Here is a 144,179-nt window from a genome sequence, read left to right as displayed (position 1 = left end):
ACAGAACCAGGATACCAGGGGTCAACCTGGGAGCACAGAGCTTGAGCACCTTACAGCAGCAAGTAACATGAATCACTGGTACCATGACTGAGCATCAACCCCTTTTTATAAGGGAAGACTGCACTGGATTGGCTTGATGAGAACTGGGATACCTATTGGCTTTGCTTAGTCTCCAAAATGGCGGCTCCCTGCACAGAGGACACATGTGGAACCAGCACACAGCCACTACCTCAGGCCTCAGCCTTCCAGACACTGCACTCCAGCAACAGAACACTTGGAAACAGACACCTCCGGCTGCCATGCTCCACTCCCCAGGACTCAGACCCCGGCCTCCAAACACCCGGCAGCCGCCCGGAGGACCTCGCTGCTCCAGCTCCTATCCACCGCAGCCACACCAGCCATCTAACAGGAAGGCCGCAGGGACCAGAACCGGAGGAAAGACTCCGGATGCTGACACTCGACACAACCCCATCGTAAACAATGTCCCCCAGATGGACTTAAAGAAATTGATTTATCAGCAAGTATCAAAAGTTCTGTTTATTGCCAGTAATGCCATGTAAATGGGGATGGAATCTGATGTTTTCAATGACTCTGAGTACAAGGAAATAGTGGGATGTCCTCAATAGTCATTGGTTTCTAGGTTAGTATAAGGGGCAAATTTATCATGGGTTGTACCATGCGTTCTCTGCTCCTCGGGAGCTAATCAGCTAGAACCCCAAGGTAGCAGTTACCGGAATTTTGCTCCGGAGGTTCAAAACAAAAAAAATCAGCATTAAGTGCTGCCTCAGGAATGCTCACAGGATGATTTTTGGACTCTAATACTCCTTTCAGACTGCCTGAGGTGGGTCGCACCCGGGAGCCTGACACAGGAGCTCCCAGGGTACAACCCGTCTCAGGCGGGGGCGGTGCTTGGGGATTACATGATCTCCAAGTGCCGGCCGTCCACACAGAGTGAATGGGAAATGGGTCGCATTGACCCGGCTCCTGTTCACACCACACAGCAAGCCTGGTTGAAAATGTGTTCAACCCTGCTCGCTACCCAAGTTAGAATACCAGGTCGCTCGACCCGGTATTTCAACCCTGGCACCTTTCAGACCACACATGAACACAGGTTATGCGCGCTCAAGTGCCAATAACCCATGTTCAAGCTGGCGGTCTGAAAGGGGTACACCTGAACAGGTCCCAGCACTTTATCCAGGTGAAATTAATTTGCCCCTAAATGTTTGTAGTAATGTGCTACTCAAATGTACGCAAACTGTTATCAAATATTGTACTGTACAGTAACAGTGCCTTCATCATAAAATTATGCTGTTAAGTTTCAGTCCAAGACCAACAATGTCTTTTATACTTTTTTATTTAAAGTGTTCTGATACAAGTTCTATAATGTACAATTAGAACGTGTGAACTTTTCTTTCCTTATGCGCACCATAGAACCACAAGTAAATTGCATCCAAACTCTACTTCTTTTTTTTTTTTTCAATATTAATTTTTATTATTTTGCGGGTAAACAAAGCAATTGGGAAAGGGATACAGAAAAGAAAAAAGGGGGGGGGAGGGATAGGGGGGGTACACACTACAGTCTGCATTTTACAACATAACACAGAGAGTATTATACACAACACTGTACAAATTAACATGGGTAATGCAAGTGAGTATCATGTCATCAAAGCATTCATACTAATCCAATAGTGGGTATATCTAAACGTCAGGAGGGGGCTTGGGGTTCGGTGTTCGACTATGCCAATAGGCGGACCATGAAAACCATCTGAGCAGTGGGGATGTCGGGGAAGAGGCATAGGCCACTCCCGCGGTCTCGAATTCGTAGTGCGACTGTACGGCCATTTCTATAGCAGAAATATGAGGGGCCTCGGTTGAACGCCAAAGGCGAGCGATTAAAAGTTTTGTTGAAATGAGGATATGGCCTAAAATGTAGCGGTCTGCTGGCGGTAGGTCCCCATAGTATAAATGTAAAAGGGCCAGTCGTGGGTGTGGGGATATACGGCGGCCGAGCACTGATTCTATGAGGAGGAAGACCGATGTCCACATCGGGGTCAGCACCGGGCAATCCCAAAATACATGCATTAGAGTACCGACCTCACCGCAGTTCCGCCAGCACATTTTGGATGCGGTGGATTGCATCGCATGGAGGCGGGATGGGGTGAAATACAGGCGGTGAAGGATTTTATATGACAGTTCTATATGTGATATGCATTTAGAGACTGTGTAGCAGGATTTATATATCATATCCCACTCCTCCTCCGAGATTGAGCATCGAAGATCTACCTCCCATTTCATCTGAAAGGGGGCTTTCTGTAGTGATTGGGGGGTATTAATGTAAATATACCATCTGGTGATACCGCCACTACCTCCTCCAGGAACTTTTGAACAAGTTTAGGCAAAGAGGGAGGGGGGACGGTGGGCATCGAGACTCCCTGAAGCCAATGTCTTAGCTGTAAATATTTATAAAATTCCCCATGTGGTAGCGAGAAATTTTCTTGGATCTGGGTAAAAGAAAGAAGGGAGCCATGCGCCATTATAACCTGTAAGGAACGGATTCCCCGCGTTATCCAGTGATCAAGTCTCAAGTTGGGAATCAAGGAGGCTATTCCCGTCAAGGACATGGCCGTGGTTGGGAGAATTATGTCGTTCCCACTTCGCACTATTTCTAGCCAAGCTTTCCTTGTGGATTGAACAGAAATGGACCTATTGGTTAGTACTGTGCCCTCCGTTATAGGGAGTAACAGTACATCAGTCAGGGGTAATGGGGCTATAAGATCTTGTTCAAGATGTACCCACGATTTGTCCGTGGGTTGGGTATACCATGGTCCTATCTGAGCTAGTCGGCAAGCCAGTTGGTATGAGTGCAAATCTGGATATGCCAAGCCCCCGTCCCGCTTGGATCGGGTCATTGTTTTCCTTGCTAATCTTGGTTTCTTGCCTTTCCAGACATAAGAGTTAAATAGCGCGTTAAATTTGGATAGTAGGGAGTTGGGTACTATGAGGGGGATGGCCCGGAACAGGTACATAAGTCTGGGAAGGATCGTCATTTTAAGTGCAGCTATTCTCCCCAGCCATGATACATGTTGCATCATCCAGTCTGAGATTAGGGTTGTGGATTTGCGCAAGAGAGGGGGGAAGTTAGTGGGTATCAAATCGTCTAGTTTCTTGGTGATATGGATTCCCAGATATTTGAGGCTTCTATCCTGCCAGGAATACGTGTAGGTAGCCTTCAGATCGGACAAGAGAGGGGGTGGGAAGTTGATGGGGAGTGCCTCTGTCTTCGTGTTATTAAGTTTATAGTAGGATACTGCTGAATATTCGAACAAAAACGTGTGCAACGCTCTCAGGGAAGAAGAGGGGTTAGTGAGTGTCAATAGGACATCGTCTGCGAAGACATAACTTATGAGAGTGTCCCAAGAATTCCATACCTTTAATCAAGGGCGAGGTACGAATTTTCTCGGCCAATGGTTCCATTGCCATTGCAAAGACTAGTGGGGATAGGGGGCACCCTTGGCGAGTGCCGTTTGTAATGGGAAAAGGAGATGAGAGCAGACCATTCACACACACCCTCGCCGAAGGGAGAGAGTATAAAGCCATAATGGATGATAGGACTCTACCCGTAAGGCCAAACTTTCTAAGAACCGCTTGCAGGTACCCCCAGTGAAGGTGGTCGAACGCCTTCTCCGCGTCTAGCGAGAGCAATAATAAAGGAGATTCTGATTTGGAGAGGGCGTCCAGTATATTTACCACTCGCCTAGTGTTGTCAGGGGATTGTCTGCCCGGGACGAAGCCCACCTGGTCGCCGTGGATGATAGAGGGGAGTAGAGGGTTGAGCCTGTTAGCCACCATCTTAGCATAGATTTTCAAATCGGTATTTAATAAGGCTATGGGACGGTAGTTGGGCATCATGGCAGAGTTCTTCCCCGGTTTAGGAAAAGCTACTACGCGGGCTTCTAGCATCTCCCCTGGGAAGTTCCCTACGGAGGAGGCGTGATTAAAAACTCCGTCTAGGACAGGGACCAGAGTGTCTTTGAAACATTTATAAAAATTGTTTATAAACCCATCAGGGCCTGGAGCTTTATCTAGTGAGTCTATGGCTTGAGTGATTTCCTTCTGGGACCATGGTTGGTTTAAAGTCTGCAAAGTGTCTGAGTTAATGGAGGGGAGGTTAACGTTGTTCAAAAAGGCTGCAATATTAGCTGGTGTAGGTTGTGGGGTGGAGATATCATCTTTTAGATTATATAGGGAGGAATAATATGAAGCAAAGGAGTTGGCTATATCTGATGGGTCAGTTATCTTGATATTATTTGAGTTGATGATATATTTCACCCTCTCTTTAGCTGTTTTCCCCCGCAATTTGCGAGCTAGCATTCTACCCGCCCTATCTCCTTGCATATAGAACTTTTGCCGCAATCGGAAAAGATTTTTACGGACCTCCGTTAGTTCTAATTTATTCAGCTCATCTCTGACCCGGGTCAATTCTTGATATATTGTCTTATTAGATGGATTCAGCTTAAGTGAAGCATCTAGTTCTTTAAGACGGGCTTCGAGTTCTGCCTGTTTTTCCCGGGAGGTCCTGCGTATGTAAGCAGCCGCTTGAATGGTCGCTACCCCAACCACCGCCTTGAGGGCGCACCAATGTGTAAATACTGACGTTTCTGCTGGGGTGTTAGTCTCGATATATAAGGTGAGGGCCTGTGCAATGGACCGCTGGGCGTCTGTGTTCAAAAGAAGATAATCCCTAAGGCGCCATAGGGTAGGAGTGGGCCTGACTTTGCGGGGGTTCCAACGGACAGAGAGGGCAGAGTGATCTGACCACGATACTGGCAGGATAGAAGCCTTTGAAACCTGTTGGAGTGTCCACTTATCTGATATCACTAGGTCTATCCTAGAAAACGAGCCGTGAACTGGGGAGAACGAAAAATCCCTACAGGTCGGGTTCTTAGTCCTCCAAACATCATAGAGATCATATTCATATAGTATATTTCTAAAGGCGTGGGCGCTGTCACGTTGCGAGTTACCCTTAGGAGGTGAGCGGGCATGGGATCTATCGATCGTTGGGTCAAGGACCATGTTAAAATCCCCCAGGAGTAATAAGGCACCCGATAGGTGCTTCTGGAGGATCGTAAAGAATTTCCTAAGGAAAGGTAGTTGTTTGGTATTGGGAGCATAAAGCGTAGCTATGGTGACTGGCCTATCTTCCAATTTACCCGTCAGAATGAGATATCTGCCTTCTCGGTCTGAGATCTGACATTCTAGGGAGAATTCACAAGATTTTGAGAATAATATTGCCACTCCGGCTCTTTTTTTCGGGCCATTGGACATATAACCAATGGGATATTTATTATCCCTAAGGGGGGGGGAGGGGTGATGAAAGCATGAAATGGGTTTCCTGTAAGGCCACTATATGCGCCTTACATTTAGCAAAGTGACGCAGGGCTAATCGTCGTTTGTTCGGTGAATTCAACCCTATTACATTTAAGGATAGTACATTAACCATTAGGCTTGTCTGGGAGTCGTGCTAATATCAGGTTGCGCATAAAAATTATGTAACAGGATCTGCCAGAGTGTGTGTGTGTGTGTTAAAACTTGGAGAGATGGGGAGAACAGGAGGGGTGGAAGAAACAGTAAGAAGAGGACATAGAGCGGGCACCGCAAGGATGCCAAATAGGGTTGCCTAGCAGGGCAACACATGGGGTCGTGGCGAGGTGTGAGGAATAGTCTCCCCCTCGCTCCTAGTACATTCAACTTATAAAAGAAATAACTGCGTTGGGTCATAGGGTACATGCCACCTCTCGGGAAATTCAACAAATAACAAATATGACTTCATAACTTCGAGGGGAGCAGTATTGTCCCGTTTAGGGGTGTACGGCTATGCAAGGTCAGCCAGATCACAGTGGATGCAGTATACCATAATAAAAGAAATGCAGGAAAAGCAAGAACATTCTCGACAATGACATACAACCTGGTTGGGAAAATCAGTCTCTAACGATCATTGTCTGCCATCGTCCACTCCTGAGTCAGCTTGAGAGTTGCCGATGCCTTTTCAATTGTGTCTTCTCCCCTCCAGGAATCCAATAATTTCAGGCCCGCTTCTGGAGAGATTATCGCGTGCATAACGCCGTTACGTCTAACCAGCAATTTCGTCGGAAACCCCCACCGGTACAGGATATCGGCCTTCCGGAGCGCTGAGGTCACCGGGTGGAACGTTCGTCTCAAGGCCAGTGTGGCCGCTGAGAGGTCTCCGTAAACTTGTACATCTCCCAGGGCCTTAGCTGATAGGTCCGGGCGCATAGCCGCCCGCAGGATTTGTTCCTTGATATGGAAGTAATGCATCCTCATTAAAGTGTCTCTTGGAGCATCCTTTGGGGCATTTCTAGCCTTTGGTAGACGATGAATGCGGTCGATGAGGAAGTCATCAATAGAGTTGGATGGAAGAAGCTCCATGAAGAGGTCCGTTGCAAATTGGGTAAGGTCCGTGGTGGTAACGGTTTCTGGGATGCCCCGGAGCTTGATATTATTACGGCGTGACCTGTCCTCAAGGTCACAGGCCTTCCGCCGTAGATCCGCTACTTCGGCCTGTAGGTCTTCAAGTTGGGTAATCACCTCATTATGTGACTTCACCATTTCCTCACATTTATTCTCAAGATGATCCGTGCGTAGGCCTATAGCGTCGACCGACTGTTGGCAACTTTGAAGCGCCGTCTTAACTTCCATCGTGATATCATCTTTAAAGGAAGCCAGAAGTTGCCGCATAGTGTGAGGGGTGCGTCATCATCAAGTTGAGAGAGTTTTGTCTGGTTCACCCGAGGGGTCACGGATATATCATCGCCACTCCGGGGTTGTTTAGGCACAGAATCCTGTATGGTAGAGGGTCTCCGGCTTTGAGAAGACGGGGACTGTTTAAAAAAGGCGACCTGGCGGGTTGGAGTCGGGTCTTTTTGGCGTTTCGGTGCCATAGTCCCAATATACGATTGCTCTCACAGTTGTCGTAAATATAGAAATCGGGCCCAGGAGGAGGAGAGATTAGCCTACGTCGGCTCAATATGCATGCCCACGCAGCTTTACTTCTTCAGGAGCGGGGGAGGGTACCTCACATCGCATTAAAGATCACATCAGAACGGCCTGGCGAGAGGCAAAGCTCCCCACAGTTTCCAGTTATCTGGAGTCAGCGGGAGTAGGTTGTCTTTATAAGTATGTCTGGCTTTTTTCTGTATAAGCAGACTTGAGTATCAGGGAGTGTGCATGTACCGGGCCCTTTTCACATGCAGTGGTACAGGGATGACGGTGTTTTTCGTAGAAGAGATGTAGGATAAAGGAAGGAGTGTAGTACTGGCTGTTTGCCAGCAGTCAAGATGGCGCCACCACCTTCCAGTCACAGGCCTCTGTGGTGTATTTACCTCTCGTACCCTGAGATCGTTGGGGATATCAGCGGATGCGGGCCCAGAGTTCCTCGGTCCCCACCTCCCCCACCCCGTCCCGATTCCCAGCGGGGCCCCCGGTAATCTCCCAGGAGGGCCTCGAGCAGTGCAGCCCGAGGTCCCAAGATGGCCGCCGGGGTGTACACAGGCCGGGGAGATGCCTGATAAGAGCTGCTCCCGTGGCCCGTGAGCAGCTATTCCCCGGTTAGCAGGTGCTTGGGGGTCTGATGCAGACTGGAGAGCGATGTGGGGGGGAGCAGGAGGAGAAGGACGGCGCCACGGGTCCCGCTTCGACCGCGGTCCGGGCCCGGAGCCCGCAGTCGGGAGGGTGGGAAACGCGAGGCCCCGGCCTCCGGTGCTGCTGGAGGCCCCAACCCTGCCGGCAGAGTAGTGGCTTCTCGACGGGCTCCCCGCGCCCGGGGAAGTGTCCACAGCCGTGGACAGAGTCGGGCAGGGAGGCGCTAGGTCCGCGCGCCCAGTGGGAGAGAGGCCACCAGGAACGGACGTGTGTTCAGAATTGGCCGCCGGGCGCCCGTCAGCTCCGTATCCTGTGGCGAGTCCCCTGGTCCCCCGGCAGCAGGAGCCCATAGCCGGCAGCAGGGAACCTCTACTAGCCGCGGGCGGCGGCGGCGTGCTGTAAGGAGCTCAGGAGGAGATCCGCGGCCCAATCCGAAGGGTCCCGGAGCCGCCGTCGGCCCTGTGAGTAAATAGAGGTCCCGGCTTTGTGAGTCCCGTAGGCCGCAACCCGCAGGAGCAGTTAAAACTGCTCCCCGATTCTGCAGCTCTTCCGGGGGCACAGCAGGGGGACCAGGAGGGACAGGAGGGATGCCCAGGTGCCCAAATGAGCTCGTAAAGGGGGTACAGACGGGTGATATATCTCTAGGTCTCAGGAGCTCCACCAAAACGCAGCTGTCTCCATTAGCAGCCAGGCCACGCCCCCCAAACTCTACTTCTTTAACCAGGAGATCGTATTCAATTTTTGATTTAGGGATGTACTGTAAGAAACTAAACTGTCAAAGTGGGTGAATACTTTTTGATCCACAGAATTACAGTATTTATCCCTTTTTACACATAAGAATACAGGTCTTCAGTCAGAGTTGCAAGAAATAATTTTCATTATTTGGGTTTTGTTCCACTGGTCTGGGATTCAGTTCTGCAAACTAAGGTTCATTTTTGTGTTTACAGAAGTCTTCCTCGTAGAACATCAGATGTAGCTGTACGCTCACGTAATTATGATATAATAACAAAGTGTTTAGCATGTGGGTCCACCAACCATTGAGTCCCCAAATCCTCCAGCAGTTAATCACTGCACTTTCTCTCTTACTTTACAGCTTGCGACAGTCAGATGGCAGCAGTGTTCTCAGTTCAAACTCCAATTCCTTCAAATGGTAATCTCATCGGAAGGAGCATTGACAACACCACTGTACATCTGAAAAAGAGCCACCTTGGTAATGGAAAGAAGTATAATACTGTGCCATAATAGCTTTCAGGGGCATTTGCAGGATTAGATCATTTTTACATCCTGTACAAATTTTTGTTATGGCTGCTTAAATACTATAGACCAGTGGATCCCAAACTTTTCTGAATCACAGCGCCCTAGAGTATCATAATATTTTCACAGCACCCCTAGACCAGAGAGACAAGATTTGAAAAATAGAAACATAGAATTTGATGGCAGATAAGAACCACTTGGCCCATTTAGTCTACCCCTTTTTTTTACCATATTTTTATCTCAAACCTTATTAGATCCTTATTTCTTTGTAAGGATATCCTTATGTCTATCCCATACATTTTAAATAGCCCTACTGTCTTAGCCTCTACCAAATCTGATGGAAGACTATTCCACTTGTCCACTACCCTTTTTCCTCAAATTTCCCCTGAACCCCCTTCCTCCAGTGTCAGTGCATGTCTCGTGTCCTATTGCTTCTCTTCATTTGAAGAATGTTTCCCTCCTGGACTTTGTTAAAACCCTTGATATATTTAAAAGTTTCTGTCATGTACCCCCCCCTTTCCCTTCTCTGCTCCAAACTATACATATTGAGATTTTTTTTATCTTTCTGGGTATGTTTTGTGATGTAGGCCATGCACCATTTTAGTTGCTCTCTCTAATGTATTAATATCCTTTTGAAGATATGGCCTTCAGATTTGAACACAGTATTCTAGATGAGGCCGTACCAATGACCTATATACAGTGGCATTATTCCTTCTTTCTTTCTGCTTCTGATTCCTCTCCCAATGCAGCCAAGCATCTGACTAGCCTTCCTCATTACTTTGTTACATTGCTTACCTGCCTTTAAGTCACCTGAAATAGTGACGCCGAGATGCCTTTTCTCCTCAGTAGTTTCCAGTATAGTGCCATTAATACTGTATTTAGCTTTAGGATTTTTGAGACCCAAGTGCATGATTTATCATTTTTTGGCATTAATCTGTAATTGCCACACTCTGTAACCATTCCTCTAGTCTACCTAGATCCCCAATCATTTGTTTTACCCCTCCTGGTGTGTCTATCCTGTTGCATACCTTTGTGTCATCTGCAAAAAGGCATACTTTCCCTTTAATGCCATTTACAATGTCACCAATAAAGATATTAAAAAGCACTGCAACCTTATCCATTCAACAATCTTAGTATCCAATCCCAAGCTTTCAAGTTTATTTAGCTGTCTGCGATGTGGAACAGTGTCAAAAGCCTTACTAAAGTCTATAAAAGCTATAGCCATGGATCCACCTTTATCCATCACTTTAGTCACACAATCAAAAAAGTCATTAAGGTTTGTTTCACATGATCTTTCCCCAGTGAATCCATGCTGTTTGGGATCCTGTAAATTGCAGGATTTGAGATAATCTACAATTCTTTCTTTTAAGAGTGTTTCCATCAATCCCTACTACTGATGTAAGACTCACTGGTCTCTTCCTTGCGTCCACTTTTGTGGAGTGGGACTACGTTCGCTATTTTTCAGTCCTCTGGAATTACTGCTGTAGCTAATGACTGGTTGACTAATTCTGTTAATGGTGTTACCAGCACCTCTTTAAGCTCTTTTAGTATCCTTGGATGTATCCCATCTGGCCCCATAGATTTGTCCACTTTTATCTTTTAGAGTTCTGTTAGGACCTTCTCCTCTGTTAATGTACTTGTTTCATTCTCCTGATTAGCCCTGTAACTTAACTGTGGCCCCGTCCCCTCTCTTTCGGTAGTGACTACTGAGCAAAAATAAATATTAAGATGATGTGCTATTACATTGTCTCCCTCAACAAGACTCCCAGTCTCTGTCTTTAGTTTTATTATTCCACCTTTTGTTTTTCTCCTTTCACTTATATACCTAAAAAAAAGTTTTGCATCCTTTACCCACTGACTGGGCCATTTTCTCCTCAGCTTGTGCCTTTTTACATCTGATTACCTTCTTAGTCTCCTTCTGTCTAACAAGATATATATCTTTGTCTTCATTATTGCGTGTCTGCATATATTTCCTAGAAGCCACCTTTTTTGCTTTCACAATACTTGCTACTTCTTTCGCAAACTACACTGGCTTTCTTTTCCTTGTGTTTTTCCTAACACTTTTGATACATAGGTCTGTTGTCTTTAATGTTGCACTTTTTAATGTTTCCTACCTCTCTTGCACTGCTTCCAAGTTCCTTCACTCTACCAAAGAATCGCTTACACATTTTCCCATCCCTACAAAATCAGCCTTTCTAAAATCTAACACCTTTGTTTTTGTATGGAATGAGTCAGTCTCTGTCTTTATGCTGAACCATACTGCTTGATGATCACTGGATCCCAGGTTTCAACCCACTTTTATGTCAGATATTCTATCTCCATTTGTAAGTATTAAGTCTAATATTGCATATTTCTAAGTGGACTCCCTCAACAATTGGTGGAGATGCTGCCTGCAGAGAATTTAAAATGTCCCTACTTCTAGTGGATCTAGCAACTGACACCTCCCAGTTTACAGCAGGAAGATTAAAGTCTCCCATGATAGTTACCTCTCCTTTTATCCTTTTAATGCCATTTTAGTTATGACCTGCAATCGGTTCTTGTCCAGTTCCTCTTCCTGACCTGGTGGCCTGTATATCACGCCAATACGAATAATCAACTTCTTCCCTGTTTCTATGGTCACCCAAAGGGCCTTAATTTTTTCTTCAATACTTTGTATTAAGGTAGTATTTATGCTTTTTTTTTTTAAATACATTGCTACCCCTCCTCCGATTCTTTCCATTCTGTCCTTCCTAAATAAAGTATATCCCAGTATAGTTATGTCCTAGTCATGATTTTCATTGCACCATGACTCTGTAATTGCCACAATATCTAGATCATCCCTTGTCATTATTGCAGTTAGTTCTGGGATTTTATTTCCTAAGCTCCCAGCATTTGCACACATAGCTTTTACAGTTTTGTTTTTGCTTTTCCTGTTTCTAGCTATGTTCATCTCTCTATGTTTATTTGGTTTTGATCTGAATTATCTTCTGCTGCTGTGGATATGCTTCCTATTCCCTTTGCCTGCAGAAACAATATCTCTGGGTTGGGGGAGCAGATTACTTTATTCCTATTTTGTTCACTGCCACTCCTGTTAGTTCAAATAGTACTTGATGAAGCATCCAAACTGTTCAGTTAGTATTCTCGTTCCCCTTGAAGATGGGTGCTTGCCATCACTTTTATATAAGCTGCTATCTTGCAGATGGTAAGACTATGGCCTATAAATCCAAATATCTCCTCATTGCACCATGGGGGTCATTCCGAGATGATTGTAGCTGTGCTAAATTTAGCACCGCTACGATCATTCACACTGACATGCGGGGGGACGCCCAGCACAGGGCTATCCAGCCCTGCATGTCAGTGCCCCCCCCTCCACAGAAGTGCAAAGGCATCGCACAACAGCGATGCCTTTGCACTTCAAGGGTAGCTCCCGACCAGCGCAGCTTTAGCGTGCTGGCCGGGAGCTACTCATCGCTCCCCGGGCCACAGCGGCTGCGTGTGATGTCACACAGCCGCTGCGGCCCACCCCGTTTGGTACGCCCACGCCTGCATTGGCCAGACCACGCCCACAAAACGGCAGCCAAACACCGCCATTCCACCCCCCCCCCCCCGCCCAGCGACCGCCTCTGCCTGTCAATCAGGCAGAGGCAATCGTAGCGGCCCGACGCATGCGCAGTTCCTACCCGATCACACCGCTGGGATAAACTGCAGCATGTGATCCTGTCAGAATGACCCCCAATGTCCTTAGCCAAACATTGAAGTTTCTGTTACGATGAGTTCTGTCTTCCCCTCTTTGTACTTGCAATACTTCCGAAAAAGTTACAGTGGTTGCCACTTGCTTCAGAGCAGTCCCTAACTTCATAAATGCATCTTTTACAGCCATGAGTTCAGCATTAGCCAGGTCATTTGTCCATAGGTGGACAATGACATCCACCTCCCCATCTTTTCTTCCTGCCTTCACAATTCTTAGCATGTGCTCTTTATCCCTTGGAGCTGTGACTCCAGGTAAGCACCTTACTTGTTTCTCTACTTCATTTGTATTTCCCAGATGTATTCCTCTAATAATGTCCCAAGAGAAGTGAATTCCTTTTTGGAGATGCAATTTTCCTGTTCCTATAGTTAGTAGAAGTCCCCATATCCTCCTGTTCTGTAGTGCCTCTGTTATACCCCTTTCACATTGCAAATACCGTGTCCCACCTGGTCATTGGAAATGGGTTCTTACCAGGTGGGACACGACATTTGATCCTAACAATTGTCTCCCTGACTCGGCAATATGCTTTTGAAGTGGGGGAATGCAAAAGTCAAGGATGCAATTATTTCGGCGCGCGCGCTACAGAAGAGGGGCGTGGTTACCCAAGAAGGGGCGTGTCCAGTGTAGTAGAACCCCTTATACTATCTAGTACTGGTGCCCCTTTCACCTTATAGCACACGGTACGAGCTGAAATTCACATTATAGCACACGGTACGAGCCGACATTCACATTGTAGCACACTGAATGAGCCGACATTCACATTGTAGCACACTGAATGAGCCGAAATTCACATTGTAGCACACTGAATGAGCCGAAATTCACATTGTAGCACACTGAATGAGCCGACATTCACATTGTAGCACACTGAATGAGCCGAAATTTACATTGTAGCACACTGAATGAGCCGAAATTCACATTGTAGCACACTGAATGAGCCGAAATTCACCTTGTAGCACACTGAATGAGCCGACATTCACATTGTAGCACACTGAATGAGCCGACATTCACATTGTAGCACACTGAATGAGCCGACATTCACATTGTAGCACACTGAATGAGCCAAAATTCACATTGTAGCACACTGAATGAGCCGAAATTCACATTGTAGCACACTGAATGAGCCGACATTCACATTGTAGCACACTGACTGAGCCGAAATTCACATTGTAGCACACTGAATGAGCCGACATTAACATTATAGCACACTGAATGAGCCGAAATTCCCATTGTAGCACACTGAATGAGCCGACATTAACATTATAGCACACTGAATGAGCCGAAATTCACATTGTAGCACACTGAATGAGCCGACATTAACATTATAGCACACTGAATGAGACGAAATACGCATTATAGCACACTGAATGAGCTAAAATTGTGACAGCAGGGACAGCCAGAGTGACAGCAGAGACAGGGAGAGAGAGAGTGACGTCAGGGAGAGAGAAAGTGACGACAGGGGGAGAGAGAGTGACGGCAGGGAGAGTGTGACGACAGGGAGAGAGAGTGTGACGACAGGGAGAGAGAGTGTGACGACAGGGAGAGAGTGACGACAGGGAGAGAGAGTGTGACGTCAGGGAGAGAGAAAGTGACGACAGGGGGAGAAAGAGTGACGGCAGGGAGAGTGTGACGACAGGGAGAGAGAGTGTGACGACAGGGAGAGAGAGAGTGACGTCAGGGAGAGAGAAAGTGACGACAGGGGGAGAGAGAGTGACGGCAGGGAGAGTGTGACGACAGGGAGAGAGAGTGTGACGACAGGGAGAGAGAGTGTGACGACAGGGAGAGAGTGACGACAGGGAGAGAGAGTGTGACGACAGTGACAGCAGGGAGAGAGAGAGTGACAGTAGGGACAGTAACGACAGGGAGAGAGGGTGACGGCAAGGGAACATTACCTGAATGTGGTCGGCGGAGGCACCCATGGGCAGCGGCGGTGATAAGGAGTCCTTTGGTGCGATGAGGTCCTTCTGACCGCCATTTGTTGCGGCTGAGTGGCTGACAGCGGTGAGCGGAGGGTGGCTGGCGGCGGTGAGCAGCTGGCCAGGGACGTAAGTTAATACCATATGCCAGGAGGTGAAAAAGATCATATTGACTCCCCCCCCCCCCCCCCCCACTCAGCCCAGTTCAGGTATACACACAAAGACACATGTACACGCATACATACACTTACATATATAAAAATACACACCTAGCCACATTTACAAACACACACACACACACTCACACACACACACACATACATTATACCACTTATACACAAATAGCCACACATATATAGCCACATATCTACTCACAGTCACACACACGCAGCCACATTTGCACACACACATACATGTCCCCACACTGACACTCTCCTCCATTAGTTCCAGACTGAGCTGTCAGTGGGGCAGGAGCTGGCCTGGCGGGCGGCTGTGAGCCGCGGCTTTTGATGCAAGAGTCGGGCTGTGGTGAGCTGTCAGTGGGGCGGGGGACGGGGACCGGGCTGGCAGCGGCGGGTGGCTGGGCCGCTGTGAACTGCGGCTTTTCAAGCGGGAGCCGCGGATTTTCTTGCGGGAGCCGGGCCGTGGTGAGCTGTAAGTGGGGCGGGGGACGGGAGCCGGGCTGGCGGTGGCGGCGGGCGGCTGTGACCTGCGGCTATTCATGCGGGAGCCGGGTGGTCATGAGCCGGGGGCAGGTGAGGAGTGGAGCGGGGATAGAACATGGGAGAAGGGAGGAGCTACGCGCTAGTAGGTGGTGACGGGGCCAAAATGACCGCTGTCACAGTGATGGGCGTGCTTTCAGATACGCTGAAAGCACGCCCCTACAGTTCAGCGGCACTTAGACAGGTGCCGCTTCCATTAGTTTTTTCAATGGGCTTTTACAGCCCTCTGCTTGTCCCCACCCCCTGTCCGCCCCCTGCTTCCGGCCGATCGCAATGGAGAGCAGGAGGCACCGATCTCGGTTCCGCACAAATACATTTCATCAGCAATTTAAACTGAAAAATTATTAATATAATATAAATAAAATACTTATGACACAGAATATGTGTCATAAGTATCTTCTTTGTATTATTTTAATAATCACAGGGCCCCTGCCTCCCCTGACTGCACGTCCCTGGTAGTGAACGGGTACCGGGTTCCCATAGACCCGGCAACCCATTCACACTGCCACTGACCCGGTATTCAACCTGGGAATAACACTGCTTTATTCCCGGGTTGAATTACCTGGTCAGGCGACCAGAGAATTTGCCATGGGCCCTTTCACACTGCACAGCAACCCGCATTGACCCGGAGAAATACCAGGTCAATACCGGGTTATTTGTGCGTTGTCACAACTGAGGGTTTTAGCTGACAGGAGGAAGCCTCAGTTGTAGGGGCTGAGAAGAACTTAAACCGGGGAGGTTTAATCAGACCCCTGGACATGTAAGTGTTAAAAGGAAACCCGAAGGTGTGACCATGACAAACAGGTAAAAGTAAATTAAAAGTTTATTGACAAACTCCGTGTAACAACAGACAGCAAATGATAACAGTGGCAATAAATAATATTCCTGGAACACTTTGACCATGGAAGGTGTAACAGAGCACTGGTAGGTTAAGAACAGCTGTTAAAGTCCTTGATGGAAAAACCTTACCAGGCCTGGCTGTAGTAGTGCAGATAACCAAGGAACATGCCAGTAGATGGAATAGATGAAGTTGGTAACTTGAATCAGCTGTTGTGTTTGCGATAGAACCAGCCAGGTGGTAAGACACGGAGTGGATGCTGAGTGGGATCAGCCAGGTGATAAAGTCACTGAGTGAATGCTGGATGGAACCAGCCATGTAATGATACACAGAGTGGAAACTGTAAGATGCTAGGGAGCGTGGAAACAGAGGAGTTAAAGGAAGGTTACCGGTGGTAGTGGATACTGCTGATAAGTAGGGATCCGCTGGAACAACACCGGCACTTTAAGGATACTGGAAACTGCTGGAAGCAGGCTGCTGGAAGCAGATGGGTTAATAGCTGGAAGCTGGATCAGCCACGGAGGACTGCAGAGTCAGGCTGCACCGCAGGATGGTAGGCAGGTGCGGGTCTCTTTAGTGGATGCTGGAGACAGGAGCTGGAACCTGGAAACACAACCACAGGAGAGAGACTGGAACAAGGTATGACAAACAAAGCACTGACGATTTCCTGGCCCAGGCACAGGATACTTATACCTGCAGCAATGCAGGCATTGGCTGGGCAATTATGCAGATTTCCAGAGGCAGTGGATTGGTGGAACTGAGACATGTGATTGGATCCAACATGACTGCGCCCACGTTAGAACTTGGAGGGAAAGCTGGTTTGGAAACCATGTGGAAACATAACAGTAATGGCGGCGCCGTCCGCAGAGGACAGGAGACGCCATGCAGGATTCAAACATGGCCCCGCTGTGACAGCGTCTCAGCGTGACAGGAGGGATATGCAGAATGTGGACACAGATGAGATCCGGCCTTGGAATGCTGAGCCAGCCTCAGGAGACATATGAAAGGCAAGTAATGGCGTCCAGATACCCGGATTGTGACAGCACCCCCCCCCCTTTAGGAGTGGCCCCAGGACACTTCTTAGGCTTTAGAGGAAACTTCGAGTGGAAATTCCGGACCAAGACAGGAGCATGGACATCTGAGGCATTGGTCCAAGAGCGTTCTTCAGGACCATAGCCCTTCCAGTCAATAAGATACTGCAACTGACCGTAACGGAAACGTGAGTCCAGAATCTTGGCCACCTCATACTCGACTCCGCGTTGAGTCTGAACTTTAGGAGCTGGAGGAAGTGCAGAATGAAACCGATTCAGGATCAGCGGTTTCAACAGGGAAACATGGAATGTCCTGGGTATTTTCAAGAAGGGAGGTAACTGGAGTCTGTAAGCAACGGGATTGATGACTTGTTCAATTTTAAAAGGACCGATGAAACGAGGTGCAAATTTCATGCTGGGAACTCTCAACCTCAAATTCTTCGTGGACAACCATACACGATCACCCACCTTGAGAGCAGGAACCGCTCTACGCTTCCTATCGGCAAACTTCTTGTACCTGAATGAGGCTTTAAGCAGGGCCGCGCGGACATTCTTCCAGTTATTTGAAAACTGACGCAAGGTGACATCCACTGCTGGAACAGAAGTTGCTGGAAGCGGTTGGAATTCTGGAACTTTAGGGTGGAATCCATAGTTGATGAAGAATGGTGTTGAAGAAGATGAGGAATGGTATTGATTGTTGTGGCTAAACTCGGCCCAAGGAAGGAGTTGAACCCAGTCATCTTGGGAGGAAGACACATAAATGCGGAGGAAGGCCTCCAAGTCCTGATTCACCCTCTCGGTCTGACCATTGGTCTGAGGATGGTAAGCTGTAGAAAACGTTAACTTGACTTGGAGGGCTTGACACAAACTTCGCCAAAATTTGGCTACGAATTGTACTCCACGATCGGAGATGATCTATTCAGGAAGACCGTGAAGTCGGAAGATCTCTTGGATAAACACTTGAGCCAACTTGGAAGCTGATGGAAGACCGGTGAGGGGTATGAAATGTGCCATCTTGGTGAACCGGTCAACTACCACCCAGATGGTATTAAACTTGTTGCACATAGGCAGGTCTGTAACAAAGTCCATCGACAAATGGGTCCATGGTCGACGGGGAACAGATAATGGAACCAGTTGCCCTGCAGGCGACTGGCGGGAGACTTTGTGTTGGGCACACTTCGGGCAAGAAGCAATAAACTCCATGACGTCCTTCTTCAGAGTTGGCCACCAGTAGGACCTAGAAATAAATTCAAGGGTTTTCTGAATGCCTGTATGTCCGGCAAAACGGGAAGCATGGGCCCAATGCATGAGCTTCTTCCTTAACACCGGCTTCACAAAAAATTTCCCTGGTGGAGGCATAGAGTCCATCCCTACCGTGGAGAATGCCAACGGATTAATAATAGGATGCTTGTCCGCAGACTCTGACTCATTTTCTTGCTCCCATGAGCGGGAAAGGGCATCGGCCTTGCGATTCTGAGAACCCGGACAGAACTGGAGTTTAAAGTCAAACCTGGAAAAGAAAAGTGCCCATCTGGCCTGACGAGGGTTAAGACATTGTGCGCTTTTCAGATATAAAAGATTCTTGTGGTCGGTAAGTATAGTAATTAAATGAGAAGCTCCCTCCAACAGATATCTCCACTCCTCTAGAGCGAGCTTGATGGCTAGCAACTCCTGGTCGCCAATGGCATAGTTGCGCTCAGCTGGGGAGAACTTCCGGGAGAAGAAACTGCAAGGATGTAGATGGCCATCTTTAGCCCTCTGGGATAACACAGCTCCTACTCCAACGGAGGAGGCATCCACCTCTAAGATGAAAGGAGAGTCGATGTCGGGCTGTTTCAGAACTGGTGCAGAGATGAAACGTTGCTTTAGGAGATGAAAAGCTTGCGTAGCTTCTTCAGACCACTTGGACGGGTTAGCACCCTTCTTGGTTAATGCAGTGATAGGCGCCACAATGGTGGAAAAGTCTCATATAAACTTTCTGTAATAATTGGCGAACCCTAAGAACCTCTGGACCCCTTTGAGGGTTAAGGGTATCGGCCAATTCTGCATTGCTTGTAGTTTCTCAGGATCCATCTCTAGTCCGGAACCGGACACAATGTAACCTAGAAACGGAATGGATTTAACTTCAAAAACACATTTCTCCAGTTTGCAATAGAGATGATTGACACGGAGACGGGACAGAACCTCCTTTACCCAAAAACGATGTTCCTCTAGATTATTGGAACAGATGAGGATATCATCTAGATATACCACGACATGGCGATATAAGATGTCTCTGAAGATCTCATTGACGAAATGCTGGAAGACAGCTGGAGCATTGCTCAATCCGAAGGGCATGATGAGGTACTCATAATGTCCATCACGGGTGTTAAAGGCGGTCTTCCACTCGTCACCCTCACGGATCCGGATGAGATTGTAGGCACCCCTCAAATCCAACTTTGTAAAGATGGTTGCTCCGCTGACTCTATCGAAGAGCTCTGTAATCAAGGGTAAAGGATACCGGTTCTTGACGGTAATGTCATTCAGACCTCTGTAGTCGATGCACGGCCGCAGACCACCGTCTTTCTTCTTAACGAAGAAGAAGCCTGTGCCAGCTGGAGAAGAAGAAGGTCGGATAAAACCCTTCGCCAGGTTCTCTTTGATGTACTCCTCCATGGAGTGCGTCTCAGGCAGAGACAACGGATAAGTTCGGCCTCGAGGTGGAACCTTCCCTGGAATGAGATCAATTGGGCAGTCCCATTCTCTATGAGGAGGAAGGATATCAGCAGAAGCTTTACTGAACACGTCCGTGTAGTCTTGATATGGAGGAGGTGGAACATCAGACGACCTGGGGAAAGAAAAACAAACAGGAAGCACTTTGGACAAACAGGTCTCAGCACAGGAGGGACCCCATGCTAGTATCTGCGTAGTCGTCCAGTCAATCGATGGATTGTGGAGGCAGAGCCATGGAAGGCCCAAAACCACTGGATGTGTGGCTCTTGGAATCACTAGGAAGGAAATAAATTCTGCATGAAGAACTCCCACTCTCAGACGAACTGGTAGAGTCCTTAGAGAAATAACTGCGTCAAATATCTTGCTGCCATCCACGGCAGTCAAGGAGATGGACGAGGAAAGTCTCTCGGTGGGTAGGGACCACCGTTTAACATAAGCTTCGGTTATGAAATTCCCAGCTGCTCCGGAATCAAGGAGGGCAATGACGTTCCTGTAACGTTGAGCAATTTGAAGCGAGACTGGGAGATTACAATCACGAGGAGATGGAGAGGAGAGCATTACTCCTAGCCGGCCCTCTCCTTGGCGAGCTAGGACTTGAAGTCCCGGATGTTTGGGACAGGCATTGATTGCGTGAGACGGAGCTGCACAGTAGAGACAGAGAAACTCGGAAAGGCGTCTTCGGCGCTCAGCAGGGGATAGACGGGAACGACCAATTTGCATGGGCTCATCTTCGGACGGAGACGGTTGACGAAGAGGAGGAGCAGAAGATTTTGGAGTGGATGACCTTCCCCGCTCAATTGCTCTTTTGCTGAACCGTAGATCAACCTTCGTGCATAATGAAATTAGCTCATCCAACTTAAAGGGCAAGTCTCTGGTAGCTAACTCATCCTTGATGTGCTCAGATAAGCCATGCCAGAATGCAGCATACAGGGCCTCGTCGTTCCATGCCAGTTCGGATGCCAGGATTTGGAACTGTATTAGATACTGTCCCACAGTACGTGTTCCCTGGCGTAAACGGAGAATCTCAGATGAAGCAGAGGTTACCCGGCATGGCTCGTCGAAGATGCGCCTGAATGTTGCCACAAAGTCAGTATAGGAGGACAGCAGGGGATCAGACTTCTCCCATAAAGGTGATGCCCAGTCAAGGGCTGAGCCGCTGAGAAGGGAGATGATATAGGCAATTTTAGTACGGTCACTGGGGAAATTGCCAGGTTGAAGCTCAAAATGGATTTCGCATTGGTTGAGAAATCCCCTGCAGAACCTTGAAGATCCGTCAAATTTTGCTGGCGTTGGAAGATGAAGACGTGGAATGGAAATGGGCAAGGTGGGTGGGGTTACAGCTGGTGTCACTGTGGTGGACGCACCGGACGTGTCAGGTTCACGGAGGGTCGTTTGAATCCCATCCAGCCGCGTAGAGAGATCCTGGAGACAGCAGATGATATGGCCTTGTGCAGCCTCCTGATGTTCAAGTCGGGCTGCCAGTTCTTGCATCGGCCTAGCCGCTTGATCCTGGTCTCTGGCTGGATTCATATGGTCAGTGCTTACTGTCACAACTGAGGGTTTTAGCTGACAGGAGGAAGCCTCAGTTGTAGGGGCTGAGAAGAACTTAAACCGGGGAGGTTTAATCAAACCCCTGGACATGTAAGTGTTAAAAGGAAACCCGAAGGTGTGACCATGACAAACAGGTAAAAGTAAATTAAAAGTTTATTGACAAACTCCGTGTAACAACAGACAGCAAATGATGACAGTGGCAATAAATAATATTCCTGGAACACTTTGACCATGGAAGGTGTAACAGAGCACTGGTAGGTTAAGAACAGCTGTTAAAGTCCTTGATGGAAAAACCTTACCAGGCCTGGCTGTAGTAGTGCAGATAACCAAGGAACATGCCAGTAGATGGAATAGATGAAGTTGGTAACTTGAATCAGCTGTTGTGTTTGCTGGATAGAACCAGCCAGGTGGTAAGACACGGAGTGGATGCTGAGTGGGATCAGCCAGGTGATAAAGTCACTGAGTGAATGCTGGATGGAACCAGCCAGGTAATGATACACGGAGTGGAAACTTTAAGATGCTAGGGAGCGTGGAAACAGAGGAGTTAAAGGAAGGTTACCGGTGGTAGTGGATACTGCTGATAAGTAGGGATCCGCTGGAACAACACCGGCACTTTAAGGATACTGGAAACTGCTGAAAGCAGGCTGCTGGAAGCAGATGGGTTAATAGCTGGAAGCTGGATCAGCCACGGAGGACTGCAGAGTCAGGCTGCACCGCAGGATGGTAGGCAGGTGCGGGTCTCTTTAGTGGATGCTGGAGACAGGAGCTGGAACCTGGAAACACAACCACAGGAGAGAGACTGGAACAAGGTATGACAAACAAAGCACTGACGATTTCCTGGCCCAGGCACAGGATACTTATACCTGCAGCAATGCAGGCATTGGCTGGGCAATGATGCAGATTTCCAGAGGCAGTGGATTGGTGGAACTGAGACATGTGATTGGATCCAACATGGCTGCGCCCATGTTAGAACTTGGAGGGAAAGCTGGTTTGGAAACCATGTGGAAACATAACAGTAATGGCGGCGCCGGCCGCAGAGGACAGGAGATGCCATGCAGGATTCAAACATGGCGCCGCTGTGACAGCGTCTCAGCGTGACAGGAGGGATATGCAGAATGTGGACACAGATGAGATCCGGCCTTGGAACGCTGAGCCAGCCTCAGGAGACATCTGAAAGGCAAGTAATGGCGTCAGGATACCCGGATCGTGACATGCGTTGTGATAGGGGTATTAGTTGTATCTTCCAGTCCTGCAAGAACAGCATATGAGTTTTGCAGTGTCACAGCATGTGGGAAGTGTCTGTGTCCCTCTGGAAGTCTCTGCCTTTGAGAGCCCACAGTAGTCCAGGCAGAATGTCTTCTGGTGGCTCCCTGAGGCAGTAGAGGCCTCGAAGACACAGACATCCTACAAATCTCAGCATGCAGTTTAGCTATCTCCTCCTTCTGCAGAGAAAATTGCTCACAGATTGGACAGCAGCTGAGTCTCCACAATGCCTCTTGCAAAACAAATGCATTACATCCATCGCACTGCACTAGCCCAAACATTGTATCAAATATTTGTCTACATATTATATGATTGAAAGCCACCAGCACTGGTTTTGCCTATTACATTAGCCATAAATAATTTGAATTGGTCCTGAACCATCAATCCAAGGCACCCATGCAAGTGTCCCGAGGCAACCCCAGGGTGCCACAGCTCATAGTTTGAGAACCACTGTTCTAGACCATGGATTAAGTATAGTGTTTGTATTAAAATATAGGCTAATTACATGTTAGGAGGTACTTGTGCTTTGATGACTAGGAGGCCTATTTCTCTACATTTGTAGCTTGCTCAAATATTAGCAATGCGTGTCACTATTCACTATTTAGTGCAGTAATTTGGAATGGTGGTTCTGCCTTTAAACTAATTGCTGCTTTAAATCTAGTAACTATCTCGCCAGAATTGCGACAACTTTCTTAAATCTGAGGCTATTACAATTGGCCCTTGGTCTTTATAAATAGGGCTGATACTTAATTTTGCCTTAAATACGCAGAAGCAGACGTTCCCATAATTAATAGGCTCCTATTAACCTTTCTCAATATAATGCTGAAACATCATATTTAATATACTGAACATATCTAGTAGTGAGTTTCTTTGGCTCAGTGAAGTTGCTGTCACTTGTCTTTTGGATCTCTCACTGTCTTCACTTTCACCCAGGGTACTTGCACTTTCTGGTGGATCAGCAGAGATTTGTACACAAACAGGATGCAGCAGCACATTCATGATGACAGTTGCCTGAAGTTCTGGAACATTTATTCGATTACAGGAAATACAGATAGGAACGTTGTACTCCTAGAATTGGTCAGACCTGTAAACTAAACTTGTTTTAAAATAGATGATAATGAGGATAATTGATTTCTTCTAACTTTATTACATACTTGCCTACTCTCCCGGAATGGGCGGGAGGCTCCCGAAAATCGGGTGACCCTCCCGCCACCCCCCCTTCCTGGAAGAGCAGGCAAGTATCCCGATTTCTGGGGTCCCCCCTACCCGGCCACCCACTTAGCGAGTAAAGTGGCAGGTCCGGGCAGTCCATGAGGCGATTCTTGTTGAATCGCGTCATCATAGCCACACCCCCTGCAGTATAATGCCGGTAATAGCGGCATTACACAGCGGGGGGTGGGGTGGCTTAAATGACGCAATCCATCTGCCACTCCCCCACCCCACCTCTGCCCTGCCCACAATCCGCCTCTGGCCCGCCCCCCTCTGCTGGTCTTGTCACTGCCCCGCCACCTGCTGAGTCGACCTGGCTGCTCTCTCCCGGAGAGAGCAGCCGTAAAGTAGGTAAGTATGCTTTATTATTCACATGTATGGATATCCTGTGATATGACTGCTGTATCTTAATTATTTTTTTTTTTGTTGGACCTTTATGACAGGCTCACTTTAGTCAACATCTGTAAAAGCATTATAACAGAAAGTCAACAGTATGAGTAATTTGATACAAACAACATGTCATTCTTTAAATATCATTCTTTTCTATTTACATCTACTTGTTTACCTAGTAGCTGTAAATGTGCTGTTGAGAGAGAGCACAACCCTCTTATCTTGTATCCATTAGTGCATTGATGCAACAACATTGGCTATATATAATCCAGGTATGCAAAGCAATAATAGTGTGTTATATGAGAGGACATGTAATGATGTATACTTGAGGTTCATCCTGCTTTCTAAAAATAATAATTCAACCTTTTCATATACTTAAATCTAAGATGCAGAGGAACATAATATTGTCTGGATGGAACTATACAAATCTCAAGAAACATGTAGCAAGTGGATGTTAAAATATACTGCTTGCGTATGACGCTGAAGGTAGTGCTCTTGATATACAGTACTGTGCAAAAGTTTTAGGCAGGTTTGGAAAAAATGCTGCAAAGTAAGAATCCTTTCAAAAAAGATGTGTTTATAGTTTATTAAATGCAAAGTGAATAAACAGAAGAGAAAACTAAATCAAATCAATATTTGGCGTGACCACCCTTTGCCTTCAAAACAGCATCACTTCTTCTAGGTACACTTGCACACATTTTTTTGAAGGAACTCAACAGGGAGGTTGTTCCAAACATCCTGGAGAACTAACCACAGATATTCTGTGGATGTAGGCTTCCTTAAATCCTTCTGTCTCTTCATGTAAAAACTGTGAGATAATCTCCAAGCACCGCCTCCTGTAGCATCAGCGGTGATGTCACCAACCCGGGCCACAAGTCTGAAAGGGGTCTCAAGGCGGGTTGCACCTGAGAAGCACCTGTGTACACAATCCTGGGTGCGATCCAGCTATGTAAGTCTGAAAGGGGTATAACAGCTACACATATTTGGAACACCATGATGTCTGGTCTCAGACAGGGAGAGACCATTAGAACTGAACTACACTGCTCAAAAAAATAAAGGGAACACTAAAATAACACATCCTAGATCTGAATGAATGAAATATTCTTATTAAATACTTTGTTCTTTACATAGTTGAATGTGCTGACAACAAAACCACACAAAAATTATCAATGGAAATCAAATTTATTAACCCATGGAGGTCTGGATTTGGAGTCACACTCAAAATTAAAGTGGAAAAACACACTACAGGCTGATCCAACTTTGATGTAATGTCCTTAAAACAAGTCAAAATGAGGCTCAGTAGTGTGTGTGGCCTCCACGTGCCTGTATGACCTCCCTACAACGCCTGGGCATGCTCCTGAGGTGGCAGATGGTCTCCTGAGGGATCTCCTCCCAGACTTGGACTAAAGCATCCGCCAACTCCTGGACAGTCTGTGGTGCAACGTGGCGTTGGTGGATGGAGCGAGACATGATGTCCCAGATGTGCTCAATTGGATTCAGGTCTGGGGAACGGGCGGGCCAGTCCATAGCATCAATGCCTTCGTCTTGCAGGAACTGCTGACACACTCCAGCCACATGAGGTCTAGCATTGTCTTGCATTAGGAGGAACCCAGGGCCAACCACACCAGCATATGGTCTCACAAGGGGTCTGAGGATCTCATCTCGGTACCTAATGGCAGTCAGGCTACCTCTGGCGAGCACATGGAGGGCTGTACGGCCCCCCAAAGAAATGCCACCCCACACCATTACTGACCCACTGCCAAACCGGTCATGCTGGAGGATGTTGCAGGCAGAATGTTCTCCTTGGCGTCTCCAGACTCTGTCACGTTTGTCACATGTGCTCAGTGAGTACCTGCTTTCATCTGTGAAGAGCACAGTGCTCCAGTGGCGAATTTGCCAATCTTGGTGTTTTCTGGCAAATGCCAAACGTCCTGTACGGTGTTGGGCTGTAAGCACAACCCCTACCTGTGGACGTTCCGGCCCTCATACCACCCTCATGGAGTCTGTTTCTGATCGTTTGAGTAGACACATGCACATTTGTGGCTTGCTGGAGGTCATTTTGCAGGGCTCTGGCAGTGCTCCTCCTGTTCCTCCTTGCACAAAGGCAGAGGTAACGGTCCTGCTGCTGGGTTGTTGCCCTCCTACGGCCTTCTCCACGTCTCCTGATGTACTGGCCTGATCTCTTGGTAGCACCTCCATGCTCTGGACACTACGCTTACAGACAAAGCAAACCTTCTTGCCACAGCTCACACTGATGTGCCATCCTGGATGAGCTGCACTACCTGAGCCACTTGTGTGGGTTGGAGACTCCGTCTCATGCTACCACTAGAGTGAAAGCACAGCCAGCTTTCAAAAGTGACCAAAACATCAGCCAGAAAGCATAGGAGCTGAGAAGTGGTCTGTGGTCACCACCTGCAGAACAACTCCTTTATTGTCTTGCTAATTGCCTATAGTTTCCACCTGTTGTCTATTCCATTTGCACAACAGCATGTGAAATTGATTGTCAATCAGTGTTGCTTCCTAAGTGGACAGTTTAATTTCACAGAAGTGTGATTGACTTGGAGTTACATTGTGTTAAGTGTTCCCTTTATTTTTTTGAGCAGTGTATTTCTGAGTAGCTAACAAACTTTATAATTATGTCTACAAGGAAAAGTGAATGCATCTCTAATTAATGAGCATTTTTTTAAAAGTATGTCTAAACTATTATATATTTTTTTATTAAAAAGATAGTATCTGTTGTTCATATATTTTTTTGTTAAGATTATTATCATTGATAAAAGTTCTATGAGTACTATACTTGGTCTGCAATGTTTAGCTTGGTGGTACTTATCTAAGTAACATCTATAAGAATGCCAGGAACCAAGATTTCCTGGCAGAACATTGCCCAGAGAATCATACTGCTTCCCCCTGCTTGTCTTCTTCCTATATTTCATCCTGGCGCCATCTCTTCTCCAGGTAAATGACACACACACACCCAGCCATCCACTTGATGTAAATAAAACGTGATTCATCAGACCAGGCTACCTTCTTGCATTGTTCCATGGTCCAGCTTAATTTTATTCATAGCTCTCAGCTCTGAAAACGCTTGCAAAACAGGAACTGATTGGCATATGTTGTAATCTTGCTTGAAGGTGATTAATAACAGCATTTATCAGTGCTCAAAGTGTTCCTAGAGAAGTGGTGGAACTCATCTCCCCCCCCACGCCCGAGGAATAAAGGAATTAAGCACGACGCAGGTGCACGTCACAAAAGGGGCGTGGTCTCAAAAAGAAAGGGGGCATGGTCACCCAATATTATCCCCAATTCAAATTACGCCGCACAGTAGCATAATCTTATTCACATTACACCACATAGTAGTGTCCCTTATTCATGTTTTGACACACATTATGTCAGCGTCCGGAGTCTTACCGGTACGCTGGGGCCGCGGGGCTGGCTTCCTTGGCGTTGTGCGGGCAGCGGCGGAGGTGGGCTGCTGCGCCGGATCCGTGGGCAGCAGTATCGGCGGTGAGGGGGTCCGCTCGTGGCGGCGGGACGCCGCTACAGCGGGTCGCTCTTGCTGAACCGTTGCTTGGAGGCCAGGGGCAGTGAGCAATGTGGCTTTGCAATAAGGTCTGCATTTCTGGGCGCCGCCATGTTGGAGACCAAGTTTTAAGCATAGTTCCTGTTTCCTGTTTCTTCCAGCCAATCCAGGGGAAGCTCTCCCTATAAAAGGGGGCTGGTTTAGGACAGGGATGCCAGTGCTTCAAGTTACAACCCTGTTGTAGGTGCTTTAGCCTGTGCTCCCAGGATTCCTGCTGTATCTTGGTTCCTCCTGATCCTGCTTGATCGGTTCTCTGTTGCTGCTGCAGCCCTGCCGTTTCTTGCCTGCTACTGCCTGTGGAAGCGCTCCTGGAAAACTCGGTCCAGTAAGACTCTTTGGGCACAGTCGGCCCCGGGTCTTCTGCCTCGTCTTTCAAGCCACACTCCACAGATCTCCTTCACCAGCCACGCCTTTGTACCATTGACCACAGCCTGCAGATTATCATCTTCAAGCCTCATTTTCCAAACCACAGTCCACAGTCCTTGTCTCCAGCCACGTTTTCAACTACCATCCACAGTTCCACAGTTCATCATCTACAGTCTCGTCTTTCGAATCACAGTCCGCAGTTCTTCACCTCCAGCCACGTCTTTAACCATTGTGCTTCAGCCTCGGTTCTCTACCTCAGCCCTGTACATAATAAATACTTTCCATTGACTCTCAAACCTCGCCTACGTTCTTCATTGCTCCGTGTCCCATGCGAAGGAACTATATCCAGCCCCCTCATCTGGTTCATTCACAGCCTGCTACCTCCTCGGGCAAATCTCAGCTGCCGGATCCTCAAACCATGCCAGACGTGACAGTAAGCACTGGCCCAATAGATTCGACGGGTGATCAGGCCTCAGGAGGGGATTCAACTGCAGATATCTGGTCTCGCTTAAGTAAGCAGGAGGCCACACAATCTCAAATCGTGCAGTTCATGCAGAGTATGTCCGAACGTCTCGATTCTCTCTATGTTGCCATGACGGCCCCTCAAGTATCTACAGCTGCTCCCACATTGGCACTTCCGGTCCCGCTTCCTCCTGTACCAGTACCACTTCCACGTTTGCATTTGCCACCTCCCAGTAAATTTGATGGGAATCCAAAACAATGACGCAGGTTTCTTAACCAGTGCGAAATCCAGTTCGAACTACAGTCGGCCAACTTCCCATCAGCACGAACCAAAGTAGCCTATATAATTTCTTTACTTACCGGGCAAGCGTTGGAAAGGGCTTCACCTTTGTGGGAGAGGATGGATCCCATCTTATCTAACTATCCAGAATTCATGGTCACCTTTCGAAGAATCTTCGACGAACCGGGCAGGACTTCTGCCGCCTCATTGGAGATCCTGCGCCTGCGTCAGGGCACACGTACGGTCAGTCAGTACGTGATCCAGTTTCGCACCCTTTCCTCAGAACTGAACTGGAACGAGGAGGCTCTCATTGCAGCTTTATGGAGCGGTCTCTCCGAAAAGATCAAAGATGACCTCGCAACTCAGGACGTACCTGATAAGTTGGATAAACTAATTTCTTTATGCAATAAGTTAGATCTGAGGTACAGAGAACGCTGTATGGAGAGTTTGCGGTCAGATCGCCCTAAGCCTAGAGTTGTTCTTCCACCAATACCATCATCACCAACTGTGGAAGAACCCATGCAGATTAATTGCTCCCACCTCTGCAATGAAGAACGTCAGAGACGGCGACAAGGGAACCTCTGCTTGTATTGTGGTGCATCTGATCACTTTGTTAAAACTTGCAGTCTACGTCCGGGAAACGCTCGCTCCTAGTTTGTGCTGGAGAGGTCAAGCTAGGAGAATTCTCAGAATTACATACCAAGAAATATTCTGTCCTGTTAACCCAATTGGAGCTCTCTTCTTCTTCTCTTCTCATCCCTGCACTACTCGACTCCGGAGCCGCCGAAAGCTTCATTACGTCAGCTCTGGTCAAACGATCTGGAATACAAACGGTTCCTTTGGATCGTACCAGTTCTGTTACCGCAGTGGATGGAAGTTATATCCCAGAGGGTATTATATCCTTTCGTACTATTCCTCTCAAGATGAAGGTCGGAGTTCTCCATTCAGAAGAAATCTCTTTCCTTGTAATTCCTAAAGCCTCTCATGAACTAATCCTAGGGTTTCCATGGTTAATCAGACACAATCCCCACATAGATTGGCAAACTATGGATGCTCTCTCTTGGGGACAAGACTGCTTTCAGAACTGTTTACCTTCAGTTAGACCTCTCTGTTCTTCCAACCCTTCCAGCCTTCCTGTGGAGTACCAATCTTTTCAAGATGTTTTCAGTAAGCATGGGGCAGACACCTTGCCTCCGCATCGTACTTGGGATTGTCCCTTTGAGCTAGTACCCGGTAAGACTCCTCCCCGAGGTCGAATTTACCCTCTCTCACTTCCCGAGACACAGGCCATGTCAAAGTATATACGGGAGAACTTGGAGAAAGGGTTCATCAAGTCATCTACATCTCCGGCCGGAGCAGTGTTTTTCTTCGTCAAAAAGAAGGATGGGGGGTTGCGGCCCTGTATTGACTATAGAGGTCTCAATGACATAACAATTAAGAACAGATATCCGTTACCTCTGATTCCAGAACTGTTCGACCGTGTTAAAGGAGCTACTGTATTTACTAAGTTGGACTTACGGGGGGCCTTCAATCTTATACGTATTCGCCCAGGGGACGAATGGAAGACAGCATTTAATACCCGCGACGGCCATTACGAATACCTGGAATGACCCTCTATGTATTTACCATAGACATTTTTCTTAAAAGGATTAGCATTAGCATCAGAACAATTTATTTGACGGTCTAACTGTTCACGGTTGTGCTGTTCTGAGACATCCCGGTCACAGCTAGTGACCACAGTAGTCAACAGCTCTCTTTGCAACACTAAATGGAGATTTAAAATGAATAGCATGTGTGTATTTCATCGGCGGCTGCTTCCTGATTGGAGGAGGCGGGCTGCCTGGTCCCTGCTGCCAGCTGGGTAACGGCACCTGCACAATGTAGCTGACAGGTGCTGGGACCAGCGCATGCGCAGTGGTGGCGGCACTGTGCATGTGCAAAATCCCAGCTTAGATGGACTGCATTGACTGCAACCTATAGAAGCCAGCTCTCAACTATTCGCAGCCCAGTCTGACAGTCCCAGAGGGAGGTAACATCTCCCAATGAGACTGTCTGTCCTGCAGGTGACTGGCAGGTAGGTCTTCCAATAGAAAGTCACTGCCAGTCACAGTGTAGCCAGTGCAGTCTCGCGGACTGCATCTGGCTCACTGACAATGAGTTGAGGTGGCGGTTTTTACTGGGGGGGGGGGGCTGCCCATAGGTAAAAATAAGATTTTAAACCTACCAGTAAATCTTTTTCTCCTAGTCCGTAGAGGATGCTGGGGACTCCGTAAGGACCATGGGGTATAGACAGGCTCCGCAGGAGACATGGGCACTCTAAAGACTTTAGAATGGGTGTGCACTGGCTCCTCCCTCTATGCCCCTCCTCCAGACCTCAGTTAGAGAACTGTGCCCAGAGGAGACGGACAGTACGAGGAAAGGATTTTTGTTAATCTAAGGGCAAGATACATACCAGCCCACACCATCCACACCGTACCACTTGGAACATACGAACCAGCTAACAGTATGAAACAAAACAGCATCAGCCAGAGACTGATCAAAACTGTAACATAACCCTTATGTAAGCAATAACTATATACAAGTCTTGCAGAATTTTGTCCGCACTGGGACGGGCGCCCAGCGTCCTCTACGGACTAGGAGAAAAAGATTTACCGGTAGGTTTAAAATCTTATTTTCTCTTACGTCCTAGAGGATGCTGGGGACTCCGTAAGGACCATGGGGATTATACCAAAGCTCCAGACCGGGCGGGAGAGTGCGGATGACTCTGCAGCACCGACTGAGCAAACATGAGGTCCTCCTCAGCCAAGCTCGGCAAAGCTGTAATGCTGAGACGACTCGGGCAGCCGCCCAAGAAGAGCCCACCTTCCTAGTGGAATGGGCCTTCACCGAATTTGGTAACGGCAATCCAGCCGTAGAATGAGCCTGCTGAATCGTATTACAGATCCAGCGAGCAATAGTCTGTTTAGAAGCAGGAGCGCCAACCTTGTTGGCTGCATACAGGACAAATAGTGCCTCTGTTTTCCTAACCCGAGCCATCCTGGCTACATAAATTTTCAAGGCCCTGACTACATCAAGTGACTTGGAATCCTCCAAGTCACCCGTAGCCACAGGCACCACAATAGGTTGGTTCATATGAAAGATGAAACCACCTATGGCAAAAATTGAGGACGAGTCCTCAATTCTGCTCTATCCACATGGAAAATCAGATAGGGGCTCTTGTGAGACAAAGCCGCCAATTCGGACACCCGCCTTGCAGATGCCAAGGCCAACAACATGACCACCTTCCAAGTGAGAAATTTTAATTCAACTGTTTGAAGAAGCTCAAACCAGTGAGATTTTAGGAACTGTAACACCACGTTAAGGTCCCATGGTGCCACTGGGGGCACAAAAGGAGGCTGAATATGCAGCACTCCCTTTACAAAAGTCTGGACTTCTGGGAGAGAAGCCAATTCCTTCTGAAAGAAAATTGATAGGGCCGAGATCTGTACCTTAATGGAGCCTAACTTTAGGCCCATATCCACTCCTGTCTGTAGAAAGTGGAGAAAACGGCCCAGATGGAAATCCTCAGTAGGAGCATTCTTGGCTTCCCACCAAGATACATACTTCCTCCAGATGCGGTGATAATGTTTCGCCATCACGTCCTTCCTAGCCTTAATCAGAGTAGGGATGACTTCCTCCGGAATACCCTTCCCCGCTAGGATTTGGTGTTCAACCGCCATGCTGTCAAACATAACCGCGGTAAGTCTTGGAACACGCAGGGCCCCTGCTGCAACAGGTCTTCCCTGAGAGGAAGAGGCCACGGATCTTCTGTGAGCATTTCCTGAAGATCTGAAGACCAGGCCCTTCGAGGTCAATCTGGAAGAATGAGTATTGGGGGTCATTCCGAGTTGTTCGCTCGCAAGCTGCTTTTAGCAGCTTTGCACACGCTAAGCCGCCGCCTACTGGGAGTGAATCTTAGCATATTAAAATTGCGAACGAAAGATTCGCAATATTGCGAAAAGACTTCTCTGTGCAGTTTCTGAGTAGCTCGAGACTTACCCTGCCAGTGCGATCAGTTCAGTGCTTGTCGTTCCTGGTTTGACGTCACAAACACACCCAGCATTCGCCCAGACACTCCTCCGTTTCTCCAGCCACTCCCGCGTTTTTCCCAGAAACGGCAGCGTTTTTTCACACACTCCCATAAAACGGCCAGTTTCCGCCCAGAAACACCCACATCCTGTCAATCACATTACGATCACCAGAACGAAGAAAAAACCTTGTAATGCCGTGAGTAAAATACCTAACTGCATAGCAAATTTACTTGGCGCAGTCGCACTGCGAACATTGCGCATGCGCATTAGCGACTAATCGCTCCGTTGTGACAAAAAAATAACGAGCGAACAACTCGGAATGACCCCCATTGTCTGCACTCTTTTTCGTCTTATGATTCTCAGTATTTTTGAGATGAGCGGAAGGGGAGGGAACACATAGACCGACTGAAACACCCATGGTGTCACCAGGGCGTCCACCGCTACTGCCTGACGGTCCCTTGACCTGGCACAATACCTTCGAAGCTTCTTGTTGAGGTGTGACGCCATCATGTCTATTTGTGGAAGTCCCCACTGACTTGTTATCTCTGCAAAAACTTCCTGATGAAGTCCCCACTCTCCTGGATGGAGATCGTGCCTGCTGAGGAAGTCTGCTTCCCAGTTGTCCACTCCCGGAATGAAGACCGCTGACAGAGCGCTTACGTGATTTTCCACCCAGCGAAGAATCCTGGTGGCTTCCGCCATTGCCACTCTGCTCCTTGTCCCGCCTTGGCGGTTTACATGAGCCACAGCTGTGACGTTGTCTGATTGAATCAGAACCGGTAGGTCGCAAAGAATATTCTCCATTTGTCGTAGGCCGTTGTAGATGGCCCTCAATTCCAGTACGTTGATGTGTAGACAAGCCTCCTGGCTTGACCATTGTCCCTGAAAATTTTTTCCTTGAGTGACTGCTCCCCATCCTCGGAGGCTCGCGTCCGTGGTCACCAGAACCCAGTCTTGAATGCCGAACCTGCAACCCTCGAGAAGGTGAGCACTCTGCAGCCACCACAGGAGAGACACCCTGGCCCTGGGGGACAGGTTTATTTTCCGATGTAATTGTAGATGGGACCCCGACCACTTGTCCAGAAGGTCCCACTGAAACGTCCTCGCATGGAACCTGCCGAAGGGGATGGCCTCGTAGGTCGCCACCATTTTTCCCAGTACTCGAGTGCATTGATGGACTGACACTCTTTTCAGTTTTAACAGGTCTCTGACCATGTTCTGGAGTTCCTGGGCTTTTTCCATTGGGAAAAAAACCCTCTTTAGTTCCGTGTCCAGAATCATGCCTAAGAAAGATAGCCGAGTCGTTGGAATCAACTGTGACTTTGGTAGATTTAGAATCCAGCCATGCTGCTGCAGCACTCTCAGGGAGAGCGACACGCCTTTCTGCAATTGATCTCTCGATCTCGCTTTTATCAGGAGTTTGTCCAATTACGGGATAATTGTGACTCCCTGTCTGCGCAGGAGCACCATCATTTCCGCCATTACTTTGGTGAAAATCCTCGGGGCCGTGGAAAGCCCAAACGGCAACGTCTGAAACTGGTAATGACAGTTCTGTACAGCGAATCTCAGGTACGCCTGATGAGGGGGATATATGGGGACATGAAGGTATGCATCCTTTATGTCTAGTGACACCATAAAATTCCCCCCTTCCAGGCTGGAGATAACTGCCCGGAGCGATTCCATCTTGAATTTGAACTTTTTCAAGTACAGGTTTAGGGATTTTAAATTTAGAATGGGTCTGACCGAGCCATCCGGTTTTGGGACCACAAATAGGGTTGAATAGTACCCCTTCCCCTGTTGAACTAGGGGAACCTCGACAACCATTTGTTGTTGACACAGTTTTTGAATTGCAGCTAAAACTATCTCCCTTTCTGGGGAAGAAGCTGGTAAAGCCGATTTGAAAAACCAGCGAGGAGGCACGTCTTCGAATTGCAGCTTGTAGCCTTGGGATACAATTTTAATTTCCATTGCCCAAGGATCCACGTCTGACTGAACCCAGACGTGGCTCAAGAGTCAAAGACGTGCCCCCACCGACGCGGACTCCCTCAGTGGAGCCCCAGCTTCATGCGGTGGATTTAGTAGAAGCCGGGGAGAACTTCTGCTCCTGGGAACTAGCCGTAGCAGGCATTCCTTTCCCTCTACCCTTACCTCTGGCGAGGAAGGAAGAGCCCCGACCTCTTCTAGACTTATGCGACCGAAAGGACTGCATCTGATATTGTGGTGTTTTCTTTTGCTGTGGGGGAACATAAGGTAAAAAAGTAGATTTACCCATGGTAGCTGTGGAAACCAGGTCCGCGAGACCTTCCCCAAATAAAACCTCACCCTTGTAAGTTAAAACTTCCATATGTCTCTTTGAGTCGCATCACCCGTCCATTGGCGGGGCCACAGGGCTCGCCTAGCAGAAATCGCCATGGCGTTGGCTCTCGAACCTAGCAGCCCAACGTCTCTCTGAGCGTCTCTCATATATAAGACTGCGTCTTTAATATGATCTAAGGTCAATAAAATGGTATCCCTATCTAGGGTATCAATGTCAGCTGACAAGGTATCTGCCCAAGCTGCTACAGCGCTACAAACCCCAGCCGACGCTATTGCCGGTCTGAGCAAGGCACCCGTATGTACATAAATTGATCTTAAGGTAGTTTCCTGTCTGCGATCAGCAGGATCCTTGAGGGCTGCCGTGTCTGGAGACGGCAGCGCCACCTTTTTGGACAAGCGCGTTAAAGCCTTGTCCACCTTAGGTGAGGATTCCCACCATAACCTGTCCTGTGCCCATGACCACGCCCCTTTCTAACTCGTACCGATTTTTCTGTGTAAAATATTGGAGGGTATGCACTCACGGTTGAGGCTAGATCCAAGTGGCCTAAGGGACCTTTTCAGTCAGGGGGAGGAGCCACGACACAAGGGGGAGGAGCTAGGCCAGCGGGACAGTTGCTCTACTATCCCAGCCACCAACTATTACCTTTAGTAATTAGGTGGCAAGCGAAGCGGAGCAGAGCGAGCAACCGAGCCCGAAGCGTGGCGAGCGTACTTTTCGGGTACCCTGATCGTCCGTAGCTCCTCCCCCTGGTGACGTGTCTCCTCCCCTATGTACGTCACAAGCATACCCTCCAACTGTACCTTTTTAATAGGTACAGTACCTTTTTTTCATGGTCTGTACCGATTTTTGGCTCTTCAAACTTCCATTGAAAGTATAGGAAAAGGGGCGTGGCCACGCCCCTTTACCCGTGGCCACGCCCCTTTTTCGGGTTTGTACCGATTTTTCAGTGTAAAATGTTGGAGGGTATGCACAAGGTCCCTTCTCCCACTCCGATATAGAACCAACCATGCACTCACACACCAGTGCACTTAAAGAGGTGACAGGGCACAGCGGCCTCACATTTTTACAAGGGGAGGGGTCTGCTGTCCGCGCTCCAGTCTGACGCCGGCTGTCACAGGGACTCGCCTAATAAGTCACGCTGTGGTGACGTTTTAATGTTGTGTGAAACGTAAGTGCATTGCGACTTTCGCCCGTGTCACGGTGGCTTCGCTCGCCACAGGTTACTATTCCAAATAGTTTGTGTGACATGTCTTATGGGAAAGGTCCTCTCCACGAAGGGAAACTAGATGCTACCCTTTTGAAAAACGGACCGTCACATGGTCTGGTCACATGGCCTGTGATGTCACCGGCTAACATTTACGGAAGGGGAACTAGACACTTCCGTCACGGTGCCGGGTTGCTGCGGCTTGGGATCCTTGTTGGGCGGAGATCTCGAAAAGTGGAGGGGAGAAGGCTGCTGGTGCATGTGGCTATCGCGCACTTATGATGACTGAGCTGGGTGAGTGGCCTGTGTGCACGTATTTTAGGCAGTGGCACTCAGTGACCGGGCACGGCGGCTGCTGAGCCCTGGAGGTGCATTACTGTATCCCTCACATCAGAGTGCCTGCCATTGCTTCGCTGCTGGGATAATGGCAATCAGTCTGTAATCCCAGTCCCTTCAAGCCTCTTTCTGGCTGTGATAAAGTAGCAGTCTCGTTCAAATGTAATACCTGCAAATGTCACATTGGTTCTTACTATTTATAGTAAAATGAAGTAGCTTTTTTTCCATTGAACAAATTGTTCCTGTCTATGAAGTGTTTCTCATCTGTTCTTGTGTTTTGCCTCCCATAGGCTTTCCAAACAAGAACAGAGTTGCTATTTTAGCAGAACTCGACAAGGAGAAGAGGAAATTACTTCTGCAAAACCAGTCGTCCACCAACAATCCAGGAGCAAGGTTAAGGAAACAAATCTTTTGCAAGGATTTAGTTGGGATACAAAGGTTTATAGTAATTTAAAGGTGAACCTGCCTAAAAACGATTTGGGGTTGTGTAAATATTGGTTACGCTTTGCTAACATCTAAACGTTCTCTGGGGTCACTTTAACTTGAAATAGAATTTTACATAATGTATGCTAGTCTCCTTACAGTGTCATCTCTTTATATGAGTAGTACAGTATACAATCTTGATTTCTCTTACGTCCTAGAGGATGCTGGGGACTCCAAAAGGACCATGGGGTATAGACGGATCTGTAGGAGCTTGGGCACACTATAAAGACATGGAGGTATATGCAAGTAGCGGCGAATCGCTGCAAATTATCGGCCGTTTTTCAATTCGACACAATTCGACAGTCTAATTTCGGCAAGTGGGTGCCGAAATTGACCATATGCAATAAAAAACGGATTCGACAGTCCCGCTGCCGAAAAACGGCCGATTTGACGGATTTGTTCCTTTTTTTTAAAAACGGGAAAAAACCCGGAAAAAAATGGCGTGGGGTTCCCCCTCCAAAGCATAACGAGCCTCGGGCTCTTCGAGCTGGTCCTGGTTCTAAAAATCCGGGGAAAAAATGGACAGGGGATCCCCTGTATTTTTAAAACCAGCACCGGGCTCTGCGCCTGGTGCTGGTGCAAAAAATACGGGGGACAAAAAGAGTAGGGTTCCCCCGTATTTTTTTACACCAGCATCGGGCTCCACTACCTGGACAGATAATGCCACAGCCGGGGGTCACATTTATACAGCGCCCTGCGGCCGTGGCATTAAATATCCAACTAGTCACCCCTGGCCGGGGTACCCTGGGGGAGTGGGGACCCCTTCAATCAAGGGGTCCCCCCCCCCCAGCCACCCAAGGGCCAGGGGTGAAGCCTGAGGCTGTCCCCCCCCATCCAAGGGCTGCGGATGGGAGGCTGATAGCCTTGAGAAAATGTAAAGAATATTGTTTTTTCCTGTAGTACTACAAGTCCCAGCAAGCCTCCCTCGCAAGCTGGTACTTGGAGAACCACAAGTACCAGCATGCGGGAGAAAAACGGGCCCGCTGGTACCTGTAGTACTACTGGAAAAAAATACCCAAATAAAAACAGGAGACACACACCTTGAGAGTAAAACTTTATTTCACCCCTGCCGACACACACATACTTACCTATGTTGACCCGCCGACTGCCACGTCTCCTGATCCGACGATCCGGGGTACCTGTGAATCAAATTATACTCACCTCAATCCAGTGTCCAAATATAAATCCTCGTACTTGGCAAAAAAAGAAAACGAACAACCGATCCACACGGACTGAAAGGGGTCCCATGTTTACACATGAGACCCCTTTCCCCGAATGCCGGGACACCACGTGACTGCTGTCACCGAGGTCCCTTCAGCCAATCAGGAAGCGCTACTTCGTTGCACTCACCTGATTGACTATATGCGCGTGTGACCTCAGACAGCGCATCGCAAAGCCTCTCCATTACTTTCAATGGTGGGAACTTTGCGGGTAGCGGTGGGGTTACCCGCGGTCAGCCGCTGACCGCGGGTGACCTCACCGCTGACTCAAAGTTCCCACCATTGAGTATAATGGAGAGGCTTTGCGAGGCGCTGTCTGACAGCTCAGACGTGCAGCCAATCAGCAGAGTGCCAGGACGTTGCGCTCGCTGATTGGCAGAAGGGACCTCGGTGACAGCAGTCACGTGGTGTCCCGGCATTCGGGGAAAGGGGTCTCATGTGTAAACATGGGACCCCTTTCAGTACGTTTGGTGCGGGTGTTCGGTTTGTTGTTTTGCCAAGTACGTGGATTATAATCTGGACCCTGGATCAGGTGAGTATAATTATCTTTTATTTCTCTGACGTCCTAGTGGATGCTGGGAACTCCGAAAGGACCATGGGGAATAGCGTCTCCGCAGGAGACTGGGCACAACTAAAGAAAGCTTTTAGGTCACCTGGTGTGCACTGGCTCCTCCCACTATGACCCTCCTCCAAGCCTCCGTTAGATTTTGTGCCCGGCCGAGGTTGGATGCACACTAGGGGCTCTCCTGAGCTTCTAGAAAGAAAGTATATAATTAGGTTTTTATTTTACAGTGAGACCTGCTGGCAACAGGCTCACTGCAGCGAGAAGAAGCGAACCTACCTGCTTGCAGCTAGCTTGGGCTTCTTAGGCTACTGGACACCATTAGCTCCAGAGGGACCGACCGCATGGAACTGGCCTTGGTGTTCGGTCCCGGAGCCGCGCCGCCGTCCCCCTTACAGAGCCAGAAGTAAGAAGAGGTCCGGAAAATCGGCGGCAGAAGACATCAGTCTTCACCAAGGTAGCGCACAGCACTGCAGCTGTGCGCCATTGCTCCTCATACACACTTCACACTCCGGTCACTGAGCGCCCTGAGCAGCAATAAAAAGACCTTGGCTGGCAAAAATACCACAATATATACCCTCAGAGGCTATATATGTGATAATTACCCCTGCCAGAATCCATAAAAAAGCGGGAGAGTAGTCCGCGAAAAAGGGGCGGGGCTATCTCCTTCAGCACACTGGCGCCATTTCTCCCTCACAGCTCCGCTGGAAGGAAGCTCCCTGGCTCTCCCCTGCAGTCTACACTACAGAAAAGGGTAAAAAAGAGAGGGGGGGCACTAAATTTAGGCGCAGTATATATAACAGCAGCTATAGGGGACATAATTCAGTTAGTCCCTGCATTATATAGCGCTCTGGTGTGTGCTGGCATACTCTCACTCTGTCTCCCCAAAGGGCTTTTGTGGGTCCTGTCCTCTGTTAGAGCATTCCCTGTGTGTGTGCGGTGTCGGTACGGCTGTGTCGACATGTTTGATGAGGATAATGATGTGGAGGCGGAGCAGATGCCTATAGAAGGGATGTCACCCCCTGCAGGGCAGACACCTGAGTGGATGGACTTATGGAAGGAATTGCGTGCACGTGTCGACTCCTTACACAAAAAATTTGACGACATGCCAAATGCGGGACAGCCGGCTTCTCAGCTCGTGCCTGTCCAGGCGTCTCAAAGGCCATCGGGGGCTCTAAAACGCCCGTTACCTCAGATGGCAGACGCGGATGTCGACACGGATACTGACACCAGTGTCGACGACGATGAGTCTAGTCTAATGTCCACTAAGGCCATTCGTTGCATGATTGAAGCAATGAAAGAGGTGTTACAAATTTCTGATATAAACCCAGGTACCACTAAAAAGGGTATTATGTTTGGGGAGAAAAAACTACCCGTAGTCTTTCCCCCATCAGAAGAATTAAATGAAGTGTGTGAAGAAGCGTGGGCTTTCCCTGATAAAATATTGATAATCTCTAAGAAGTTACTAATGGCGTTCCCTTTCCCGCCAGAGGATAGGTAACGTTGGGAGACACCACCTAGGGTGGATAAAGCGCTCACACGTTTGTCTAAAAAGGTGGCACTACCGTCTCCGGATATGGCCGCCCTCAAGGAACCTGCTGATAGAAAGCAGGAGGCTATCCTGAAGTCTGTATATACACACTCAGGCATTATACTTAGACCTGCTATTGCGTCAGCATGGATGTGCAGTGCTGCCGCTGCGTGGTCAGATTCCCTGTCAGAAAATATTGACACCCTAGACAGGGACACTATTCTGCTAACCATAGAGCATATAAAAGACTCAGTCTTATACATGAGAGATGCACAGAGGGAGATCTGCCGACTGGCATCTAAAATAAGTGCACTCTCCATTTCTGCTAGGAGAGGCTTATGGACTCGCCAGTGGACAGGGGATGCAGATTCAAAAAGGCACATGGAAGTTTTGCCTTATAAGGGTGAGGAGTTATTCGGGGATGGTCTCTCGGACCTAGTTTCCACAGCAACGGCTGGGAAGTCAGCATTTTTACCCCATGTTCCCTCACAGCCTAAAAAGGCGCCGTTTTATCAGGTACAGTCCTTTCGGACTCAGAAAAACAGGCGGGGAAAAGGCGGGTCCTTTCTGTCCAGAGGCAGAGGTAGGGGAAAAAGGCTGCAACAAACAGCAGGTTCCCAGGAGCAAAAGTCCTCCCCCGCTTCTTCCAAGTCCGCCGCATGACAGTGGGGCTCCACAGGCGGAGCCAGGTACGGTGGGGGGCCGCCTCAAAAATTTCAGCGATCAGTGGGCTCGCTCACAGGTGGATCCCTGGATCCTGCAAATAGTATCTCAAGGGTACAAACTGGAATTCGAGGCGTCTCCACCCCACCGGTTCCTAAAATCTGCCTTGCCGACAACTCCCGGACGGTTCGGTGAGACCCATTTTAAATTTGAAATCCTTGAACACATACATAAAAAAATTCAAGTTCAAGATGGAATCGCTCAGGGCGGTTATTGCAAGCCTGGACGAGGGGGATTACATGGTATCCCTGGACATCAAGGATGCTTACCTGCATGTCCCCATTTACTATCCTCACCAGGAGTACCTCAGTTTTGTGGTACAGGATTGCCATTACCAATTCCAGACGCTGCCGTTTGGACTCTCCACGGCACCGAGGGTGTTTACCAAAGTAATGGCGGAAATGATGATACTCCTTTGAAGAATTATCCCGTACTTGGACAATCTCCTAATAAAGGCGAGGTCCAAGGAGCAGTTGTTGGTGGGAGTAGCACTATCTCAGGAGGTGCTACACCAGCACGGTTGGATTCTGAATATTCCAAAATCACAGCTGGTTCCGACGACACGTCTACTGTTCCTGGGTATGATCCTGGACACAGTCCAGAAAAAAGTGTTTCTCCCGGAGGAGAAAGCCAAGGAGCTGTCATCTCTAGTCAGAGACCTCTTGAAACCAAAACAGGTATCTGTGCATCACTGCACGCGGGTCCTGGGAAAGATGGTGGCTTCTTACGAAGCAATTCCTTTCGGCAGGTTCCATGCCAGAATCTTTCAGTGGGACCTGTTGGACCAATGGTCCGGATCGCATCTTCAGATGCATCGCCTAATAACCCTATCTCCAAGAACCAGGGTGTCTCTGCTGTGGTGGCTGCAGAGTGCTCCTCTTCTAGAGGGCCGCAGATTCGGCATACAGGACTGGGTCCTGGTGACCACGGATGCCAGCCTTCGGGGCTGGGGGGCAGTCACACAGGGAAGAAACTTCCAAGGACTATGGTCGAGTCAGGAGACTTCCCTACACATATTCTGGAACTAAGGGCCATTTACAACGCCCTAAGTCAGGCAAAATCCCTGCTTCTACACCAGCCAGTACTGATCCAGTCAGACAACATCACGGCAGTCGCCCATGTAAATCGACAGGGCGGCACAAGAAGCAGGATGGCAATGGCAGAAGCCACAAGGATTCTCCGATGGGCGGAAAATCACGTACTAGCACTGTCAGCAGTGTTCATTCCGGGAGTGGACAACTGGGAAGCAGACTTTCTCAGCAGGCACGACCTCCACCCGGGAGAGTGGGGACTTCATCCAGAAGTCTTCACGCTGATTGTAAATCGATGGGAACGTCCACAAGTGGACATGATGGCGTCCCGCCTAAACAAAAAACTAGAGAGATATTGCGCCAGGTCAAGGGACCCTCAGGCGATAGCTGTGGACGCTCTGGTGACACCGTGGGTGCACCAGTCAGTTTATGTGTTCCCTCCTCTGCCTCTCATACCAAGGGTACTGAGAATAATAAGAAAACGAGGAGTAAGAACAATACTCGTGGTTCCGGATTGGCCAAGACGAGCGTGGTACCCGGAACTTCAAGAGATGATCTCAGAGGTCCCATGGCCTCTGCCGCTCAGACAGGACCTGCTGCAGCAGGGGCCCTGTCTGTTCCAAGACTTACCGTGGCTGCGTTTGACGGCATGGCGGTTGAACGCCGGATCCTGAAGGAAAAGGGCATTCCGGAGGAGGTCATTCCTACGCTGATTAAAGCCAGGAAAGATGTAACTGCAAAGCATTATCACCGCATATGGCGGAAATATGTTGCGTGGTGTGAGGCCAAAAAGGCCCCAACAGAGGAATTTCAACTAGGTCGATTTCTGCATTTCCTACAAGCAGGAGTGACTATGGGCCTGAAATTAGGCTCCATTAAGGTACAGATCTCGGCTCTGTCGATTTTCTTCCAGAAAGAACTGGCTTCACTACCTGAAGTTCAGACGTTTGTGAAGGGAGTGCTGCATATTCAGCCCCCGTTTGTGCCTCCAGTGGCACCTTGGGATCTCAACGTGGTGTTGAGTTTCTTAAAATCACATTGGTTTGAGCCACTTAAAACCGTGGATCTAAAATATCTCGCGTGGAAAGTGGTCATGTTATTGGCCTTGGCTTCGGCCAGGCGTGTGTCAGAATTGGCAGCTTTGTCATGTAAAAGCCCTTATCTGATTTTCCATATGGATAGGGCAGAATTGAGGACTCGTCCTCAGTTTCTCCCTAAGGTGGTATCAGCTTTTCACTTGAACCAACCTATTGTGGTGCCTGCGGCTACTAGGGACTTGGAGGATTCCAAGTTGCTGGACGTAGTCAGGGCCTTGAAAATTTTATGTTTCTAGGACGGCTGGAGTCAGGAAAACTGACTCGCTATTTATCCTGTATGCACCCAACAAGCTGGGTGCTCCTGCTTCTAAGCAGACTATTGCTCGCTGGATTTGTAGCACAATTCAGCAGGCGCATTCTGCGGCTGGACTGCTGCATCCTAAATCGGTAAAAGCCCATTCCACAAGGAAGGTGGGCTCATCTTGGGCGGCTGCCCGAGGGGTCTCGGCTTTACAACTTTGCCGAGCTGCTACTTGGTCAGGGGCAAACACGTTTGCAAAATTCTACAGATTTGATACCCTGGCTGAGGAGGACCTTGAGTTCTCTCATTCGGTGCTGCAGAGTCATCCGCACTCTCCCGCCCGTTTGGGAGCTTTGGTATAATCCCCATGGTCCTTTCGGAGTTCCCAGCATCCACTAGGACGTCGGAGAAAATAAGATTTTACTCACCGGTAAATCTATTTCTCGTAGTCCGTAGTGGATGCTGGGCGCCCGTCCCAAGTGCGGATTGTCTGCAATACTTGTACATAGTTACTGTTAACTAAAGGGTTATTGTTGAGCCATCTGTTGAGAGGCTCAGTTGTTTTTCATACTGTTAAACTGGGTATAGTATCACGAGTTATACAGTGTGATTGGTGTGGCTGGTAAGAGTCTTACCCGGGATTCAAAATCCTTCCTTATTATGTCAGCTCGTCCGGGCACAGTGTCCTAACTGAGGCTTGGAGGAGGGTCATAGTGGGAGGAGCCAGTGCACACCAGGTGACCTAAAAGCTTTCTTTAGTTGTGCCCAGTCTCCTGCGGAGCCGCTATTCCCCATGGTCCTTTCGGAGTTCCCAGCATCCACTATGGACTACGAGAAATAGATTTACCGGTGAGTAAAATCTTATTTTTCAGGTACCCGTGGATTCTACTTGGAGAAGAGGACCGACTGCTTCGTGTCAACATAGGTAAGTATGTGTGTGTCGGCAGGTGTGCAATAAAGTTTTACTCTCAAGGTGTGTGTCTCCTGTTTTTATTTGGGTATTTTTTTTCTAGTAGTACTACAGGTACCAGCGGGCCCGTTTTTCTCCCGCATGCTGGTACTTGTGGTTCTCCAAGTACCAGCTTGCGGGGGAGGCTTGCTGGGACTTGTAGTACTACAGGAAAAAACAATATTCTTTACATTTTCTCAAGGCGATCAGCCTCCCATCCGCAGCCCTTGGATGGGGGAGACAGCCTCGGGCTTCACCCCTGGCCCTTGGGTGGCTGGGGGGGGGGGGGGACCCCTTGATTGAAGGGGTCCCCACTCCCCCAGGGTACCCCGGCCAGGGGTGACTAGTTGGATATTTAATGCCACGGCCGCAGGGCGCTGTATAAAAGTGACCCCCGGCTGTGGCATTATCTGTCCAGCTAGTGGAGGCCGATGCTGGTGTAAAAAATACGGGGGACCCCTACTCTTTGTCCCCCGTATTTTTTGCACCAGCACCAGGCGCAGAGCCCGGTGCTGGTTTTAAAAATACGGGGGATCCCCTGTCCATTTTTCCCCCTGGATTTTTAGAACCAGGACCAGCTCGAAGAGCCCGAGGCTGGTTATGCTTTGGAGGGGGGACCCCACGCCATTTTTTTTTTCCGGGATTTTACCATTCCATCTAAAAAAAAAAAAAAATTTTTACAAATATATAAATAATACTTGTGCCTCCCAAAAACACAAACCAAGTACCTAATCCCTTCTAATATAAATAGATATGCTATTACCAATAAAAAAAACACCAACAAAAATTTTTTTTTTATTAGATTCACCCACCAAAGTGTGGCGGATTGAAAATGACGAATTTACTGTCTAAAAGCACTGTTGTCGAATTTCCAAACTTCAATTGAATATACTTTTGTCGAATTGCCGCATTTGTACTATTGCAGAAAAGTCGAATTTGACAAATGTCGAATTTCAAAAAGTCGAATTTTGAAATTCCGTTTTTTTGACGGAAAGTACTGAATTGCATTGTCGATTTTTTTTTTTTTTTTTTTTTTTTTTTTTGGGCGGAAAAAGTCCAGTTTTTCGACAATTTCGGGAATTCGACCGCAATTGCATATACCCCTTAAACTGGGTGTGAACTGGGTCCTCCCTCTATGCCCCTCCTCCAGACCTCAGTTAGACTCTGTGCCCAGGAGTGAATGAACACACACTAGGGGAGCTCTCCTGAGTTTCTCTAAAATACTTTTAGGTTTTTTATTTTCAGGGAGACCTACGGGCTCCCTGCAGCGAGGGAGTGAGGGGAGAGAAGCAGACCTATTTCTTCTTAGTTCAAGGGCTCTGCTTCTTAGGCTACTGGACACCATTAGCTCCAGAGGGTTCGATCACTTGGTTCGCCTAGCTGCTTGTTCCCGGAGCTACGCTGTCGCCCCCCCCCCCCCCCCCCCCCCCTCACAGAAGACAGAAGCCGGGTGAGTATGTGAAGAACAGAAGACTTCAGTGACTGCAGAAGACTTCAGTAACGGAGGTAACAGCAGCGGTAGCGCTGCGCTCCATGCTCCCACACACCAACGGCTCTTGCAGGGCGCTGGGGGGGAGCGCCCTGGGCGGCATGTTGCTGAGGTTTAGATTGCTGGCAGGGGGACATATTTAGGTGCCCGGACACCGGGTATGTTCACCCCGCCAGTGTACCGCGAAACGGAGGCAGCGGTAGCGCTGCGCTCCAGGCTCCCACACACCAACGGCTCTTGGAGGGCGCTGGGGGGGGGAGCGCCCTGGGCGGCATATACTGAGTTAGATCGCTGGCGGGGGGACATATTTAGGTGCCCGGACACCGGGTATGTTCACCCCGCCAGTGTACCGCAGCGATCGCGCTGCGCGCCATTGCTCCCACACACCAACGGCTTCCGAGGGTGCAGGGCGCAAGGGGGGGGGGGGGTGCCCTGGGCAGCGATATCTATATTGTTTATAGTTATAGGCTGTATATAGGTCCCCCCAGCTCAATATATGTATATTTTTATATTTCTTTGAGCGGGCTTTAGCGCGCCAAGAAGGGGCGGAGCTTTGCCCTCACAACGGAGTCACCGCCATTTTCTTCAGGTCACCGCCAAGGCTTGCTGTATAACACGAAGGAGGGGGAGCACAGTGTTTTTTTTAGTGCTATATGGGAGACATGTAGCTTTATGTTTAATAATGGACGCATAATCCTTGTTGTGATACGTAAGTTTGTGTTTCCCTGTCTGTTTACCCACTATCGGTTAGTCGACATGTGTGAGGGCTTTGACACAAGCGGCTGTGGGGATAACTGTCTGCATCGCCGACGCATGTCCGTACTTGATTCGGAAAATTAAGTATTAGCAGGTGGGTGTTTGTGTGCTTAAAAAAGTAAACACGCTAGGGGAAACACAGTTGTTTGTGGGTGCCCTGTCTGCATCAACGGTATTTACTGGGTAAAAGAATTAACAGGCTGTTATTGCCTTGTACCTGTATGTATATTTTTATAGGTATATGTGTGGGGGGGGGGGGGGGGGAGGGAGGGAGTGTTATTGAATTTGTATATGTATGCTTCCCTCAGACCCCTCGGGGTTCCAAGATTGTTATTTTTTTGCCCGCTTACTATTCCCTGCTGTCGTCATCTACTAAGTTTTTGTCGACCATAACGTTCCTGGTAGATCCACATCTGGGGCATGTCAGCACATGGTCATACACATTCAGAACACATTACTGTCACTAGGGACCTGACTGGTCTGGACAATTCACTTATGTATATGATATATAATATATATCTATATCTATATCTATATCTATATCTATATCTATATATATATATATATATATATATATATATATCTATATCTATATCTATATCTATATCTATATCTATATCTATATCTATATCTATATCTATCTATATATATCTCTATATATATATCTCTATATATATCTCTATATATATCTCTATATATATATATATATATATATATATATATATATATATATATATATATATATATATATATATATATATATATATATATTTATCTCTCTCTATATATCTCATAGTTAGGATATGTGTGTTATAGTGTGTATTACATTATGTATATCCATGAATGCTGAAATAATAGTATTTCTTCTCATGTGTTGCTCGCTCTGTTAATTAAGCTCGGCCGTGACGAGTTGGGTTTCGATCCTCTCAAGGAGTCCGAATGTTTATTCTCTTCCCGACGCGGAGAGAACATTGTGGCAGTCAATTCCTGGTCGACGCGGAGCCCGGTCGCAAAGGATCATTCACAGGAAGCTAAGTGATATTTTATTTCTATATTTATTTGCACTGCATGTACATGGGTGAGTGTTCTGTTCGGATAGGCATCCGATATTTACCCTACTGAGAGTGGGTAAGGTTGCTTATGTTGATTAGATGCTATAAGATTGCAGCAGGTTGCCGCGTGACGGCAGGAGGTGTGGCCGGGGAAAATGCTGAGGTTGTCTCAGAGATACTGGAGCGGTTTGGGATGCCTTCGTTCAGTCAATCTCGGCGGATACCACTGGTAAGTCTAGCTTTGTGAGTTAGACTCCTTCGCAATGGTTAGGGACGCATTCTTTTGTGGGATGGAGTCGTTTTAATCGTTCGATACCGTTCCCTTTTCTGTGCAGACATTGGAAGCTGAAAAGGTAAGAGTTCTGCAGCCTTGTTTGGTTCGCAGAAGCGGATCTCGTTTTCTGTTTCTAGCACATACACCACAGGTCGCTGAGTCTATCTGGCTGGATCCCACTCCGGTGGGGACTCGTCTACTAATTTTCAGTTAGTCCTGAAATTGACTAGGACCTGTGAGTTGATTATTGAATCCAAGGGGGGACATTCTGAGTTACAAATGTTTCCCCTCACTGTTTTTTCTATTAGATCTTGCCGTTTCCCCTCTGGAAGGGGAGGTAGTACGCGACGCCATACAGAGGTGCGTCCGGTTCAGGGAATTGTCCTGCTGTCCCTGAAAAATACCACACCTAAGAGGTTTCAATGCGTGGTTCTCCACATTCGGATTACCTGGGTGGATATCCAGGATTGTCTTTGCCATTTCACCGGAGTGATGGCAGTATGATGGTTTCTTTCAATAGTAAGAGCCATTGTTATTCTGTTCTGGGACGCTCTCCTGATTAAGGCGAGGTCAAGAAGCAAGTGGTGCAAATCGTTGTTTCTCTCGGTCTGTTTTTTCAACACAGGGAATGACTGTTGTTCCCAACGACACAGAGTTCGGAGGTGGGTGTCAGAGTAGATACTGACCGGTTGAGGTTCTGTGTTTTTTCCTGTGGAAAGAGGTCTGAGGATCCAGAGTCGGATCAGATTTATTGTGACAATCCATCAATAGGTTCCGTTAATGAAGCAGGTGGGTGCGGCCTAAGGGGCCTTATTTGGTGAGCGGGTCAAATGCCTGAGTAGTTTTCAAGGGACCAGTTGGAAATGTGGTCCGGGCCTCACCTGCACATGCACCGGAATTTAATCCTAATGGCTGGTGCTTCGCTCCTGTGGTGTCTGCTCGGTTCTCACCTTCTAGAAGGACAAAAGTTCGGGATTCGATCCTGGTGTCCATGCATGCAGATCTCCGAGGTTGGAGAGCTGTCCTGGCAAGGAACGTATTTCCAGAGGAAACGGTCAAACTGGGAAGCTTGTCTGCAATAAATTTTCTTGGTTTTAAGAGCTATTTTCGACGAACATATTCTTCGTGATCTGCCCGTGTTAGTTCTATCAGTCGACTTGACAGCGGTGGCGTAAGTGACCCGCTAGGGCGGAACAAGGAGCAAAGCGACAATGGCAGAAGATGCAAAAGTTTGCCGCTGGGTGAAAAGACTGGTGAACGCTTTATTAGCGGTCTTCGTTCCGGAGGTAAACGACGGAGAAATAGATTTCCTCTGCAGACGCGATCTCCGTCCGGGGGAAGACCAGTAGTCATCGATAAGTTTTCACTGAAGTGACAAGTCTTTGGGGAGTGCCTCAATTGGACGTGTTGGCGCCTTGCCCCAACGAGAGGCCTAGGGGATATTGTTCCTTGTCAAGGGACACGCAAGCTATAGCAGTGGATGCCTCCGTGACACCTTGGGTGTGTTCAGTCGGTCTTTGGGTCCTCTCTATTTTCATTTTTTCTGAGGGTGATAAACGTAAGAAGAACAAAGGTTCAGGCGATCCACTTTGCTCCGGTCTAGCCGAGGAGAGCTTGGTATCCACTTTTCTCTAACGTCCTAGTGGATGCTGGGGACTCCGTAAGGACCATGGGGAATAGACTGGCTCCGCAGGAGACATGGGCACTTTAAGAAAGAACTTAGATTCTGGTGTGCTCTGGCTCCTCCCTCTATGTCCCTCCTCCAGACCTCAGTTTAAATCTGTGCCCGGACGAGCTGGGTGCGGTTCAGTGAGCTCTCCTGAGCTTGCTGTAAGAAAGTTTTTTTGTTAGGTTTTTTTATTTTCAGGGAGCTCTGCTGGCAACAGACTCCCTGCATCGTGAGACAGAGGGGAGAGAAGCAGCCCTACTCTCTAAAGCTAGGTCCTGCTTCATAGGCTACTGGACACCATTAGCTCCAGAGGGATTGTACACAGGATCTCACCCTCGTCGTCCGATCCCAGAGCCGCGCCGCCGTCCCCCTCGCAGAGCCGGAAGACAGAAGCCGGGTGAGTATGATAAGCAAGAAGACTTCGAAATCGGCGGCATAAGACTCCGTTCTTCACATGAGGTAACGCACAGCACTGCAGCTGTGCGCCATTGCTCCAAACACACCTCACATACTCCGGTCACTGTAAGGGCGCAGGGGGGGGGGCCGCCCTGGGCAGCATATGGACCTCTGTTGGCAAAAGTACTCATATATACAGTTGGGCACTGTATATATGTATGAGCCCCCGCCAAAAAGATATGTATTTTAGCGGGACAGAAGCCCGCCATCGAGGGGGCGGGGCTTCTCCCTCAGCACTCACCAGCGCCATTTTTTCTCCACAGCTCCGCTGAGAAGAAGCTCCCCAGGCTCTCCCCTGCAGATCACGGTAGAAAAGGGTAAAAAGAGAGGGGGGGCACATAAATTGGGCGCAAAAAACACAATATACAGCAGCTACTGTGTTAACCTTAAGTTACTGTGTTATTCCTGGGTTATATAGCGCTGGGGTGCTGCTGGCATACTCTCTCTCTGTCTCACCAAGGGGCCTTCTGGGGGAACTGTCTTCAAAAAGGGCATTCCCTGTGTGTGTGGTGTCGGTACGCTTGTGTTGACATGTCTGATGAGGAAGGCTATGTGGAAGCAGAGCGGGAGCAAATGAATGTGGTGTCTCTGCCGACGGCACCACCTGATTGGATGGATATGTGGAAGGTTTTAAATGATAATGTTAATTCCTTGCATAAAAGGTTAGACAAAGCTGAAACCTCAGGACAGTCAGGGTCCCAACCCATGCCTGATCCTATGTCGCAGAGGCCGACAGGGTCTCAAAAGCGCCCACTATCCCAAATTATTGACACGGATACCGACATGGATTCTGACTCCAGTGTCGATTACGATGATGCAAAGTTACAGCCGAAATTGGCTAAATCCTTCCGTTATATGATTATAGCTATTAAGGATGTATTGCACATCACAGAGGAAACCTCAGTCCCTGACAGGAGGGTTCATATGTATGGGGAAAAGAAGCCGCAGGTAACTTTTCCCCCCTCACACGAGCTCAATGAGTTATGTGAAAAGGCTTGGGAATCTCCAGATAAAAAAACTGCAGATTTCCAAAAAGATTCTTATGGCGTATCCTTTCCCGCCAACGGACAGGTTACGCTGGGAATCCTCCCCTAGGGTGGACAAAGCTTTTGACACGCTTATCCAAGAAGGTAGCCCTGCCGTCACAGGATATGGCTACCCTCAAAGATGCTGCGGATCGCAAACAGGAGGTTACCCTGAAGTCCATTTATACACATTCAGGTACCTTACTGAGGCCGGCAATCGCAGCGGATTGGGTGTGTAGTACTGTAGCATCATGGACGGATACCTTATCTGAGAAACTTGATACCTTAGACAAGGATACTATATTAATGACCCTGGGGCATATTAAAGACGCTGTCCTTTATATGAGAGATGCTCAGAGAGACATTAGCCTACTAGATTCTAGAATAAATGCTATGTCGAATTCTGCCAGAAGGGTCCTGTGGACTTGGCAATGGACAGGTGATGCCGACTCAAAAAGGCACATGGAGGTTTTACCTTACAAGGGTGAGGAATTGTTTGGGGAGGGTCTCTCGGACCTGGTCTCCACAGCTACGGCTGGAAAGTCAAATTTTTTGCCATATGTTTCCTCACAACCTAAGAAAGCACCGTATTACCAAATGCAGTCCTTTCAATCACAGAAAAACAAGAAAGTCCGAGGTGCGTCCTTTCTTGCCAGGGGCAGAGGAAAGAAGCTGCACAACACAGCTAGTTCCCAGGAACAGAAGTCCTCCCCGGCTTCCACTAAATCCACCGCATGACGCTGGGGCTCCACAGGCGGAGCTAGGCCCGGTGGGGGCGCGTCTCCGAAATTTCAGCCACAAGTGGGTTTACTCCCAGTTGGATCCCTGGGCAATAGATATTGTGTCTCAGTGATACAAGCTGGAATTTGAAGAGATGCCCCCTCACCGATACCTCAAGTCGGCCCTGCCAGCTTCCCCCTTAGAGAGGGAAATAGTGTTAACTGCAATTCACAAATTGTATCTTCAACAGGTGGTGGTCAAGGTTCCCCTCCTTCAACAAGGAAAGGGTTATTATTCGACCATGTTTGTGGTACCGAAACCGGACGGTTCGGTCAGACCCATATTAAATTTAAAATCCCTGAACATGTACCTAAAAAGGTTCTGGTTCAAGATGGAATCGCTGAGAGCGGTCATTGCAAGCCTGGAAGGGTGGGGATTTTATGGTGTCTCTGGACATAAAGGATGCATACCTTCATGTACCCATTTATCCATTTATCAGGCGTACCTCAGATTTGTGGTACAGGATTGTCATTACCAATTTCAGATGTTGCCGTTTGGTCTCTCCACGGCACCGAGAATATTTACCAAGGTAATTGCGGAAATGATGGTGCTCCTGCGGAAGCAAGGGGTCACAATTATCCCATACTTGGACGATCTCCTCATAAAAGCGAGGTCAAGAGAGCAGTTGCTGATCAGCGTAGCACGTTCTCTGGAAGTGTTACGGCAACACGTCTGGATTCTGAATATTCCAAAGTCGCAGTTGGTTCCTACGACTTGTCTGCCTTTCCTGGGCATGATTCTGGACACAGACCAGAAAAGGGTTTATCTCCCGATAGAGAAGGTTCAGGAACTCATGACACTGGTCAGGGACCTATTAAAACCAAAACAGGTGTCAGTGCATCACTGCACTCGAGTCCTGGGAAAGATGGTGGCATCATACGAGGCCATTCCCTTCGGCAGGTTCCATGCGAGGACCTTTCAATGGGACTTACTGGACAAATGGTTCGGATCACATCTTCAGATGCATCGGTTAATCACCCTATCCCCCAGGGCCAGGGTGTCTCTCCTGTGGTGGCTGCAGAGTGCTCACCTTCTCGAGGGCCGCAGATTCGGCATTCAGGACTGGGTCCTGGTGACCACGGATGCAAGCCTCCGAGGGTGGGGAGCAGTCAGACAGGGAAGAAATTTCCAAGGTCTGTGGTCAAGTCAGGAGACTTGCCTTCACATCAACATCCTGGAACTAAGGGCCATTTACAACGCCCTACGTCAAGCAGAGACCCTGCTTCGCGGTCAACCAGTTCTGATTCAGTCAGACAACATCACCGCTGTGGCTCATGTAAACCGACAAGGCGGCACAAGGAGCAGGGTGGCGATGGCGGAAGCCACCAGAATTCTTCGCTGGGCGGAGAATCATGTAAGCGCACTGTCAGCAGTGTTCATCCCGGGGGTAGACAACTGGGAAGCAGACTTCCTCAGCAGGCACGACCTCCACCCGGGGGAGTGGGGACTTCATCAAGAAGTCTTCGCACAGGTTGCAAGTCGGTGGGAACTGCCACAGGTGGACATGATGGCATCCCGCCTCAACAAGAAACTACAGAGGTATTGCGCCAGGTCAAGAGACCCTCAGGCGATAGCTGTAGCCGCCCTGGTGACACCGTGGGTGTTCCAATCGGTCTATGTATTTTCTCCTCTTCCTCTCATACCCAAGGTGCTGAGAATCATAAGAAAAAGAGGAGTGAGAACAATACTCATTGTTCCGGATTGGCCAAGAAGGACTTAGTATCCAGATCTGCAAGAAATGCTCACAGAGGACCCGTGGCCTCTTCCTCTAAGACAGGACTTGTTGCAACAAGGGCTCTGTCTGTTCCAAGACTTACCGCGGCTGCGTTTGACGGCATGGCGGCTGAACGCCGGATCCTAGCGGAAAAAGGCATTCCAGATGAGGTCATTCCTACGCTGATGAGGGCTAGGAAGGACGTGACAGCTCAACATTATCACCGTATATGGCGAAAATATGTTGCTTGGTGTGAGGCCAGGAATGCCCCTACGGAGGAATTCCAGCTGGGCCGTTTCCTTCACTTCCTACAGTCAGGAGTGACTTTGGGCCTAAAATTGGGTTCCATTAAGGTCCAGATTTCGGCCCTATCCATTTTCTTTCAAAAAGAGCTGGCTTCTCTACCTGAAGTTCAGACGTTTGTGAAGGGAGTGCTGCGTATTCAGCCCCCTTTTGTGCCCCCGGTGGCACCTTGGGATCTTAACGTGGTGTTGAGTTTCCTGAAATCCCACTGGTTTGAACCACTCAAAATGGTGGAATTGAAATATCTCACGTGGAAGGTGGTGATGCTACTAGCATTGGCTTCGGCTAGGCGTGTGTCAGAATTAGCGGCTTTGTCACATAAAAGCCCCTATCTGGTTTTCCATGCGGATAGAGCAGAGTTGCGGACCCGTCCACAATTTCTGTCAAAAGTGGTTTCATCCTTTCATATAAACGAACCTATTGTGGTGCCTGGGGCTACTACTGACTTGGAGGATTCTGAGTTACTTGATGTAGTCAGGGCTTTGAAGGTTTATGTAGCCAGAACGGCTAGGGTCAGGAAAACAGAATCTTTGTTTATCCTGTATGCTTCCAACAAGCTTGGTACTCCTGCTTCAAAGCAAACTAGTGCTCACTAGATCTGTAACACGATTCAGCAGGCTCATTCTGCGGCTGGATTGCCGCTGCCAAAATCAGTTAAGGCCCATTCCACTAGGAAGGTGGGCTCTTCTTGGGCGGCTGCCCGAGGGGTCTCGGCATTACAGCTGTGCCGAGCGGCTACTTGGTCAGGTTCAAACACTTTTGCAAAGTTCTACAAGTTTGATACCCTGGCTGAGGAGGACCTTGTGTTTGCTCATTCGGTGCTGCAGAGTCATCCGCACTCTCCTGCCCGTTTGGGAGCTTTGCTATAATCCCCATGGTCCTTACGGAGTCCCCAGCATTCACTAGGACGTTAGAGAAAATAAGATTTGACTTACCGGTAAATCTGTTTCTCGTAGTCCGTAGTGGATGCTGGGCGCCCGTCCCAAGTGCGGACTTCTTCTGCAATACTTGTATATAGTTATTGCTGCAATAAGGGCTATGTTATTGTTGCATCAGAGTTGAACTGATGCTCTGTTGTTGTTCATACTGTTGACTGGGTAAGTTTATCACAAGTTATACGGTGTGATTGGTGTGGCTGGTATGAGTCTTGCCCTGGATTTCCAAAATCCTTTCCTTGTACTGTCAGCTGTTCCGGGCACAGTTTCTCTAACTGAGGTCTGGAGGAGGGACATAGAGGGAGGAGCCAGAGCACACCAGAATCTAAATTCTTTCTTAAAGTGCCCATGTCTCTTGCGGAGCCCGTCTATTCCCCATGGTCCTTACGGAGTCCCCAGCATCCACTACGGACTACGAGAAATAGATTTACCGGTAAGTAAAATCTTATTTTTCAGGGTTTACTCATAGAAGATCCCTGGACTCCTCCTCTATCTGCGGAACTGTTACAGCATGTTCCGGGAGTGTATCAAGCATTTCTGCGCTTCTTCAGGCTAGAAAAGCAGTAACGGCAGAACTTTACCACTGTAGTTGGCGTATATATGTGTATTGGGGGGTCATTCCGAGTTGTTCGCTCGTTATTTTTTTCTCGCAACGGAGCGAATAGTCGCTAATGCGCATGCGCAATGTCCGCAGTGCGACTGCGCCAAGTAAATTTGCTATGCAGTTAGGAATTTTACTCACGGCATTACGAGGTTTTTTCTTTGTTCTGGTGATCGTAATGTGATTGACAGGAAGTGGGTGTTTCTGGGCGGAAACAGGCCGTTTTATGGGAGTGTGCGAAAAAACGCTACAGTTTCTGGGAAAAACGCGGGAGTGGCTGGAGAAACGGAGGAGTGTCTGGGCGAACGCTGGGTGTGTTTGTGACGTCAAACCTGGAACGACAAGCACTGAACTGATCGCAGATGCCGAGTAAGTCTGGAGCTACTCAGAAACTGCTAAGAAGTGTCTATTCGCAATTCTGCTAATCTTTCGTTCGCAATTTTAATATGCTAAGATTCACTCCCAGTAGGCGGCGGCTTAGCGTGTGCAAAGCTGCTAAAAGCAGCTTGCGAGCGAACAACTCGGAATGACCCCCATGGTGTATATATCCTAGAACACTCCTACGGAAGTCTTTCAGCTGGGTCGTTCTGCTCCATTCTTTGCAAGCAGGGGTGGCTGCAGGCCTAGAGTTAGGCTCCATTTCAGTGCAGTTTGGCCTTATAAATTTTCTTAAAAAAAAAAAAAAAGGGGGGGGCATTGGCCAACTCTCTGGAAGTTCAGGCTTTCTTGAAAGGAGTACTGCACATCCAACCTTCATTTGTGCACGCTTGGCACCATGGACACTTGAAGTGGTGTTGCGTTTGTTGTGTCACACTGATTGCAACCTTTATAAAAGGTTGTGTTAAATTCTCTCTCTTGTAGAGTGGTCTTGTTATTGGCTTTGGCGTCCGCAAGGCGGGTGTTGGAAGTGGCGGCTTTGTCTCACATGAGCCCCTGTTGGCTCATTCCTGTGGATGAAGCGAAATTGACAACTCTGATAATAGTTCTGCCAAAAAGTGGTTGATGTATTTCGCAGAAACCTGTGGTTTCTTCAAAATCTCTCGATGTAGTCGGGGCTTTGAATATTTATGTCGCCGATTTGGCTCATATTGGGAGGACAAAGACTCTGTTTGTCCGGTATGCTCCCAACATGTTTGGGGCACCTGTGTCTAAGCAGTTTGTTACACACTGGATCTGGGATACGATTAGGCGTGCTGGTTTTACGGCTGGATTGCCGTTACTGTTGTTGGTGGAGACCAATTCTATTAGGAAGATGGGCTTTCGTTGGGCGGCTGCCCGTGGAGTCTCTGTGGTTCACCGTGGCCGAGCGGCTGCTTGGTCGGGTTCAAATTCTTTTGCTAAGCTCTATGAGTTTGATACCCTGGCTGATGGGGACCTCATGTTTGCTCAATCGGTGCTGCAGAGTTGTCCGCACTCTCCCGCCCGGTCTGGAGCTTTGGTATAGACCCCAATTGTCCTTTTGGAGTCCCCAGCATCCTCTAGGACGTAAGAGAAAATAGGATTTTAGTACCTACCGGTAAATCCTTTTCTCTAACGTCCTAGTGGATGCTGGGGACTCCGTAAGGACCATGGGGAATAGTCGGGCTCCGCAGGAGACAGGGCACTTTAAGAAAGAAATTGGATACTGGTGTGCTCTGGCTCCTCCCTCTATGTCCCTCCTCCAGACCTCAGTTTGAATCTGTGCCCGGACGAGCTGGGTGCTACTTAGTGAGCTCTCCTGAGCTTGCTAGAAAGTATTTTGTTAGGTTTTTTTTATTTTCAGAGAGATCTGCTGGCAACAGACTCTCTGCTACGTGGGACTGAGGGGAGAGAAGCAGCCCTACTCACAGAAGATAGGTCCTGCTTCTTAGGCTACTGGACACCATTAGCTCCAGAGGGATCGTACACAGGATCGCACCCTTGGTCGTCCGATCCCGGAGCCGCGCCGCCGTCCCCCTCGCAGAGCCAGAAGACAGAAGCCGGCGTCAGAAGCAAGAAGACTTCGAAATCGGCGGCAGAAGACTCCAGTTTTCATATGAGGTAGCGCACAGCACTGCAGCTGTGCGCCATTGCTCCCACACTAAACCCACACACTCCGGTCACTGTAGGGTGCAGGGTGCAGGGCGCAGGGGGTGCGCCCTGGGCAGCAATTAGAGACCTCTTGGCAAAAGTGGGCATATATACAGTTGGGCACTGTATATATGCATGGGCCCCCGCCATATTTTTTACACAGAAACGCGGGACAGAAGCCCGCCGCTGAGGGGGCGGGGCTTCTTCCTCAGCACTCACCAGCGCCATTTTCTCTCCACAGCTCCGCTAAGAGGAAGCTCCCCAGGCTCTCCCCTGCAGAATCACGGTAGAAGAGGGTAAAAAGAGAGGGGGGGCACATAAATTTGGCGCAAAAACAATATATACAGCAGCTACTGGGTTAACACTAAGTTACTGTGTGACTCCTGGGACATATAGCGCTGGGGTGTGTGCTGGCATACTCTCTCTCTCTCTGTCTCTCCAAAGGGCCTTGTGGGGGAACTGTCTTCAAAAAGAGCTTCCCCTGTGTGTGTGGTGTGTCGGTACGTTTGTGTCGGCATGTTTGACGAGGAAGGCTATGTGGAAACAGAGCGAGAGCAAATGAATGTGGGGTCGCCGCAGATGGCGCCGACACCCAATTGGATGGATATGTGGAAGGTTTTAAATGATGATGTTACTTCCTTGCATAAAAGGTTGGATAAAGCTGAAGCCTTGGGACAGCCGGGGTCTCAGCCCATGCCTGATCCTATGTCGCAGAGGCCGTCAGGGTCTCAGAAGCGCCTACTATCCCAAATTGTTGACACAGATGTCGACACGGATTCTGACTCAAGTGTCGATGGCGATGATGCAAAGTTACAGCCTAAAATGGCTAAAGCCATTCGTTACATGATTTTAGCAATGAAGGATGTGTTGCACATCACAGAGGAAACCCCAGTCCCTGACAAGAGAGTTTATATGTATGGGAAAAAAAGGCAAGAGGTGACCTTTCCCCCTTCACATGAGTTAAATGAGTTATGTGAAAAGGCTTGGGATTCTCCAGATAGAAAACTGCAGATTTCCAAACGGATGCTTATGGCGTATCCTTTCCCGCCAACGGACAGGTTACGCTGGGAATCCTCCCCTAGGGTAGACAAAGCTTTAACACGCTTATCCAAGAGGGTAGCCCTGCCGTCACAGGATACGGCCTCCCTAAAAGATGCTGCGGATAGAAAGCAGGAGGGTATCCTGAAGTCCATTTATACACATTCAGGTACCCTACTAAGGCCGGCAATTGCGTCGGCCTGGATGTGTAGTGCTGTAGCAGCATGGACAGATACCTTAATTGAGGAACTTGATACCTTGGACAAGGATACTATAGTACTGACCCTGGGGCATATAAAAGACGCTGTCCTATATATGAGAGATGCCCAAAGAGACATTAGCCTACTGGGCTCTAGAATAAATTTAATGTCGATTTCTGTCAGAAGGGTCCTGTGGACTTACCTTACAAGGGTGAGGAATTGTTTGGGGACGGTCTCTCAGACCTGGTCTCCACAGCTACTGCTGGAAAGTCAAAATTTTTGCCATATATTCCCTCACAGCCTAAGAAAGCACCATATTACCAAATGCAGTCCTTTCGATCACAAAAAGGCAAGAAAGTCAGAGGTGCATCCTTTCTTGCCAGAGGCAGGGGTAGAGGAAAGAAGCTGCACCATACAGCTAGTTCCCAGGAACAGAAGTCCTCCCCGGCCTCCACTAAATCCACCGCATGACGCTGGGGCTCCACAGGCGGAGCTAGGCCCGGTGGGGGCGCTTCGCCGAAATTTCAGCCACAAGTGGGTTCACTCCCAGGTGGATCCCTGGGCTATAGAGATTGTGTCTCAGGGATACAAGCTGGAATTCGAAGAGATGCCCCCTCACCGTTACCTCAAATCGGCCCTGCCAGCTTCCCCCTTAGAGAGGGAAATAGTGTTAGCTGCAATTCACAAATTGTATCTTCAGCAGGTGGTGGTAAAGGTTCCCCTCCTTCAACAGGGAAGGGGTTACTATTCGACCATGTTTGTGGTACCGAAACCGGACGGTTCGGTCAGACCCATATTGAATTTAAAATCCTTGAACATATACCTGTAAAGGTTCAAGTTCAAGATGGAATCGCTCAGAGCGGTCATCGCAAGCCTGGAGGAGGGGGATTTTATGGTGTCCCTGGACATAAAGGATACTTACCTGCATGTCCCCATTTATCCACCTCATCAGGAGTACCTCATATTTGTGGTACAGGATTGTCATTACCAATTCCAGACGTTGCCGTTTGGTCTCTCCACGGCACCGAGAATATTTACCAAGGTTATGGCGGAAATGATGGTGCTCCTGCGACGGCAATGAGTCACAATTATCCCATACTTGGACGATCTCCTCATAAAGGCGAGGTCCAGAGAGCAGTTGCTGATCAGCGTGGCAAGCTCTCGGGAAGTATTACAACAGCATGGCTGGATTCTGAATATTCCGAAGTCGCAGTTGATTCCTACGACTCGTCTGCCCTTCCTGGGCATGATTCTGGACACAGACCAGAAGAGGGTTTATCTCCCAATGGAGAAGGCTCAGGAGCTCATGACATTGGTCAGAGGCCTATTAAAACCAAAACAGGTGTCGGTGCATCACTGCACGCGAGTCCTGGGAAAGATGGTGGCCTCATACGAGGCCATTCCCTTCGGCAGGTTCCATGCGAGGACCTTTCAGTGGGATCTGTTGGACAAGTGGTCCGGATCACATCTACTGATGCATCGGCTGATCATCCTGTCCCCCAGGGCCAGGGTGTCTCTCCTGTGGTGGCTGCAGAGTGCTCACCTTCTCGAGGGCCGCAGATTCGGCATTCAGGACTGGGTCCTGGTGACCACGGACGCAAGCCTCCGAGGGTGGGGAGCAGTCAAAGTCAGGAGACTTGTCTTCACATCAACATCCTGGAATTAAGGGCAATATACAACGCCCTACGACAAGCGGAGACCCTGCTTCGCGACCGACCGATGCTGATTCAGTCAGACAACATCACCGCAGTGGCTCATGTAAACCGCCAAGGTGGCACAAGGAGCAGGGTGGCGATGGCGGAAGCCACCAGAATTCTTCGCTGGGCGGAGAATCACGTAAGCGCACTGTCAGCAGTGTTCATTCCAGGAGTGGACAACTGGGAAGCAGACTTCCTCAGCAGGCACGACCTCCACCCGGGAGAGTGGGGACTTCATCAAGAAGTCTTCACGCAGATTGCAAGTTGGTGGGAACTGCCACAAGTAGACATGATGGCATCCCGCCTCAACAAAAAGCTACAGAGATATTGTGCCAGGTCAAGAGACCCTCAGGCGATAGCTGTAGACGCTCTAGTGACACCGTGGGTGTTCCAGTCGGTCTATGTATTTCCTCCTCTTCCTATCATACCCAAGGTGCTGAGAATCATAAGAAGAAGAGCAGTGAGAATAATACTCTGTTCCGGATTGGCCAAGAAGGACTTGGTATCCAGAGTTGCAGGTCTGCTCACAGAGGACCCATGGCCTCTGCCTCTAAGACAGGACTTGTTGCAACAGGGGCCCTGTCTGTTCCAAGACTTACTGCGGCTGCGTTTGACGGCATGGCGGTTAAACGCCGCATCCTAGCAGAAAAAGGCATTCCGGATGAGGTCATTCCTACGCTGATAAAGGCTAGGAAGGACGTGACGGCTAAACATTATCACCGTATATGGCGAAAATATGTGGCTTGGTGTGAGGCCAGAAATGCCCCTACAGAGGAATTCCAGCTGGGCCGTTTCCTTCACTTCCTACAGTCGGGAGTGACTTTGGGCCTAAAATTGGGTTCCATTAAGGTCCAGATTTTGGCCCTATCCATTTTCTTTCAAAAAGGACTGGCTTCTCTTCCTGAAGTCCAGACGTTTGTGAAGGGAGTGTTGCATATTCAGCCCCCTTTTGTGCCTCCAGTGGCACCTTGGGATCTTAACGTGGTGTCTAGTTTCCTGAAGTCACACTGGTTTGAGCCACTAAAAACCGTGGAGTTAAAATTTCTCACGTGGAAAGTGGTCATGCTGTTAGCCTTGGCTTAGGCTAGGCGTGTGTCAGAATTAGCGGCTTTGTCACATAAAAGCCCCTATCTGGTTTTCCATATGGACAGAGCGGAATTACGGACCCGTCCGCAATTTCTGCTAAAAGTGGTGTCATCTTTTCATATGAATTAACCTATCGTGGTGCCTGTGGCTACTCGTGACTTGGAGGATTCCAAGTTTCTAGATGTGGTCAGGGCTTTGAAGGTTTATGTAGTCAGAACAGCTAGAGTCAGGAAAACTGGGTCATTGTTTATCCTGTATGCACCCAACAAGCTGGGTGCTCCTGCTTCAAAGCAAACTATTGCTCGCTGGATCTGTAACACGATTCAGCAGGCTCATTCTGCGGCAGGATTGCCTCAGCCAAAATCAGTAAAAGCCCATTCCACAAGGAAGGTGGGCTCTTCTTGGGCGGCTGCCCGAGGGGTCTCGGCATTACAGCTTGGCCGAGCAGCTACTTGGTCGGGTTCAAACATTTTTTTGCAAAGTTCTACAAGTTTGATACCCTGGCTGAGGAGGACCTTGTGTTTGCTCATTCGGTGCTGCAGAGTCATCCGCACTCTCCCGCCCGTTTGGGAGCTTTGGTATAATCCCCATGGTCCTTACGGAGTCCCCAGCATCCATTAGGACGTTAGAGAAAATAAGATTTTACTTACCGGTAAATCTATTTCTCTGACGTCCTAGTGGATGCTGGGAACTCCGTAAGGACCATGGGGAATAGACGGGCTCCGCAGGAGACTGTGCACTCTAAAATAAAGATTTGGTACTATCTGGTGTGCACTGGCTCTCCTCCCTCTATGCCCCTCCTCCAGACCTCAGTTAGATTTCTGTGCCCGGCCGAGCTGGATGCACACTAGGGGCTCTCCCGAGCCCCTAGAAAGAAAGTATATGTTAGGTTTTTTATTTTACAGTGAGACCTGCTGGCAACAGGCTCACTGCAACGAGGGACTAAGGGGAGAAGAAGCGAACCTACCTGCTTGCAGCTAGCTTGGGTTTCTTAGGCTACTGGACACCATTAGCTCCAGAGGGATCGACCGCAGGACCCGTCCTTGGTGTTCGTTCCCGGAGTCGCGCCGCCGTCCCCCTTACAGAGCTAGAAGCATGAAGATGGTCCAGAAAATCGGCGGCAGAAGACTTCAGTCTTCACTGCAGCTGTGCGCCATTGCTCCTCATACACACTTCACACTCCGGTCACTGAGGGTGCAGGGCGCTGGGGGGGGGGGCGCCCTGAGCAGCAATAAAAACACCTTGGCTGGCAAAATAACCACAATATATAGCCCCAGAGGCTATATATGTGGTAATTACCCCTGCCAGAATCCATAAAAAAGCGGGAGAAAAGTCAGCCGAAAAAGGGGCGGAGCCATCTCCCTCAGCACACTGGCGCCATTTCTCCCTCACAGTTCCGCTGGAAGGAAGCTCCCTGGCTCTCCCCTGCAGTCTACACTACAGAAAGGGTAAAAAAGAGAGGGAGGGCACTAAATTAAGGCGCAGTATAACTTATAGCAGCTATAAGGGGACATAATTCAGTTAGTCCCTGCATTATATAGCGCTCTGGTGTGTGCTGGCATACTCTCTCTCTGTCTCCCCAAAGGGCTTTTGTGGGGTCCTGTCTCCTTTAAGAGCATTCCCTGTGTGTGTGCGGTGTGTCGGTACGGCTGTGTCGACATGTTTGATGAGGATAATGATGTGGAAGCAGAGCAGATGCCTATAAATGTGATGTCACCCCCTGCGGGGCAGACACCTGAGTGGATGGACTTATGGAAGGAATTATGTGCAAGTGTCGACTCCTTACATAAAAAATTTGACGACATGCCAAATGCGGGACAGCCGGTTTCTCAGCTCGTGCCTGCCCAGACGACTCAAAGGCCATCAGGGGCTCTAAAGCGCCCACTACCTCAGATGGCAGACACAGATGTCGACACGGATACTGATACCAGTGTCGACGACGATGAGTCAAATTTAATGTCCACTAGGGCCATTCGTTGCATGATTGAGGCAATGAAAGAGGTATTACACATTTCTGATATAAACCCAGGTACCTCAAAAAAGGGTATTATGTTTGGGGAGTAAAAACTACCAATAGTTTTTCCCCCATCTGAAGAATTAAATGAAGTGTGTGAAGAAGCGTGGGCTTTCCTCGATAAAAAATTGGTAATTTCAAAAAAATTAATAATGGCGTTCCCTTTCTCGCCAGAGGATAGGTCACGTTGGGAAACTCCCCCTAGGGTGGATAAAGCGCTCACACGTTTATCAAAAAAGGTGGCACTACCGTCTCCGGATACGGCCGCCCTAAAGGGACCTGCTGATAGAAAGCAGGAGGCTATCCTGAAGCCTATATATACACACACTGGTGTTATACTGAGACCAGCTATAGCTTCAGCGTGGATGTGCAGTGCTGCTGCTGCATGGTCAGATTCCCTGTCGGAAAATATTGACACCCTAGACAGGGACACTATATTGCTAACCGTAGAGCATATAAAAGACTCAGTCTTATACATGAGAGATGCACAGAGGGAGATCTGCCGGCTGGCATCTAGAATAAGTGCATTGTCCATTTCTGCTAGGAGAGGCTTATGGACTCGGCAGTGGACAGGGGATGCAGATTCAAAAAGGCACATGGAAGTTTTGCCTTATAAGGGTGAGGAGTTATTCGGGGATGGTCTCTCAGACCTTGCTTCCACAGCAACAGCTGGGAAGTCAGCATTTTCTCTATCGTCCTAGTGGATGCTGGGGTTCCTGAAAGGACCATGGGGAATAGCGGCTCCGCAGGAGACAGGGCACAAAAAGTAAAGCTTTACGATCAGGTGGTGTGTACTGGCTCCTCCCCCTATGACCCTCCTCCAAGCCTCAGTTAGATTTTTGTGCCCGGCCGAGAAGGGTGCAATCTAGGTGGCTCTCCTAAAGAGCTGCTTAGAAAAGTTTAGCTTAGGTTTTTTATTTTACAGTGAGTCCTGCTGGCAACAGGATCACTGCAACGAGGGACTTAGGGGAGAAGAAGTGAACTCACCTGCGTGCAGGATGGATTGGCTTCTTGGCTACTGGACATCAGCTCCAGAGGGACGATCACAGGTACAGCCTGGATGGTCACCGGAGCCTTGCCGCCGGCCCCCTTGCAGATGCTGAAGTAAGAAGAGGTCCAGAATCGGCGGCAGAAGACTCCTCAGTCTTCTAAAGGTAGCGCACAGCACTGCAGCTGTGCGCCATTTTCCTCTCAGCACACTTCACACGGCAGTCACTGAGGGTGCAGGGCGCTGGGAGGGGGGCGCCCTGGGAGGCAAATGAAAACCTATTTTGGCTAAAAATACCTCACATATAGCCTCCGGAGGCTATATGGAGATATTTAACCCCTGCCAGAATCCGTTAAGAGCGGGAGACGAGGCCGCCGAAAAAGGGGCAGGGCCTATCTCCTCAGCACACAGCGCCATTTTCCCTCACAGAAAGGCTGGAGGGAAGGCTCCCAGGCTCTCCCCTGCACTGCACTACAGAAACAGGGTTAAAACAGAGAGGGGGGGCACTAATTTGGCGTTAGAAATATATAAAAAAGATGCTATAAGGGAAAACACTTATATAAGGTTGTCCCTATATAATTATAGCGTTTTTGGTGTGTGCTGGCAAACTCTCCCTCTGTCTCTCCAAAGGGCTAGTGGGTCCTGTCCTCTATCAGAGCATTCCCTGTGTGTGTGCTGTGTGTCGGTACGTGTGTGTCGACATGTATGAGGACGATGTTGGTGAGGAGGCGGAGCAATTGCCTGTAATGGTGATGTCACTCTCTAGGGAGTCGACACCGGAATGGATGGCTTATTTAGGGAATTACGTGATAATGTCAACACGCTGCAAGGTCGGTTGACGACATGAGACGGCCGACAAACAATTAGTACCGGTCCAGACGTCTCAAAAACACAGTCAGGGGTTTTAAAACGCCCGTTTACTTTAGTCGGTCGACACAGACACAGACAGGGACACTGAATCCAGTGTCGACGGTGAATAAACAAACGTATTCCTTATTAGGGCCACATGTTAAAGGCAATGAAGGAGGTGTTACATATTTCTGATACTACAAGTACCACAAAAGAGGGTATTATGTGGGATGTGAAAAAACTACCGTAGTTTTTCCTGAATCAGATAAATTAAATAAAGTGTGTGATGATGCGTGGGTTCCCCCCGATAGAAAATTAGGGGCGGTATACCCTTTCCCGCCAGAAGTTAGGGCGCGTTGGGAAACACCCCTTAGGGTGGCTAAGGCGCTCACACGCTTATCAAAACAAGTGGCGGTACCGTCTATAGATAGGGCCGTCCTCAAGGACCAGCTGACAGGAGGCTGGAAAATATCATAAAAAGTATATACACACATACTGGTGTTATACTGCGACCAGCGATCGCCTCAGCCTGGATGTGCAGAGCTGGGGTGGCTTGGTCGGATTCCCTGACTAAAAATATTGATACCCTTGACAGGGACAGTATTTTATTGACTATAGAGCATTTAAAGGATGCATTTCTATATATGCGAGATGCACAGAGGGATATTTGCACTCTGGCATCAAGAGTAAATGCGATGTCCATATCTGCCAGAAGATGTTATGGACACGACAGTGGTCAGGTGATGCAGATTCCAAACGGCACAAAGGTGTATTGCCGTATAAAGGAAGAGGAGTTATTTGGGGTCGGTCCATCGGACCTGGTGGCCACGGCAACTGCTGGAAAATCCACCGTTTTTACCCTAAGTCACATCTCTGCAGAAAAAGACACCGTCTTTTCAGCCTCAGTCCTTTCGTCCCTATAAGATCATATCTGCCCAGGGATAGAGGAAAGGGAAGAAGACTGCAGCAGGCAGCCCATTCCCAGGAACAGAAGCGTTCCACCGCTTCTGACAAGTTCTCAGCATGGCGCTGAGACCGTACAGGACCCCTGGATCCTACAAGTAGTATCCCAGGGGTACAGATTGGAATGTCGAGACGTTTCCCCTTCGCAGGCTCCTGAAGTCTGCTTTACCAAGGTCTCCCTCCGACAAGGAGGCAGTATGGGAAAAAATTCACAAGCTGTATTCCCAGCAGGTGATAATTAAATTACCTCTCCTACTACAAGAAAAGGGGTATTATTCCACACTATATTGTGGTACTGAAGCCAGAAGGCTAGGTGAGACTTATTCTAAAAAAAAAAAAAAAATTTTTGAACACTTACAAAGGTTCAAATCAAGATGGAGTCACTCAGAGCAGTGATAACGAACCAGGAAGAAGGGGACTATATAGTGTCCCGGGACATCAGGGATGCTTACCTCTATGTCCCAAATTTGCCCTTCTCACTAAGGGTACCTCAGGTTCGTGGTGCAGAACTGTCACTATCAGTTTCAGACGCTGCCGTTTGGATTGTCCACGGCACCCCGGGTCTTTACCAAGGTAATGGCCGAAATGATGATTCTTCTTCGAAGAAAAGGCGTCTTAATTATCCCTTACTTGGACGATCTCCTGATAAGGGCATAGTCCAGGGAACAGTTGGAGGTCGGAGTAGCACTATCTCGGATACTGCTACAACAGCACGGGTGGATTCTAAATATTCCAAAATCGCAGCTGATCCCGACGACACGTCTGCTGTGCCTAGGGATGATTCTGGACACAGTCCAGAAAAAGGTGTTTCTCCCGGAAGAGAAAGCCAGGGAGTTATCCGAGCTAGTCAGGAACCTCCTAAAAACAGTGCATCATTGCACAAGGGTCCTGGTAAAAATGGTGGCTTCCTACGAAGCAATTCCATTCGGCAGATTTCACGCAAGAACTTTTCAGTGGGATCTGCTGGACAAATGGTCCGGATCGCATCTTCAGATGCATCAGCGGATAACCCTATATCCAAGGACAAGGGTGTCTCTCCTGTGGTGGTTATAGAGTGCTCATCTTCTAGAGGGCCGCAGATTCGGCATTCAGGATTGGATGCTGGTGACCACGGAGCCCAGCCCGAGAGGCTGGGGAGCAGTCACACAAGGAAAAAATTTCCAGGGAGTGTGATCAAGTCTGGAGACTTTTCTCCACATAAATATACTGGAGCTAAGGGTAAATTTATAATGCTCTAAGCTTAGCAAGACCTCTGCTTCAAGGTCAGCCGGTATTGATCCAGTGGGAAAAACATCACGGCAGTCGCCCACGTAAACAGACAGGGCGACACAAGAAGCAGGAGGGCAATGGCAAAAACTGCAAGGACTTTTCGCTGGGCGGAAAATCATGTGATAGCACTGTCAGCAGTGTTTCATCCCGGGAATGGAAACTGGGAAGCAGACTTCCTCAGCAGGCACGATCTCCACCCGGGAGAGTGGAAACTTCATCGGGAAGTTTTTTCCACATGATTGTAAACCGTTGGGAAATACCAAAGGTGGACATGATGGCGTCCCGTCTGAACAAAAAACGGGACAGGTATTGCGCCAGGTCAAGAGACCCTCAGGCAATAGCTGTGGACGTTCTGGTAACACCGTGGGTGTACCAGTCGGTGTATGTGTTCCCTCCTCTGCTTCTCATACCTAAGGTGCTGAGAATTATAAGACGTAGAGGAGTAAGAACTATACTCATGGCTCCGGATTGGCCAAGAAGGACTTGGTACCCGGAACTTCAAGAGATGCTTACAGAGGTCTTATGGCCTCTGCTGCTAAGAAGGGATTTGCTTCAGCAAGTACCATGTCTGTTCCAAGACTTACCGCAGCTGCGTTTGTCGGCATGGCGGTGGAACGCCGGATCCTAAGGGAAAAAGGCATTCCGGAAGAGGTCATTCCTACCCTGGTCAAAGCCAGAAAGGAGGTGACCGCACAACATTATCACCACATGTGGCGAAAATATGTTGCGTGGTGTGAGGCCAGGATGGCCCCACAAAGAAATTTCAACTCGGTCGTTTCCTGCATTTCCTGCAAACAGGAGTGTCTATGGGCCGCAAATTGGGGCCCATTAAGGTTAAAATTTCGGCCCTGTCGATTTTCTTCCAGAAAGAATTGGCTTCAATTCCTGAAGTCCAGAAGTTTGTCAAGGGAGTATTGCATATACAACCCCCTTTTGTGCCTCCAGTGGCACTGTGGGATCTCAACGTAGTTCTGGGATTCCTCAAATCACATTGGTTAAAACCAGTCAAATCTGTGGATTTGAAGCATCTCACATGAAAAGTGACCATGCTCTTGGCCCTGGCCTGGACCAGGCGAGTGTCAAATTGGTGGTTTTTTCTCAAAAAAGCCCATATCTGTTTGTCCATTCGGACAGGGCAGAGCTGCGGACTCGTCCCCAGTTCTCTCCCTAAGGTGGTGTCAGTGTTTCACCTGAACCAGCTTATTGTGGTGCCTTGCACCTACTAGGGACTTGGAGGACTCCAAGTTGCTAGATGTTGTCAGGGCCCTGAAAATATGTTCCAGGACGGCTGGAGTCAGGAAAACTGACTTGCTGTTATCCTGTATGCACCCAACAAACTGGGTGCTCTTGCTTCTAAGCAGACTATTGCTAGTTGGATGTGTAATACAATTCAGCTTGCACATTCTGTGGCAGGCCTGCCACAGCCAAAATATGTAAATGCCCATTCCACAAGGAAGGTGGGCTCATCTTGGGCGGCTGCCCGAGGGGTCTCGGCTTTACAACTTTGCCGAGCGGTTATTTAGTCAGGGGCAAACACGTTTGTAAAATCCTACAAATTTGATACCCTGGCTAAGGAGGACCTGGAGTTCTCTCATTCGGTGCTGCAGAGTCATCCGCACTCTCCCGCCCGTTTGGGAGCTTTGGTATTATCCCCATGGTCCTTTCAGGAACCCCAGCATCCACTAGGACGATAGAGAAAATAAGAATTTACTTACCGATAATTCTATTTCTCGGAGTCCGTAGTGGATGCTGGGCGCCCATCCCAAGTGCGGATTGTCTGCAATACTTGTACATAGTTACAAAAATCGGGTTATTATTGTTGTGAGCCATCTTTTCAGAGGCTCCGCTGTTATCATACTGTTAACTGGGTTCAGATCACAGGTTGTACAGTGTGATTGGTGTGGCTGGTATGAGTCTTACCCGGGATTCAAAATCCTTCCTTATTGTGTACGCTCGTCCGGGCACAGTACCTAACTGAGGCTTGGAGGAGGGTCATAGGGGGAGGAGCCAGTACACACCACCTGATCGTAAAGCTTTACTTTTTGTGCCCTGTCTCCTGCGGAGCCGCTATTCCCCATGGTCCTTTCAGGAACCCCAGCATCCACTACGGACTCCGAGAAATAGAATTATCGGTAAGTAAATTCTTATTTTTGCCCCATGTCCCCTCACAGCCTAAGAAAGCGCCGTATTATCAGGTACAGTCCTTTCGACCCCAGAAAAACAGGCGGGGAAAAGGCGGGTCCTTTCTGTCTAGAGGCAGAGGTAGGGGAAAAAAGCTGCAACAAACAGCAGGTTCCCAGGAACAAAAGTCCTCCCCCGCTTCTTCCAAATCCGCCGCATGACGGTGGGGCTCCACAGGCGGAGCCAGGTACGGTGGGGGGCCGCCTCAAAAATTTCAGCGATCAGTGGGTTCGCTCACGGGTGGATCCCTGGATCCTTCAAGTAGTATCTCAGGGGTACAAGCTGGAATTCGAGGCGTCTCCCCCCCCGCCGTTTCCTCAAATCTGCTTTGCCGACAACTCCCTCGGGCAGGGAGGCTGTGCTAGAGGCAATTCACAAGCTGTATTCCCAGCAGGTGATAGTCAAGGTGCCCCTACTTCAACAAGGACGGGGTTACTATTCCACACTGTTTGTGGTACCGAAACCGGACGGTTCGGTGAGACCCATTTTAAATTTGAAATCCTTGAACACATACATGAAAAGATTCAAGTTCAAGATGGAATCGCTCAGGGCGGTTATTGCAAGCCTGGACGAGGGGGATTACATGGTATCCCTGGACATCAAGGATGCTTACCTGCATGTCCCCATTTACCTTCCTCACCAGGAGTACCTCAGATTTGTGGTACAGGATTGCCATTACCAATTCCAGACACTGCCGTTTGGACTGTCCACGGCACCGAGGGTGTTTACCAAGGTAATGGCAGAAATGATGATACTCCTTCGAAAAAAGGGAGTTTTAATTATCCCGTACTTGGACGATCTCCTTATAAAGGCGAGGTCCAAGGAGCAGTTGTTGGTCGGAGTAGCACTATCTCGGGAAGTGCTACAACAGCATGGCTGGATTCCAAACATTCCAAAGTCACAGCTGGTTCCTTCCACACGCCTACTGTTCCTGGGGATGGTTCTGGACACAGAACAGAAAAAAGTGTTTCTCCCGCAGGAGAAAGCCAAGGAGCTGTCATCTCTAGTCAGAGACCTCCTGAAACCAAAACGGGTATCGGTGCATCACTGCACACGAGTCCTGGGAAAAATGGTGGCTTCATACGAAGCAATTCCATTCGACAGGTTCCATGCAAGGACCTTCCAGTGGGACTTCTTGGACAAGTGGTCGGGATCGCATCTTCAGATGCATCGACTGATAACCCTGTCTCCAAGGACCAGGGTGTCTCTACTGTGGTGGCTGCAGAGTGCTCATCTTCTAGAGGGCCGCAGATTCGGCATACAGGATTGGGTCCTGGTGACCACGGATGCCAGCCTTCGAGGCTGGGGGGCAGTCACACAGGGAAGAAATTTCCAGGGACTTTGGTCAAGTCAGGAGTCGTCCCTACACATAAATATTCTGGAACTGAGGGCCATTTACAATGCCCTAAGTCAGGCAAGGCCCCTGCTTCAAAACCAGCCGGTACTGATCCAATCAGACAACATCACGGCAGTCGCCCATGTAAACCGACAGGGCGGCACAAGAAGCAGGATGGCGATGGCAGAAGCCACAAGGATTCTCCGATGGGCGGAAAATCACGTACTAGCACTGTCAGCAGTGTTCATTCCGGGAGTGGACAACTGGGAAGCAGACTTCCTCAGCAGACACGACCTACACCCGGGAGAGTGGGGACTTCATCCAGAAGTCTTCCAACTGTTGGTAAACCGTTGGGAAAGGCCACAGGTGGACATGATGGCGTCCCGCCTCGACAAAAAGCTAAAGAGATATTGCTCCACGTCAAGGGACCCTCAGGCGATAGCTGTGGACGCTCTAGTGACACCGTGGGTGTACCAGTCGGTTTATGTGTTCCCTCCTCTGCCTCTCATACCAAAGGTACTGAGAATAATAAGAAGGCGAGGAGTAAGAACGATACTCGTGGTTCCGGATTGGCCAAGAAGAGCTTGGTACCCAGAACTTCAAGAACTGATATCAGAGGACCCATGGCCTCTACCGCTCAGACAGGATCTGCTACAGCAGGGGCCCTGTCTGTTCCAAGACTTACCGCGGCTGCGTTTGACGGCATGGCGGTTGAATTCCGGATCCTGAAGGAAAAGGGCATTCCGGAGGAAGTCATTCCTACGCTGATAAAAGCCAGGAAAGAAGTAACCGCAAACCATTATCACCGTATTTGGCGAAAATATGTTGCATGGTGTGAGGCCAAGAAGGCCCCTACAGAGGAATTTCAGCTGGGTCGTTTTCTGCACTTCCTACAGTCGGGAGTGACTATGGGCCTAAAATTGGGTTCCATTAAGGTCCAGATTTCGGCTCTGTCGATTTTCTTCCAGAAAGAACTGGCTTCACTGCCTGAAGTTCAGACTTTTGTAAAGGGAGTGCTTCATATTCAGCCCCCTTTTGTGCCTCCTGTGGCACCTTGGGATCTCAATGTGGTGTTGAGTTTCCTGAAATCACATTGGTTTGAGCCACTCAAAACTGTGGATCTGAAATATCTCACGTGGAAAGTGGTCATGTTATTGGCCTTGGCTTCGGCCAGGCGGGTGTCAGAATTGGCGGCTTTGTCATGTAATAGGCCTTATCTGATTTTCCATATGGATAGGGCAGAATTGAGGACTCGTCCCCAGTTTCTCCCTAAGGTGGTATCAGCTTTTCACTTGAACCAACCTATTGTTGTGCCTGCGGCTACTAGGGACTTGGAAGATTCCAAGTTACTGGACGTAGTCAGGGCCTTGAAAATTTATGTTTCCAGGACGGCTGGAGTCAGGAAAACTGACTCGCTTTTTATCCTGTATGCACCCAACAAAATAGGTGCTCCTGCTTCTAAGCAGACTATTGCTCGCTGGATTTGTAGCACAATTCAGCTGGCGCATTCTGCGGCTGGATTGCCGCATCCTAAATCAGTAAAAGCCCATTCCACAAGGAAGGTGGGCTCATCTTGGGCGGCTGCCCGAGGGGTCTCGGCTTTACAACTTTGCCGAGCTGCAACTTGGTCATGGGCAAACACCTTTGCTAAATTCTACAAGTTTGATACCCTGGCTGAGGAGGACCTTGAGTTCTCTCATTCGGTGCTGCAGAGTCATCCGCGCACTCCCGCCCGTTTGGGAGCTTTGGTATAATCCCCATGGTCCTTACGGAGTTCCCAGCATCCACTAGGACGTCAGAGAAAATAAGATTTTACTCACCGGTAAATCTATTTCTCGTAGTCCGTAGTGGATGCTGGGCGCCCATCCCAAGTGCGGATTGTCTGCAATACTTGTATATAGTTATTGCCTAACTAAAGGGTTATTGTTGAGCCATCTGTTGAGAGGCTCAGTTATATTTCATACTGTTAACTGGGTATAGTATCACAAGTTATACGGTGTGATTGGTGTGGCTGGTATGAGTCTTACCCGGGATTCAAAATCCTTCCTTATTGTGTCAGCTCTTCCGGGCACAGTATCCTAACTGAGGTCTGGAGGAGGGACATAGAGGGAGGAGCCAGTGCACACCAGATAGTACCAAATCTTTCTTTTAGAGTGCCCAGTCTCCTGCGGAGCCCGTCTATTCCCCATGGTCCTTACGGAGTTCCCAGCATCCACTACGGACTACGAGAAATAGATTTACCGGTGAGTAAAATCTTATTTTCTCGTAGTCTGTAGTGGATGCTGGGCGCCCGTCCCAAGTGCGGACTTTTTTCTGCAATGCTTGTATATAGTTATTGCTTACATAAGGGTTATGTTATAGTTGCATCGGGTTGATCTGATGCGCTATTGTTGTTCATACTGTTAACTGGGTAAGTTTATCACAAGTTATACGGTGTGGCTGGTATGAGTCTTGCCCTGGATTCCAAAATCCTTTCCTTGTACTGTCAGCTCTTCCGGGCACAGTTTCTCTAACTGAGGTCTGGAGGAGGGACATAGAGGGAGGAGCCAGAGCACACCAGTATCCAATTTCTTTCTTAAAGTACCCTGTCTCCTGCGGAGCCCGTCTATTCCCCATGGTCCTTACGAAGTCCCCAGCATCCACTACGGACTACGAGAAATAGATTTACCGGTAAGTAAAATCTTATTTCTCTAACGTCCTAGTGGATGCTGGGGACTCCGTCAGGACCATGGGGAATAGCGGCTCCGCAGGAGACAGGGCACAAAAGCAAGCTTTTAGGATCACATGGTGTGTACTGGCTCCTCCCCCTATGACCCTCCTCCAAGCCTCAGTTAGGTTTTTGTGCCCGTCCGAGAAGGGTGCAATCTAGGTGGCTCTCTTAAAGAGTTGCTTAGAAAAAGTTTTTAGGTTCTTTATTTTCAGTGAGTCCTGCTGGCAACAGGCTCACTGCATCGAGGGACTTAGGGGAGAGAATTTCAACTCACCTGCGTGTAGGATGGATTGGATTCTTAGGCTACTGGACACCATTAGCTTCAGAGGGAGTCGGAACATAGGTCTCGCCCTGGGGTTCGTCCCGGAGCCGCGCCGCCGACCCCCTTGCAGATGCTGAAGATTGAAGAGGTCCGGAACCAGGCGGCAGAAGACTTTTCAGTCTTCCTCAGGTAGCGCACAGCACTGCAGCTGTGCGCCATTGTCTGTCAGCACACTTCCCACAGCGATCACGGAGGGTGCAGGGCGCGGGGGGGGGCGCCCTGGCAGCAATGTAGAATACCTGTATGGCGAAAAATACATCACATATAGCCCTTGAGGCTATATGGATGTATTTAACCCCTGCCAGACTTCACAATCTCCGGAGAAGAAGCCCGCCGAAAAGGGGGCGGGGCCTATTCTCCTCAGCACACAGCGCCATTTTCCCTCACAGAAAGGCTGAGGGGAAGGCTCCCAGGCTCTCCCCTGCACTGCACTACAGAAACAGGGTTAAAACAGAGAGGGGGGGCACTGATTTGGCGATATACATATATATTAAATGCTATATGGGAGGAACACTTATATAAGGGTTGTCCCTGTATAATTATAGCATTTTGGTGTGTGCTGGCAAACTCTCCCTCTGTCTCCCCAAAGGGCTAGTGGGTCCTGTCCTCTATCAGAGCATTCCCTATGTGTGTGCTGTATGTCGGTACGTGTGTGTCGACATGTATGAGGAAAATGTTGGTGAGGAGGCGGAGCAAATTGCCTGTAATGGTGATGTCACTCTCTAGGGAGTCGACACCGGAATGGATGGCTTACTTATGGAATTACGTGATAATGTCAACACGCTGCAAGTGGGTTGACGACATGAGACGGCCGGCGAACAAATTAGTACCGGTCCAGGCGTCTCAGACACCGTCAGGGGCTTGTAAAAACGCCCATTTACCTCAGTCGGTCGACATAGACCCAGACACGGACACTGATTTCAGTGTCGACGGTGAAGAAACAAACGTATTTTCCTTTAGGGCCACACGTTAAGGGCAATGAAGGAGGTGTTACATATTTCTGATACTCCAAGTACCACAAAGAAGGGTATTATGTGTGAGGTGAAAAAACTACCTGTAGTTTTTCCTGAATCAGATAAATTAAATGAAGTGTGTGATGATGCGTGGGTTTCCCCCGATAGAAAATTATTGGCGGTATACCCTTTCCCGCCAGAAGTTAAGGCGCATTGGGAAACACCCCTCAGGGTGGATAAGGCGCTCACATGCTTATCAGAAAAATATCCTAAAAAGTATACACACACATGCTGGTGTTATACTGTGACCAGCGATCGCCTCAGCCTGGATGTGCAGAGCTGAGGTGGCTTGGTCGGATTCCCTGACTAAAAATATTGATACCCTTGACAGGTACAGTATTTTATTGACTATAGAGCATTTAAAGGATGCATTTCTATATATACGAGATGCGCAGAGGGATATTTGCACTCTGGCATCAAGAGTAAATGCGATGTCCATATCTGCAAGAAGATGTTTATGGACACGACAGTGGTCAGGGGAGGCAGATTCCAAACGGCACAAAGATGTATTGCCGTATAAAAGGGGAGGAGTTATTTGGGGTCGGTCCATGGGACCTGGTGGCCACGGCAACTGCTGGAAGATCCACCGTTTTTTACCCTAAGTCACATCTCTGCAGAAAAAGACACCGTCTTTTCAGCCTCAGTCTTTTCGTCCCTATAAGATATCTGCCCAGGGATAGAGGAAAGGGAAGAAGACTGCAGCAGGCAGCCCATTCCCAGTAACAGAAGCCCTCCACCGCTTCTACTAAGTTCTCAGCATGACACTGGGACCGTACAGGACCCCTGGATCCTACAAGTAGTATCAAAGGGGCACAGATTGGAATGTCGAGGCGTTTCCCCCCTCGCAGGTTCCTGTAGTCTGCTGTACCAATGTCCCCCTCCGACAGGGAGGCAGTATTGAAAACAATTCACAAGCTGTATTCCCAGCAGGTGATAATAAAATTACCCCTCCTACAACAAGGAAAGGGGTATTGTTCCACACTATAGGGTGGTACTGAAGCCAGAAGGCTAGGTGAGACCGATTCTAAATCTGAAAAATTTGAACACTTACAAGGGTTCAAATCCAGATGGAGTCACTCAGAGCAGTGATAGCGAACTGGGAACAAGGGGACTATATGGTGTCCCGGGACATCAGGGATGCTTACCTCCATGTCCCAAAATTTGCTTTTCTCACCAAGGGTACCTCAGGTTCGTGGTACAGAACTGTCACTATCAGTTTCAGACGATGCCGTTGGAGTGTCCAAGGCACCCCGGGTCTTTACCAAGGTAATGACCGAAATGAGGATTCGTCTTCAAAGAAAATGGACGACCTCCTGATAAGAACAAGGTCCAGAGAACAGTTGGAGGTCGGAGTAGCACTATCTCAAGTAGTTCTACGACAGCACGGGTGGATTCTAAATATTCCAAAACCGCAGTTGTTCCGACGACACGTCTGCTGGTCCTAGGGATGATTCTGGACACAGTCCAGGAAAAGGGTGTTTCTCCCAGAGGAGAAAGCCAGGGAGTTATCCGAGCTAATCGGGATCCTCCTAAAACCAGGAAAAGTGTCAGTGCATCATTGCACAAGAGTCCTGGTAAAAAAATGGTGGCTTATTACGAAGCGCTTCCATTCGGCAGATTTCACGCAAGAACTCTTCAGTGGGATCTGCTGGACAAATGGTCCGGATCGCATCTTCAGATGCATCAGCGGATAACCCTATATCCAAGGACAAGGGTGTCTCTCCTGTGGTGATTACAGAGTGCTCATCTTCTAGAGGGCCGCAGATTCGGCATTCAGGATTGGATGCTGGTATCCACGGAGGCCAGCCTGAGAGGCTGGGGAGCAGTCACACAGGGAAAAAATTTCCAGGGAGTGTGATCAAGTCTGGAGAATTCTCTCCACATAAATATACTGGAGCTAAGAGCAAATTTGTAATGCTATAAGCTTAGCAAGGCCTCTGCTTCAAGGTCAGCCGGTATTGATCCAGTGGGATAACATCACGGCAGTCGCCCACGTAAACAGATAGGGCGGCACAAGAAGCAGGAGGGCAGTGGTCAAAACTGCAAGGATTTTTCGCTAGACGGAAAATCATGTGATAGCACTGTCAGCAGTGTTCATTCCGGGAGTGGACGACTGGGAAGCAGACTTCCTCAGCAGGCACGACCTCCACCCGGGAGAGTGGGAACTTCATCGGGAAGTTTTCCGCATGATTGTGAACCGTTGGGAAAGACCAAAGGTGGAAATGATGGCGTCCCGCCCGAACAAAAAACGGGACAGGTATTGCGCCAGGTCACGAGACCTTCAGGCGATAGCTGTGGACGTCCTGGTAACACCGTGGGTGTAACAGTCGGTGTATGTGTTCCCTCTTCTGCTTCTCATAACCAAGGTATTGAGAATTATAAGACGTAGAGGAGTAAGAACTATACTCGTGGCTCCGGATTGGCCAAGAGGGACTTGGTACCCGGAACTTCAAGAGATGCTCACAGAGGACTAATGGCCTCGGGAGCTAAGATGGGATTTGCTTTCAGCAAGAACCATGTCTGTTCCAAGAGGAACCGTGGCATCTGCCTCTAAGAAAGGACCTGCTCCAGCAGGGACCTTGTCTGTTCCAAGACTTACCGCGACTGCGTTTGACGGCATGGCGGTTGAACGCCGGATCCTAAGGGAAAAGGCATTCCGGAAGAGGTCATACCTACCCTGGTCAAAGCCAGGAAGGAGGTGACCGCACAACGTTATCACCACATGTGGTAAAAATATGTTGCGTGGGTGAGGCCAGGAAGGCCCCACGAAAAAATTTCAACTAGGTCGATTTCTGCACTTCCTGAAAACAGGAGTGTCTATGAGCCTCAAATTGGGGTCCATTAAGGTTCAAGTTTCGGCCCTGTAGATTTTCTTCCAGAAAAAATTGGCTTCAATTCCTGAAGTCCAGACGGTTGTCAAGGGAGTATTGCATATACAGCCCCTTGTGTGCCTCCAGTGGCACCGTGGGATCTCAACGTAGTGTTGGGATTCCTCAAATCATATTGGTTTGAACCGATCAAATCTGTGGATTTGAAATATCTCACATGGAAAGGGACCATGTTGTGGCCCTGGCCTCGGCCAGGCGATTGTCAGAATTGGGGGCTTTGTCTTAAAAAAAAGCTCATATTTGTTTTTCCATTCGGACAGGGCAGAACTGCGGACTCGTCCCCAGTTTCTTCCTAAGGTGGTGTCAGCGTTTCGCCTGAAACAACATATTGTGGTGCCTGCGGCTACTAGGGACTTGGAGGACTCCAAGTTGCTAGACGTTGTCGGGGCCCTAAAAAAAAATATATATATATATATATATATATATTTCCAGGACGGCTGGAGTCAGAAAGTCTGACTTGCTGTTTATATTGTATGCACCCCAAAAGATGGGTGCTCCTGCTTCTAAGCAGACTATTGCTCGTTGGATTTGTAGTACAATTCAGCTTGCACAGTCTGTGGCAGGCCTGCCACAGCCAAAATCTGTCAATGCCCATTCCACAAGGAAGGTGGGCTCATCTTGGGCGGATGCCCGAGGGGGTCTCGGCTTTAAAATTTTGCCGAGCAGCTACGTGGTCAGGGGGGAACACGTTTGTAAAATTCTACAAATTTGATACCCTGGCTGAGGAGGACCTGGAGTTCTCTCATTCGGTGCTGCAGAGTCACCCGCACTCTCCCGCCCGTTTGGGAGCTTTGGTATAATCCCCATGGTCCTGACGGAGTCCCCAGCATCCACTAGGACGTTAGAGAAAATAAGATTTTACTTACCGATAAATCTATTTCTCGTAGTCCGTAGTGGATGCTGGGCGCCCATCCCAAGTGCGGATTGTCTGCATTACTTGTACATAGTTATTGTTACAAAAATCGGGTTATTATTGTTGTGAGCCATCTTTTTTAGAGGCTACTTCATTGTTATCATACTGTTAACTGGGTTCAGATCACAAGTTGTACGGTGTGATTGGTGTGGCTGGTTTGGGTCTTACCCGGGATTCAAGATCCTTCCTTATTGTGTACGCTCGTCCGGGCACAGTACCTAACTGAGGCTTGGAGGAGGGTCATAGGGGGAGGAGCCAGTACACACCATGTGATCCTAAAAGCTTGCTTTTGTGCCCTGTCTCCTGCGGAGCCGCTATTCCCCATGGTCCTGACGGAGTCCCCAGCATCCACTACGGACTACGAGAAATAGATTTATCGGTAAGTAAAATCTTATTTTTCTCCTAGTCCGTAGAGGATGCTGGCCGCCCGTCCCAGTGCGTACTGTGTCTGCAGTTATTGGTTATGGTTGCACTTTGTGGTGCTTCCTTTCTGTCAGGTTGTCGCTCACGCTCATGCCGTGTCATGTGGTTTCTTTTTATTGGTTGGGTTGACACACAAGTTGTGTTGCATATTATCTTAGCATATGGCTGTATGTTTGCATACCGTGGGCTGGTATTCTGTTGAATGCCATGTTTTGCGGTATGTTCGTGGTGTGAGCTGGTATAACACTCATTGTGTTGAAATTATAAATTAATTCCTCGAAATGTCCGTCTCTCCTGGGCACAGTTTTCTAACTGAGGTCTGGAGGAGGGGCATAGAGGGAGGAGCCAGTACACACCCAGTTTAAGTCTTTATAGTGTGCCCAAGCTCCTGCGGATCCTTCTATACCCCATGGTCCTTTTGGAGTCCCCAGCATCCTCTATGGACTAGGAGAAAAGGATTTACCGGTAGGTACGAAATTACTATTTTGTGCTACATGAAAATGTTGATTGTTTTTGCATTGATGTGTATTCTAAAGTTGTTCACACATGCAGCTCACCTGGCCACAGCTGATGCCAGCAGTTATTGTTGCTTGTTTCAGACACATAGGGGTATATGCAATTGCGGTCGAATTCGCGGCAATTTTCGCCGTTTTTTAATTCGACTCAATTCGACAGGTGAATCCCGGAAGGTGGCTTCCGGAATTCACCATATTCAATGAAAAACGGATTCGCCAGAGTCGCGGGCGAAAATCGGCCGATTTGGCGGATTTTGCCGCGATTTTAAAAAAACGGTAAAAAAACGTGAAAATCCCGAAAAAAAAATGGCGTGGGGTCCCCCCTCCAAAGCATAACCAGCCTCGGGCTCATCGAGCTGGTCCTGGTTCTAAAAATGCAGGGGAAAAATTGGCCAGGGATCCCCCGTATTTTTAAAACCAGCACCGGGCTCTGCGCCTGGTGCTGGTGCCAAAAATACGGGGGACAAAAAGAGTAGGGGTCCCCCGTATTTTTAACACCAGCATCGGGCTCCACTAGCTGGACAGATAATGCCACAGCCGGGGGTCACTTTTATGCCGTGCCCTGCGGCCGTGGCATTAACTACCCAACTAGTCACCCCTGGCCGGGGTACCCTGGGGGAGTGGGGACCCCTACAATCAAGGGGTCCCCCCCCCCCAGCCACCCAAGGGCCAGGGGTGAAGCCCGAGGCTGTCCCCCCCCATCCAATGGGCTGCGGATGGGGGGGCTGATAGCCTTTTGTGATAATAAAAAGATATTGTTTTTTCCATTAGTACTACAAGTCCCAGCAAGCCTCCCCCGCAAGCTGGTACTTGGAGAACCACAAGTACCAGCATGCGGGAGAAAAACGGGCCCGCTGGTACCTGTAGTACTACTGGGAAAAAAATACCAAAATAAAAACAGGACACACACACCGTGAAAGTAAAACTTTATTTCATACGCCGACACACACATACTTACCTATGTTGACACGCCGACTGCCACGGTCTCCGACGATCCGAGGTACCTGTGAAAAAATTATACTCACCTTCCAGCGTCCAGAGGTACATCCAGGTCCAGAGATAATCCACGTACTTGGCAAAACAAAAAAACGAACAACGATCCATACCGGACTAGAAAGGGGTCCAATGCTTTCACATCAGACCCCTTTCTCCCGAATGCCGGGACATCACGTGACTCCTGTCACTGAAGTCCCTTCAGCCAATCAGGAAGCGCTACTTCCGTGGCGCTCATCTGATTGGCTGTGCGCTGTCTGTGATGTGACAGCGCATCGCAAAGCCGCTCCATTACTTTCAATGGTGGGAACTTAGCGGCTAGCGGGGGGGTCACCCGCCGGTCAGCCGCTGACCGGCGACCTCACCGCTAGCCGCTAAGTTCCCACCATTGAATATAATGGACTGGGCTGTGCGATGCGCTGTCTGCTCAGACGCACAGAGCCAATCAGATGAGCGCAACGAAGTTGCGCTTCCTGATTGGCTATAGAGACCTTTCTGTGACAGCTGTCACTGACAGGTCTCTCTGCATTCGGGGATTGGGGTCCCATGTGTCAGCATGGGACCCCTTTCAGTCCGGCATGGAGCGGGTGTTCGGTTTGTTTTTTTCTCCAAGTACGTGTATTTATCTCTGGAGCCTGGTTGAGGTGAGTATATTGATCTTTTATTTTCAGGTACCCCTGGATTCTACATGGAGAAGAGGACCGATGTCGGCGTGTGAACATAGGTAAGTATGTGTGTGTCGACGTATGAAATAAAGTTTTACTTTCACGGTGTGTGTGTCCTGTTTTTATTTGGGTATTTTTTTTCCAGTAGTACTACAGGTACCAGCGGGCCCGTTTTTCTCCCGCATGCTGGTACTTGTGGTTCTCCAAGTACCAGCTTGCGGGGGAGGCTTGCTGGGACTTGTAGTACTGCTGGAAAAAACAATATTCTTTTCATGATCACAAAAGGCTATCAGCCCCCCCATCCGCAGCCCATTGGATGGGGGGGGACAGCCTCGGGCTTCACCCCCTGGCCCTTGGGTGGCTGGGGGGGGGGACCCCTTGATTGAAGGGGTCCCCACTCCCCCAGGGTACCCCGGCCAGGGGTGACTAGTTGGATATTTAATGCCACGGCCGCAGGGCACGGCATAAAAGTGACCCCCGGCTGTGGCATTATCTGTCCAGCTAGTGGAGCCCGATGCTGGTGTTAAAAATACGGGGGACCCCTACGCTTTTTGTCCCCCGTATTTTTGGCACCAGGCGCAGAGCCCGGTGCTGGTTTTAAAAATATGGGGGATCCCCTGTCAATTTTTTCCCCGCATTTTTAGAACCAGGACCAGCTCGAAGAGCCCGAGGCTGGTTATGCTTTGGAGGGGGGACCCCACGCCATTTTTTTTTTTAGGATTTTACCGTTCCAGCAATTAAAAAAAAAAAAAAAATAATAATATTTTAAAAAATATATAAATAATATTTGTGCCTCCAAAAAAAAAAAAAAAGTACCTAATCCCTTCTAATATAAATAGATCTGCTATTCCCCAAAAAAAAAACACAAAAAAAAACATGTTTAAAATTTTTTTATTTGTTTTCACCCTCCAAAGTGTGGCGGATTGAAAATGACGAATTTGCTGTCTAAAAGCACTGCTGTCGAATTTCCAAACTTGAATTGAATATGCTTTGGTCGAATTGCAGCACTTATATCATTGCAGAAAAGTCGAATTTGCAAAAATTCGAATTTCAAAAAGTCGAATTTTGAAAGTCCGTTTTTTGGTCGGAAAGCACTGAATTGCATAGGCGATTTTTTTTTTTGGTCGAAAATGACCCGAAATTCGACAATTTCGGGAATTCGACCGCAATTGCATATACCCCATACTGTACCTGCTATGCCTACTGGGTAAGATCTGATCAGTTGGTGCTTGGATCATATTGCTACTGTCAGTTGTGTCTTGCTGTGTGGTAATGAAATGCTGTACCAAGCAGTCTGATATCACCATGGTTCATTGCATAGTATAGTGACCCTGATACAGTACAATGACAACCCTTTTCTGATAGCCACCATAGGGCTGTTTCACACGCTCCAGGTAGCGCCAGCCAGCAAAATACCGCATGGCTTTTTGCCACTGCCGTCCTGCAGAGACACATGCAGAGAAATGTGTCCATTCACATGGCACGACCCCGGCACTGCTGCCGGGTTGCAGCCGAAAATATCCACTGAAAAGTCCTGCTGCCGTGCCGTCCTTGTAGGCAGCGAACCGCGTGTGTGAATGGGAGCTTTCACACACATTTTATTTTTTTTTTAAGCTGCTGCGCATGTGCACAGCAGTAAACACGGCTCAAAGCTGTTGTGTGTGTGTGTGTGTGTGTGTAAGACCCTGCTGGATGGCACTTTGTCCGGCTTTTTGCCATTCGGTGAAAATTGGTGTATGAAACAGCCCATACAGTGCAGGCCTGTATGGCAGTACTTGATTCTTCCACCTCGTCGCTGCATTCTTTTTAAATGTGCAGTGGCACGTTACAAGTTCTTGAACGTTTTGTTTTAATTATTCTGATGTGGGATGGTCTGACATACTTACTGGTTTGAGTTTTATAAATATAGGGATCTACTGAATATGCATGTCATTCTATGTTTGTATAGCTATATTTCTACCTAAAGAAGCGAGATGTTTTTTTCTCAGCGTCTTATTATGTGTGTTTGAGGCTCACTTTAACCACTTAACTGACGATTTATTTTGCCGAAAAGCGCTCCGAAATTGTTGTGGTGTGTGTGTGTGTGTTTTTTTATTTATTTTTTGAGTGAATTAGGTGAAGAACATGAATTTAACCCTTTCCCTAGTGATTTTAGTAAAAAAATAATAATAATAATAATAATTTTAACATTTCTCTCTCCAAACATCGATCGGGAACATTGCGGCTTTCATTTTGAAAGCCGGGACACCCTGCAGGTATTCAGGGGGGTTCTGCGGGTGGCTTGGGAGGGTTAATTTACACTGCGACCAGGTCAGATGGAGCACTTGCAGGCATGGTCGCTTCTGATGCGACCATGCCAGGCAAGTGGTTAAGCAAACCCTAACCTTAACATTTTACCATTCCTTGTGTTGTGCTCAGGAAAGTGTAGAAATATTTTTTCTCTAACGTCCTAGAGGATGCTGGGACTCCGTAAGGACCATGGGGATAGACGGGCTCCGCAGGAGACATGGGCACTTTAAGAAAGACTTTGATTGTGCACTGGCTCCTCCCTCTATGCCCCTCCTCCAGACCTCAGTTTGATACTGTGCCCAGAGGAGCTGGGTGCATTTCAGGAGCTCTCCTGAGTTTCCTGTAAGAAAGCATTTTTGTTAGGTTTTTTTATTTTCAGGGAGCCTGCTGGCAACAGACTCCCTGCATCGAGGGACTGAGGAGAGAGAAACAGACCCACTTCTCTGAGTTTCAGGGCTCTGTTTCTTAGGCTACTGGACACCATTAGCTCCAGAGGGATCGGTACGCAGGTCTCACCCTCGCCGTCCGTCCCAGAGCCGCGCCGCCGTCCTCCTCGCAGAGCCGGAAGATAGAAGCCGGGTGAGTATGTGAGGAAAAGATCATCACAGGTGGCAGAAGACTTCAGAATCTTCATGGAGGTAACGCACAGCACTGCAGCTGTGCGCCATTGCTCCCATTCCCCTCACACACTCTGGTCACTGGAAAGGTGCAGGGCGCAGGGGGGGAGCCCTGGGCAGCAATTTTAAACCTCTTCTATGGCATATAAGTGTATATACATGTACAGCTGGGCACTGTACATGTATATAGAGAGCCCCCGCCATAATTTTAGTTATTTTGAGCGGGACAGAAGCCCGCCGCTGAGGGGGCGGGGCTTCTCCCTCCGCACTCACCAGCGCCATTTTTTCTCCACAGCACCGCTGAGAGGAAGCTCCCCGGACTCTCCCCTGCTTGACACACGGTGAAAGAGGGTTTTTAAGTAGAGGGGGGGCACATAATTGCCGCAAATACATATTACAAAGCGCTACTGGGTAAACATACTGTGTTTTTCCTGGGTTATATAGCGCTGGGGTGTGTGCTGGCATACTCTCTCTCTGTCTCTCCAAAGGGCCTGGTGGGGAACCTGTCTTCAGAAAAGGGCTTCCCTGTGTGTGTGTGTGTGTGTGTGTGTGTACACGGTGTGTCGGTACGCGTATGTCGTCATGTCTGAGATTGAAGGCTCATCTGAGGAGGGGGAGTGTATGAATGCTAGGTCTCTGTCAGCAGTGCCGACACCTGACTGGATGGATATGTGTAATGTTTTGAGTGCTAATGTTAATTTCTCTAACGTCCTAGAGGATGCTGGGGACTCCGTAAGGACCATGGGGAATAGACGGGCTCCACAGGAGACATGGGGACTTTAAGAAAGAACTTGACTCTGGGTGTGCACTGGCTCCTCCCTCTATGCCCCTCCTCCAGACCTCAGTTTGAGACTGTGCCCAGAGGCAGATGGGTGCACTGCAGGGAGCTCTCCTGAGTTTCCTGCTAAGAAAGTATATTTGTAAGGTTTTTTATTTTCAGGGAGCACTGCTGGCAACAGACTCCCTGCATCGAGGGACTGAGGGGAGAGAAGCAGACCTACTTAAATGATAGGCTATGCTTCTTAGGCTACTGGACATCATTAGCTCCAGAGGGAGTCGGAACACAGGTTCGCCCTGGACGTTCATCCCAGAGCCGCGCCGCCGTCCCCCTCGCAGAGCCGGAAGATAGAAGCCGGGTGAGTATGAGAAGAAAAGAAGACTTCAGTGGCGGCAGAAGACTTCATGATCTTCACTGAGGTAACGTACAGCACTGCAGCTGTGCGCCATTGCTCCCACACACCTCACATACTCCGGTCACTGTAAGGGTGCAGGGCGCAGGGGGGGCGCCCTGGGCAGCAATATAAACCTCTTATTTGGCAAAAGGAGCATATATACAGCTGGACACTGTATATATGCAGGAGCCCCCGCCAATTTTACACTTTTAGCGGGACAGAAGCCCGCCGTCGAGGGGGCGGGGCTTCTCCCTCAGCACTCACCAGCACCATTTTCTCCACAGCACCGCTGTGAGGAAGCTCCCCGGACTCTCCCCTGCTTATACCACGGTAGAAGAGAGGGTTTTAAAGAAGAGGGGGGGGGGGGGCACATAATTCGGCGCAGATAACAGTGCTACTGGGTAAACATTAAATTGGTGTGTTTTTTCCTGGGTCATATAGCGCTGGGGTGTGTGCTGGCATACTCTCTCTCTGTCTCTCCAAAGGGCCTTGTGGGGAAATTATCTTCAGATGAGCATTCCCTGAGTGTGTGGTGTGTCGGTACGTGTGTGTCGACATGTCTGAGGTAAAAGGCTCTCCTAAGGAGGAGATGGAGCAAATGTGTGTGTGAGTGGTGTCTCCGTCGACAACGCCGATACCTGATTGGATATGTGAAATTAAGTGCTAAGGTAAATTTCTCTGACGTCCTAGTGGATGCTGGGACTCCGTCAGGACCATGGGGAATAGCGGCTCCGCAGGAGACAGGGCACAAAATGTAAAAGTTTGACCACTAGGTGGTGTGTACTGGCTCCTCCCCCTATGACCCTCCTCCAAGCCTCAGTTAGGTTTTTGTGCCCGTCCGAGCAGGGTGCAATCTAGGTGGCTCTCCTAAAGAGCTGCTTAGAAAAAGTTTGTTAGGTTTTTTATTTTCAGTGAGTCCTGCTGGCAACAGGCTCACTGCAACGAGGGACTTAGGGGAGAAGAAGTGAACTCACCTGCGTGCAGGATGGATTTGCTTCTTAGGCTACTGGACACTAGCTCCAGAGGGACGATCACAGGTACAGCCTGGATGGGTCACCGGAGCCGCGCCGCCGACCCCCTTGCAGATGCCGAATAGAGAAGAGGTCCAGAAACCGGCGGCAGAAGACGTCTCAGTCTTCATGAGGTAGCGCACAGCACTGCAGCTGTGCGCCATTGCTCTCCGCACACTTCACACCAGCGGTCACTGAGGGTGCAGGGCGCTGGGGGGGGCGCCCTGGGCAGCAATGTAATATACCTATTCTGGCTAAAATATATCACATATAGCCCCTGGGGCTATATGGATGTATTTAACCCCTGCCAGGTTCCAAAAAAACCGGGAGAAGAAGCCCGCTGAAAAGGGGGCGGGGCCTATTCTCCTCAGCACACAGCGCCATTTTCCTGCCCAGCTCCGCTGCGAGGAAGGCTCCCAGGACTCTCCCCTGCACTGCACTACAGAAACAGGGTAAAAACAGAGAGGGGGGGCACTTATTGGCGATATTTATAATATTTGAGCTGCTATAAAGGGAACACACTTATTAAGGTTGTCCCTATATATATTTATAGCGCTTGGGTGTGTGCTGGCAAACTCTCCCTCTGTCTCCCCAAAGGGCTAGTGGGGTCCTGTCTTCTATCAGAGCATTCCCTGTGTGTCTGCTGTGTGTCGGTACGTGTGTGTCGACATGTATGAGGACGATGTTGGCGTGGAGGCGGAGCAATTGCCTGTAATGGTGATGTCACCCCCTAGGGAGTCGACACCAGAATGGATGGCTTTGTTTATGGAATTACGGGATAGTGTCAGCACGCTACAAAAGTCGGTTGACGACATGAGACAGCCGGCAAACCAGTTAGTACCTGTCCAGGCGTCTCAGACACCGTCAGGGGCTGTAAAACGCCCTTTACCTCAGTCGGTCGACACAGACCCAGACACTGACACTGAATCCAGTGTCGACGGTGAAGAAACAAACGTATTTTCCAGTAGGGCCACACGTTATATGATCACGGCAATGAAGGAGGCTTTGCATATCTCTGATACTGCAAGTACCACAAAAAGGGGTATTATGTGGGGTGTGAAAAAACTACCGATAGTTTTTCCTGAATCAGAGGAACTGAATGAAGTGTGTGATGAAGCGTGGGTTACCCCAGATAGAAAACTGCTAATTTCAAAGAAGTTATTGGTATTATACCCTTTCCCGCCAGAGGTTAGGGCGCGCTGGGAAACACCTCCTAGGGTGGATAAGGCGCTCACACGCTTATCAAAGCAAGTGGCGTTACCGTCTCCTGATACGGCCGCCCTCAAGGATCCAGCTGATAGGAGGCTGGAGAATACATTGAAAAGTATATACACACATACGGGTGTTATACTGAGACCAGCAATCGCCTCAGCCTGGATGTGCAGTGCTGGCGTGGCTTGGTCGGAGTCACTGTCTGAAAATATTGATACCCTGGATAGGGACAGTATTTTACTGACTATAGAGCAGTTAAAGGATGCATTTCTTTATATGCGAGATGCACAGAGAGATATTTGCACTCTGGCATCAAGAGTAAGTGCGATGTCCATATCTGCCAGAAGAAGTTTATGGACGCGCCAGTGGTCAGGTGATGCGGATTCCAAACGACATATGGAAGTATTGCCGTATAAGGGGGAGGAATTATTTGGGGTCGGTCTATCGGATCTGGTGGCCACGGCAACGGCCGGAAAATCCACCTTTTTACCCCAGGTCACCTCCCAGCAGAAAAAGCCGCAGGCTTTTCAGCCGCAGTCCTTTCGTTCCTATAAGAACAAAGGGGCGTTGGGGGGTCGCCTCAAACATTTCAGCGCACAGTGGGCTCACTCGCAGGTGGACCCCTGGATCCTGCAGGTAGTATCTCAGGGTTACAGGTTGGAATTCGAGAAGTCCCCTCCTCGCCGTTTCCTAAAGTCTGCTTTGCCAACGTCTCCCTCCGACAGGGCGACGGTATTGGAGGCCATTCACAAGCTGTATTCTCAGCAGGTGATAGTCAAGGTACCCCTCCTACAACAGGGACAGGGGTATTACTCCACGCTATTTGTGGTACCGAAGCCGGACGGCTCGGTAAGACCGATTCTAAATCTAAAATCTCTGAACCTGTACATACAAAAATTCAAGTTCAAGATGGAGTCACTCAGAGCAGTGATAGCGAATCTGGAAGAAGGGGATTTTATGGTGTCCTTGGACATCAAGGATGCTTACCTTCATGTTCCAATTTGTCCTTCACACCAAGGGTACCTCAGGTTCGTGGTCCAAAACTGTCATCAGTTTCAGACGCTGCCGTTTGGATTGTCCACGGCACCCCGGGTCTTTACCAAGGTAATGGCCGAAATGATGATCCTTCTTCGAAGAGAAGGCGTCTTAATTATCCCTTACTTGGACGATCTCCTGATAAGGGCAAGATCCAGAGAACAGCTGGAGGTCGGAGTAGCACTAACCCAAGTAGTGCTCCAACAACACGGGTGGATTCTGAATTTTCCTAAATCCCAACTGATCCCGACGACACGTCTGTTGTTCCTAGGGATGATTCTGGACACTGTTCAGAAAAAGGTATTTCTTCCGGAGGAGAAAGCCAGGGAGTTATCCGATCTAGTCAGGAACCTCCTAAAACCAGGAAAAGTATCTGTGCATCAATGCACAAGAGTCCTGGGAAAAATGGTAGCTTCTTACGAAGCGATTCCATTCGGCAGATTCCATGCACGAACTTTTCAGTGGGATCTGCTGGACAAATGGTCCGGATCGCATCTGCAGATGCATCAACGGATAAAATTGTCCACAAGGACAAGAGTGTCTCTGCTATGGTGGTTGCAGAGTGCTCATCTGTTAGAGGGCCACAGATTCGGCATACAGAACTGGGTCCTAGTGACCACGGATGCCAGCCTGAGAGGCTGGGGAGCGGTCACACAGGGAAGAAACTTCCAGGGCGTGTGGTCAAGCCTGGAGACGTCTCTTCACATAAATATACTGGAGCTAAGAGCAATCTACAATGCTCTAAGCCTGGCAAAACCTCTGCTTCAGGGTCAGCCGGTGTTGATTCAGTCGGACAACATCACGGCAGTCGCCCACGTAAACAGACAGGGCGGCACAAGAAGCAGGAGGGCAATGGCAGAAGCTGCAAGGATTCTCCGCTGGGCAGAAAATCATGTGTTAGCACTGTCAGCTGTGTTCATCCCGGGAGTGGACAACTGGGAAGCAGACTTCCTCAGCAGACACGATCTGCACCCGGGAGAGTGGGGACTTCATCCAGAAGTCTTCCACATGATTGTGGTCCATTGGGAAAGACCAATGGTGGACATGATGGCGTCCCGCCTCAACAAAAAACTGGACAGGTATTGCGCCAGGTCAAGAGACCCTCAGGCAATAGCTGTAGACGCTCTGGTAACACCATGGGTGTACCAGTCAGTGTATGTGTTTCCTCCTCTGCCTCTCATACCAAAAGTACTGAGAATTATACGGCAAAGGGGAGTAAGAACGATACTCGTGGCTCCGGATTGGCCAAGAAGAACTTGGTACCCGGAACTTCAGGAGATGCTCACGGAAGATCCGTGGCCTCTACCTCTAAGACGGGACCTGCTTCAGCAGGGACCGTGTCTATTCCAAGACTTACCGCGGCTGCGTTTGACGGCATGGCGGTTGAACGCCGAATCCTAAGGGAAAAAGGCATTCCGGAAGAGGTCATCCCTACCCTGGTAAAAACCAGGAAGGAGGTGACTGCACAACATTATCACCGCATTTGGAGAAAATATGTTGCGTGGTGTGAGGCCAGGAAGGCCCCGACGGAGGAATTTCAACTGGGTCGATTCCTACATTTCCTGCGAACAGGATTGTCTATGGGCCTCAAATTAGGGTCCATTAAGGTTCAAATTTCGGCCCTGTCGATTTTTCTTCCAGAAAGAATTGGCTTCAGTTCCTGAAGTCCAGACTTTTGTAAAAGGAGTACTACATATACAGCCCCCGGTTGTGCCCCCAGTGGCACCGTGGGATCTTAATGTAGTTTTGGATTTTCTCAAATCCCATTGGTTTGAGCCACTCAAATCGGTGGATTTGAAATATCTTACATGGAAAGTAACCATGCTACTGGCCCTGGCTTCAGCCAGGAGAGTGTCAGAATTGGCGGCTTTATCGTATAAAAGCCCATATCTGATTTTCCATTCGGACAGGGCAGAACTGCGGACGCGTCCTCACTTTCTGCCTAAGGTGGTTTCAGCGTTTCACCTGAACCAGCCTATTGTGGTGCCTGCGGCTACTAGCGATTTGGAGGATTCCAAGTTGCTGGACGTTGTCAGAGCATTGAAAATATATATTTCAAGGACGGCTGGAGTCAGAAAATCTGACTCGCTGTTTATACTGTATGCACCCAACAAGCTGGGTGCTCCTGCTTCTAAGCAGACGATTGCTCGTTGGATTTGTAGCACAATTCAACTTGCACATTCTGTGGCAGGCCTGCCACAGCCTAAATCTGTCAAGGCCCATTCCACAAGGAAGGTGGGCTCATCTTGGGCGGCTGCCCGAGGGGTCTCGGCATTACAACTCTGCCGAGCAGCTACGTGGTCAGGGGAGAACACGTTTGTAAAATTCTACAAATTTGATACCCTGGCTAAGGAGGACCTGGAGTTCTCTCATTCGGTGCTGCAGAGTCATCCGCACTCTCCCGCCCGTTTGGGAGCTTTGGTATAATCCCCATGGTCCTGACGGAGTCCCAGCATCCACTAGGACGTCAGAGAAAATAAGATTTTACTTACCGATAAATCTATTTCTCGTAGTCCGTAGTGGATGCTGGGCGCCCATCCCAAGTGCGGATTGTCTGCAATACTTGTACATAGTTATTGTTACAAAAAAATCGGGTTGTTATTGTTGTGAGCCGTCTGTTCAGAGGCTCCTACGTTTGTCATACTGTTAACTGGGTTCAGATCACAAGTTGTACGGTGTGATTGGTGTGGCTGGTATGAGTCTTACCCGGGATTCAAAATCCTTCCTTATTGTGTACGCTCGTCCGGGCACAGTATCCTAACTGAGGCTTGGAGGAGGGTCATAGGGGGAGGAGCCAGTACACGCCACCTAGTGGTCAAACTTTTAAATTTTGTGCCCTGTCTCCTGCGGAGCCGCTATTCCCCATGGTCCTGACGGAGTCCCAGCATCCACTACGGACTACGAGAAATAGATTTATCGGTAAGTAAAATCTTATTTTATTGCACAAAAGATCAGAGAACAGACAGTGAATCTACACATGTTTGTCCCTATGTCGCAGAGACCTTCAGTCTCACAACGCTCACTATCCAAAATAATAGACACTGATATCGACACGGAGTCTGACTTCAGTGTCTACTACGATAATGCAAAGTTATAGCCAAAACTGGCAGAAAAGTATTCAATATATGATTATTGTAATAAAAGATGTTTTGCATATCACTGATGACTCATCTGTCCCTGACACGAGGGTACACATGTTTAAGGGGAAGAGAGCTGAGGTAAATTTCCCTCCTCTCATGAAGAAAGAGCAGGAATCTCCAGACAAGAGACTGCAGATTCCCACAAAGAATTCTCAGGGAGTATCCTTTCCCTACTAGGGGCAGGATACGATGGGAATCTTCCCCTAGGGTGGACAAAGCTTTGTCACGTTTACCCAAAAGGTAGTGCTGACTTAACAGCTATCCTCAGGGATCCTGCAGATAGCATGCAGTAAAGGTACTATGAAGTCCATTTACACACATTCTGGTACACTACTCAGACCGGCGATTGTGTCGGCATGGGTTTATAGTGCTGTAGCAGCGTGGACAAATGCCTTATCAGCGGAGATTGAAACCCTAGATAAGGATACCATGTTATTGACCCTAGTATGTGTGTGTGTGTGTGTGTGTGTGTGTGTGTGTATATATATATATATATATATATATATATATATATATATATATATATATATATATATATATTATATAAGATGCTGTCTTGTGTATGTATGTATATGTGTATGTATGTATATGTGTGTGTGTGTGTATATATATATATATATATATATATATATATATATATATATATATATATATATATATATATATATATATATATATATATATATATATATATCTCTATAAACATGCCCAAAGAGACATTAGTCTACTGGGTTCTAGAGTCAACGCTATGTCGATTTCTGCTAGACGTGTCCTGTGGAACATGCAATGGACAGGTGATGCCGACTAAAAGAGGCATATGGAAGTTTTACCTTACAAGGCTGAGGAATTGTGTGGAGAAGGGCTCTCGGACCTGGTCTCCACAGCTATAGCTGGTAATTCTGATCTTTTGCCTTATATTCCCTCAAAGCCTAAGAAAGCACGACATTATCAAATGCAGTCCTTTCGGTCGCAGAATAACAAGAAAGTACGAGGAGCGTCCTTTCTTACCAGAGGTAAGGGCACAGGGCACAGCTAATTCCCAGGAACAGAAGTCCTCCCCGGCCTCTAATACATCCACCGCATGACGCTGGAGCTCCGCTAAGGGAGTCCGTCCCAGTGGGAGCACGTCTTCGACTCTTCAGCCACATCTGAGTTCACTCACAGGTGGATCCATGGGCAATACAAAATTATTTCTCTGGGTTACAAGCAGGAATTCGAAATGTGATTCCTCGCCGGTTTTTCCTTATCGGACCTACCGGCTTCTCCCCCAGAAAGGGAGATAATATTAAATACAATTCACACATTGTATCTCCAACAGGTGGTGCTCAAGGTTCCCCTCCTGCAACAAGGAAGGCGATATGACTCAACCTTGGCTGTAGTCCCGAAACCGGACGGTTCGGTCAGACCTATTTAAAATTATAATCTCTGAACCTATACGGGAAAAGGTTCAAATTTAAAGTGGAATCGCCCAGAGCGATCATCGCCAGCCTGGAAGGGGGGGGGGGGGATTTGATGGTGTATCTAGACATAAAGGCAGCATACCTTCATGTTCCCATTTATCCACCCCATCAGGCGTACCTGACAATTGCGGTACAGGATTGTCATTACCAATTTCTGGGTAATTGGCGGATATAATGGTGCTCCTACGCAAGCAAGGAGTCACAGTTATCCGATACTTGAACGATCTCCTAATAAGGGCGAGATCAAAAGAGCAGTTGTTGAACAGCGTGTCACTTTCGCGGAAGGTATCACAGCAACACGGCTGGATTCTCAATTTCCCGAGGTCACAGTTGGTTCCTATGACTCAACAAAAATATATATTTTGTGTGCTCACAGGTACCAGGGGAAACACCAGAATTTTTCTGATGTTCCCACGTGTACCAGTGAGTGAACAAAAATCCAGGCGCAACAGTTAGTGGTTAGATCACCAATTCATCAATTAATGGCTAAGAATTATACTAATCACCAGGTAATTATACAAGCTGCTCCCACTTAATAGCCTAGGGTTAAACTATAAATTTGCTATAGTCAGTGTATATATCCTTATACACAAAGAATTCCTAGGATATATAAATAACTGGACATCAAGTAATTCTGGCCAAACTAGCCTACTAAGATACATAATATATGGCTATGGACTGCCTATACATTAATGAACTTTAAGAATACTTTGGAGCCATACAGTTTATCAGTATCAATTGAGGTGTCTTTCAGCTTTTGTAAGTGCCATACATGCATAATTTATGTATATAAATGTGATTATTTTTATCTATATTTACTTTTTAATATATCTAATAAATGTGATTGGAATTTAAGCGCTCTCTATTAAGTACCTTAGGTTCCTATGACTCGTCTGCCCTTCTTGGGTATGATTCTGGATACAGACCAGAAATGGGTTTACCTTCAGATAGAGAAGGCCCAGGTACTCCTGACTCTAGTCAGGGACCTATTGAAACCAAGACAGGTGTTGGTGCATCACTGCACTCGAGTCCTGTGAAAAACATTCCCTTCGGCAGGTTCCATGCGAGGACTTCAAATGGGACCTACTGGACAAGTGGTGTGGGTCACATCTACAGATTCATCAGTTGATCACCTATCCCCCAGGGCCAGGGTATCTCTTCTGTGGTGGCTGCAGAGTGCTCGCCTTCTAGAGGGCCGCAGATTCGGCATTCAGGACTGGATCCTGGTGACCACGGACGCGAGCCTCCGAGGCTGGGGAGCAGTCACACAGGGATGAAATTTCCAAGGTCTTTGGTCAAGTCAAGAGACTTGTCTTCACATCAACATATTGGAACTAAGGGCCATATACAACGCCCTACGTCAAGCGGAGACCTTTCTTCGCGACCAACCGGGTCTGATCCAGTCAGACAACATCACCTCAGTAGCTCATATAAACCGCCAAGGCGGCACAAGGAGCAGAGTGGCAATGGCGGAAGCCACCAGAATTCTTCGCTGGGCGGAGAATCATGTAAGCGCTCTGTCAGCAGTGTTCACAACTGGGAAGCAGACTTCCTCAGCAGACACGATCTGCATCCGGGAGAGTGGGGACTTCATCAGGAAGTCTTCGCGCAGATTGCAAGTCGGTGGGGACTACCCCAAATAGACATGATGGCATCCCGTCTCAACAAAAAGCTACAAAGGTATTGCGCCAGGTCAAGAGACCCTCAGGTGGTAGCTGTAGACGTCCCAGTGACACCGTGGGTGTTCCAGTCGGTATATGCGTTTCCTCCTTTTCCTCTCATACCCAAGGTGTTGAGGATAATCAGAAAAAGAGGAGTTAGAACAATTCTCATTGTTCCAGATTGGCCACGAAGGACCTGGTATCCGGATCTGCAAGAAATGCTCAAAGAAGATCTGTGGCCTCTTCCTCTAAGGCAGGACCTGTTACAACAAGGTCCCTGTCTGTTCCAAGACTTACCGCGGCTGCGTTTGACGGTTGAACGCCGGATCCTAGCGGAAAAAGGTATTCCGGATGAGGTCATTCCTACACTAATAAAGGCTAGGAAGAACGTGACATCTAAACATTATCACCAAATATGGAGAAAATATGTTTCTTGGTGTGAGGCCAGGAATGCTCCTACGGAAGAATTCCACCTGGCACGTTTTCTTCACTTCCTACAAACTGGAGTGAATTTGGGCCTAAAATTAGGCTCCATTTAAAGTTCAGATTTCGGCCTTATCCATTTTCTTTCAAAAGGAATTGGCCTCATTACCTGAAGTACAGACTTTTGTGAAGGGAGCACTGCATATTCAGCCTCCTTTTGTACCTCCGGTGGCGCCTTGGGACCTTAACGTGGTGTTAAGTATCCTGAAGTCACATTGGTTTGAACCACTTTAAGGGCCCTACTCACTTGGCGATGTGCCGCCGAGGTGCCCGACGGCCGATACGGCCGACGAGCAACCCGGAGGCGGGGGGGCAGTGACGGGGGGAGTGAAGTTTCTTCACTCCCCACGTCACCCGGCTGCATTGAAGTGCAGGCAAATATGGACGAGATCGTCCATATTGGCCTGCATGCACAGCCGACGGGAGACCAGCGATGAACGAGCGAGGGGACGCGCATCGTTCATCGCTTAAGTCTCCACACTGAAAGATATGAACGAGTTCTCGTTCATTTATGAACGAGATCGTTCATATCTTTCAGAATATCGCCACGTGTGTAGGGCCTATAAGACAGTGGAATTTAAATATCTCACCTGGAAGGTGGTCATGTTGTTAGCCTTAGCTTCGGCTAGGCGAGTTTCGGAATTGGCGGCTTTATCACATAAAAGCCCCTATCTGGTTTCCCTTATGGATAGAGCGGAATTGTGGACCCGTCCTCAATTCCTTCCTAAGGTGGTCTCGACCTTTCATATGAACCAACCTATTGTCGTACCTGTGGCTACGCGTGACTTGGAGGATTCCGAGTCCCTTGCTGTGGTCAGGGCTTTGAAAATTTACGTGGCCAGAATGGCTAGGATCAGAAAAACAGAAGCACTGTTTGTTTTGTATGCAGCCAACAAGGTTGGCGGCCCTGCTTCAAAGCAGACTATTGCTCGCTGGATCTGTAACACAATTCAGCAGGCGCTTTCTACGTCAGGATTGCCGTTACTGAAATCGGTTAAGGCTCATTCCACTAGGAAGGTGGGCTCGTCTTGGGCGGCTGCCCGAGGGGCCTCGGCACTACAGCTGTGCCGAGCTGCTACTTGGTCGGGGTCAAACACCTTTGCAAACTTTTATAAGTTTGATACCCTGGCTGAGGAGGACCTCCTGTTTGCTCAATCGGTGCTGCAGAGTCATCTGCACTCTCCCGCCCGTTTGGGAGCTTTGGTATAATCCCCATGGTCCTTACGGAGTCCCAGCATCCTCTAGGACGTTAGAGAAAATAAGATTTTAAACCTACCGGTAAATATTTTTCTCGTAGTCCGTAGAGGATGCTGGGCGCCCGTCCCAAGTGCGGACTACTTCTGCAAGACTTGTATATAGTTATTGCTTACATAAGGGTTATGTTATAGTTTCATCAGTTTTGGACCGATGCTATGTTGTTTTTCATACTGTTAACTAGATAGTATATCACAAGTTATACGGTGTGATTGGTGTGGCTGGTATGAATCTTGCCCTTGGATTACAAAAATCCTTTCCTTGAACTATCCGTCTCCTCTGGGCACAGTTTCTCTAACTGAGGTCTGGAGGAGGGGCATAGAGGGAGGAGTCAGTGCACACCCAGAGTCAAAGTCTTTCTTAAAGTGCCCATGTCTCCTGCGGAGCCAGTATATCTCCATGGTCCTTACGGAGTCCCAGCATCCTCTACGGACTACGAGAAAAAGATTTACCGGTAGGTTTAAAATCTTATCTTATATTTTGTCCTGTCTCTTGCTAGATGTGTGAGACAGTGCTGCATTTGCTAGATGTGGGAGACAGTGCAGCAAGGAGTGCTCCTTCAAAGTCCTTTTTATGTAAATGCTCCCTTATTTTAGATAAAATAGGCAATTTTCTCCATGCTTGTTATGAGCAAGATCTTCTTCCTTAGGTTGGGTACACATTAGGATAACCATAAATCAGGCTGTTGGTTGGGGCAATTTCCCTTTGCCCTGCACCATGCCAGATTGCTGGTACACACTAGCCCAGAGGTTCCCAAATTGTGTGCCGTGGTTCCCTGGGGTGCCTCGGGACACTTGCAGGGGTGCCCTGGGTTGGTGGCCCAGGACCAATTCAAATTATTCATGGTCAATGTAATAGGCAAAACCAGTGCTGGTTGCTGCCAGTCATAAAATAGAAGCAAATCTTGTCCTTCACCACACAACTGACCCTAAGGATGACATATAAATGTGATCTACTTAATGTAATATTTCTTTCTAAATTTCTCAATAAGAAATTTATGGCCTAGGGGTGCCATGAAAAAAATTCTGATATTCTAGGGCGCCGTGATTCAAAAAAGTTTGGAAACCACTGCACTAGCCTGATGCAATGAACAACGGAACGACTCTCAATCTATCCTTCATTACACTGCACTGGGTCGCATGCAAATCTTCCTGTTGGCCGTGCAGCTGTCTTAGGCATTGTAAGAGACTATAGCTTAAGTTAGCATGTTGATGTCCTTCTACCAACACCCTCCATTTCATTTTATGGGAAAATGGGTGATTGGTTAATACCAATTGCCTTTTAAAAAATTAAAATAAATGGTGCACTCCCCTAATTGTCATGCCCTAGACACACTGACTGGTTTGCTTCTCTGGCAAATAAAGCCCTTGGTCTGGGCATTATTTCACAAATAATGCTAAATGTGGAATCATCAAAGCACCATTACTTTTTAACAACTGTTTGCATCATGCACTATAAGCCTGTATGTACAAAGATTAACTAATTTATATGAATCTTATGGAACAAATCTTTTAAAAACAGAATTAGTATGCCTCAAGGGCTGTTTCCACCTATGTTTTAATGTTATTGTTATTTTAATATGTTAGAAAACATGCGACTATACCCCCACCTCTACTCCATTATGTAGATTAATGATTGCTATTGATTTGTTAGTGCAGCACAGAGACAAACAATAGAGAAAGCAGAACATGCTATACATAAATCACAACAATGCAAGCCTATCAAATTCCTGATCCACCCACATGACCGCCGAAGCATTCATATATAATTACATCCCATGAGGACAATCTGGTTGGACCGCTATACTATAGGTAGTGCCTATCATTTATGTATCCTTCCTAATTCCCTATAGATTGTATCCTTGCGAGCAGGCCTTCCTACCTCTATTGTCTTATCACTGTTGTTTCCAATTGTAAAGCGCAACCGAATATCCTGCGCTATATAAGAAACTGTAAATTAAATAATTGATGCAAGATAGGCAAAATAAGTGCAGCTGTGAAAATAGAGGACATAGTGAGAATCTTCTGCTGAGCGCTTACAATGTAGTGGTAAAACGGAATATGTGATTTGAGAGGAGATACTGTGACTCAAAGGGGGGAATTCAAATGTTTGAAAAGTCGGTTGGTTGTCTGTTTTTTCCCATCTAATAGTCAAGAAAAAACAGACACCCAACTGGCTTTTCAAACAATTGAATATCCCCCAAAGTGACTAAATCCGTGTGAGTGGGATAGAGTAGGTTCTACTAAAGAGATGTCTGAGACTAGTAGGGCATTTCTCAGATTGCTAATGGGAAGCAAGACGTATTGCAGGAGTCATGAAAGTGTCTACCTAAAAGAATGTATGCCTCGGAGGTTGATCTAAAGGGGCATGAGGAGAACTATTTTGAGATGAGGTTTGAAATGTATGAAGGCGGCATTGATATTTCCAGTACTGTAGGATGCATAATCTGCGTCTGTCAATCAGAGCCGGGATAGATAATGCCGTCTATCTGTGAACTCTGACACTTTTTATATGTATGCAAGCTTTGACCTTGCCAGGTACAAGTGATTTTAGAAACCTATGCATTAAGTCACAGGTTCTCAAACTCTGGGGAAGATGTATTAAGCCTGGAGAAAGGATAAAGAAGTGATAAGTGTAAGGTGATAACGCACCAGCCAGTCAGCTCCTGTCATTTTTCAAATCCGTAATGATTGGCTGGTGCGTTATCACCTTGCACTTATCACTTCTTTATCACTTCTCCAGGTTAATACATCTGCCCCTCTGTCCTCAGCACTGCACACAGTTCATGTTTTCCAGGTCTCCTAACAGAAGAACAAGTGAAATAATCTGTCCTCCTATAGATCTTTTAAAGTGTCAGTGAGTAATCTGTGCATCTGCTGGGTGACCTGCAAAATGTAAACTTGGAGTCCTTAAGACAGAGTTTGAGAACCACTGCTTTAAATTGACTGAAGGTAAACATATTGTTTACTACAGCACTACCATATTTCATTAAGCAATACCAAAACTTAAATTCTGCAGCAGGATACATTGGTTTCCACAGGAAAATATCTGGGTGTAGAGTAAATCTTGATCCAGAGGCACCAACAGGCTAAAGCTTTAGGCTGTCCCAGGATGCATTGGGGCCTCCTCTATAACCCCTCATCCAGGCACCGTGAGCTCCGTTTCAGTTGGTGTCTGCAGCAGCAGGTCACTTAACAGGTGGGCTGCACTGGGCAGCCCTGAAAAAGCTTTCTCTGACAGAAAATTTCTTCAGAACTGGGCTGTCAGCGCTATATGTCATGGTGAAACTTCAGCGCTGCAGCTCTATCACCTCCCAAGCGGTGTGCATACTTCCATGGCCTGTTCCCGGGTACTTGCGGCAGAGACGCTCCGGCTTTAGGCACACGGTCACAGTTGCTCTCCTGGTTCGCGTGGCTGCTACGGGGAGGAGGTAAGAGGGTCCCCCAGGCGGGACCCGCCATTAAATCAGAATCGGAATCAGCTTTATTGGCCAGGTATACTTACGTATACTAGGAATTTGTCTTCGGTTTGCTATACAACAGCCAAGTAGGTAACAGGTAAGCAGGTGTGTGTGTGTGTGTGTGTGTGTGTGTGGGTGGGGGGGGGCAAGTAAAGTTACACAGATAGGTATACCGTAGGGACACAAGTGAGTTACATGTACGTCTAGTCAGTCAATGTTCAGGAGTTCAGCAGGCGGACAGCTTGGGGAAAGAAACTTTTGAGGCTTCTGGTGGATCTGGCGGGGACAGCCCTGTAACGCCTGCCTGAAGGAAGCAAGTTAAACATGCTGTGGCCGGGGTGTAGCTGGTCTTTTACTATCTTCATTGCCCGCTTTTTAGCTCTGGACAAGTACAGGTCCTGGACTGAGGGAAGGTCGGCCCCGATGATCTTCTCTGCGGTTCTGACCACCTTTTTTGGAGCCTGCATATGTCCCTCGCGCTGGCGGAGCTGTACCATACGAGTATCGAGGAGCACAGTACCGACTCCACAATCGCGGAGTAGAAGAGGAGCAGGAGCTTCTGTGGGATGTTGAACTTCCTTAGTTGCCTGAGGAAGAACAACCTCTGCTGCGCTTTCCCAACAGTGGCGTCAGTGTTGGACCCCCATTTAAGGTCCCTGGAGATTGTGGTCCCTAGAAACTTGAAGGAGTCCACTAGCGATACCACACTGTCGGCAATCGTTAGCGGAGGTGCACTAGATGACTTCTTCCTGAAGTCCACTATCATCTCGACAGTTTTGAGGGGGTTGAGGTCAAGGTTGTTGTGGATGCACCACTGGGCCAGCCGGTCTACTTCCCGTCTATAGGCCGATTCGTCCCCATCCTTGATGAGGCCGATGACGGTGGTGTCATCGGCAAATTTGATGATCCTTACTGATTGCGCCTCTGAGGTACAGTCATTTGTGTACAGGGAGAAGAGCAGGGGTGAGAGGACACAGCCCTGAGGGGCCCCTGTACTGATGGACCGCGCTTGAGAGGTGAATTCCCCCGCTTCCACCACCTGTGTCCTATCTGTCAGGAAGTCTATTATCCAGGAACAGGTAGCTTCTGGGACCCTTAGGCGAAGTAATTTGGGGTGGAGGATGCTGGGGACGATTGTATTGAAGGCCGAGCTGAAATCGACAAACAGGACCCTCGCGTAGGTACCGGGAATGTCTAGGTGCTGTAGAATGTAGTGCAGGCCCAGGTTGACTGCATCCTCGACACACTGATTCGAGCGATAGGCGAACTGCAGGGGGTCCAGTTGGGGGCCAGTCACAGTTTTCAGGTGATTCAAAACCAGACGCTCGAACGTTTTCATGACCACAGACGTCAGTGCTATCGGCCTGTAGTCGTTCAGGTTCGTGATAGTGGGTTTCTTGGGGACCGGGACTATAGTAGACCTTTTGAGGCAGGAAGGGACTTTCTGTAGCTCCAGCGATTTATTGAAGATCTTGGTGAATATGGGGGCGAGCTGACCCGCACATGCTCTTAGGGCAGATGGTGACACTCCGTCAGGACCCGGAGCTTTCCTGGTTTTGGTCCTTTTGAACAATGCCTCCACCTCTTCTTGGGTGACTTGCAGTGCCTGGGGTTGGCCGTCGGTGTTCGGGGCATCGTAGAGGTGATTGTTTGGGTTGCAGGGGACTTCTTTTGCGAACCTGCAATAAAAGTGGTTCAGTTCATCTGCAAGGTCTTGGTGCATGGCGGTGGACTTTGATGTTTTCCTATAGTTGGGTATGGATTGCATTCCTTTCCATACAGATACAGGGTCATTGGTGGAGAGATCGTTTGTCAGCTTGTCCGAGAACCGCTTTTTTGCTAGCCTGATTCCTTTAGTCAGAGAGTTCCTAGTACGGTTGTATAGTGCTCTGTCACCGCTGCTATAGGCCTCCTCTTCGGCTCGACGAAGTTGCCTGAGCTGGGCATTGAACCAGGGCTTGTTGTTGTTGTAAATGCGGTAAGTCTTGGTAGGTACACACATGTCCTCACAGTAGCTGATATAGGATGTGACAGTGTCTGTCAAGTCATTCAGGTCGGTTGCCGAGGCTTCAAAGACCCCCCATTCCGTGCAGTCAAAGCAGGCCTGGAGCTTCATCTTGGCCTCATTGGTCCATTTCTTGACAGTCTTAACGACAGGCTTAACTGCTCTCAGCTTCTGTGTATAGGTAGGGAGTAGGTGGACGAGGCAGTGGTCAGATAGGCCGAGTGCAGCACGCGGGATAGACCGGAAGGCAGACTTGAGGGTAGTGTAGCAGTGATCAAGGGTGCGCCCTTCTCTAGTGGGACACGTGACTTGTTGTTTGTACTTAGGTAGCTCCTTGCTCAGGTTAGTTCTGTTGAAGTCACCCAGTACTATAAGCAGAGAGTCTGGGTGTTTTTGTTCTATGTCGGATATACATATGGCCAGGTGGTGCAGGGCTTCGTTCGCGCAGGCGAGGGGGGGGTGTACACTCCCACAAGGACAATTGAGGCAAATTCCCGGGGGGAATAGAAGGGGTTGCAGTTGATACTCAGCATCTCCAGGTGAGGGCTGCATGATTTGCCTATGATCGTGACATTGGTGCACCATCCGTCGTTGATGTAGAAGCAGATGCCACCACCCTTCGTTTTTCCTAAGAGAACCTTGGAGCGATCGGCCCTGAAGAGACTGAAGCCCGGCAGAGACATCGGGTTGTCCGCAATATGGTCGTCCAGCCACGTCTCCGTAAAGCAGAGGATAGATGACCCTGTAATGCCTGACCCTGCGCTGCCCAGAAGGAGGGACAATTCGTCGAACTTGTTTGCCAGTGAGCGCACATTTGAAAGCAGGATCGCGGGTAGTGCAGACCGGTGCCCTCGCCGCCGCCACCTCACTAGGGCGCCTGCCCGACAGCCTCTCCTCTGAGTCCAGGTCCTTCTACTAGGGCCGACATGAGGGCCTCCGTCATTCTCTTTCCGGGGCCGGTGATCCATCCGCCAGTCGCCACCTGGGCTGCGGGGGGGGCGCGGCTGCTCGGTCATCCACTTCGGTGTCCACAACGTCTGCATCCTTGCCACACAGGGCAGCGAGGGCTGCAAGGGCTGCTGATCTGCCCGCCGACGGGCCCGAACGTGTGGTAAGCACCTCGGGAGCGCTCCAACTAAGGAGGGCTTCCCTGATGTATTTGGTCACCGGTGGGGTAGACAAGGGCAAGGGAAAACAAGGGGAAACGGGTATTTTGGCTGAGCTGCGTAGCTCCGAGGCAGCCATCTGCGGCGCCATCTTAGATTGTAATCGCTATAATCGTTGTTGCTGTAACCTATTGCTGCTCCTTAATACAATGGGTATATTTGAAACAAGTGATACTGTAAATAAAATAACTGCTTTTTCTGTTGCTGATTTAGTCAAAAGCAGGCTTGTGGAGAGGTGTTAGAATCCAATTCCTGTTGTGTAGGTGTGAAAGATCTCAGTGTGAGAGGCCTTTGAAGTAAATCCCCAAGGAGAGTCCAATTGTGTCGGTTGCGATGCCTGACCTTCCCAACACTGGACGGGAAGAGCTTGCGCCTTCCACCATTTGCACGCCCCCTGCAAGTGCAAATGGTGAAGTAAATAGTGTTCTGTCCGCGACCTAGGGAAACGTGGACACTGTCACAGAGCAGGGACCCTAGTAGAGCACAGGTCGGGTGCACTAATACCCTATTTAATAAGGCTCGCTAGTACCTGAGGTGGAAGTCCAGCATAGGGGAGCTGGTGCTTGACCTGTAGCCTCTCCCCAGGCAAGGGTGACATCTACTGCAGAATTTCCCACCCCGAAGCTGCCTCACACTCTCCCTCACTCCCTGATTGAGACGCATGGCACCATCTTATAAGCGTAGTTGCGGCTAGTCTCTGGGACTGCAGGGCAAGGTCTCCCTTGTAAAGCCGCCTGTATACAGCGCTGTAACTTTATAAAGACTTGAGTATTCTACATGTTTTTTTCTCACACGTCCTAGAGAATGCTGGGGTCATCATAGAACCATGGGGAATAGACGGGATCCGCAGGAGACATGGGCACTTTAAGACTTTGAAAGGGTGTGAAATGGCTCCTCCCTCTATGCCCCTCCTCCAGACTCCAGCTTTAGAATTGTGCCCAGTGAGACTGGACGCACTGCAGGGAGCTCTACTGAGTTTCTTTGAAAAAATACTTTTCTTTGACGCCCTAGTGGATGCTGGGAACCCCGAAAGGTCCATGGGGGATAGCGGCTCCGCAGGAGACTGGGCACAACTAAAGAAAGCTTTTAGGTCACCTGGTGTGCACTGGCTCCTCCCACTATGACCCTCCTCCAAGCCTCAGTTAGATTTTGTGCCCGGCCGAGGTTGGATGCACACTAGGGGCTCTCCTGAGCTTCTAGAAAGAAAGTATATATTTAGGTTTTTTATTTTACAGTGAGACCTGCTGGCAACAGGCTCACTGCAGCGAGGGACTAAGGGGAGAAGAAGCGAACCTACCTGCTTGCAGCTAACTTGGGCTTCTTAGGCTACTGGACACCATTAGCTCCAGAGGGACCGACCGCATGGAACTGGCCTTGGTGTTCGGTCCCGGAGCCGCGCCGCCGTCCCCCTTACAGAGCCAGAAGTAAGAAGAGGTCCGGAAAATCGGCGGCAGAAGACATAAGTCTTCACCAAGGTAGCGCACAGCACTGCAGCTGTGCGCCATTGCTCCTCATACACACTTCACACTCCGGTCACTGAGGGTGCAGGGCGCTAGGGGGGGGGCGCCCTGAGCAGCAATAAAAAGACCTTGGCTGGCAAAAATACCACAATATATAGCCCCAGAGGCTATATATGTGATAATTACCCCTGCCAGAATCCAGAAAAAAGCGGGAGAATAGTCCGCGAAAAAGGGTCGGGGCTATCTCCTTTAGCACACTGGCGCCATTTCTCCCTCACAGCTCCGCTGGAAGGAAGCTCCCTGGCTCTCCCCTGCAGTCTACACTACAGAAAAGGGTAAAAAAGAGAGGGGGGGCACTAAATTTAGGCGCAGTATATATAACAGCAGCTATAGGGGACATAATTCAGTTAGTCCCTGCATTATATAGCGCTCTGGTGTGTGCTGGCATACTCTCACTCTGTCTCCCCAAAGGGCTTTTGTGGGTCCTGTCCTCTGTTAGAGCATTCCCTGTGTGTGTGCGGTGTGTCGGTACGGCTGTGTCGACATGTTTGATGAGGATAATGATGTGGAGGCGGAGCAGATGCATATAGAAGGGATGTCACCCCCTGCGGGGCAGACACCTGAGTGGATGGACTTGTGGAAGGAATTGCGTGCACGTGTCGACTCCTTACACAAAAAATTTGACGACATGCCAAATGCGGGACAGCCGGCTTCTCAGCTCGTGCCTGTCCAGGTGTCTCAAAGGCCTTCGGGGGCTCTAAAACGCCTGCTGCCTCAGATGGCAGATGCGGATGTCGACACGGATACTGACACCAGTGTCGACGACGATGAGTCTAGTCTAATGTCCACTAAGGCCATTCGTTGCATGATTGAAGCAATGAAAGAGGTGTTACAAATTTCTGATATAAACCCAGGTACCACTAAAAAGGGTATTATGTTTGGGGAGAAAAAACTACCCGTAGTCTTTCCCCCATCAGAAGAATTAAATGAAGTGTGTGAAGAAGCGTGGGCTTTCCCTGATAAAAGATTGGTAATCTCTAAGAAGTTACTAATGGCGTTCCCTTTCCCGCCAGAGGATAGGTCACGTTGGGAGACACCACCTAGGGTGGATAAAGCGCTCACACGTTTGTCTAAAAAGGTGGCACTACCGTCTCCGGATACGGCTGCCCTCAAGGAAACTGCTGATAGAAAGCAGGAGGCTATCCTGAAGTCTGTATATACACACTCAGGCATTATACTTAGACCTGCTATTGCGTCAGCATGGATGTGCAGTGCTGCCGCTGCGTGGTCAGATTCCGTCAGAAAATATTGACACCCTAGACAGGGACACTATTCTGCTAACCATAGAGCATATAAAAGACTCAGTCTTATACATGAGAGATGCACAGAGGGAGATCTGCCGGCTGGCATCTAAAATAAGTGCACTGTCCATTTCTGCTAGGAGAGGCTTATGGACTCGCCAGTGGACAGGGGATGCAGATTCAAAAAGGCACATGGAAGTTTTGCCTTATAAGGGTGAGGAGTTATTCGGGGATGGTCTCTCGGACCTAGTTTCCACAGCAACTGCTGGGAAGTCAGCATTTTTACCCCATGTTCCCTCACAGCCTAAAAAGGCGCCATTTTATCAGGTACAGTCCTTTCGGACTCAGAAAAACATGCGTGGAAAAGGCGGGTCCTTTCTGTCCAGAGGCAGAGGTAGGGGAAAAAGGCTGCAACAAACAGCAGGTTCCCAGGAGCAAAAGTCCTCCCCCGCTTCTTCCAAGTCTGCCGCATGACGGTGGGGCTCCACAGGCGGAGCCAGGTACGGTGGGGGGCCGCCTCAAAAATTTCAGCGATCAGTGGGCTCGCTCACAGGTGGATCCCTGGATCCTGCAAATAGTATCTCAAGGGTACAAACTGGAATTCGAGGCGTCTCCACCCCACCGGTTCCTAAAATCTGCCTTGCCGACAACTCCCTCGGGCAGGGAGGCTGTGCTAGAGGCAATTCACAAGCTGTATTCCCAGCAGGTGATAGTCAAGGTGCCCCTACTTCAACAAGGACGGGGTTACTATTCCACACTGTTTGTGGTACCGAAACCGGACGGTTCGGTGAGACCCATTTTAAATTTGAAATCCTTGAACACATACATAAAAAAATTCAAGTTCAAGATGGAATCGCTCAGGGCGGTTATTGCAAGCCTGGACGAGGTGGATTACATGGTATCCCTGGACATCAAGGATGCTTACCTGCATGTCCCCATTTACTATCCTCACCAGGAGTACCTCAGATTTGTGGTACAGGATTGCCATTACCAATTCCAGACGCTGCCGTTTGGACTCTCCACGGCACCGAGGGTGTTTACCAAAGTAATGGCGGAAATGATGATACTCCTTCGAAGAAAGGGAGTTTTAATTATCCCGTACTTGGACGATCTCCTAATAAAGGCGAGGTCCAAGGAGCAGTTGTTGGTGGGAGTAGCACTATCTCAGAGGAGAAAGCCAAAGAGCTGTCATCTCTAGTCAGAGACCTCCTGAAACCGAAACAGGTATCGGTGCATCACTGCACGCGGGTCCTGGGAAAGATGGTGGCTTCTTACGAAGCAATTCCTTTCGGCAGGTTCCATGCCAGAATCTTTCAGTGGGACCTGTTGGACCAGTGGTCCGGATCGCATCTTCAGATGCATCGCCTGATAACCCTGTCTCCAAGAACCAGGTTGTGTCTGCTGTGGTGGCTGCAGAGTGCCCATCTTCTAGAGGGCCGCAGATTCGGCATACAGGACTGGGTCCTGGTGACCACGGATGCCAGCCTTCGGGGCTGGGGGGCAGTCACACAGGGAAGAAACTTCCAAGGACTATGGTCGAGTCAAGAGACTTCCCTACACATAAATATTCTGGAACTAAGGGCCATTTACAACGCCCTAAGTCAGGCAAGGCCTCTGCTTCAAAACCAGCCGGTACTGATCCAGTCAGACAACATCACGGCAGTCGCCCATGTAAATCGACAGGGCGGCACAAGAAGCAGGATGGCAATGGCAGAAGCCACAAGGATTCTCCGATGGGCGGAAAATCACGTACTAGCACTGTCAGCAGTGTTCATTCCGGGAGTGGACAACTGGGAAGTAGACTTTCTCAGCAGGCACGACCTCCTCCCGGGAGAGTGGGGACTTCATCCAGAAGTCTTCACGCTGATTGTAAATCGATGGGAACGTCCACAAGTGGACATGATGGCGTCCCGCCTAAACAAAAAACTAGAGAGATATTGCGCCAGGTCAAGGGACCCTCAGGCGATAGCTGTGGACGCTCTGGTGACACCGTGGGTGTACCAGTCAGTTTATGTGTTCCCTCCTCTGCCTCTCATACCAAGGGTACTGAGAATAATAAGAAAACGAGGAGTAAGAACAATACTCGTGGTTCCGGATTGGCCAAGACGAGCGTGGTACCCGGAACTTCAAGAGATGATCTCAGAGGACCCATGGCCTCTGCCGCTCAGACAGGACCTGCTGCAGCAGGGGCCCTGTCTGTTCCAAGACTTACCGCGGCTGCGTTTGACGGCATGGCGGTTGAACGCCGGATCCTGAAGGAAAAGGGCATTCCGGAGGAAGTCATTCCTACGCTGATTAAAGCCAGGAAAGATGTAACTGCAAAGCATTATCACCGCATATGGCGGAAATATGTTGCTTGGTGTGAGGCCAAAAAGGCCCCAACAGAGGAATTTCAACTAGGTCGATTTCTGCATTTCCTACAAGCAGGAGTGACTATGGGCCTAATATTAGGCTCCATTAAGGTACAGATCTCGGCTCTGTCGATTTTCTTCCAGAAAGAACTGGCTTCATTGCCTGAAGTTCAGACGTTTGTGAAGGGAGTGCTGCATATTCAGCCCCCGTTTGTGCCTCCAGTGGCACCTTGGGATCTCAACGTGGTGTTGAGTTTCTTAAAATCACATTGGTTTGAGCCACTTAAAACCGTGAATCTAAAATATCTCACGTGGAAAGTGGTCATGTTATTGGCTTTGGCCAGGCGTGTGTCAGAATTGGCGGCTTTGTCATGTAAAAGCCCTTATCTGATTTTCCATATGGATAGGGCAGAATTGAGGACTCGTCCTCAGTTTCTCCCTAAGGTGGTATCAGCTTTTCACTTGAACCAACCTATTGTGGTGCCTGCGGCTACTAGGGACTTGGAGGATTCCAAGTTGCTGGACGTAGTCAGGGCCTTGAAAATTTATGTTTCCAGGACGGCTGGAGTCAGGAAAACTGACTCGCTATTTATCCTGTATGCACCCAACAAGCTGGGTGCGCCTGCTTCTAAGCAGACTATTGCTTGCTGGATTTGTAGCACAATTCAGCAGGCGCATTCTGCGGCTGGACTGCCGCATCCTAAATCAGTAAAAGCCCATTCCACAAGGAAGGTGGGCTCATCTTGGGCGGCTGCCCGAGGGGTCTCGGCTTTACAACTTTGCCGAGCTGCTACTTGGTCAGGGGCAAACACGTTTGCAAAATTCTACAGATTTGATACCCTGGCTGAGGAGGACCTTGAGTACTCTCATTCGGTGCTGCAGAGTCATCCGCACTCTCCCGCCCGTTTGGGAGCTTTGGTATAATCACCATGGTCCTTTCGGAGTTCCCAGCATCCACTAGGACGTCGGAGAAAATAAGATTTTACTCACCGGTAAATCTATTTCTCGTAGTCCGTAGTGGATGCTGGGCGCCCGTCCCAAGTGCGGATTGTCTGCAATACTTGTACATAGTTACTGTTAACTAAAGGGTTATTGTTGAGCCATCTGTTGAGAGGCTCAGTTTTCATACTGTTAAACTGGGTATTGTATCACGAGTTATACAGTGTGATTGGTGTGGCTGGTAAGAGTCTTACCCGGGATTCAAAATCCTTCCTTATTATGTCAGCTCGTCCGGGCACAGTGTCCTAACTGAGGCTTGGAGGAGGGTCATAGTGGGAGGAGCCAGTGCACACCAGGTGACCTAAAAGCTTTCTTTAGTTGTGCCCAGTCTCCTGCGGAGCCGCTATTCCCCATGGTCCTTTCGGAGTTCCCAGCATCCACTACGGACTACGAGAAATAGATTTACCGGTGAGTAAAATCTTATTTTTGTTAGGTTTTTTATGTTCAGGGAGGCTGCTGGCAACAGTCTCCCTGCTTCGTGGGACTTAGGGGAGAGGAGTATGACCCACTTCCAGTGAGTTCAAGAGCTCTGCTTCTGGCTACAGGACACTATTAGCTCCTGAGGGTGCTGATCGCTGGGTACGCCTAGATGCTCACTCCCGCAGCCTGCCGTCACCCCCTTTTAGAGCCAGAAGTCAGAAGACAGGTGAGTAGATGAAGAAGACTTAAGTGACTGCATTTATCTGAGGTACCGCTGCGCGCCAAGCTCCCACATACATGCAGCACTACAGGGTGCAGGGCGCGGGGGGTGGCGTCGTGGGCAGCTAATAAATCCTCAGTGGACATCTTGCAAGATGGGACATTACTGCCGATGTACTGTCCCAAAACCCCCGCCAGTATAATCATACAAGAAGCGGGACGGAAGCGTGCCATTAAGGGGGCGGAGCTTCATCCTCACAGCTCACTCGGCGCCATTTTCTCTCCATCAGGGTGCAGAGAGGCTGGTTATTCCTTCACACTAACAAGTATCAGGGGGCAAAACGGGGGGGGGGGGGGGGGGACTGGCTAAAATTTGGTGCAATATATATATAAAAAGCGCTATAGGTCTGGGTCGTTTATTGGGCGCTTCAGAACTGCTGTTTGGGCGCTGGGGTGTGAGCTGGCAAATCCCCTCTGTGTCTCTGACAGGCTTTACTGTGGGTCTGTCCCCTATATGCCCGGTGTGTCTGTGGGTGTTTGGTGCACGTGTGTCAACATGTCTGAGGCTGAAGGCTCTTCCCAGGAGGAGGCTGTATTAGGGACACAAACGGCTGCGGGGGGGACCCTGTCGGCACCGTCGACGCCGGATTGGGTAAATGTGTTGAACGCCTTGAATGCTAATGTGGCTCTTATTAGTTAGAGGCTAGATAAGTCTGAGTCTCAGACCCAGGCATGGAAGAAATCTGTAGAAGATATGTTATTGCAAAGTCAGGTCCCCTCAGGGTCACAGAAATGTATGCTGGCCCAATTGGCAGACACTGATACCGACACGGATTCTGATTTCAGTGTCGACTATAGCGATTCCAGATAAGATCCAAAATTGGCAAAAAGCATTCAGTACATGATTGTGGCGGTTAAAGAGGTACTACATATCGCTGAGGAAACGGCTGTCCTTGATTAAAGGGTCCTTATGAATAAGGAAAGGAAGCCTGAGGTACGTTTCCTCCCTCTCATGAACTGAACACGCTAGTTGAAAACTCTGGGAAGCTCCTGACAAAAAATTTCAGATTCCCAAAAGAATTACGGTAGCTTATCCGTTTCCCTCGGCGGATAGGGAAAAGTGGGAGTGTCCCCCTCCACCGTGGACAAGGCCCTGTCACGTATGTCTAAAAAGGTGGCTCTCCCGTCACCTGACATGGCGGCCCTTAAGGATCCTGCGGACTTATGCGACCACAGGTACGCTACTCAGACCTGTCATTGCGTCTGCGTGGGTAAGTAGTACTAACTTGTCTTCTGAAATAGATACCCTAGATAGGGATAGCGTCCTCTTGACGCTGGGTTATATCAAGGACGCTGCAGCATACCTTAAGGAAGCTGCGAGAGATATTGGTCTTTTGGGATCTAAGGCAAATGCCATGGCAGTCTCGGCTAGACGAGCAATATCAGCTAGATACACCAATGGAATGCTGATGCTGATTCCAAGAAAAGTATGGAATCTCTACCATATAAAGGTAAGGCCTTATTTGGTGACGTCCTTGATGATTTGGTGTCTACAGCTACCGCGGGTAAGTTATCCTTTTTACCTTATGTTCCTCCACAACAAAAGAAAACGCATCACTATCAGATGCAGTCCTTTCGGCCCAATAAATACAGAAAGGGCAGAGGTTCTTCCTTCCTTGCTACTAGAGGAAGGGGAAGAGGTAAACGATCACCAGCCTTGTTAGGCTCCCAGGAGCAGAAGTCCTCCCAGGCTTCTGCCAATTCCACCGCATGACGTTGAGGCTCGTATGCGGTAGTACGCACCAGTGGGGGCACGTCTCAAACTCTTCAGTCAGTTTTGGGTTTCGTTCGGACCTAGACCCATAGGTTTTACAAATAGTATCCCAAGGGTACAAGCTGGAGTTTCAAGACGTTCCCCCTCACCGTTTTTTCAAATCGGCCTTACCAGCTTCGCTTCCGGACAGGGAGGTAGTTTGCGACACAATACAAAAGTTGTGTCAAAATCAAGTTATCGTCAGGGTTCCCCAGTCACAACAGGGAGAAGGCTTTTATTCGAGCCTGTTTGTGGTCCCGAAGCCGGATGGCTTGATCAGACCAATCCTAAACCTGAAATCCCTAAATTTCTACCTAAAGAAATTAAAATTCAAGATGGAGTCTCTCCGAGCAGTGATCTCCAGTCTGGAGGAAGGGGATTTTATGGTGTCGGTGGACATAAAAGATGCCTACTTACATGTTCCCAATTATCCTCCACATCAGGCTTACCTGAGGTTTGCAATTCAGGATTGTCATTACCAATTTCAAACATTGCTGTTTGGTCTGTCCACGGCTCCGAGGATTTTCACTAAAGTGATGGCGGAGATGATGGTTCTCCTTCGCAAGCAAGGAGTCACGATTATCCCGTACTTGGACGATCTCCTGATAAAGGCGAGATCCAGGGACCAGTTGGTGCAAAACGATGCACTCTCCCTGACCGTTCTTCAGCAACATGGTTGGCTCCTAAATTTGCCAAAATCACAGTTGATTCCGACGACGCTGTTGTCGTTTTTGGGAATGATATTGGACACAACTACAGAGAGTCTTTCTTCCAGTGGACAAGGCTCTGGAACTTCAGAGTCTGGTCAAACAAATTCTGAAACCAGCAAGAGTGTCAATCCATCAATGCATTTGGTTGCTGGGGAAGATGGTTGCGGCCTACGAGGCCATTCAGTATGGTAGATTCCATGCCAGAGTGTTTTAGTGGGACCTGTTGGACAATTGGTCCGGGTCACACCTACATATGCACCGGAGGATAATCCGGTCTTCCAAGACCAGGGTATCACTCCTGTGGTGGCTGCACAGCTCTCACCTCCTAGAGGGGCACAGGTTCGGGATACAGGACTGGATCCCGGTGACCACGGATGCAAGCCTCCGAGGCTGGGGGGCAGTCACAATGGGAGAAAACTTCCAAGGAAGATGGTTAAGTCAGGAAACTTGTCTCCACATAAAAGTTCTGGAGTTAAGGGCCATTTACAACTGCCTTCTGCAAGCGGAACATCTTCGAGATCTGCCTGTACTGATCCAGTCGGACAATGTAACAGCAGTAGCGTACATAAACCGTCAGGGCGGAACAAAAAGCAGAGCGGCAATGGCAGAAGCCATAAGGATTTTCCGCTGGGCGGAAAAGCATACAAGCGCTCTGTCAGCGATCTTCATTCCAGGAGTTGACAACTGGGAAGCAGTGTCTGCTGAGGAAGTCTATCTCCATCCAGGAGAGTGGGGCCTCCACCAAGAAGTCTTCGCAGAGGTGACAAGTCGTTGGGGAGTTCCTCAAGTAGACATGATGGCATCTCGTCTCAACAAGAAGCTTCAGAGATATTGTTCCAGGTCAAGGGACCCTCAAGCAATTGCAGTGGATGCACTGGTGACACCGTGGGTGTTTCAGTCGGTGTATGTATTCCCTCCACTTCCTCTCATTCCAAAGGTTCTAAAGATCATAAGAAGAACATAAGAAAATGCACCATTTGTGCCTCCAGTGGCACCATGGGATCTTAATGTGGTGTTGCAGTTCCTTCAATCACATTGGTTTGAACCTTTACGGAAGGTGGAGTTGAAATTCCTCACTTGGAAAGTGGTCATCCTGTTGGCCTTGGCATCTGCAAGGCGGTTGTCTGCGTTAGCGGCCTTGTCTCACAAGAGCCCTTATTTGATCTTCCATGAAGATAGAGCTGAATTGAGGACACGTCAACAATTTCTACAGAAGGTGGTTTCCTCTTTCCACATGAACCAACCTATTGTGGTGCCTGTGGCTACTGACGCCTTCGCTGAGTCAAAATCTCTGGATGTGGTCAAAGCTTTGAAGATTTATGTCGCCAGAACGGCTCAGATTAGGAAAACTGAGGCTCTGTTTGTCCTGTATGCTCCCAATAAGGTGGGGTGTCCTGCTTCCAAGCAGACCATTGCACGCTGGATCTGTAACACGATTCAGCACGCTCATTCCACGGCTGGATTGCCATTACCGGAATCGGTGAAAGCCCATTCTACTAGAAAGGTGGGCTCATCCTGGGTGGCTGCCCTGGGGGTCTCGGCAATGCAACTATGCCGAGCAGCTACTTGGTCTGGGTCAAACACATTTGCAAAATTCTTCAAGTTTGACACCTTGGCCGATGAAGACTTTAAGTTTGGTCAATCGGTGCTGCACAGTCGTCCGCACTCTCCCGCCCGTTCTAGAGCTTTGGTATAACCCCATGGTTCTATGATGACCCCAGCATCCTCTAGGACGTATGAGAAAATAGGATTTCTCTGACGTCCTAGTGGATGCTGGGAACTCCGTAAGGACCATGGGGAATAGACGGGCTCCGCAGGAGACTGGGCACTCTAAAAGAAAGATTAGGTACTATCTGGTGTGCACTGGCTCCTCCCTCTATGCCCCTCCTCCAGACCTCAGTTAGAATCTGTGCCCGGCCAGAGCTGGGTGCTCCTAGTGGGCTCTCCTGAGCTTGCTAGAAAAGAAAGTATTTGTTAGGTTTTTTATTTTCAGTGAGTTCTGCTGGCAACAGACTCACTGCTACGTGGGACTGAGGGGAGAGAAGCAAACCTACCTGCTTGCAGCTAGCTTGTGCTTCTTAGGCTACTGGACACCATTAGCTCCAGAGGGTTTCGAACACAGGGCCTGACCTCGATCGTCCGTTCCCGGAGCCGCGCCGACGTCCCCCTTGCAGAGCCAGAAGACAGAAGAGAAGCGATGAAATCGGCGGCAGAAGACTCCTGTCTTAAGGTAGCGCACAGCACCGCAGCTGTGCGCCATTGCTCCCACAGCACACCACACACTCCGTTCACTGTAGGGTGCAGGGCGCTGGGGGGGGGGGGGGGCGCCCTGGGCAGCAATTATAATACCTTTTGGCACTTAAAATACACATAATACAGTCTGAAAACTGTATATGTGTAAAAAAAAACGCCATTAAGTTACATAAAACGCGGGACAGAAGCCCGCCGCTGAGGGGGTGGGGCCTTCTTCCTCAGCACACCAGTGCCATTTTCCCTTCACAGCTCTGCTGGAAGCAGCTCCCCAGGCTCTCCCCTGCAGTATCCTGATACAAGAAGGGTAAAAAAGAGAGGGGGGGCACATAAATTTAGGCGCAAATAAGATATTTAAGCAGCTATTGGGTAAATCACTTTTTATAGTGAAAATCCCTGTGTTATATAGCGCTGTGGTGTGTGCTGGCATACTCTCTCTCTGTCTCCCCAAAGGACTTTGTGGGGTCCTGTCCTCAGTCTGAGCATTCCCTGTGTGTGTGCGGTGTGTCGGTACGGCTGTGTCGACATGTTTGATGAGGAGGGTTACGTGGAGGCGGAGCAGGGGCAGATAAGTGTGGTGTCGCACCCGACGGGGCCGACACCTAATTGGATGGATATGTGGAAGGTCTTGACCGACAGTGTCAACTCCTTACATAAAAGGTTCGATGACGCAGCAGCCTTGGGACAGCCGGGGTCTCAGCCCGCGCCTGCACAGGCGACTCAGAAGCCGTCAGGGGCTCATAAACGCCCGCTAGCTCAGATGGTAGACACAGATGTCGACACGGAGTCTGACTCCAGTGTAGATGAGGATGAGACAAATGTACAGTCTACAAAAGCCATCCGATGCATTTTTACTGCAATGAAAGATGTATTGCACATTTCTGACATTAACCCGGTTACCAAAAAGAGGGTTATTATGTTTGGGGAGAAAAAGCAGCCAGTGACTTTTCCCCCATCTGATGAATTAAATGAATTGTGTGAAGAAGTGTGGAGTTCCCCTGATAAGAAACTAGTGATTTCAAAGAGGTTACTGATGGCGTACCCTTTCCCGCCATCGGATAGGTTACGTTGGGAAACATCCCCTAGGGTGGACAAGGCGCTAACACGCTTATCTAAAAGGGTGGCACTGCCGTCTCAGGATACGGCCGCCCTAAAGGAGCCTGCGGATAGAAAGCAGGAAGCTATCCTGAAGTCTGTGTATACACACTCTGGTACTCTACTGAGACCTGCTATTGCTTCAGCCTGGATGTGTAGTGCTGCAGCAGCATGGACTGATTCCCTGTCAGACAACATTGATTCCCTCGACAGGGATACTGTTTTGCTAACCTTCGAACATATAAAAGACGTTGTCTTATATATGCGGGATGCCCAGAGGGACATTTGCCTGCTGGCATCTAGAATTAATGCAATGTCCATTTCTGCCAGGAGAGTATTATGGACTCGGCAGTGGACAGGTGATGCTGATTCTAAAAAACACATGGAGGTTTTGCCTTATAAGGGTGAGGAATTGTTTGGGCACGGTCTCTCGGACCTCGTATCCACAGCAACTGCTGGGAAGTCGACTTTTTTACCTCAGGTTCCCTCACAGCCTAAGAAAGCACCGTATTATCAAGTGCAGTCCTTTCGGCCTCAGAAAGGCAAGCGGGTCAGAGGAGCATCCTTTCTGGCCAGAGGCAAGGGTTGAGGAAAGAAGCTGCACCAGGCAGCCAATTCCCAGGAACAAAAATCCTTCCCTGCTTCCACTAAGTCCACCGCATGACGTTGGGGCTCCACAGGCGAAGCCAGGTGCGGTGGAGGCGCGTCTCCGAAACTTCAGCAACCAGTGGGTTCGCTCACAGGTGGATCTCTGGGCTGTACAAATTGTATCTCAGGGATACAAACTGGAGTTCGAGGCGACTCCCCCTCGCCGTTACCTCAAATCAGCCTTGCCAGCTGCTCCCAGGGAAAGGGAGGTAGTACTGGCGGCAATTCACAAGCTGTACCTCCAGCAGGTGATAATCAAGGTCCCCCTCCTTCAACAGGGAAGGGGTTACTATTCCACAATGTTTGTGGTACCGAAACCGGACGGTTCGGTGAGATCCATTCTGAATTTAAAATCCTTGAACACTTATATAAAGAAGTTCAAGTTCAAAATGGAATCGCTCAGGGCGGTTATTGCAAGCCTGGAAGAGGGGGATTTTATGGTGTCGCTGGACATCAAGGATGCTTACCTGCATGTCCCCATTTACCCACCTCACCAGGAATACCTTAGGTTTGTGGTACAGGACTGTCATTACCAATTCCAGACGTTACCGTTTGGTCTCTCCACGGCACCGAGAATATTTACCAAGGTAATGGCCGAAATGATGATACTCCTTCGGAAGAAGGGAGTTATAATTATCCCGTACTTGGACGATCTCCTCATAAAAGCGAGGTCCAGAGAGCAGTTGTTGGTCAGCGTAGCACTCTCTCAGGAAGTGTTGCAACAGCACGGCTGGATTCTGAATATCCCAAAGTCGCAGCTGATTCCTGCGACGCGTCTGCTTTTGCTGGGCATGATTCTGGACACAGAACAGAAGAAGGTGTTTCTCCCGGTGGAGAAGGCCCAGGAATTGTCATCTCTGGTCAGGGACCTCCTGAAACCAAAACAGGTGTCTGTGCATCACTGCACGCGAGTCCTGGGAAAGATGGTGGCTTCTTACGAAGCAATTCCCTTCGGCAGGTTCCATGCAAGGATCTTTCAGTGGGATCTGTTGGACAAATGGTCCGGATCGCATCTTCAGATGCATCGGTTGATCACCCTGTCCCCAAGGGCCAGGGTGTCTCTGCTGTGGTGGCTGCAGAGTGCTTATCTTTTCGAGGGCCGCAGGTTCGGCATACAGGACTGGGTCCTGGTGACCACGGATGCAAGCCTTCGAGGATGGGGGGCAGTCACACAGGGAAGAAACTTCCAAGGACAGTGGTCAAGTCTGGAGACTTCACTACACATAAATATACTGGAACTAAGGGCCATTTACAACGCCCTGAGTCAAGCAGAGCCCCTGCTTCAAAACCACCCAGTACTGATTCAGTCAGACAACATTACGGCGGTCGCCCATGTAAACCGCCAGGGCGGCACGAGAAGCAGGATGGCAATGGCAGAAGCCACAAGGATTCTTCGATGGGCGGAGAATCACGTGCTAGCACTGTCAGCAGTGTTCATTCCGGGAGTGGACAACTGGGAAGCAGACTTCCTCAGCAGGCACGACCTCCACCCGGGAGAGTGGGGACTTCATCAAGAAGTCTTCACACAGATTGTAAATCGCTGGGAACTGCCACGGGTGGACATGATGGTGGCCCGCCTCAACAAAAAGCTAAAAAAATATTGCGCCAGGTCAGGGGACCCTCAGGCGATAGCTGTGGACGCACTAGTGACACCGTGGGTGTACCAGTTGGTTTGTGTTCCCTCCTCTTCCTCTCATACCCAAGGTACTGAGGATAGTAAGAAAGAGAGGAGTAAGAACTATACTCATCGTTCCGGATTGGCCAAGAAGAACTTGGTACCCAGAACTACAAGAAATGATCTCAGAGGACTCATGGCCTCTGCCTCTCAGACAGGACCTGTTACAGCAGGGGCCCTGTCTGTTCCAAGACTTACCGCGGCTGCGTTTGACGGCATGGCGGTTGAACGCCGGATCCTAACGGAAAAGGGCATTCCAGATGAAGTGATTCCTACGCTGATAAAAGCTAGGAAGGATGTGACAGCAAAGCATTATCACCGCATATGGCGGAAATATGTCGCTTGGTGTGAGGCCAGGAAGGCCCCAACAGAGGAATTCCAGCTGGGTCGATTTCTGCACTTCCTACAGTCAGGGGTGACTATGGGCCTAAAATTGGGGTCCATAAAGGTCCAAATTTCGGCCCTATCTATTTTCTTTCAAAAAGAACTGGCTTCACTGCCTGAAGTTCAGACGTTTGTAAAGGGAGTGCTGCATATTCAGCCCCCTTTTGTGCCTCCAGTGGCACCTTGGGATCTTAACGTTGTGTTGGATTTCCTGAAATTACACTGGTTTGAGCCACTTAGGACCGTGGAGCTAAAGTATCTCACGTGAAAGGTGGTCATGCTTTTGGCCTTAGCTTCAGCTAGGCGTGTGTCAGAATTGGCGGCTTTGTCGTGTAAAAGCCCGTATCTGATCTTCCATATGGACAGGGCAGAATTGAGGACTCGTCCCCAATTTCTCCCAAAGGTGGTATCAGCGTTTCATTTGAACCAACCTATTGTGGTGCCTGCGGCTACTCGGGACTTGGAGGATTCCAAGTTGCTTGACGTAGTCCGGGCTTTGAAAATTTATGTTTCCAGGACGGCTGGAGTCAGGAAAACTGACTCGCTATTTATCCTGCATGCACCCAACAAGCTGGGTGCTCCTGCTTCAAAGCAAACTATTGCTCGCTGGATCTGTTGCACGATTCAGCTGGCACATTCTGCGGCTGGACTGCCGCATCCTAAATCAGTGAAAGCCCATTCCACGAGGAAGGTGGGCTCTTCTTGGGCGGCTGCCCGAGGGGTCTCTGCTTTACAGCTTTGCCGAGCTGCTACTTGGTCGGGTTCAAACACATTTGCTAAATTCTACAAGTTTGATACCCTGGCTGAGGAGGACCTTGAGTTTGCTCATTCGGTGCTGCAGGGTCATCCGCACTCTCCCGCCCGTTTGGGAGCTTTGGTATAATCCCCATGGTCCTTACGGAGTTCCCAGCATCCACTAGGACGTCAGAGAAAATAAGAATTTACTCACCGGTAATTCTATTTCTCGTAGTCCGTAGTGGATGCTGGGTGCCCGTCCCAAGTGCGGACTCTCTGCAATACATGTATATAGTTATTGCTTCACTAAAGGGTTATTGTTATGAGCCATCCGTAAATTGAGGCTCAGTTGTTGTTCATACTGTTAACTGGGTATGGTTATCACAAGTTGTACAGTGTGATTGGTGTGGCTGGTATGAGTCTTACCCTGGATTACAAATCCTTTCCTTGTTGTGTCAGCTCTTCCGGGCACAGTTTCCCTAACTGAGGTCTGGAGGAGGGGCATAGAGGGAGGAGCCAGTGCACACCAGATAGTACCTAATCTTTCTTTTAGAGTGCCCAGTCTCCTGCGGAGCCCGTCTATTCCCCATGGTCCCAGCATCCACTACGGACTACGAGAAATAGAATTACCTGTGAGTAAATTCTTATTTTTAATACCTACCGGTAAATTCTATTCTCTTAGTCCGTAGAGGATGCTGGGCGCCCGTCCCAGTGTGTACTATATCTGCAGTTATTAGTTGTGGTTACACACGTTGTTACGTTTTGTCAGCATGTTGCTGCAAGTGTTCAGACAGCGTTAGTTACGAAAAAGTGTACCTATTACAGGATATATTGTACGAGTATTCAGATGATATATACCTTCGGACTAGGACCACTGTGCGTATGTATATGTGTGTGTGTGTGTGTATATATATATATATATATATATATATATATATATATATATATATATATATATATATATATATATATATATATATATATATATATATCCCAAATGGGACTGGCACTCTCCTGTCTGGCGTGAGGGTACCCCGGTGCCTTCTGTAGTAACAACGTAGAAATCCAGAAAAAACAGCGGCACTCGAGGATTTTAGTGAAGCAAACAAAGTTGTACATATTTATTCATTCATCGCAGTCCGGCATCCACCAGGTCCTGCCATATCCACCCATCCCTCCGCACTCGGATCGCATCGAGCCCCACGACGCTGTAGTGTTTCCCAGGCACCATGGCACTAAGCCTCTCGCACACGTTTTATTACACATTTTTTCCATAGCACGGTAGCCAACTGAGTCACTGACTAGAGCACTTGGCAGATAGCGTCCTAGTTGCTACAGCAACACGCTCCTTCACGCAGACGTCACTTAGCCACAAACGGTAACTCCGGCGTCTCAGTCACCATAGCGACAGGCGCTGCCCTCCAGACGTCACAGAGCCGCGACCGGAAGTCCGGCGGCTCCGTCCACACACCTGCACCGCGTTGAACTTCACGGGGATATAAGGTAAGCTCCCGCACCCACACACTGTTATACACCTTGACAAAGGGGCATGTAAGCCCCGAAACGTCGGCTTTTTGTAACTTTCTTTGAATACAACTTTGTTTGCTTCACTAAAATCCTCGAGTGCCGCTGTTTTTTCTGGATTTCTATATATATATATATATATATATAGAGAGAGAGAGACTTTACTAACAGCTAGACGTAAGAAATGTGATAGCGAACGATTGCCGTGGGTAAACCATTTTAATACATGTAGCACTTCTATTTCTAGAACGGCAAAAACTTTGTGGCCGATTGTTAGGACAGATAAGGATCTAAATTTGGATACTGTGTCCATTATGCCTACATAGGGGAAAAAACATCAGAGATTGGATTATGAGAACGGATATCACTGGTCTACATACGGCACAGAGTGAACAAAATTTTATGGCACTTAGAAAAGGGTGCTTTCGGTGCCTTAATTGCACCACATGTAGGTCTATGACCACTGGCTCTTTTTTCTCTCATCCCCACAGTGGACGTAGATACTCGATAGATCATCGGGTTACCTGCACCACTAAATTCATCATCTACCTCATTACGTGCCCATGCGGGCTATGCTATGTTGGCAAAACTGACCGCACGTTGCGTGAGCGTATGGCCAATCATAAATTAGCGATTAGGAAAGCCCTTTCATCCGGGAATAGCGACCAACCGGTTGCCCGGCATTTCGCTCTGTTACATCATATTGTAGCTACACTTAAGTACATGATCATTGATCATGAGCCCGAGAGACTTCGGGGGGTTGACAGGTCTGCGCAGCTGTTGAGAAAAGAATCCCGTTGGATTTTTGAACTTCAGACTCTGGCACCAAAGGGACTTAATGAAACGTTAGGACTCCGCTGCTTTCTGTGAAGCATAGGTCAATTTATAGTGTATATAAAAGTTATAATGTTTGTAATGTTTTAAATACAATATGAATAGATATACTCACTCTTTGATAATTTCTTTATCTGTGTGATTATAATGGTTGTGACTTAGAAATGTACCTTGAGCTGGAGGGTTACTTCATTGTGCCATTTTTGTCCTTGTCTGCATATGTTTGTTATGTATTGTTTCACTTGGTTATTTTTCTTTTTTTATATACTGATGTTATGTATCCGTATATTTTTAAATTTCTGATGATCCATTTATGCGTTGTATTATGGGTTTGTTTGTATATGTTGCCCGGGTGATGCGGTTCGGCCTGGTGACGTCATTAATAGGCGTTTCCGGCTGACCTGCGACAGAGTTCAGTGCACGTGGTGGGGAGATGCTATAAAGGTATGTTTTTTTTTGTACTTTATGGTTGTAATCTGATGAAGAGGTGAATAAACTTTGAAACGTTATTACTTACCTGCTTGTGCTGTGCAGTGTATTCAGAGTGCCGCCTGCATCGTTTTTCTGTGAAGGACCCGTGGTTAAGTGCGGAGTCAAGGAGGGCACCGGAGCAGTATCGGACTGTGTGGGAGTGCTGCCATCAAGAACTGTGTGTATGTATGTGTATATATGTATATGTATGTATATATATATATATATATATATATATATATATATATATATATATATATATATATATATATATATATATATATTTATTGTATATGTATTACTATTCCACTGCCGTTTTATTGTCATAATTATCTGCCTGTGACTGTGTGCCTGTATCTGCTGTGTGGTTTCACTTTCAGTGTTTTCCCAGATATATCTATACCTATATTCTGTGCCCTGAGGGACTAGGGCCCTCATTCCGAGTTGTTCGCTCGCTAGCTGCTTTTAGCAGCCATGCAAACGCTAAGCTGCCGCCCTCTGGGAGTGTATCTTAGCTTAGCAGAAGTGCGAACGAAAGGATCGCAGCGCTGCTACAAAAAAAATTGTGCAGTTTGAGTAGCTCGAGACCTACTCCTAGCTTGCGATCACTTCAGACTATTTAGTTCCTGTTTTGATGTCAAAAACACGTCCTGCGTTTGGCCAGCCATGCCTATGTTTCCCCAGCCACTCCTGCATTTTTATCTGACACGTCTGCGTTTTTACACACACTCCCTGAAAACGGTCAGTTACCACCCAGAAACACTCACTTTCTGTCAATCACTCTGCGGCCAGCAGTGCGACTGAAAAGCGTCGCTAGACCTTGTGTAAAACTGCATCGGCTTTTGAAAAAGTACGTTGCGCGTGCGCATTGAGCTGCATGCGCAGATGTGCCGATTTTTAGCCTGATCGCTGCGAACAACGGCAGCTAGCGATCAACTCTGAATGAGGGCCTAGGTGCGTCAGAGTATTTACCCATTACGTGTATTCTACTGTGTACTCAGTCACATAATACCGGATTTAATCGCTGGTGTTGTGTACTGTGTTTACAGTCACATAATAACGGATTTATTTGCAGGTATTGAACTCTGTCTGGCTTTATCGTACTAAGTCACTCTGCTGCATTTGTGTACAGTGTCTAACAAGAAGGGCAGTAAGTCTGTGGACGCTCCTGCATCATGCAGAGCACGCGCCAAAGATTTACCAGAGGGGGAAGCTGTGTATGATGATCTGTGTACTGTCATACATCTCCCAGTCGGTCTGCAGTTCCTGTAACCAATCATGAGACACCCTGGTCTGTATTCGCAAACCTACTGGGTACTTTGGTGGAACGCCTTACGGCCCCTATGGGACCGCCTGTGCCGTTAAGGCCGAATATTGTCCCTATGGTCAATCCGCCTTGGGCGGAAACTTTGTCTAACCAGTTGCAGCAATTAAATAATTTCTTGGTCAGGCAAAAATCTACTCCAGGTCACTCTCGTGTCTTTAGGTCATCTAAGCGGGCTGTTTCCTCCTCACAGTCCACTAATCTCTCAGATGTTTCATCTGAAGAGGAGGGGGAGCATACTGTCCTGTCAGACACTGAATCAGGTATTTCTGACGCTTCTCCAATGCAAATTGATGTCCCTGCCCTTGTGGTTGCTATTAAGCAAATCCTACAAATCACTGATGATGAGGATTCCACTACTGTAGCTACAAAAACGGATCTATTTAAACAGCATAAGGTGATTAAAAATCTATTACCCCGTTTTGACCATTTGGTGGATGTCAGGAAGGAGCCCTGGTCTAATCCAGGGAAGAAATTCCCTCTGTCTAAACGGGCCTTGGCTCGCTATCCTCTTCCTGCAGAGTTATGTAACAAGCGGGAACATTCACTGCCGGTGGATTCTCATGTCACCCGCCTAGTGGTGTCATCCACTCTGCCTGTCACCACTGTCACTTCACTGAAGAAACCGACAGATAAGCGTGTGGGGGGATGCCTGAAGTCTATTTACTCCCTTACAGGTACTGTACATAGACCCACTATTGCGGCCTCTTTGGCTGCAAAATTAACTGAAGCATGGGTTCAGTCATTAGAGGAAGCGCTGCCTGAGGATATTTCTGACAATGCCTGACAATACCTGTCTCACATTACCACCGCCGCCTATAACATTCAGGTAGTGTCCTCTGAGACGGGTGTGTTGGCAGCCAAGGCGTCGACAACATCTGTCCTGGCTCGCCGTATTCTGCGGTTGAGGTCATGGAAGGTAGACCTAGACTCCAAAAAGACCTTGGAGGTATTCCTCTTTAAGGGGGACATTTTGTTTGGGGAAGACCTAAATAAAATTGTGTCTGAATTGGCCGCTGCGAAGACTGCCTTTCTCCCAAATATGAATCCTTCTGCACAGAAGGCTAAAGGTACCACTTTTCGTTCCTTCTAGCCTCAAGTGAAAGCAAAAAGTCAGGCATACCCGAGACAATCTTGTGCTCCCAAAACCACTAAGCCCAAGGCACAGCAGTCCTGGGCGGCCCATAAGCCTGCTTCTAAACAAGTCAAGCCTGCCGCATGACGGGGTGGGCATCCCCCATGAGACCCTAAGGTGGGAGTCCGACTTCTGCAGTTCACCCAGGTCTGACTAAAGACCACTTCAGACGCATGGGAGCTGGAAGGTGTTTCTCACAGGTATGCAGTCTCCTTCAAGAGATGTCCCCCTCGACAGTTTTGCACCATGGTTATCCCTTTGGATCCGTTAAAGGCGCAAGCTCTGCAAAAGGTTGTGGGTTCCCTCCTGAATACAGGAGTGGTGGTGCTGGTTCTTCTGGCCCAGAGAGGCAGAGGTTACTACTCGACCCGGTTTCTAGTTCTGAAACCCAATGGGTCTTTCCGGCCTATACTCAACCTTAAATCACTGAACGAGTTTGTGAGAGTGTCCAAGTTCTGTATGGAAACACTGCGCTCAATTGTACTGGCTATTGAACCCGGAGACTATATGGTATCCCTGGATATACAGGATGGGTACCTGCATATACCTTTTGCCATGTCGCATCAGCAGTATCTGCAGTTTGCTATTGGCAACCTCCATGGTCAGTTCCAGGCTCTACCATTTGGACTGGCTACCGCTCCTTGGATCTTCACCAAGGTCATGGCCATAATGACGGCGTATCTCCGTCGCCAGGGAGTCAGGATCCTGCTGTATCTGGACGACTTGTTGATTCTGGGAAACTCTTACGATGTCCTCCTCTGTCATCTGCAAGTGACGGTAAGCTTCCTACAAGTCTATGGGTGGCTCATCAATTGGAAGAAATTATCGCTGGTCCCAGCTCAGAGCATGGTGCACCTGGGGGCACTCCTGGACACACACAGTCAACAACTGTTTCTGTCTCCAGAAAAAGTCCTGAGACTTCAAGACAGGATAAGATGCTTACTTTGTCACCCCAGAGTATCTATACACTTGGCGATGCAAATACTTGGTCTGATGGTGTCGACATTTGCTCAAATTCATTCTCGCCCTCTGCAGAGGTTAATCCTTCTCAAGTGGGACGGCCTACCTCATCGGATCAGATCTCACATGATCACTTTGACTCCGGAGGTTTGTCTGTCGCTGACCTGGTCGCTACAGGACCAGCAATTGAGCAGGGGCCGTCCCTTCTGGTTCCCCGACTGGGTCCTGCTGACAACGGACGCTAGTCTGAGGGGATCTGGTACGGTGTTGGAGCAACACTCTTTTCAGGGTTGCTGGACCAAGGAAGAGTCACTCCTCCCAATAAATATTATGGAGTTACGTGCGGTGTTCAATGCATTGACTCTCACCCTGCCTCTGGTACAGAACAGGCCGATTCAAGTACGGTCAGACAATGCCACTACGGTAGCATACATAAACCATCAAGGCGACACTTGAAGCCAATGGAAGTGTCAATAATCCTTAGTTGGGCGGAACACCATCTGCAAGCTATATTATCAGTGTTCATTCCTGGCATCCTAAACTGGGAAGCAGACTTCCTCAGTCGCCAGGACGTGTACGCCGGAGAGTGGAGTCTTCATCCATAAGTCTTTCAACTCCTAGTGGACAAGTGGGGCCTACCAGACATAGACCTGATGGCTTATCCGCACAATCACAAGGTTCTGGTCTTCAGATCAAGGACCATAAATCCTCATGCAGCGTTCGCGGACGCACTGGCAATTCCATGGAACTTTCGGTTGCCCTACATGTTTCCTCCAGTGTCACTCCTGCCCAGGGTCCTGCAGAAGTTCAAACAAGAAGTATTTCTACTTCTAGTCGCTCCAGCGTGGCCCAGACAGCATTGGTTCTCAGACCTGCATGGTCTATCGACAGAGCATCCTCTTTTGCTTCCTCAGCACCCAGACCTCCTCATACAGGGCCCTTGTCTTTATCCAAAGGATTCTCTGAGGCAGTCACTTAAGCTATGTTAATAGCCCGTAAACTGGCTTCAGCTCGGATTTATTACAGGGTGTAGAATTCTTACTTCACCTGGTGTGCTGAAAAGAATTATGCATACAGATTCAGAACTTACAGAATTCTGGATTTTCTGCAATGAGGCCTGGACTTAGGCCTTCGTCTGGCCTCCCTCAAGGTTCACGTATCTCTCTTGTCGGTATGGTTTCAGAATTTTTTTTTTTTTATGGATTCAGCCTCCCTATGTCCCTCCTGTGGCTCCATGGGATCTGGCTGTTGTCCTGAATACCCTGCAGGCGTCTCCATTTGAACCTCTTGAGACGGTGGACCTTAAATGGCTCACGACCAAGGTCTTGGTTTTTACTGGCTATTGTCTCTGCTAGAAGGGTGTCTGATTTAGGCGCACTGTCCTGTCGTCTACCCTTTCTAATATTTCTTTGTGACTGGGCAGTTCTTAGAACTCGCCCAGGTTATTTGCCTAAGGTGGTGTCATCTTTTCACCTTAACCAAGAGATTGTTTTTCCGGCCTTTATCTCTTCTGATTTGTCCTCCAAAGAGCGGTCTTTGGATGTGGAACGGGCTCTCCGTATATATGTGGAGAGGGCTGCCTTTATCAAGAGGTCAGACTCCTTCTTTTTTTTGTTTGTTTTTTGTTTGTTTTTTTTGTCTTGTTTGGTTTTCACAAGTGGCTGGCCTGCGAATAAGCAAACATTGGCCAGATGGATTAGAATGGTGATTTCACAAGCTTATGTCTCGCAGCTCCTGTTGCTGTTAAAGCCCATTCTACTGTCTGTTGGACCTTCTTGGACGGCTCGCCGTGGCGCGTCTACAGAACAATTGTGTAAGGCGGCTGCGTGGTCCTCGGTGAACACGTTCATTAGGTTCTATGCCTTTGAGATTTACGCCTCCCAGGATGCTTCCTTTGGATGCTGGGTTCTCATACCCGCTAAGGCGTGTCCCCTCCCTTGAGGAACTGCTTTAGGACATCCCCGATGGTTTCCACAGGAAACCAATGTATCCTGATGCAGAAAAGGAGTTATGGTAAAGTTACCATTGTTAACTCTCTTTCTGTGAGGTACATTGGTTCCACGGGGCGCCCACCCTGACGCACATTGCTTCTATGGGCTTGTATGGCATTAGCCGCTAGTCCCTTCTCCTGTCGTGAGAATGTGGTTTTATGTGACTAACATCTACCTTCTCTCTTACCTGCTCCTGCATTGGACTGGTTAACGAAACTGAGCTCATGGTGGCTGGAGGCGGGGTTATAGAGGAGGCCCCAATGCATCCTGGGACAGTCTAAAGCTTTAGCCTGTTGGTGCCTCTGGATCAAGATCCACTCAATGTTTTCCTGTGGAACCAATGTACCTCGCAGAAAGAGTTAACAATGGTAAGTCTACCATAACTGTCCTTTTCTCTGCATTTTACATTGAACATCAAGAGGTGCACGCAAAGAAAATGTAACCGACATTTTACAATAACAAGACATGTAACGTTTTACAGTATTTTTAGTCCCATTGTTATATGCACAATGATGCAAGCACATACAGTAGATTTATCTAGATCTCTTATGCTTCTACAAACCATAGTGTGTTATAATCCAGCATTTGCTACTACTTTATTAGGAATTAGTTATTCAGTGCTTACTGTTTGAAATTTGTACTCTACGTTTACATTTTAATATTCACTGTGCCTTTTTCTTTCTAACAGCATAGCCCTTTCGAGACCTAATGTAAACAAGGACTTCCGTGACCGTGCAGAGCAACAGCATATAGCTGCCCAACAGAAAGCTGCACTTCAGGTAAGTTCCGTAGTGGAAAACATTTGTTAGCAAATGTAAAATTTTGTTTAGAATTAGAATCCAGGGAGATTGTAGTAGTTGCAATTGAGGGTTTAATGTAATGCACTATGCGGTATTCTTAATTCATAGTAATTGTTTACACTGATCCTATTTTTCAGGCTGGATATTTGGGTGCCTGAATGTTATATGAAGTGCTGAATGGGCAGTACACTTCTGTACATTTTTAGTAAATACAGTGCCTCTGGCACAGGATATGGTCACCCCTACAGTCTTCGCTAAATACATTATTGCACACTTTCCTAAATTTCCTGTATCTTGGCTTGATGTGACCAGCTAAGAGTTTAGTTGGGATGTTTCAAACACATAGACACCATGCATGCGCTGTAGCTACACCGGGGTCTGAACCCCGAAGTAAAGTGATGGCATTATTTATCCCTTTACATTTTACACATCGCAGGGACAGGCTCCTATCTGGGCCGCTGTCCCTGCATGTGATCGTGATGCATTTAGACAATACTTAATTTCAAATTGTGGCAATAAGAAATTATAATTATAGTGACCAGTTCCTGTTAAATAGTAATATGCGCCATTAAGAGAGAGTTTATATTAATGACACTTTTACTAATTCAAGGCTTCTTATTGCACAGATCAAACTTTGAGATTGCACATTAGTCTTGAACTGTGTGTGCACAAACCAGTAACTGTAGGAATGTTGGTGATTTTGTAGATATGTTGTAGAAGTCAGGCTTTCTGTAAATGTTCTTCAGTATCTCTGTGAAGCCCGACCTCCGGCATACCGACAGTGTGGCGAGCGCAAATGAGCCCCTTGCGGGCTCGTTGCGCTCGCCACGCTGCGGGCACGGTGGCGCGCTACGCGCTATTTTATTCTCCCTCCAGGGGGGTCGTGGACCCCCACGAGGGAAAATAAGTGTAGGTATGCCGGCTGTCGGGATTCCGGCGCCGGTATACTGTGCGCCGGGATCCCGACAGCCGGCATACTGAAGACCACCCAGCAGACATTAGCATCTGGCATGACTGAGCCGGTTCGATAGGTCTAGCATAGGGACTTTTTCTCAGTTTTGCGTTATTCGTATCTACAGACTCAGGGCTGTAACTTTAACCGCACAAGAATTCATTTAAAAAATTTACAAAATTGCAGTTGAAGCACAACAGAACTTGATGTGAGAAAACCAGCTGCCTCGACATCATCACAGCATTTTGTGTACTGATTGAGACTTATTTGCACACAGATGTACAAATGCTACACACATAATTGGTCACTGCAATCTAGCAAAGTAGTTTTGTCACATCCAGTTGTTCAATTTGTGTAAGTAAGACACACACACACACATTTTCAAGTACCAAAAGCGCTACATATTGCTTATTTCTCTTACGCCCTAGAGGATACGGGGGTCCATTTAGTACCATGCGGTATAGACGGGTCCACTAGGAGCCATGGGAACTTAAAGAATTTGATAGTGTGGGCTGGCTCCTCCCTCTATGCCCCTCCTACTAGGCTCAGTTTGGAAAATGTGCCCGGAGGAGCGGGTCACGCTGAAGGAAGCTCCTGAAGAGTTTTCTGCGTTTTATTTTCTGTGTTTATTTTCAGGCAGGACTGGTTGGCAACAGCCTGCCTGCTTTGTGGGACTTAGGGGACTTAGTGGGAACCGTTTCCCACTGACTGGACACTGAGCTCTTGAGGGACCTATTCGCAAGCCCCACCACGGCAAGCGTACAGTCCCACAGCACGCCACCACCCCTAACAGAGACAGAAGAATGAAAAGTGGTGAGTACTGATCCGGCGTCCCAGCTAGTGGGGCGCTGGCCATTATGGTGGCATAAGGTTACGGCGACGCGCAGCTTCTAAACGGGGCGAAATGCGTCTCCGGACACAATAGCGTCCCTGTACACAGAACCCATACTGGCACAACAGTCTTAAAATGGTTCTCTCCATTTTAAGCACCAGATTCCTCAGCCAGTATAAAAAAAGCAAAGAGACCGCACGCCGTTGAAGGGGCGGGACTTCACTATGAGAGGATCCAGCAGCTCACCAGCGCCTCCCTGAAAGTTACGGCTGATCGTAAAATTGAGACTACACTCAAATCATTGTACACAGCTGCTAGGGTGACCCAAAGACCCACTATTGCATGTGCGTGGATCACTAAAGCCATTGCTAAATGGTCAGGTAACCTAATTGAGGGGGTTAGATTCCTTATCTAGGGGGGATGATGTCTTATTCCTGCAGCATAGACGGGACTCTGCAAACTTTTTGGTGGAAGCCATAAAGTAAATAGGCGTGCCTAATGCACACACCACCGCTATGGCAGTGTCGGCACGCAGGGTCTTATGGCTACGCCAGTGGACTGCGGGTGCCAGGAAAGGGGTGGAAGGCCTGCCAGTCACAGGAGAGGCCTTGTTTGGAGATGAACTAGACGGATGGATCTCCACAGCTACTGCTGGTAAGTCTACGTATCGTTCTTCCGCAGCTCCCCCAACCAAGAAGACTTATTCAACTTCTCAGTTACAGTCCGTTCGGACGCCCAAGTTCAGGGGCAAATCCAGAGATGCTTCTACGTCCTCCAGCGATGCAAGAGGTAAACCACGCAAGCCAGCAACTGCAGGTGCTCAGGAACAGAGCCCAGGCTCTGCTTCCTCAAAGTCTTCAGCATGACGGTGGACCGCAATGCCTGGAAGGCTGTCAGGTGGGAGCCCGAATACAATTCTTCAGTCAGATCTGGTCAAGTTTGTGACAGAATCCCTGGGTCATAGTTCTTATTTCCCAGGGCTACAGATTGGAGTTCCAAAAGCTCCCACCTCACAAATTCTTCAAATCAGGCTTGTCAGTTTTGCAAAAGGCAAGTATAACTTTACAGGACGCCATCCAAAAACTGGTACAGACTTTGGTCATTGTTCCAGTTCCACCTCATCAGCTCAACAAGATGGAGTCTCTGAGAGCGGGATTCTCAGGTCTGGAGGAGGGGGAATTCCTAGTGTCTCTGGATATCAGGGGTGCGTACCTTCACATTCCTATCTGGCCGCCTCATCAGGCCAATCTACGGTTTGCACTGCAGGACTCTTACTACCAGTTCCAGACCCTGCCCTTTGGTCTCTCCACGGCGCCGAGGGTGTTCACCAATGTGATGGCAGAGAGAATGTTTTTACTCCGCATACAGGGAGTGAACATAGTTCCGTACCTGGACGATCTGACAAAAGCACAGTCGTCCAGGGAAAGGTTGCTGGACAGCATTGGTCTCTCAACCAAACTCCTCCAGGATCACGGGTGGATTCTGAACCTTCCGAAATCTCACCTAGAGCCAACAAGGAGGCTCCCATTCCTGGGAATGGTACTGGACACTGAGTCGCAGAAATTGTTCCTTTCGTTGGAAAAAGCATTGGTGATCCAGTCATTGGTGATCCAGTCGTTGGTTTGGGATGTCCTGAAGCCAGCCCGGGTGTCTGTGCATCTCTGCATTCGCCTTCTGGGAAACATGGTGGCCTCTTATGAGGCTCTTCAATACGGAAGGTTTCACGCAAGACCCTTCCAGATAGATCTGTTGTACAAATGGTCTGGATCGCATCTTCACATGCACCAGAAGTTCCGTCTATCGCCAAAAGCCAGGATCATCTTTCTGCGGTAGTTAGTCTTCTCACCTCGTCGAAGGTTCGGAATTCAGATCTGGATCAACAGATGCAAGCATCAGAGGTTGGGGAGCAGTCACACTCGGGGTGTAGTTTCAAGGAAGATGGTCAAGTCAGGAAGTTGTCCTTACAGTCAACATTCTGGAACTTAAGGCCATATACAACGCCCTTCTGCAGGCCTCACATCTTAAAGATCGGGCCATTCAGGTCCAGTTGGACAATGTAACGGCAGTGACGTACATAAACCAACGGGGCGGAATGAAGAGCAGAGCAGCAATGTCAGAGGTGTCAAGAATTCTCCATTGGGCAGAAAGAAATGCTGTGGCATTGTCTGCGGTCTTCCTTCCGGGAGTAGACATGATGGCCTCTCGGCTCAAAAGGAAGATCAATCCCGACTATGATCCAAGCCGGGAAGGGGGTGATGTCTAAGCATTACCATTGTATTTGGATTTGGAAGAAATACATCTCATGGTGTGAGAGCAGAAATTATTCTGTTGTGGAATTTCATCTGGGATGTTTCCTGTGTGTGTGTGTGTATGTGTGTGTTTTTTTTTTTTTTTTTTCTGCAGGCAGGTCTGTATTTAGTCCTGCGTCTGGGCTCCTTAAACATCCAGGTTCGGCTTTGTCCATTTTCTTTCAGAAACAATTGGGTTCTCGCCCTGAGGTCAAGACTTGAAAGGTGTTCTGCACATCCACCCTCCCTTTGTGCCTCCCACGGCACCTTGGGATCTCAACGTGATGCTGCAGTTCCTCCAATCGGACTAGTTTGAACCGTTACAGGAGGTGGATGTAACTTATCTTACGTGGAAGACCATCACACTGTTGGTCTTTACTTCAGCAAGAAGTGTGTTAGTTATTTATTTATTTATCAGCGGTTTCTTATATAGCGCAGCATATTCCGTTGCGCTTTACAATTAGAACAACAGTTATAGAATAAAACTGGGCAAAGACAGACATAGAGGTAGGAAGGCCCTGCTCGCAAGCTTACAATCTATAGGGAAATAGGCATTGATACACAAGGATAGATGCAACCTGTTACATAATGGTCCACCAGATTGCTATGTTCTTCTTAGTGGGTTGTATGATATGATCACCCAGCAATGTTGGAAGACAAAATGTGAGGTTATGGGGACTGTACAGAGGGGATGTAAAGGTTATGTGTGTGGGTCAGGAATTTGGTAGGCTTGTCTGAAGAGATGAGTTTTCAGGGAACGTTTAAAGGTTTGGAGACTAGTGGAGAGTCTTATTGTGCGTGGGAGGACATTCCACAGAGTGGGTGAAGCCCGGGTAAAGTCCTGTAATTTTGAGTGGGAACAGGTAATACATCTGGATGAGAGACGCAGATCTTGTGCAGAGCAGAGGGGTCTGGTAGGGAGATATTTTGAGATGAGTGAGGAGATGTATGATGGTGCAGTTTGGTTAATAGCCTTGTATGTAAGTAAAAGTATTTTATATGTGACACGGTAGAATACCGGTAACCAATGGAGGGACTGACAGAGCGGATCAGCAGATGAAGAACGTCTGGCGAGGAAGATTAACCTCGCAGCTGCGTTTAAAATGGATTGAAGTGGTGAGAGCCTATGTTTGGGAAGACCAGTAAGGAGACTATTACAATAATAAATGCGGTAGATGATGAGTGCATGGATTAGAGTTTTTGCAGTGTGTTGTTATTGGGGGCTTTGTCTCATAAAAGTCCCTATTTAATTTTCCATAAGGGCAGAGCTGAGCACGAAACTCGTCAGCAATTTCTTCCTAAAGTGGTGTCTGCTTTTCACATCAACCAACATATTGTGGTTCCGGTTATCACCAACACTTCTGATACTTCAAAGGCTTTGGATGTTGTGAGGGCTTTGAAGGTGTGTGTGAAGAGAACAGCTCGTCACAGGAAATCGTACTCTGTTTTTACTTTATGATCCCAATTAGACTGCTTCAAAGCAGTCTATTGCACGCTGGATCAGGCTTACTATCCAACATGCTTATTCCACGGCAGGTTTGCCATGTCAAAGATCTGTACATGCCCACTCTACTAGGTCGGTGGGTTCTTCCTGGGTGTCTGCCCAGGGTGTCTCAGCTTTACAGCTCTGCCGAGCAGTTATTTGGTCAGGTTCGAACACGTTTACTAAGTTCTACAAGTTCGATACTTTGACCAAACTGAAGGTCCTCAGAGGCCAATCAGTTTTGCAGGTACCTCAGCACTCTCCCACCTGGTTTGGGAGCTTTGGTACATCCCCCATGGTAGTAAATGGACCCCAGTATACTATAAGAGAAAATAGGGTTTTAATTACCTTCTGGTAAATCCTTTTCTTGTAGTCCATAGAGGATACTGGGCGGCCGCCCAGTGCTTCGTTCTTCCTGCAAAGTTACTTGGTTAAGTAATGTTGGTTCAGCGGTTGCTGTTCCTGTTTCAAGTTTGATTAGCTTGGCTTTCCTCTTGTTGTTGTATGCTGGTTCAGAATCTCACCACTATCCTTATCTATCCTTCCCTCAAAGTATGTCCGTCTCCTTGGGCACAGTTTCCTAGACTGAGTCTGGTAGGAGGGGCATAGAGGGAGGAGCCAGCCCACACTATCAAATTCTTAAAGTGCCCATGGCTCCTAGTGGACCCGTCTATACCCAATGGTACTAAATGGACCCCAGTATCCTCTACAGACTACGAGAAAAGGATTTACCAGTAGGTAATTAAAATCCTTTTTTTATGCACTACACACAGGGTAGAATTCCATTTTGAAAAATTAGTTGGTCCCACTGACCTATATGAATTCCCTGTGCCCCACAGCCAATAGCAATTCTGTAGTGTCTTCCCACCCAATTACCACATGAGACATCCCTACCTGCCTGCCAGCCCCCAGTGTGCTGCTCTGTGTCAAGCTCCCTCTCTCAGAAGGCTCTGCACACCTTCCCTGCCAGCCTCCCTGTGACTATTCTGCAGCAATGTTGTTGCCCTTCATTTTACCATTTAGACTACAAAATAGCAGGTATTCAATAGATCATTATTTCACATCTAACAATTAACAAAACTTGCATACTTGACATAAGTCTCACACATTGCCAGAAATGTTCACGTTTGGGTACTTTGATGAGTAACCTCTTTCCTAGTTCCTAGTTCCTTTTAGGCATTTCAAAACACTTCTAAAATGTATGTCCACTCTGTTCTCAGACTCAATTTGCTCAGTGCGAGACATTTTGGGTTTTGTTTTTGTTTTTTTCTATGGTGAACACACTCTTCTTTCCACTTAGCAAATTAGAGTGGGACCCTAAATCCTCTCCTTTGTCCTAATTTGCTTCATAAGTAATCGATTTTACACATTGTTTTTGACTTGAGTTAAAATAAAGGATGTACAGATTTTGGACCCAGTTAGCCAACGTAACAATATCTGGCAACCCACGTGAGCTGGTAATATGCACAGCACAGACTAGCGTGACATACAGATGCATCCTCGTACATTTAGCCCCAGTATGCCACTCAGTGTGAGATGCCAGGTCCCATGCAACTTAACTTTTTTTTTGCCAAAAATGTGTCTTGGTCGCAACGCAATGTGACTAGGGCGCACAAGGAGACTGTGCTGAGTAATTTGATATGCCACTTGTATATTGTGTCTGTATATGGAGCAGAACAGAATTTGTTTTGTGGTTTACTTAAAAGTATGTACAGATCAAAGTACTCATTAGGGTACATATATCAAAAGATGAAATCATAAGGCGTACGCAGATTATCTTCAGGATGATTAAGTGCTCTTTCTCTTGCGTCCTAGAGGATACTAGGGTCCACATTAGTACCATGGGGTATAGATGGGTCCACTAGGAGCCATGGGCGCTTTAAGAAATTGATAGTGTAGACTGGCTCCTCCGTCTATGCCCCTCCTACCAGACTCAGTTTAGAAAATGTTCCCGGAGGAGCCGGTCACACTTGAGAAGCTCCTGAAGAGTTTTCTGCATTTATTTTCTTGTTTGGTGCCAGCCAGACCTGCCTGAAAACAATAGACTGCCTGCTTTGTGGGACATGGGACATTTCCCCCCCCTCCTAACTTCCCTACTTCCCTAGGGTAAATGGTCCTGTTCCCCGCTGACAGGACACTGAGCTCTTGAGGGTCCTAGTCACAAGCCCCACCATGGCGAGCCTACAGACCCGCAGCACGCCGCCACCCCTAACAGAGCCAGAAGTAAGAAGAGTGGTGAGTAGGTGGCCGTCATCCTTGTTAGCGGGTCGCCAGCGGCACAAGGGGTAGGAGCGCAGCGCTGGTAAGCGGGCTGCGGCTCCAGGCTTCAGAGGCATGCAGGGTACTGTGTGTCCCGCTGCGAGGGGCGAGCTGAGGCCACAACAAACATATCCCCACACTGGCAGCAGTTCTACAGGGGTTTTTACCCACTGTAGAACAGAAATTACCTCAGCCAGTATTAAAAAAAAAAAAATGGAAGACCACGTGCCATTAAGGGGGCGGGGCTTCACTATGAGCAGATCCAGGAGCTCACCAGCGCCTTTTTCCCTTTGCAGCTATACACAGACAGACTTGCAGGAAAGCGCAGCTCCTCCACAAGGACTCCAGAGCACCTCAGACGTACAGGGGGTCATAGCAAAGGGGGGGAGCAATATTTGCTGTACTAAACCCTATTAAGGGTACTTGGTTTGCGACCCAGCTGAACTTGTACTTTAGCTATAGGGGAGCTGTGTGGCTGGCTCCATTATACTCTGTGTCTCCCTAGAGCAGTGATGGCTAACCTTGACACTCCAGCTGTTGTTGAACTACACATCCCAGCATGCCCTGCTACAGTTTTGCTATTTGGCCTTGCTAAAACTGATGCAGGGCATGCTGGGATGTTAGTTCAACAGCTGGAGTGTGAAGGTTAGCCATCACTGCCCTAGAGGGCTCTGTGTTTTACCCCATTTTCCTGTGTGTGTGTGTGTGTGTTTGTTTTCCTTCACATTAATTATGTCAAAGGAGTGTGTATCATACACAGCAGAGTGTTTTGCTCAATCTGGGGGATCATTGCCATGTACTAAGGATAGTACACATTCTCAGGCTAGTGGATCCGAACCAGTATGGTTAGATTCATTAAAAGGGATGATTTCAAATATTTCAAATAAATTATCCCAAAATGAGAAGACTCAATACTTAAAGCAATCTGTTGATGACCTGATGAAAAGAGATTCAGTGGTTATTCCAGTGTCTCAGACCCCTGCCATTTGTCCACAGAAACGTACTCTGGCCCAAATCATGCAGGCTGATGATGATGATCAGACCCAGAGGAGGGTGAAGTGGATTCGAGAGGGGAGGATGCAGCTTTGTCACAGGGAATACAGGCCCTGATAAAAGCTATTAGAGATGTCCTGTTCATCCCTGACAAAGTGACAGAGGAAGATGAGGAATCTTATTTTAATGTAAAAAATAAATACTCTGCTACTTTCTCTGCATCTAAGGAGTTAAATTCCCTATTTGAAGCAACTTGGGTAAATCCTGATTCTTCTGAAGTTTCAGATCCCAAAACGGTTACTCGCATCCTTGCAGTTTCCTCAGGATGATAGAAAAAAATGGGAAAACCCACCGATAGTTGACGCATCGGTTTCTAGGCTGTCACGTAAGATAGCGTTACCTGTTCCAGGGACAGCTTCCTTGAAGGATGCTGCAGACCGCAAGATTGAGACCACTCTAAAATCTCTGTACACAGTTGCGGGGTTGGCCCAGAGACCCACTATAGCTTGTGCATGGATCTCTAGGGCCATTACAAAATGGTCTGGTAATCTAATTGATGGGTTAGATTCCTTATCCAGGGGCATATACAGGATTCTGCTAACTTTATGGTGGAGGCCATAAAGGAAATTGGTTTACTCAACGCACGCACCACTGCCATGGCAGTGTCAGCACGCAGCGGCTTGTGGCTATGCCTGTGGACTGCAGACGCAGATTCCAGGAAAGGTGTGGAAAACCTACCTATCACAGGTGAAGCCCTTTTTGGCTGTGATCTGGATACGTGGATATCCAAGGCTACGGCGGGTAAGTCTACATACCTTCCTTGCGCAGCTACCCTGACTAGAAAATACTATACTGCTCCAACACTGCAGTCCTTTCCGACAGCGAAATGTAAAACAAAACCAAAGGTTCTTCTACGGCCTTCAGAGGCAATAGAGGTAAACCTAGAAAACCAGCAACTGCAGGTTCAGAGGAACAGAACGTCTGTTCTGCTTACTCTAAGCCTCCAGCACAGAGGTTCTCAAACTCGGTTCTCGGGGGCCCACACAGTGCATGTTTTGCAGGTCTCCTCACAGAATCGCAAGTGAAATAATTAGCTCCACCTGTGGACCTTTTAAAATGTGTCAGTGAGTAATTAATACACCTGTGCACCTGCTGGGTTACCTGCAAAACATGCACTGTGTGGGCTCCCGAGGACCGAGTTTGAGAACCTCTGCTCCAGCATGACGGTGGTCCGCACTGCCTGGAAGACAGGCAGTTGGGAGCCCGTTTGAGATTCTTCAGTCACATATGGGCAACGTCATGCCAGGATCCCTGGGTCAAAGGTCTTATAGCACAGGGCTACAGACTGGAGTTTCAGGAACTCCCACCTCACAGATTCTTCAAATCAGGCTTACCAGCTTCTCAAGAAGCATGTATGACTTTACAGGAAGCAATTCTGAAACTGGTACAGGCTCAGGTCATTGTTCCCGTTCCACTTCGGCTGCAAAACCAAGGGTTATTATTCCAACCTGTTTGTAGTTCCAAAACCGGACGGTTCGCAAAGGCCCGTTTTAAACCTCAAGTCGTTGAACCCGTAGTTACGGGTATTCAAGTTCAAGATGGAGTCTCTGAGAACGGTGATCTCAGGTCTGGAGGAGAGGGAATTCTTAGTGTCTCTGGATATCAAGGATGCGTACCTTCATATTCCGATTTGGCCGCATCATCAGACTTATCTAAGGTTTGCATTACAGGACTGTCACTACCAGTTCCAGGCCCTGCGATTTGGCCTCTCTACGGCACCGAGGGTGTTCACCAAGGTTATGGCAGAAATTATGTTTCTCCTCCAGAAACAGGGAGTGAACATAATACCGTACCTGGACAATCTGCTGATAAAGGCACCATCCAGGGAGAGGTTGTTAGTCAACATTGCCCTCTCAACCCGGCTACTCCAGGATCACGGGTGGATTTTGAACCTACCAAAATCTCATCTGGAACCAAGACGGAGGCTTCCGTTCCTGGGGATGATATTGGATACGGAGGCGCAGAAGGTATTCCTTCCATTTGGGAAAGGCATTGGTGATCCAGTCGATGGTGCTGGATGTTCTAAGACAAACCCGGACTTCAGTGGATCTATGCATTTGCCTTCTGGAAAAGATGGTAGCCGCTTACGAGGTGCTGCAGTATGGAAGGTTTCATGCAAGGCCCTTCCAGCTGGATCTGTTGGACAAATGGTCCGGATCGTATCTTCACATGCACCAGAGGATCCGTCTGTTGCCAGAAGCCAGAATTTCTCTTCTGTGGTGGCTTCAAACTTCTCACCTGACCGAGGGTCAACGGTTCGGGATTCAAAATTGGATTCTGCTAACCACAGACACAAGCCTCAGAGTTTGGGGAGCAGTCACCCAAGGCGAACAGTTCCAAGGAAAATGGTCGTCAGGAAGCCATTCTTCCAGTTAACATTCTGGAACTAAGGTCCATATACAACGCCCTTCTACAGGCATTGCATCATCTTCAAGATCAAGCCATTCAGGTTCAGTCGGACAATGTGACAGTAGTAACGTACATAAACCGACAAGGCGGAACGAAGAGCAGGGCAGCAATGGCAGAGGTAACAAGGATTCTCCTCTGGGCAGAAAGACACGCTGTGGCGTTGTCCACGATCTTCATTCCGGGAGTAGACAGCTGGGAAGTAGACTTCCTCAGCAGACACGACCTCCATCCCTGGAGAGTGGGGGCCTTCACCTGGAGGTGTTCGGGTGCTTGACACGTCGGTGGGGAATGCCACAAATCGACTTCTCGTCTCAACAAGAAGCTCGAGGTATTGTTCCAGGTCGAGGGACCTGCAAGCAGTGGCGGTGGACTCTATGGTGACTCCATGGGTCTACCAGACGGTGTATGTGTTTCCACCACTCTCATTGATCCCAAAGATTCTCAAAAGAATAAAAAGAGAAAAGGTTCAAGCAATTCTCATTGCTCCGGACTGGCCAAGAAGGGCCTGGTATGCGGATCTACTGGAGATGCTCCTAGAGGACCCGTGGCCTCTACCTCTTCGCAAAGACCTTCTCCAACAGGGGCCGTTCGTCTATCAAGAATTACCACTGTTACGTTTGACGGCATGGAGGTTGAGCGTCAAATTCTAACCCGGAAAGGGATCCCAGATAGGGTTATTTCAGCCCTGATCCAAGCCAGAAAGGGGGTAATATCTAAACATTACCACCGTATTTGGAAAAAATACGTCTCTTGGTGTGAGACCAGGAAATTTCCTGCTGTGGAATTTCAATTAGGACGTTTTCTCCTTTTTCTGCAGTCAGGTGTGGATGTGGGCCTACGTTTGGGCTCCATAAATTCCAGATTTCGGCCTTATCCATTTTCTTCCAGAAACAATTGGCTTCTCTCCCTGAGTTTCAGACATTTTTGAAAGTGGTTCTGCACATCCAACTGCCCTTTGTGCCTCCTACGGCACCTTGGGATCTCAACGTGGTGTTGCAGTTCCTGCAATCTGATTGGTTTGAGCCTTTACAGGACATTGACGTCAAGCTTCTTACGTGGAAGGCCATCACACTGTTGGCCTTGACTTCTGCGAGGCGTGTGTCTGAGCTGGTGGCGTTGTCTCACAAAAGCCCCTATTTGATTTTTCATGAAGAAAGGGCTGAACTCAGAACTCGTTAGCAATTTCTTCCAAAGGTGGTGTCTGCGTTTTTCATATCAACCAACCTATTGTGGTTACCGACACCTCTGTTACTTCAAAGTCCTTGGATGTTGTGAGGGCTTTGAAGATCTATGTAAAGCGGACAGCTTGTCACAGAAAATCTGACTCGCTGTTTGTTTTCTATGATCCCAAGAAAATTGTGTGTCCTGCTTCAAAGCAGACTATTTCTCGCTAGGTCAGGCTTACTATCCAGCAGGCTTATTCTGCCGGTTCCTAAAGTACAGGCCCACTCTACTAGGTCAGTGGGTTCTTCCTGGGCGGCTGCCCGGGGTGTCTCAGCTTTACAGCTCTGCTGAGCAGCTACTTGGTCAGGTTCGAACACGTTTGCTAAGTTCTACAAGTTTGATACTTTGGTCTCTGAGGACCTTCAGTTTGGTCAATCAGTTCTGCAGGAAGCTCTGCACTCTCCCACCCGGTTTGAGAGCTTTGGTACATCCCCATAGTACTAATGTGGACCCCAGTATCCTCTAGGACAGGCATGTCCAAACTGTGGCCATCCAGCTGTTGAAAAACTACACATCCCAGCATGCCCTGACACAGCTTAGCATTCTCTGACAGCAAAACTGTGTCAGGGCATGCTGGGATATGTACTTTCACAATAGCTGGAGGGCCGCAGTTTGGACATGCCTGCTCTAGGACGTAAGAGAAAATAGGATTTTAATTACCTACCGGTAAATCCTTTTCTCGTAGTACGTAGAGGATACTGGGCCCAGTACTTCGTTTCTTCCTGCACTGTTACTTGGTTTAGTATTGTTGGTTCAGCGGTTGCTGTTCCTGGTTTTATGTTTGGTTAGCTTGGCTTTCCTCTAGTTTGCGTGTGCTGGTTCGTAGCTCACCACTATTCTTTTTTTATATCCTTCTCTCAAAGTATGTCCGTCTCCTCGGGCACAGTTTCCTAGACTGAGTCTCGTAGGATGGGCATAGAGGGAGAAACCAGCCCACACTGTTAATTTCTTAAAGTGCCCATGGCTCCTAGTGGACCAGTCTATACCCCATGGTACTAATGTGGACCCCAGTATTTTCTACGGACTACGAGAAAAGGATTTACCGGTAGGTAATTAAAATCCTATTTTCTCTACCTTAGCTAACATTCTGTTCTTTTTGCAGCATGCACATGCACATTCATCAGGATATTTCATTACCCAAGACTCTGCTTTTGGAAACCTGATTCTCCCAGTTATCCCACGTCTGGATGCAGAGTAACAACTCTGTCAATGAAGTACTAATGATGGGCACAAGAAGCATCTTCTTCTGACAGGACTACATCTTACTTCTTTATTTATAGAATAATCTTAGACATTCTGGCATTGGGACTGCTGGCCTGGCCTTAAGGTGGGTACACACTGGCCGATATATCGGGCGTTCTCTTGAACGTCCTATATATCGCGGGTCCGTCGGCCAGTGTGTACGGCCGATACGTCTGTGAACTCCGTCGTTCACAGACGTATCGCGTCGGCCCCGCTGCACAGCCGACGACCAATATATCTACCGATATATTGGCGCGCCGCTGTGTGTGTACGGGCGGTCGGCCGACCGCCCGTACACATGCTGCAGCGGCCGGCGGTGATTGACAGCTGAACTAGGCGGGCGTGTGTACACGCCTGCCCAGTTCTTGACGTCAGTCCCCAATGGATCGGGCAGTGTGTATGCTCAACACACTGCCCAATCCGTCCATATATATATCTGCCGATCAATTGATCGGCAGATATATCTACCAGTGTGTACCCACCGTTACGGTCTCCTATTTATTTATGCATTTGCAACAGAAACCAAGATTGGTAGAACTGATGGTAACTGTAACACAATGATTTTAGAAATGTTGCATTTTTTTCCATTATTGTAAAAAAATAAACATTGTTTTTGTAGTTTAACATCAAATATTTGTTTTGTTTCTTTGGTGTGTGTGTGTGCGTATTTTTTATATATAGATATATAGGGGTATACGCAATTGCGGTCAAATTGCCGCAAATGTCGAAAAATGGGGCATTTTCGACACCCAAAAAAATTTCGACAATGCAATACAGTACTTTTCGACAAAAAAACGGACGTTTCAGGTTCGACTTTTTGAAATTCGGCAGTTGTCAAATTTGACATGTCTGCAATGGTAAAAATGCGGCTTTTCGACAAAAGTATATTCAATTGAAGAATGTCGATTCGACAACAGTTCTTTTCGACAGTAATTTCGTCAATTTCATTCCGCCTCACTTTGCTGGCGGAGTCTAATAAAAAAATTTAAAAACATGTTTTTTTTTTGGTGTTTTTTTTTTTTTTATTGCTAATAGCATATCTATTTATATTAGAAGGGATTATCTACTTGGTTTGTCTATTAGGAGACATTAATATTTATATATTTTTTAAAAGAATATATATTATTTTTTTTTTAACTGACTAAAATAATATGGAGAGATCAGAGCATGGTTTTCAGTGGGAAGGGGTGGGAATGGTTTAAAATCAAGAAAAAAAGTGTGGGGTCCACCCTCCTAAGCATAACCAGCCTCGGGCTCTTTGAGCTGGTCCTGGTTATAAAAATACGGGGGGGGGGGGGGGAAATGACAGGGGATCCCCCGTATTTTCATAACCAGCACTCCGGGCTCTGCGTCCGGTCCTGGTGCCAAAAATACGGGGGACAAAAAGCGTAGTGGTCCCCCGTATTTTTAACACCAGCACCGGGCTCCACTAGTCAGAGAGAGAATGCCACAGCCGGGGGACACTTTTTTATATCGGTCCCTGCGGC

At 48.4% G+C, this 144,179-nt stretch overlaps 1 protein-coding gene across 1 annotated transcript; it reads left to right on the top strand.

The window, feature by feature from the left end:
- The first annotated feature begins 36,656 nt into the window (after positions 1-36,656).
- On the top strand, positions 36,657-143,323 carry INIP (INTS3 and NABP interacting protein). Its single transcript, XM_063914720.1, has 4 exons — positions 36,657-36,842; positions 37,175-37,277; positions 128,839-128,929; positions 142,553-143,323. The coding sequence occupies exons 1-4, from the start codon at positions 36,827-36,829 to the stop codon at positions 142,646-142,648; spliced, it is 306 nt and encodes a 101-aa protein (XP_063770790.1). The 5' UTR covers positions 36,657-36,826; the 3' UTR covers positions 142,649-143,323.
- The last annotated feature ends 856 nt before the right edge of the window (positions 143,324-144,179 follow it).

This window comes from Pseudophryne corroboree, chromosome 1, assembly GCF_028390025.1.
Source record: "Pseudophryne corroboree isolate aPseCor3 chromosome 1, aPseCor3.hap2, whole genome shotgun sequence".
Taxonomy (NCBI): Eukaryota; Metazoa; Chordata; class Amphibia; order Anura; family Myobatrachidae; genus Pseudophryne; species Pseudophryne corroboree.
The sequence above is the reverse complement of the archived record's forward strand: the minus strand, read 5'-3'. Positions and strand labels throughout refer to the sequence as shown.

Coding starts and splice junctions, on each gene's coding strand:
- INIP (XM_063914720.1), top strand. Junction 37,278..128,838: donor ACCAACAATCCAGGAGCAAG/GTTAAGGAAACA, acceptor TCTTTCTAACAG/CATAGCCCTTTCGAGACCTA. Junction 128,930..142,552: donor AACAGAAAGCTGCACTTCAG/GTAAGTTCCGTA, acceptor TTCTTTTTGCAG/CATGCACATGCACATTCATC.